We start from the raw sequence: 110,000 nt of genomic DNA on the forward strand, positions 1-110,000 counted from the left end.
TGAAAAGGGTGCCATTTTCTTCTTACGCCTTGGATGGCAATTGGATGATTTGAGGCATTTTGAGGCATTTTGTTGTGTTTTGCAAAGATCCACCCGTTGGTGGCGCTATAACAGGCCAATGTGAAAGATGTCACGTAAATTGCACGCTGCGTTCGTGATTTGAGGCTTTTTGTTCAAAACGGGTCAATCCTGCCAACTTTGAAAGCCAATGTTAGCCAATTAGGATGGACAGATCCGTCTTGAACACATGACTATAGAGATAGTGTTTACACACTATCTCTATAGTCATGTGTTCAAGACTTGCGGTTCAAGATTTGCGGGATTTTTGTTCAGAATATGGAGGAGTAATATCAAAAAATGTTTTTTTCAAAAGTCGGCCTCCTGGTGGCGCTATAACAGGCAGAGGTTTTCATCGTTGGCATCCAGGGAGTGTATGTGTGCAAAAATTTGCATCGACCGGGTTAACGGTGCCGGAGATTAGCTGGTAACAGACGGACGGACACACACACACACACACACACACACACACACACACACACACACACACAAGGACATGCAAAACATACTCTCTCCCCATGCCTTCAGCCTGGTGGAGACAAAAATGAACACTGGTACAAATTCACAGTTTGGGTGTTCTTGACATGACAATGTTTGAGAACCACTAGTAGATATTATATCATATCACATAACACATATCATATCATATCATATCATATGTATCAACATAACACATTGCATAACTGTTATGTGGTGAACAGTGGTGGAAAAAGTACTCAAAAGTTTTACTTAAATAAAAGTATCAATTGATACTGTAATTTAAAAATAATGCTTGAGTAAAGGTACAAAAGTATTGGCTTCAAAATGTACTTAAAGTACCAAAAGTAAAAGTACTCATTGTGCAGAATGTCCCATTTCAAATCTTTGAAAATAACAGATCTAGAAGCTCACAATGCATCGCAAGTCGCGAGTCGCGACACATTTGTGATTGGTTATTTTCAAATGGCCGTAATGTATAGAGGAATGAAGTGGTTAATGTATGTTTTGTAATAATAATCAAAATCTACTAAGTAACTAGTAGTAACTAAAGTTTTCAAATAAATATATAGTGGAGTAAAAGAACAATATTTGCATCCGAGTTCCGAGATGTAGTGGATTAGAAGTTAAAGTATTGGAAGTTCGAAATACTCCAGTAAAGTATAGGTACCTCAAAATGTTACTTAAGTACAGTACTTGCGTACAGTATATGTACTTAGCTACTTTACAACACTGCATAACATTAACACAACATAATGTATTTGGTTGTAATCTAGGCTGGTCCAGGCCAGTCATCTCCCCCAGCGGGCCCCACACAGTAGTTCCTAAGGACGGGAGGCTGGAGCTGAGCTGCCAGGAGGAGGATGCTGGGGTGGCTGCAGGTCCCCCGTCGGCTTTGAGGTGGCAGAGGGAGAGGCCTCGCAGGCTGGAGGGAGAGACGGAGGAGGCTGGCAGCATATACATCAGGGTGTCAGCGGCACAGGCCACCCACATGGGCCGATATGTGTGCGTCAACAACAGCACCCTCGAACACAGCTCCATCTATGTCTATGTGAAAGGTGAGCTCTTTGTGTGTGTGTGTGTGTGTGTGTGTGTGTGTGTGTGTGTGTGTTTTACCATTTCTTAGGGACAATAGGTTAACCCATCCTAACTATTAGGAATAGCACCATTGAGCAGCACTATTGAGCAGCATTCAGGGACCAGCTCAAGCTGTCAGACCAGTGGATTCCCTAAGGTCCATTTAATTCTCTCTCTCTCTCTCTCTCCCTCCAATCCTTCACTATCCCTCCATCCGTCGGTCTTTCGTTCTGTCTCCCCCTCCTCCTCTCCTCTTCCCAGACCCTGAGAATCCATTCCAACGGACCATGGTGGATAACATACTAGTGCGTGCGGGCGAGAACTGCACCATTCCCTGTCTGGTTACGGACCCTAAGATCGCCCACCTGACATTGGAGACATGTGACGGACAGTCTTTGCCCTCCAGTCTTCATTATCGTAGCAACCATCAGCGAGGCATCACCATCAGCAACGCCAGGAAGGAGTATGAGGGCTGTTACGTATGCGTTGGACACCTGGATGGTGTCAAAGTGAAGTCTAACCAGTATACAGTGGATGTGCTACAAAGTAAGTGTGTGATCGATTTGAACCACTTAAGCCCTACATACTGTATCGTACGACGAATAGCGAAAATAGCCATTCTACGAGTGTGCAGATTGCAGACACCTTGGGTTGAAAGTGGTTAAATATTGTTCAATATGTTAGACGAGTGGTGACCCTCACCTGGTGAAGTCTTACTGCAGTGTTGTTGAGTACATCACTGCTGCATTCAGCTTGAGGTACTGTATAGTGCAGGGTTTCCCATGGCTGTGCATCTCCGTTGAATTACTGAGTGCTTCAGCTTAATGTCATAAATATGAATACATTATTACTGAGTAAAATGCCTCTAGACTGCCTCTAAAAACAGACACTCCGCTGTTTTTAAAGTACCAAAATGTGTTCTTATAAAGTCTGTGCCAGGACCTGTCACTGTTCATGATAATTAGACATATTTCATCCCACAGCTGAAGGGGGATACATCTCATATACTTGTCGGAGGACAAGTATATTAGGCCTCTGCACATGCCACATATTCTGCATTCCTATAGCGCATCTTCTATCAGAAATTCAGGGGGAAATACTTAATTGTTTATATTTGAAGTTGAATGTACAAACAATATCGTAACTCTTCTATTAGATGGCTCTGGCAAAATGGGCCCCTCCAGCAAACTATGAAAGCCAATCCGAAAATTGAATCTGAAAAATCACACCCGTGTGAAGTGAGGGGCGCTCTTATCATCGTACAGATTCATCATACATCATCTCATTCCGGCCAATCACAATTTGTGTCCTCACCTTCGTCATCAATGTTTGTGTTACGCAATGTTTGACGTAATTTGACTATGACGTAAAGTTTACACTATGACGTCAAATTCTCCATTCATTGTCAATGGGAATTTAATGTTTGTGTAGGACAAAGTTTGTGGACACTCAAAAATAGGACAGATACATCTTGATCATATGACTACACAGATAATGTGTACCAATTTGGGTGAGGTTTGGACAAACTCTGTTGGAGTAGTATCAAAAACTGTGTTTTGCAAAGAAAACGCAACATGAAACATGCAGTAATCCTGGTCTCTATACTGCCTCCCCCTGGTCAGCGGGGGTGCCTGATGGAGGCTAAAGGAACTGGTTGGAATATTGTGTTCCTTCCACCTGCTACGTCCTACCAGGGAAACTCCCCCTGTCAGGTGATAAGAAGCGACCCGCTCACTCCTCATGCATTGAAGGAAGCATGAGCTCAGTTCAGGGCTCTCCTCAGGTTGGTAGAGGGAGAGTAGCGCCCAGTATTTCAGCTTAGGTAATTGGCACCGGGTGAAAAAAATTGGTTACAAAATCATGGGATAAAAAAAACAAAAAACCAACTTCTCCGTTTCACATCATGTTAACGCAAATATCCAGAACTACTGCTTTTTGTATACGATGATGTTCAGAAATGTCTTGCAGAAATGTTGCAAAAGGCGGGTGAGTTGTGCACAGAATGCCAGATGAGAGGCGAAGAAAGAGCATTAGGGCTCATGCTATTTTCCTCCGCTGTGTTATGGCCGTTTTAGCTCGGTGAGCTGTGGTACGCCTGAGGTTTTAAGAGGGATGAATCTTGAACTGCTGGGGTCAGTTCTGGGCTAGTATCCTTTTTATTGAGAGCTACAGACTACAGTACATAAAGAGGGATTAAGAAAGAGGATGTTAAATCAGGGAGTGCAATAAGAGAACAGGGACAAATCTATAAAAGAACAAAGACCTGAAACAAGCATGAAGGCAGTACTCTAGGTATAATTAAGTACATGATGAACCTAACGAACCCTTTTCAAACACACACCTACCCGGCTACAAGGCTACCACTGGAATTTTGCATATGTGCATTACATAAATTCATACAGTACGTGCAAACACCGTTATTGTTTATTCAATAGTGATAATAAAGTTCCAGGCCCACAGGAACACACCCAGGGGGCCGGGGCGGTTCCGGCATGCTGCCCCGTGTTCCGAAACTGTACCCTGTACTGTACTGTACTGTACTGTACTGTACTGTACTGTACTGTACTGTACTGTACTGGCACACCCGATATCATCATGTGTGTGTGTGTTAGGTTGCGCACAGGTGGTGGAAAACAACCATGCTGTTTTCGTCCTCAGACCCACCCAGCCACCCCCCACCCACACAGCCACCCAGCCACCACTCAAAAATTACGACACATTGTGAGCTTGTAGATCTGCTATTTTCGCCATTCCTGAAAATCATTGAAAATGTTTGCCTATAATGACATGCCCAATATAGGAATGCCTGCTTCAGAGTGGTTAACCTTGCCTTTACCAATTTATTTTGGTTTTTACTGTGTCTTGAATTGATCTCTCACCTCTCGCTCCAGTGCCGGAGGCCCCTCCGGTGGTCATGCTGTCCCAGAGAGAGAACGTCATCCTGAGGAAGGGGGAGCAGTTTAAACTCACTTGCAGCTCATCCAACGTCAACTCCGAGTTCAGTCTCACGTGGGACGTCCCCCCAACAGCGGTGAGATATGTGGGAATAGACGATAGCATCACACAATGCTTCTTCTGTCCTCTGTTTGTCCTTCTGTCTGTCTGGCTCTCTCTGTCTGTCTACGCAGTAAAATCCAATATCCAGTGTCAACTTAACAGAGAGTGTAATAAATGGATAGGTAAAAAACAAACACACCTACCCAAGCTTTTGCTCTGTATCTCAGTACTTACTATGTTAATAACGGTAAATAATGGTCATCTTTATAAGTTACTTTGGATAAGAGCATCTGTTAAATGCTTAATTAGTAAACATGGTATACCAAACTAGAAAGGGTCACTATATGCAGAGTGAATATAGTATCTCCGCCAGGCTGGGTGGCCTAACCACGGCTGTGGAAGTCATGGGTTGCAGCCGTCAGGACCCGCCAAAAAGCTGCAGTTTGAAATAATGTCTCACACTTGTAGGCAGACGTTATGTCTCTTTTGGTGGTGCACTCTATAGTGGCCACCTTAACATGCTATGCAGAACATAAAGCTGTCTGCTATTAGCTCCACCACCGGGGCGACTGTGGCTCAGGAGGTAGAGCAGGTCGTCCAATGATCCATGGGTCGGCGGTTCGAATCCCGACTCCTCCTGTCTACATGTCGAAGTGTCCTTGGGCTAGACACTGAACCCCAATTGCTCCCGATGTGCTGGTTGGTACCTTGCATGGCTTCCGTCGCAATGGGTGAATGTAATGCACAATCTATGTAAAGCACCTTGGATAAAGGTGCTATATAAAATGCACCATTTTAAAATGCACCACGTGCCTTTCAAGTATCTCCCTTGGCTTATTCACAGCGTGCTCAAAAAGGATGGCACCGATGACTCCAGTGGTTTGTAGGGATCCGGTTTTGAGTCATTTGATTTTGGGTCGAGAGAGACCTGATCCGATATTCTGGTAATGGCAATGCATTAAAAAACAAACATTAAAGTCCATAGACTTGGCTGGCTCTAAAGTGCTCTAAGCAAACATTGTAATATGCTCCAAGTCCGTAGACTTGGCTGGCAAACGATATACGTCATAACTTAAGTGCTATTTAAGTGCATATCTTCAAAAGCCATGCATTGGAGAGGCTAGCGCCCCTCATAAACAATGCAAGTTGTCTGTTTGTTTTGTTTTTGTTTATTTAAACGACAGTATCAAGCTGGTGCAGCGTTGCACCAACTAAATGGGGACCCGAGTCAGACCCAACACTGTTGTTGATAGTGTTGATGATCTTGTTGACCTCTTGCAGAATCCTCTGGAAGCCAACACCTCCTACTTCCTGTCTGGTTCCCGTGGATACGAGCGTTCTTCCTCACTGCTGATCACTGCTGTCAACCAATCAGACTCTGGCATTTACAGATGCCACGGTCAAAACGAGAGAGGCACCACCACGACAGCGCTGCAACTGGACGTCCGTGGTGAGTGAGTGGTAAAGTTGATAATAGGTGTGTGTGTGTGTGTGCGCCCCACTTCTGTGATGTTATGTTATGGTGTGTCACCGTGTGTGTATACAGTTCACCCAAATTCCTTAAATATAAATGACCCCTCTTTCTTTGTTGCATACGATATGATACAGTTTTTTGAGTGAACTTAATGGACCACTTCACCACCATTCAACCTGTCCTCATTCATTTTCATGATAAAATATCACAATTGTTTTCTACTGAGTCTGCGTCTCATAGGAGGGCTGTGGGCAGTTCACAAACCCGTCCACCAGTGACATCATCGTTAGGCATATTTCGATTTTTATTTTCGTGAGAACGATGGCTTCCATTATCGCATTGCAACTTTTCAGGAATAGAAAGCCTGCAGTTTGTTTGTTTTTAGTTTTTTTGCTTGGATTCCCCATCGATGATGTCACTGGAAGACGGGTTTCTGAACTGCCCACAGCCACAGACTGAGTAGATTTTGAACCAGTTATATGAAGATAGGTTGAAAGGTGGTGAAGTCGTTCTTTAATATTGGTATCTTTTGTGATCCAGATCGAGGTTTCATCAGCATGCTGGGAAGCCGTGGTTCCAGCCAGGCTGACGTTAGAGAAGGGGAGAGCCTGAGACTCAAAGTAGAGTTTGATGCCTATCCCGCACCCACAACTCTGAGCTGGGCTTACAACGACAAGCAGCTCCGCAATACCACCGAGCACGTGATCATAGTCCATCGCCATAGATACAGGTACAGTGGACTGAGCTATTGCATGCACTAGGGCTGAAACGTTACCAGTTCAGCACCTACCTCACATTTTAATTGTTTTCCGGTACGGCAATACAAAACATCAAATGTTTGGTCCCAGTCCAGCTTCACTGACTTAATTCACAGTATTCATAGCATTGTCTGTTGTAACAAGACAGGGATTTTTAGTTCCCATGGCCTCTCCATGCACTTCCACTCCAACATTGCCTCTGTACCTCTGCCAGATTTATACCAGAATGTTGTTCATAATGACTGTAATGTAACTCTCCGTATCTCTGGATGTCCATCCGTCAGTGTTGATGGCTACTGTAGAAGCCCTGGACAAGACATCAGAACAGGCCCAGGCGGTGGCGTAACCGTCTGGGCACCCGACTGATGATCCAGTCGCAGTGTGCTGCGGGTTCGACTCCCGAGCCCGACACAGCCTTTAATGCATGTCATCCCCCCATCTCTCTCCCGTTTCCTGTGAGCCTACTGTCTGTCCCTTCAAATACCAATAAAAGGCGTAAGCTGCAAAAGAATATCTTAAAAAAGAAACAACAGAAAGGGGTGGTTTAACTTTCTGTCTGAAATGTGGACGTGAAGAGGAATCTTAGAACGCTGCTCAATCTCCTTCGACACCGTTGAATCCACTGTTCTCAACGAGTATGGTCGTAGGTCCGTTGCTACAGTATGTCATTGCTTTGGCCCTATCTGAACTATTACAGGCAGAAGGCTGTTAAAACGCCAAAGGGAGCTTCGTCCTCCTGTGTGTACAACACGCTGTAATGGTACACACTTATTATGCATTTATTGCGCTCACATGACTTTTATGGTCAAGTTATTTAAGGACACTAGAAAAGGCGGCAATCTGAGCACTCAGAAGGTTAAAAATGAGGAGAGGGTGGATAAAAATAAATGTACTTTATTTAGAAAAGTTAAAATAAGTTTCGACTCAAAGGGCAAGTATGTTTCTTTATGTCGCTAAGTTATTTAAGGACTTTGAAGTAAAAAGCAAGCATACCTCGTCCTCCCCTCCATGTGAGCACTCAGAATTGACACACGTGTGTGTGTGTGTGTGTGTGTGGTCTTATACTAACTAACTCAGATACATCAGTGAGCTGAAACTAGTGCGAGTCCACGCAACAGAGGGCGGGATCTACACCTTCTCAGCCAGCCACCACGATGCGTCTGTCAGTCACTCATTCCCTGTCTATGTCAACAGTGAGTATACTGTTTCTCCTGACGGTATCTCGCTCACCGCTCAACTACTTTTCAGAAAGTGTACATTTCTGTTCATTATTGTTGTAATTCAACACATAATGCTGACTGCTACTTGCACTACTATGTTGCTAACTTGTAGGTATCTTTCGTGTGTATTTGTCCGTTATTTTACTTTTATAAGTTTCTCTTGGCTGCAACATATATCTGTAGACATAATAATATCCCAAATCTTTAACCACCCTAGTCCAGAGGTTGGCAACCTTTATTTTGATTGATTTGATTGATATGATTGTCAGAGTGCCATATCAACATTACGTTAAATTATGACACCAACTCAGAATTGAATATTTCCAACAGATTTTGATTGTCCATAAATATAACAACCTTTTTTCTTCTTATTCTGAACTATTATCTTCCTCATCAGGAACCCTCCTAATTTCCAATGTATTACTTACAACTGCAGTGGTTCTCAAACTTTGGGTTGTGGGGTCACAGGAAGTTGCTGTTGGGGCCCATTTTGGTTCCTGTGAAGTTGCCCGAGGGCCAACGCTCCAAAAACAGTCAGCGATGCTTTTTGGTGGTTTTTATTGCTCAAAACCTCCAGCTCCAGTGTAGATATTCACAAAAGAAAAATCAAACAGCAAAAATAATACTGCCCAAAATACAAAACAAAGAACTCAAAAATACTTAATGTACAACGTAGGAAAAAGGAAAAATAACAAACTACACTAGGCTATGCCCATGACATGGGCCCCAGCAGCTCTCTCACAGGGCTGTCAGCATGATGCCTGCCCCAGCATAACTGACTAGCTCTGCCTGCAGTCTCCTCTTTATAGGAGAGGATCCTACCACCCACAGCGAAGCAATTAAATATAAACAGTAGATCTACAAGCTCACAGCTATCAGCTGAACCTGAATAGGTAACCCCACACCTAGATGTTCTATTTTAGATTATACATCATATGGGGTTACATTAATTTCCCCCGATAATAGACATACTTTACACTTGACATTGTGGAACACCCCTACTCCTCAACAGTACTTGACACCTTCCCCCCTTCTTAAAGTGCCAGCACTGGAAAGGCCATACAAACACTGAGGTTGCAATAAACACAGGTTAATAAACTGAATGTTTTCCCTTTGTGTATCATTTCATTTGTACATCCTGTAAATGCATACATCAACAGTATTGACATTATATGATATGATTATATGGACCTGTCTGCCCCACTACCCACAGTCTGTGTGGTGTGTGCGTGCGTGCAATGTCCTTAATCAGTGTGTGTGTGTGTATAGGGCACAGGCTGCCCCGTGACAGTTCCATTTGTAATTGTACCCTAGTAAAATGTTACCTGTTGTATGTGCCAGCTAAGATAACTCCCCATATTGGCATTTTTGTCAAACTGCGTTCAATACGGATCGCATCTTCTCAATGCGATAGCCGGATTAAGAAACTCTGATGGTTTACAAATCAGTTTACGGTGTGTACAGAAACGCTTTTATTGATATTGTAGCGTTTTACTGCTCCAAGCTGCAATCAAACCCCGGTCTCCAGCTCAGCAGACCAGACCAGACCTGTGCCAAGAAAACTAGCTCGCATGAGATGGGCCTACAAATCAGCAGGAATCACTGCTTTAACTTCATTTTCTAATACATATACAGGTTTTAAAAATGATATGAACCCATTGCCAGCCCCTTTCTCTGTGCATTTCTTTCCAAGGTAAGCCGGTCATTATCTCTCAAGAAGGGCCTGTCGACGGACAGGTGCGGTGCGTCGCTGCCGGCTACCCGGCCCCGAAAATTAGCTGGTACTTCTGTGAGCCACCCCACACACGGTATGTACAACATGATATTCTATATGCTTGTCCTTTTCCAGAGATACGTACTGTATGCCATTGTTGAATTGTTTACAATGGTGGGTGACCATTGAAAATGAGAGTGAGAGAGAGAGACAGACAGACAGACAGACAGACAGACAGACAGACAGACAGACAGACGGACGGACGGACGGAAGGACGGTGACACAGGAAAGATCATGAGATAGATTAATATCTGTCACATCCGAGGAAGCAGCAAAGGCTTTCCTACCAAACAGTCTGTACACTGGAAGTGTTGTAAGTAAAGCCTTGCCCACTTCCGTATCGCCTTTGGAGTCGTGTAATCGAGCTTGCTGTCGTGTAATCTAGCTTACTGCTCAACAGAAATTGACTTTTCTTTAAAAGATATTTTAAAAATAGATTTTTCTTCCTTCCTGCTTGCTGTTGCAACTTTTGCGCTACAGAAAATTATGGGTTGTCTCACTTGTCTGGCTTTAGACACTAGTCACACGTCAACCCCCATCTTTCACCATTCGGTCCAACGGTGGAAAAATGGCAAATAAATAATAGTCTTCCAAATAAGTAAATCCGGAGTGCAGTGACTATGGGAAGAAAAATTGTCCAATAATGGGTTTAAAAGTGTTTCAACTGCATGGTCAACCAAATATCCAAATATAAGTGATATTACACTAATTGTAAATATGTTCTCGAAGTAATTGTTCATGCTCCAAAATCACAAAGGCTAATTTGACCTTTGGGATACACAAATAAGTTGCTGTGTTGCTGTGTCCAAAAAAAATGTAGGTACTCCACTTTGGGCTTTGTAGGACAGAATGTGCCTGCTTTTTTAGTGTTCCCCTAAACCAGACACCATGCGACTCTCTCCATCAGGTGTTCTCACCTGCCCAACGCCACCCGATGGGAGACGCAGGAGAGCGCCACGGTGACGATGGCGTCGGGCTCTGCGTTCGGGAGGAGCGAGGTGGAAGGCCGTCTGAACGTCAGCAAGGAGCACACAGCACACTTCCACACGCTGGAGTGTGTGGCGGCGTCCATGGAGGGAGACAAGGTCTACACACTGTTCTCTATAAGTGGTAAGGCAAAAAGAGTCCAAGCATGTCCGCCTGAGGCACGACCCATGCAAACACGAGTAGGCATAGACGCAGTGACATCATTATTCACATGAAAGCAAGATGCACATGCGTCTGGGACATGTTTAGCTGAAACACATGCTTCATGTGTGGAGCGTGCACACACACACCCGCACGCACGCACGCACGCACACACGCACGCACACACACACACACACACACACACACACACACACACACACACACACACACACACACACACACACACACACACACACACAGACACTATACACAAACAGCAGGCCGTTATGTGCTGTATGCGGGCCAGGTGTGTGTGGTGACTGGGTGCAGCTTGGATGAGATTATTGGCCTGTGCTGACTGTGCAGGCCGGGATTACTAATGGACTCTAATCCCAGTCTCACACAAACAACAACTGCTGCAGCTGCCACTGGAGGTGGCGGAGGAAGTGGTGGAAAAAGTACTAAATGCTTTACTTAAGTAAAAGTACTAAAAAAGTACTAATACTGCAATGTAGATACTCTGTTACAAGTAATTCAACATGTACTTGAGTAAAAGTACAAAAGTATTGCCATGAAAATGTGCAGAAAAAGTAGAAAGTGCTCGTTATGCAGAATGTCTCATTTCATGTTTTCAAATGTATACAAATATTTTGAAAATAGCTGATCTACAAGTTCACAATGTGACACAAGTAACTACTAACTAAAGTTGTCAAATAATTGTAGTGGAGTACAAGTACAATATTTGCCTCTGAAAAGTAGTGGAGTAGAAGTAAAAGTACTGAAGATTTCACATATTCAAGTAAAGTAGCCTACCTCAAAATTGTACTTAAGTGAATGTACTTTTTAGTGAATGTTACTTTCCACCACTGTGTACGTGTGCCTGTGAATGCATGTATGACAGAGAGAGAGAGAGATAGGATCCATGGATGTGTATGCCTGATTTATACAGGACGTTTTGCATGCTTATGGTGTCACGCACACTGATCTACAAACTCACAACGTGTCCCAGCATTGTGAGTTTGTATAGCAGGCTCCAGTTCTTTCAGGTTTGTCTTTGTTTCCTCCAAACAGAGCGCACTGTCCCCCATGAGCTGTTCACCCCCTTGCTGACGGCTGTGGTGGCCACCGCCGGGCTCCTTAGTGTCATCCTGGTGGTGCTGCTGTATAAATATCTGCAGGTAGGTTTTTTACAACCTTTTTCATATCAATCACACGTTTTCTTTTGTCTGCATTTGAGCCACGGACTACCATTTGATGAGATTTCTTTAGCCTCTCAGACCCAAAACATCTTGTAAATGAATTAAGTAATGCAGATGTTTAACAATAATGTAACTTTTGAGAGTGTAAAATGAAACCAAATGGACCCATAAGGGCCTTTTAAAAATCTTTTAATTTGGCTTCATTTTAGACTCTCAAGAGTTCAAGATCTATAAGGGTCAATTTGGTTACCAACCACCTGGAACTCCCTCAAGGACCACTGGTGGTCCCCAGACCACTGGTTGAAAACCACTGCCTGGAATAGACAAATAAAGTGGTGGTTGCATATTATTGTTTTGCGCTGCAGGCTTATCTTTTACCTCAATTGTCAGCGATTCATTTTTGTTTTGCCATAGAAAGAAGGGATATTCTTCTCCCCATCAGAGTCCACACAGTCCCCAAACTCATTTGCAATGAAAATAATGACCCCCCCCCCCCCCATTTATGAAAATGCTGACTAAACAAATATATGTTTTTTCATCTGACATCAGCAATTTACAGAAACCATATATTATGTATCCTGCAGCTAGAATAACTGACTTTAAAAAGTGCTGTATGGCCTGATTTTTGGCTTGGAGCCCAGAACTCGGTTTTTACTAATGGCGTTATGACATTTCAGTGTGATTTATCATTTATGACCCTCAGTGCTGGTACGCTACTGTTGGAAAGTAGACCAGGTGTGGTGAGTGGTGATGTCACGTTATGGTGTGCTGTGTTTGGGTCATCCGATTTCTTTCTGTCTATGCGGTAACGATTTTTCTGCTGACGTGAGAGCAGCGCTTATCCAGTCGATCGATCCCATCCCCACTGCTAGAATGCAACCCTAATGAAACTGAGATGAATCACTCTGCCATTTAGACTGCAGACATGCTGAAAATCGTGATGCATAGTCGTACTCGATGGGGATTTCGACATTCTCTGAGCACCCGAACTATCGACAGTCTGGGATAGAAACATGTTATTGACGTCGGATGAGTCAGACCCTCTGAATAAGCATTGGGATCATGCTAATTCAATAAGACTAGTAACAAGACAGCGTCTAATACCGGTGTGTCTACTATATACAGATCTCGATCTTCAAGTCGCCAGCCTATGACATCAGTCATCTTCATATTGGGCAATGATTCAGCCCACTTAACCTCCATTGACTTCCAGTGGGGCCTTTTGCCTTTATTGATAGATTTTACAGTAGTTAGACAGAAAATGGGGAGAGGGATGGGTGGGGAAGACACGCAGCAAAGGTCGTCGGGATCAGGACTTGAACCCGCGACACGCTGTCAGGCTGGCCTAGGTTCCTGGACCGCTCAGCCGGCCCAGTCCGGGAAAATGTTTTTTGATTCTAATCGGTTCAACATGGCTGTAATTGTAAAGCTCTAATCGTTGTTACTTGAATCAACTACGGCACACGCCCCGGTGTCATCTCCTCATCTGGCTTTCATATTATCAAACAATACGTTTGCCAGTGAAAAAAAAGTGTGTTTATAATTTTGACTTACTGTATCTCACTCTCTCTCGCTCTCCCCATGTCTTCCATACTGTTCCAACCCGATGACAATATTGTCTTGGCATTGCTTGTGATTATGAGAAGACATGGCGCTATGGAGTGTTGATTTAGGTTTGATTTACTTCAAACTAATTCTGACTTTAACTTTAGATTTTATGAATTCAGATTTGATTGTGGTAAAACGTGACAGCCGACATTGCAGTATGCAGCCGCCCTACAACATTCTCAAGTCCTGCAACATTAACTTGTGTGCACAGTTGTCGTTCATGGTGTAGCTGTAGCAGATAGAATTTATGCACTGTAATATTTTGGGGACTACGGATGGAAAGTAGGCTAGCTTTCGCTAAAACCCAACGAAAGAAAGAAAGATTTCCATGGGTTACACACACCAAACCTAGCCCACACACTTTTCTGTCATTGGGGATGGTGTTTGGTCGTAAAAGGGTATATTGATGATACCTCAGTTCCGTAGTGCTGGCGCCACCACTACACACACAAAGACGCGTGGCTAGATGGCTCGCCTCCGAGGAACCATGCAATAAAAATATCATAAAACGTGTTGTAGATTTCAGTTAAACAGTCAATTGGTGATACGTAATGTTTCCATAAAGGGATATTAATACACAGGGGTTATTAATATATCAGCGGATGTGCCATTCATAGGCTGTTTCATGATCACATTTCTCTCTGTAAACGGACCTGTCCTATATCTGCAGACTGCATCATTTCAGACCACACACCCTCTTCTCTCCTGTTTCAAACACAGAAACCCAAGTTCCAAATCCAGTGGAAGGTGATAGATAGTATTCATGGAAACAACTACATCTACATTGACCCTACGCAGCTACCCTATGATTCAAAGTGGGAATTCCCACGACAGAAGCTTCGCTTGGGTATGGCTGTATATCGTTTGTGTAGTGTGTGTACGCGTCCGTGCGTGCACACGTTTTGATATGATCTGAATTCTGAAAGTGTTTTGTCTTTGCTTTATGTATTGACTTGATTTGATGTCTCTGTGCGTGAAACCGTAGGTAAAACCTTGGGTTCTGGGGCATTTGGAAAAGTTGTGAGGGCCACTGCCTACGGACTGTGCTCTGCAGACTCTGTCACCACCGTTGCGGTTAAAATGCTGAAACGTAAGTGTCTGTCCATTTGTCCTAATTTCTTTTTCTGTAACTCTCTATCAGTCAGTCTGTGGCTCTCTTTATATGCGCCCGTGTGTCGTAAATTAATGCAGTGGTTGTCATACCTTTTAATTTAAAGGACCCGCAGGTTGGTATGCAATATGCATATTAGGCCATGGACTGTAACGGTCCATTTAGTTTCTATAGCTATCAATCATTTAGGTGGGGTGACCCCCTGGAACCCCCTCACGGACCGGGGGGGGGGGGGTCCCCGGACCGCACTTTAAAACATTCCATCCGTAGGCGTAGGTCACGACATAGGGAATCCAATCGAGGGATGCATTGGACGACGTGTGTAGTGTACACGTCCTAGCGCATCCTCAATGATAAACTAGAAAAACATTTCTAGAGTAAAAGCGGCTATGTCTTTCCGGCACCCCAGAGCTCCTATTTTGAAGGAATCCCGGGAATGATTGTGTTATGATGATGATGCTGATGATGTCATCGCAGCCAGTGCCCATGCCACCGAGAAGGAGGCGCTGATGTCAGAGCTGAAGGTTCTCAGTTACCTTGGAAACCACATCAACATCGTTAACCTGCTCGGAGCCTGCACTGTCGGAGGTGAGAGTAGCACCGTGATTCCCTCACTCTTGCCCGGGACCCAAACCAGTGAAAATAGCCGATCTACAAGATCACAATCACAATCACGTTAGATCAAGTTATGAGCTCGTACATCGGCTATTTTCACTACTTCTTAAAAGATTTTGTTTTCTATTTATGGAATTTCTTAGATTTTTATTTTATTTCTTCCTGAAATGACTGAAAAAAACTAATCTTTTCAATTTTGTTTTCAATTCATGAAAAAATATGCTTTTTAGATTTTTGTAAATGTTTTGAAATACTAAAGGGACCCATAAAAATTTGTCCGCGTCTCACAAACGAGTCCCGACCCATTGTTTGTGAACCAGTGCTCTAGTTAGTGGCAGCCCTGCCACAGAACAGCAGTGCACAGAAAAATAGAGGTCTTGACTTTGTTACACCCGATAACCACATTTTTTAAACCAATTCTGTGTAACCTTTATCAATTACACAAATGCAAATCTATACTCATTTCTTTCCATGTGCTTTTGTTTCTTATCCTCCTTCTCCCAGGCCCACTGTTGGTGATCACAGAATACTGCTGCTATGGTGACCTCCTCAACTTCTTGCATAGAAAGAGGGAGTCCTATTTCAGCTCCCAGATCAGCGATGGCTACTACCGAAATGTCAATCAGAGGGAGCCTGCAAGGTGCGTGCGTGCAGTTTGAATATGTACCACTGCATGCCAAATGTAATTATGGGAGGGCCATGCTAGTGGATCAAGCGGTTTGTTTGTACCTAGTAAAATCCTGAAAGTTAAGGGTCAATATTTACGCTATAGGCTCAGAGTAAATTAACTCTGTTGGGTATGTGGCACAGGGACCTTTCAATGTGTTACTCATCCTCTCCCTACCTTGTCTTTGCTGTTTCTCTCTAATCTGGAGAATGCCAAGAAATTAGTCTTTGAACTTTTTTGTTCAGAATGCCAGGTTTAAAGTGGTTAACCACTTAAACCATCTAGTCTTAGTAAAACGGACTTGAGTTACAACTGAGCTTGGACCACTTTCTTTCCGCCTACAGAAAATCTCTTTGACAAAAATAGATAGTATTCCTGGCGAACGTTCCCCAGGATAGCATTGCTGGGACTGGGGTTCAAAGTGGTTAAACAGAGATGCCTTAAGTTAGACATAAGCTTTACAACTGAGTGAATGTGTGTTGCTATGTCCTTGCAGCAGAGAAGCAAATCAGAATGGTACAGGCTATATGTCCATGCATGCCTCGGAGAAGGACCGATCATCCCAGTCAGGTACACATCAATCTCACTACTCTTACAACCAATACACGGCAACATATATGACAATATAGACCAGATGATTACCTCCCAAAGTTGTTGAAAGTTTCATGTTTCTCTAAATCAGTGGTTCTCAGATTGTCTAATTTCACAGTCCCCAAATAACTCTGATTGTGTACAGATGGAACCATAACTGGAACCTTTCCTGGTCCATTTAGTACCATCTGTAGTTACAGGCTTGGAAGGGTCCATTTGGAACCCCCTCAAGGAACCCTGAGGGTCCCTGGACGTCACTGACGACCACTGCTCTGAATAAATCAAAACTACTCAGAGTCGTGTATGACTTCAGTCATCTCTATCTGTCTGACTGCCTCTCTGTCACCCGGTCCCTCCCTGTAGATGATATCGATGAGCTGTCCTTGGACACAGAAGACCTCCTCAGCTTCTCGTACCAGGTGGCCAAAGGCATGGAGTACATCACCACCAAGAATGTAAGTTTAACCAGTTTGATTGTGTACAGTACTATGCGGGTGCTATTTGTCATCCTTTAGAGAAACTGGTTATAATGTCAACGTGTGTGTGTGTGTGTGTGTGTGTGTGTACGTGTGCGTTTGTGCGTGTGCATGTGTGCGTGCTGTCTTTAGTGTATCCACAGAGATTTGGCAGCCCGAAACGTTCTGCTAACTCAAGGCAGGGTGGCTAAGATCTGTGACTTCGGTCTGGCACGAGACATCACCACTGACGCCAGTTATGTACTCAGGGGCAACGTGAGTGTCTTCTCTGCTACGACTCTTACTGTAAATCAACGAGGAGGGGAGGGGTTACGCGATGTGTAATTGACGTTAAAGCTCAAGCAACTTGCACTCGACCACGTTTTCGGCAGTATTTCCATTGGGACCCAAATACATTATAAACAGAAGTGATACCAGTATGCAGATTTGTAATACAGTATAGCCTACTCACATTTTCTTAAACACAGGAGTAGCACAGATAAGAGTAAAAGTGCAATATACTTTATGGTACAATATGTATTACAGCAATACACTGTACAATGGAATCAATGACGGAGGAACACGCAGTAAAGCAGTAAAGACCTTTAGTTAGGGCAGTCCTTCATATTTGGGACAATGAAAGGATTTGTTTTCAAAGGAGTAGATGTAGTAGTTCTGTCAGCATTAAAACATACAAAATGCATTGTGTTTTATACTATTATAGTATAAATATAGGCAGGCATTAATACACAGTTACTGTAAGTCCTTAGTGTTAATGTTTGCATTTGTAACTCTGAGAATGTAAACATTTGTACAGTAGTTGTACTTTTTACTGTAAGTGTTGTCTGTCAGCACTGGCTGAAAGGAGAGCGATGAGAAAACCATTGTGGAAAGTAACTATAAAGTACAACTTTGAGATGTTTTGACTCCACCACATTTCACTTTTACTCACATTTATTTGAAAACATTTTATTATTATTATTATTATTATTATAAAACACATTAAACACTTCAGCCCTATACCCTATACTTTCGGCCATTTGAAAATAACTGATCTACAACTTTTTCCACCTCTGGAGAAAACACTGTACTTACTGCTGGTGTAATGATGTCTGTTTATCACCTCCCTGCAGGCTCGATTGCCAGTCAAATGGATGTCCCCAGAGAGTATTTTTGACTGCGTTTACACATTTGAGAGTGACGTCTGGTCCTACGGTATACTGTTGTGGGAGATCTTCTCGCTTGGTGAGCATCCTGCTAATACTATGGTGTCTAATAGGGACAGAGCACATCAATTTGAACGTTAATAAAAGAAGCACCATTCTAAGAATGTGTTCACTAATCAGCAATGGCGGGATTATATGTGCAATGTTTGTATAGAAGGAACAGCTGGTCTAAGTTGTGTTTTCCCCCATGCAGGTAACAGCCCCTATCCAGGGACGCAGGTGGGCTCAGTGTTCTACAGAATGATCCAGGAGGGCCACAGGATGAGCAGACCGGAGTTTGCTCCCGCAGAGATGTAAGTTTGTGTGCGTGTGCGTGCGTGCATGCTAGGGCATTCACTTCTAGTCATTTTTACTAGTTGACTAGTCGACTAGTTGTTTAACTACCTATTATGTAAAAAAAAAAAAGATATATATATATATATATATATATATATATATATATATATATATATATATATATATTGTGGCAACCCAGGGGAGAATAGGCACAGATTCACAATAAAACAAGAGGCTCAGAGTCAGATTCAACATAAACTTAAATTGTCTTTTATTAAAGTGTTAGGGAAAGGGGAAAACGTCAACATAGGTCTCTTGTCAGGGGCTTGGGCTTCTATTCACATGCAGTCCTGTGGGTAGAGCAGAGAGAGAGCTAGTGACTACTTTAGTTGGGGGAGAGTGCTGTAGGCTCTCCCTTGTGGAGTTCAGTCGGCCTAGGAGGGAGGGAGAGAGAACGAGACCAGGTGAGCCACAATACACGCACAGCACATCCAAGTGGGTCCAAAGGTTTGAGTTAAGTCTTGTACTCACTTGTGAGATCTCCCTCATAACAGCCTCCTCATGAACAGAGTGATTCCTCCTTCCTCACCCCTCCATTAGTTCAAACTGACTCACCAGACAGCTTGGGCGTCTGCTCTTTAAAAGCTTCTGGTGATTGCCTTACCGGCTGCAGGTGCGTCCATGTCCAGGCTCCCATTGGCTGCAATACCTGTACAGGGTGATATACTCCCTCTATCACCTATTCTGTGGGGAATAGGCCTGGTTTGCCACAATATATATATATATATATATATATATTTTTTAACTGTGTACATTGGTGTGTGTGTGTGGGGGGGGGGGATAAATAAATATTTTTCTCTTCTTTTTTTTTTATCAACTAGTACCAACAAGGTCGACTAGTGGATTTACTAATGCCCTAGTGCATGCGAGCGAGCGTGCGTGCATGCGTGTCAAAGCCCCACTTTCGTGATGTTTTGCTATGGTCTTGTGACAAGTCTCACAGTCCCCGAAGGACACACAGGGGAACAAACACTCTTTCATTGCTCACTGAACACAACAGCTACACTGAGAAATACCTCAGTGACCTGAAAGTGACCTGAAACCAAAGCAGTTAACCAGTTCAGCCACAGTCAGTGAGTGGATAAAATGCCTGTGGCGGTCAGTAGTTAAAAACATCAAAGTCAAAGTCGTACACGTTACCGCAGTGAAATTTGTTCTCCACATTTCACCCATCTCTTGGAGCGGTGAGCCGCAGCGTGAGCCACGCTTGGGAATCATTAGTTGATTTGACCCACAATCCAACCCATTGATGCTGAGTGCCAAGCGGGGAGGCATTGGGTCCCATTTTTACAGTCTTTGGTAAGACCCGGCCGGGGATCGAACCCTGACCTCCCAGTTTCAGGGTGGACACTCCAACCACAAGGCCACTGATCAAAACACACAGGACTTTCCTGACCTGATTGAAAACCAACAATTACCTTCATGCGGATTTTTAATGACTGTCACAAATCGTTGCCGTCTGATGGAAACCTTCCTAAACAGCTCCTTTTATTATTATAAAAAAGAGAGGTTTTAAAGTAGTGAAAATAGCAGATCTACAAAAGCTCACAATGCCTCGCATCATGGCACTCTTGTATGATGAAGTAAGATTTACGAAAAAAACATAACGTTTAAATATGGAGAAGATACAAGCTTTCTTTCTACCCAACAGCAACGACATGTAACATCCAGATTTGAATGGTCAAGAAAGGTCACAAACAGGAAGTGAAAACCCGCAATTGTCATTTAATTCACGCAAAACATTACTTTTTGTAACCGAGGATCATTAAGAGAAATGAGCCGCAAATCAAGCTTGTTTTTGGTTCAAAAAGAAGAATCCGAGATATTACGATTCTAAAAACTGGTCCCCATAGACAGGATAAGCCAGCAGAAATGTACAGGCGTACAGGACACAGTTGTGAACCAATCAATTGTTATTAAAAAAAAGACGTGAAAAGGCGACATTGGCGCTGAGACTTCGGATCAGAAGGCGTCAAAAGACATAATTGGCGCCGAATCAGTGTTAACATCCAGGTTTGATGGGCCAACAAATGTCACAAATTAATGTATCATCCAGATTTGATTGGCCAACTTTGTCTGACATAGTGATCTGAATGTCCGACCTCTAAAACAAAAATAAAACCATGTGTATTGTTTTGTTGTAGGTACGATATGATGCTGTCGTGTTGGAATGAGGACCCACTGAAGAGACCGTCCTTTAGGAAGCTGGTGGAAAGGACTGAACTCCTGTTGTCAGAAAATACCAAGAACGTAAGTACAGTATATGGAAACATGTTCATACATTCTATTGTAAGCCTTACTTGACTATAAATGCACATTATTCTTATGGCAAAATGGGGGGGGGGGGGGGGGGGGGGGGTAGGGTTTTATGGTGTACTTTTATTATAGTAATATAAATTCATAAAATATGAATTTAATAATAATAATAATTATTATTATTATGAATGAATATAGGCAAAGGAAAACAAATGCGAGCAAGTTCACAGATGCAATAGCAGCTCGAGGGAGCAAGGTAGATACCTATGCTTCTGAATCAACTCTGGCCCTCGAATTGGTCGATTTTCATTGTGCACTATTTCAAGTAAAATTTTAACAATTTCCTCAAGGAAACTAATTGTAAATACAAAAACCACGTCAATGAAATTCAAATGTGTGTGTGTCGTCACTCAGGTGTACCTGAACTTGAGCAGTGCGCCACCCCCTCCAGAGCAGAAGAGGGCGCCGTCCCGGCGGCTGAGTTCAGTCTGCAGCACTACTGCGCCCACACAGCCTCTACTGCTCAGCTCTGCTGACGTCTTTGTGGATTACGAAGCTGTCTGACCAGCACACACACACACACACACACACACACACACACACACACACACACACACACACACACACACGATGAATAGAAACACGATCACGGCGCTTATACTCATATCATACATTCAGTGCTATTAAAACACACAAGCCCTACCTCCCTATTCACTTTCTACCTTTATTTCACAAACCAAACAAAAGCCAACTATACACACAGTGCTACAAAAAACACGTCATTCTTCGTCTGCCTTCTGTCGCGCACACACACACACACACACACACACACACACACACACACACCCTCTCTCTCAGTCATGTGCACACACAACACTCACAAACTGCAAGGTTGCCCGGCTCCAGCTCATCTCCTCATCAGTGCATTGATCGGTGTGTGTGTGTGCCTGGTAGGTATTTCAGGTGCATGTCTATATATATAAAGCTGACTCATGCACTAACCGTCCATCAGTATGTCCGCCATCAGATCTAACTTTAACATCAGATCCAGGGGTGGAGATGGGTTTTGGCTTGCACTGTGGGACCCAAGATTGTATCTTAAGCTGCTATGGGCGAAACAAAGAGCCTAAGATAGACAGAAACGAATCCCTGACCTTGAGAGACGATATTGGACCGGGGGAGGTGGGGATGGATAGGCAGAGAGCAGCTCGCTGCAAACCGCGAACAAGAACAAGATGGCGAGTTATTTTTGGATTTGTTTTGTATTCAGTGAAAGTAACCGTTGTGGCGTGATGTCATAATTTACTGCAGCAATCACTAAAGTTGCACGAAATCCTCTGACGAGAGATTGCCGTTGAGTCTGTCCGAGCGTGGTTAAACACTTGAACCCTAGCGTGACGTCCCTATTCTGGGGGTCGAACAATCAGCGGAAATGGCAGATCTTTCAGCTTGTAGATCGGCTATTTTTGGCGAGATTTTGGTACAGAGGGATACATACTTGGATTTGTGAACCAAGACATTTAAGTGGTTCATTGGCCTTGAAACACAAGATAGGCCTCTCATCTGCTTGTAGGACCTATATCCAGATGTGTACTGTATATGAGCCATAGCAACGTTGAGATGTACACAGTTGATATATGCACAAGTGAAGCCATAAGAAAGACGAACACAAATCCTCATGTTGTGTGTGTTTTGGATACTGTGTGTGTTGTACATTTGTGAGGGTATAGCTTTGGAGCAGCGAACTCCCAATCTATGGGCCAGGGCCTACTAGTGGACCACGAGGGTATTGCGAGTGGGCTCCAAAAGCATTGGCAAAACACTATCTTATCTAAATGTGCCATGTTGTCTCTGTATGTCTCTGTCTGCCATCCACATAACTCGAGAACCGTTCGTCCCACCTTCAAATCCACCACACGTGTTCCACACCACCACAGGGGGTGCAGTGCCCGGCCTTGAGACGATCGGACCCACGGTTGTCCAGAACCGCCACAAAAGGCCTCTGCCCAGGCTCTGGACAGAGGCCCTAGATATCTATATATGGAGCTGGCCTGTTCTGACATCACAATATGCATAGACTCCATATTTGGGCTGCTTGGGCATGATACGAGAATGATGTTCTGACATCTGCATAGACTCCATATTTGAGCATGCCTGACAAAGAACTCCATATATGGGCATAAAATGGACACAGACATAATAACTGGGTGGGGCATGCAATTCCAACTTGCATCGTTCCAAGTAGGCCAGTGCCCAACTTGCACTGCTCTAGTGATTTTAATGATAATATAGCATTAATATTAAAAAGTAATGTAAAAAAGAAAAATCATGGGATTGGGAACATATTTTTTCAAAGTATCATCACAGATTAATAGGAACTTAAAAACATACCAGGTTGGTTCCATTGATCCAATCCATCAAGGAAATTACATTGATAGTTAAAAGAAAACATGCTCTGAGAATGCACACGTCCAAGACTGCAGGCTGGCGGAGAGAACAATGGATGGACTATATGGGAAAAAAAATCTAAGTGGGCCCTGATCCAGAAAATGTTGGGAAGCGCTGCTTTGGACTGTTGTTTGTGTAGTAAAAAACACATCGGCTGACTGGGCTTCATGACATGCCTGTTCTCTTTGTCCTAGTTTTAATGTAAAGGGTGTATGCAATGTAAATATGACTATAGATGTGCCTTTAGGGGTTGTTTGAGAACACATAACGTTTGGTTGTCAAACACTACCTGGTGGGAGTTATGGAGCTTCTGCGACACACTCTGTTAATGGTGGAGGGTTTATGCCGTTTTGATACAGTTGGTTGACTTGTAATAAAGAATGTTCCTGTAGTGGTGACACTGTACGTGTGTTGTGTGTTCCCTGTACTAGTAGGCCAGCGGTGGAAAGAGTACTCAAATGTTTTACTTAGGCTATAAGTAAAAGACAAGTATGAATACTGCTATGCAGAAATACTTAAGTCCGGAAATTCTAAATTCATTTGAGAAAAAGTACAAAAGTATTGGCATCAAAATGTACTTATTTCAAGTACATATGTATTAACTTTAAAGTTTAAAGTACCAAAGGTAAAAGTACTCATTATGCAGAATATGTCCCATTTCAAGTTTACAAATGTACGGTATATAAATCTTTTGAAAATAGCAGATCTACAAGCTCACAATGAGTTGCGATACGACACATTGTGAGCTTGCAGATCGGCTAATAATTAACTAAGAGGTTAGTGTGTGTTGTGTAGTAACTAAGTTTTCAAATAATTGCAGTGGAGTAAAAGTAGAATATTTGCCTCTGAGATGTAGTGGAGTAGAAGTATTGAAAATTGGAAGTACTCAAGTAAATTACAAATACCTCAAAATTGTACTTGTAAAAAATTGCACCTGTTGTGCATGGAGTTAATTGAGGCACAACAGTATAAACTAGAAAAAGTGGTCCTCGGTGCACAGGTCTCCCACCAGGATAGGAGCGTTTTTGGCAAAATGTCAAGTGGCATTTCTTTCTCGGCCTAGTGGGAATATGCTTGCACAGTTTCACCGCAATTTGACACTGTGTTCATGATTTGTGAACATGATAGTCATGTCACATGACTATAGAGATCATGTGTACGAATTTGCTGATTTTTGGATAAAATCTGAAGGAGTAATATAAAAAAATGTGTTTTACATAAGTCAGCCTCCTCGTGGGCGTGGTGGCGCTATAAAGAGCATATGTGAACAATGCAGGTGAAAGGTTTTTCACTTGCCTAGGCTCTAGGGAGTGTGCCTACAAAGTTTCTCGAGATCAAGATCAAGATCGTTGCAGAAATTGAAGCGTTACAACAGCATAAATAAAACAAACTACTGGACAGACAGAAAAACAACAGACATAAACACACAGACCAGAGCCAACACCAACCAAATAATCTGATCACAAATCACATAATGTTGAAAGAGTTTTAGAAGCCCACACACCAACACACACACACACACACACACACACACACACACACACACACACACACACACACACACACACGTGTTCTCATCATGTGATGAACAGAACTAGAACACCAATACCATTAGGAGAGATAACAGACTTCTTGTAAAGTATTGCAGATGTTAGTTTAACAATAATTTAACTACTGAGAGTGTGATATGAAACCAAATGGACCTGTGAGGATCCATTTGGTTTCATTTTAGACCCAACTCAAGAGTTAAAGATCTGTCCATTTGGTTACCAACTCTCCATCATTTAGCTGGGGACCACCTGGAAGGACCACTGGTTGAAAACCACATATGGGCACCTTTGGCACGTGCCCAGAGACCCTTGGGCACCAGGGGGGCCTTACAACCCCCCCCCCCCCCCCCCGCCAAAAAAAAAACAGGTTTGCACGAGCTTCAGTGCCTAGGGGCCCTCTGTGGTGCTAATCCAGCCCTGCCACTGAGCTATACAAATAAAGTTTGATTTGATTTTAACTCTACCACACCCGATCAAGTAAAATATCCCCAAATTCAAGGTGTCAAAGGTGAAAGGTCAATTCTGAACTTGGCCCTAATGAACCACTTTGGTCCCCTTTGATTGATTGAATAGTTTATTAGACAGAATGTAAAAATCACACCCGTGTGAAGTGAGGATCACTCTTATCATACATCATCATACATCACATCCCGTGTTCAGCCAATCAAATCATCACAAATGTCATTCCTGCCAATCACTTTTGGCGTCTTCACGTGTCTGTCCTCGTTATCTTCAATATGTATTTTGCTCAGCCAATCAAATCATCCCTATGGGGTGATCAGCCAATCACAAGCCAATGTTTGTGTTCACAGAAACGGGAAAGATGGACATAGCGCCCCCGCCCCTCACAAACAGCAACAGAGTACAGTCAAACACTCAGTCCAAAAAGGATAACGGTCCTTGCGGTTTCCAATTAGGCCCTTAAGTCAGCTGATTGGCTGAGCACGGAATGTGGTGTATGATCACTATGATGATGTATAATTATAAGAGCACCCCTCAACTCACACAAGTGTGATTTTTGAGAGGTGTTACGCTGGCGCCCGGTTGCACATTAACTTAACACTGGGTGCGACCACCACACGTCCAACGCTGCATGGTTCATCGGGTACATTTTTTAAAAAGTGGTGGAAAAAGTATTTTTTACCCATTTAGGACTGAGGTCATGATCACATGACTCGGGTATGGCAGAATGTCCCATTTCAAGTTTTCAAATGTATGAACATCTTTTGAAATTAGCATTGTGAGCTTGTACCTAACCCACAGCTGTTGTTGTATCATGAAGGGTTCACTTCCTTCCTGGACTACATGTTGTCTCAGGCCCAATCCCAATTGCCTCCCTCAAGCCCTGAGCCCTGGACCCTCATTGACTTTAATGACGTCAGCTGTAAGTGCTTGAGGGTGAGAGGCTGCAAGAAATGGGACCGCACTTTGAAGATGAGTCCGCCATTCATGACACTTTGCATCACTTTATAAAAACTGTCCTTATTCACAGGCTTCACAGCCAGTGCCGACCTACATGCTTGGCCTATTTATACATGTCTATCACATCTATTTTAGTATTTAAGCTGATCGTTTTATTATTAGTTTCATAGTTTTCATTCACACATAAACATGTTCTGTGCTCTGCCTGTGTTTGATGGCCGCCTCAATGCCTTTCCAATGGAAGTCATATGGTTTGACTAAACATTTGTGTTTGATGGAGGGGGGCAATCAAACACAAGTGTTTGGTCAAACCATGTGCCTCCTATTGGAAAAGCATTGAGGCAGCCATCAAACACAGGCAGGGCAACAGAACATGTTCTTTATGTGTGAATGAGGTCTAAAAGGACAAACATTCCTGACATTGTTGTCCATTTAGTGTCACAATAAATCCTCTAATGTTTAAACAATAAACAGTCCTATAAATCCTCTAATGTCTAAACAACAGTGTTCAAGGATAAAACCGTGTTTCTCAAACAAACGCTCTTACCTTGGAACAAACAGCATGCAGTGAAACAGCCTGAATCCCAAACCAAACAGCATGCTGGGAAACAACATGGCCGCTCCTATTTAAATCCAAAGCCCCGCCCACTGGATCCGGTCACCTGTTCAACTAGTCCGTCCGTCATTGGTCCGTTGGTCAGAGTGATAAGTGATTGGATGATCACTTATCAGCTGTGTGTTGATCATCACAGCTGTGTGCACCACACACACACACACACCACTGCCTGAAAAGGTTGAGAACCACTGGTCTAACTGACTGATTTAAGATAATTAAAGGTTTAAGATAATTAAAAGGTTGAGAACCACTGGTCTAACTGACTGATTTAAGATAATTAATGAAAGAGTGAAAGAAGCAGTGAATCGTTCTGCTTTGGTTTCTAAATCATCATCTGTGTGCACCTGGATCCTATCCTGCACACGGAGCACTAGAATCCTAGTCCTAGAACGGCTCAGTGTATGCAATATGACAGCATTCTAGGGCTACAATGGTCCTATACTTTAACTAAATGTCCATGTCATTACATTACACTTGTACATCACCAAGAAACTTGTTAAAATGTATCTCACACTCTCTTCTTCTCCAGGCTAGTGTGTTAGTTGACCAGCCACAGTCCATCTTGTTGTTATTCATGTCAGCTGGTTTTGGTAGAAATACCGAACCCAGCTTCAAACACACAAACATCACACGTACGCTGATATGAATCCCTGGCTCTTCATTTGGTGACATTTACCAGATTATTACTTGCGCAAGCAGAGCGCGCAAGTAATAGTTTCGCCCGGCTCGTATATGCACCGTCCCAGCCAACCCGCCACTTTTGATTTGCTGGGACCTGATTACATGGTGTGTATATGTATAACTAGCTCTCAATGATGACGTAAGAAATATGTGGATTAAAGGACCCAATGCCAGAGTGTAATTGGTTTTCGATGGTGACGTAATGACGATATGTTTTAGTGGGAGGATTAAAGGTAATGCTCCTGTGTATACATGTATGTAATCTGGCACCACTGCCGTATCAGGCACAGTTTGCTGGGACGGTGCATACGCATCAAAAGTGGCGGGTTGGCTGGGACTGCGTACGGCGCAAAGTAACCACAGTATACCGCTAATCAATTTACAAATTACACATAGTATATATGTATAGCTCTCAATGATGACGTAAGAAATATGTGGATTAAAGGACCCAATGCCAGAGTGTAATTGGTTTTCGATGGTGACGTAATGACGATATGTTTTAGTGTTGGGAGGATTAAAGGTAATGCTCCTGTGTATACATGTATGTAATCTGGCACCACTGCCGTATCAGGCACAATTTGCTGGGACGGTGCATACGCATCAAAAGTGGTGGGTTGGCTGGGACGTGCGTACGGCGCAAAGTAACCACAGTATACCGCTAATCAACTTACAAATTACATATACATATATACATAGTATATATGTATAGCTCTCAATGATGACGTAACAAATATGTGGATTAAAGGACCCAATGCCAGAGTGTAATTGGTTTTCGATGGTGACGTAATGACGATATGTATTAGTCTTGGGTGGCACTGATTGACATATTTACTTCACCATCCAAAGTCGTGACTTACGTATTCATTACAACATTATGTTTCTGAAGTGTATAAAAACAATTACCATTGTTTCATTCAAGTAGTCATTACTGAGATTTGACAGTTTGTAGCGGTCCAAAGTACTTGCTCGCTCTGCTTGCGCACTAAATGGCCTACTAGTGTGCAACAAGCAAGTATGCACTCGACAGAGTGCAGTACTAGTTATTATTAGTGTTATTAAATATATAGCCTATATCCTTCCATTCCGTCTCCTTTTGAGAACAGTGAGAAAGCACTATTGTGTTTGTTGACATTCTAACCGCGATACATAACTAATTTGCATACTTAAATGATTGACGTTCGGAGGATCCCCCTCATTCCCCTGGTAACGCTATGAACTGTGGGTAATTTCTTTGCTAAAGTCAGCCAAAGTCAGCATCGACGCTGACTTTGGCAAAGGGCACATAAAGGGCCGGGGCTGAGCCCTCACTGATTTACCGATTTCAAATGGGACATCCCTCAAGCCCTGGCAGACTTCACATGAACGCGCAGCTAAATCAGTGAGGGCTCATTGAGTCAGCAAGGGAGTGGATTGGGATTGGGCCTCAGTAGACCCTTTCTGAAACCAGTCCCTTGACTTGAAGTGCTCTCGGGAGGTTCCCTCGTCAGGAAGTGCCCCTCCAGCTGAATCAAGTTCCCTTGATTAGGGTGCTGGGTATAAAAAACTGTTTGGAAATACACTCGCCCTCCTTGTGCAGAAACAAGAAACAGACACCATTCGTTGCCATGGTTACCATCACGCAATTGTGTTACCTGTTATTTTGTTTGTACAGTTATATTGCATTGCATCATGTATTGTGTGACATGTACGTGGATTTCATTAATATGGAAAATGGAAATACAGCGTGACTGTCAAAAATGACATGTCATAGGCCTATACATCCATGGTGTTTATAAATCATTGTTAAAAGTTGTTTTGTTTGTGTGGTTTCATTTATAGTTTTTCACGGTGGGGTAAATAAAGAGCCCCTGTGAACATCAGTTGGAGCGTTGCCTATTCTGCATCAGATGAAGATTGTTTAGGAGGAGTTTATTTCTCAATTATTTGTGGTGGTTACATTTGTAGGTTTCCATGCGGACAGAGAGCAGGGCTGCACAAGGCAATCGAGTCTAGATCGGCACAGACTCGCTCTTGAGGGCTTCATAAGCCACTTCCACTCAAGGCTGCTTGGTATCGGACGACACTTAATATGGCGCATATCGAGGGCAAGTGTGTAGGGCGAGTGGCGAGGAGCTGGTTTCAGAAAGGGGGTGAGACAGCCCTCCCTCTCTCCACAACGTGGGGTGAGTGCACCAAAGCATTATGGTCATTGTAGTAATCCAACAATCCAGTCAAATCCTGGTCAAACACATAGACTACATTATTTTTCCTGCAATAGAGTGCAAATAAAAAATTGTGCTACTGTTACCTACTACAAATAATATTAACATTGAGTGACTGGAGCATCTTCCAGTCACTCAATCAGTCACTTTCTTTAAGAAAAGCTGCCCTGTGTCGTGTTCTTCCTTGCCCTGGGTGGTGACTAGTAGTAGTAGGTCACATTTGGCACCTGAACAGGGACATGGAGGGACAGCAGCGAACTCAGCTACTTAATTTACACCACTCTCTGTACGCTATATTTTCTTCCTGTGTAACAGAGGGGCCAAAAACAAAATAACACACAAATACAGAAAATGTGCATCGTGAATAATATTTGCAATTTGTTTTATTTTCAAATTGTCCAAGAAGGGAGAGGGGGGGGGGAGGGGGGTTATATAATAATAGCAAACATTTGCTTCAAAATATTCATCATTACATTTGACTTTTGGGTAAATAGAGGAGCACAGTTCATGAGCAGAAGGGATATACAGACAGACATACGGGTAAGCATAGCACCATGTCACACTGGATATTGGTGTTTCTTAGCCCTGTGTGTACAGTATTATATATGAGAGCTATGTTGCTAAGAGTCTAGATGTGTAGTAGAAACTGTAGGTGTATGTGAGTGTGTGTGTATGGGGGGGGAGCATTACACCTAATTTACACTGTGTTGAACGACGGTGATGCTCGCCGGACGAAAAAAAACAAAACACTTTAAAATCAATTAGGCCTGTGGTTCTCAAAGTTTTTTTTATTTCAAAGACCCCCATAACTCTCAGCGTTACGTAAGGGACCATTCACACATTCAAGGAAACCCGACCCAGTCCACCACATGGGGGACTGCCCTTAAGTCAGACCTCCCCTTAGTCCGACGTGTGCGGGTTACAAATCACCCGTGCTGCGGGGTACAACTCACTCGTGTCTTCCTGTGAGGTCAGGGTTTGGGATAGTTAGTTAGTAATGGTCAGACTAACGGGAGGTCGGACCAACGCCACGCTACCGGTCCCTGAACCTCACTTTGAGAACCACTGAATTAGGCCATGTCCGGTGAGCAACAACTGCATTGTACAACGGAAAAATTAATTGGGCCTCAACACATCAATGGCATTCCTTTCCAAATACCCTATACCAACCATTTTCACCTGAACATTTACCCCCTTTAAAACTGCTTCTCCAACCAGATATAGGCTATATCTTTCCAACACACTCCACAAAACGAAAAACATTATAGCAGGGTTTGTAATATTGATAACACATTCAGAGGTTTGTCAGAGGTGTTTGTTTATGAAAGAAAAAGGTGAAGTCATAAAATCAGATTGATTTCTGTATAGAGAGTATGCACATGCATCACTTTCCCACCGGGACACGCCCCCCCACATCTAGACTGAGTGGCAAAACATTGAGCAGCATGGAGCGTTGGAAGCGCTCGTTCGGAATCACTCAATGGTCCTGCGTGCGTAGCACCTGTTTCTAAATTGCACATGATGCAGGAGGCATTATTGAAAGCAAGCGCTTCCAAACTCTTAACAATCACCTGCACGGAAGTTCTTGACAGGAAGTAGATCATAACATGTCTATGGTGGATTTTTGAGTGGTGCAACCTAACACACACACACACACACACACACACACACGCACATATTAACTGTATATATGGTGATTTCGGGTGTGCCAGTACAGTACAGTGACAGTACAGTAGAGGGACCCCCACACGGTAACTCTGTCATTTCTCAACCGTTTCAGACGCGTTGCGTCTGAAACGGGAATCGAGCCGGCACCCTGGGTGCCCCCCCCCCCCGGGGACCCCCACATGGAGTTGCACCACTCACTTCACACGGGTGTGATTTTATGAAACAAACACTTTGCAGACAGAAAGAGGATAATTCAAGCTTCACGTACAGCTGCAATGTTGGTGAGTTTAACGTTGTTTAATACAGTCAGATTTTCGGTTTGGATGAATGGGCTGTCAAGGCCAGAAAGTTGTTTATTGCCACTCAGTAGGCATTCCCGCATAATTTCCGGATATGATGATGTCATGCGCATAGCCCCATCTATAGTCTCTATAACATGGATCATTGTAAAGAAAACAAATGGAAAAAAAGTCCTTTCCTTCAACACAAAAGCTGTTCTTTGTACTCTTATTGGTTCACGACATCCATTAGTCTCTTTAAAACACCTTTACATTCTTTGGGCTGGGTATCATTAGTAACACTCAAACTATTCACATCATAAGCATTGTCCTTTAATAAGGCAATGCCTTAAAGCTGCAATCCGTAAATTGACTTTTAAAGCACTGGTTGCCAAACACTGGGTCCCATTTGTGGGTCGTATTTTATTTTCGTTTCCTACATTTTGTTTTTTATTATTATTATTATTTCAAAAACATAAAAAATAATTTCATGGAGATAATGAGATAATAATAATAAATTACATAAATTTGAAAACCAATGTTTAAGAAGTAGTAAAAAATAGGCGATCTACAAGGTCACAATGTGGCGCGTGGGAACCACTGCTCTAGCATACAGACTGGTCAAAATAATGTTTCATTCACCAAGACAATGTCATGGATTGCAGCTTTAAGCCCTCGTCGTGACTCGCGTGCATGCCGAAAACAGCCTTGTAGAGCGGCTATTTTCGGCACAAGACACCGTCGTACGACAGACTCTAAATAAAGCATTAGACACAAACTATAGGAAAGGGTCTGAATTTTCTCAAAATGACAGTTTGGAAGACCTGGATCAAATAGTAGTTTCCCGCAACTGGACCATATTTTCTCTCTGCTATCCCCTTTTCTTTTAAAACTTGAAAGTGAATTCATAAGAAACTCTGTAGGAATATAGTTCATTAACTTGTTTTTCATCCTGCATGGTGTCATTCTACATAATCTAATATAATCTAAATGTACCACTATTGCTGAGGACTATACCAGTAGCTACTATTTGCGCCTGGTCTCATGAGTAGTAGATGTTTTTATATTCCTTTTATCAGAATAACAATTCTGTCACATAATGTTCTTGTAAACAACACAGTGTCCATTTGTCTTTTTCCATCCATCCTTTCTTTCTTTCTTTAGCTTGATGGGTGACCAGTGCTCATCAGCAGCACTACGAATCCATTCATCTTCAGTCGCACTGCACATCCTCACACATGTATGAAAATAAAAATGGGTTTATATCGATTATTTTTTTGTAACACACACATTCTCAAGCACACAAAACTTTGTATTCCAGTTGAGCTGTCCCACACCTTGGGCAGAATTCACAACCAGAGAGAGGAAGTTTCTGGAATATCACAAACAGTTATATATATATATCTATATTTTACTACTGCAACGCAAGAACTGATTGGCCATCGCCAGGGGAGACCAATACTGAACCCCCCGAGTGATATACGAGAAGTGAAACTGAGAAAGATATACTCAAGTTGCACCTATAGAAACAAGCATGCACACACACGCACACACACGCAGACGTGCACGCACACACGTGTGCAAACACACACACACACACACACACACACACACACACACACACACACAGAGACAGTACAACACATTCTACAAACTCCTTTTTTCTAACCATAACCACTCCCATTCAAAGGCTTTTCTGTTTGATATGGCTTACGACTGTGGTGCATGAGTTGGGCTTCGGGTCCATTATCTAACCCACAGAAAGGCTGAAGTGAGAATGGACCGCGGCCCGGTTGGTTCCTGGTTCAAATGTTTATTTTACTGCTGACTGAGAACTGAGTGAGAGCTGAGCATGAGGGCTATTGAGAGGCCTGGAAGAACACAGGGCAGGGTGAGACACTGGTGGTGGCAAAATGGAGGCTTAGTGTTCCAATAAACGAACAGTGGTGTTAAGTAACTAAGTGCATTTACGTAAATAATGTACTTTTAAGTACAATTTTGAGGTATTATTATTCCTTTTTTTTTTTACTTTACTGGGCTATTTCCAATTTTCAGTATTTTTACTTCTACTCTACTACTGTACATCTCAAAGATAAATATTGTACTTTTACTTTAATTACTAGTTACTTTGTAGATTTGGATTATTATTACAAAACATACATACATTAACCATTTTGTCCATTTGAAAATAGCCAATCAGAGCTTGTAGATCTGCTATTTTCAAAATATTTGTATACATTTGAATCTTGTGAAATGAGACATTGTGCATAATGAGAACTTTTACTTTTCGTACTTTAAGTACATTTTTGATACTTTTGTACTATTGTAAAATTGTAATTCCGGACTTCTGGAATCTTCATTTCAAGGGCCCACTTGCAAGCTGGTGTTCCATTTTGGGCATGTCATTACCCACAAAAATAAAGAAATAACTAAATTAAAAAATTATTTGCAGAGCAAAAAAGGTTTGTAGATTGTTGCGCATCATACAACTGTGTATAAAAGTGGCTTAAGGGATAAAATAAACGTTGATATAAAACGACTGATGTAAAAAAAAGGCTAGAACATCGAATTGGATTTTTGTTATTCAGATTTCAGACCCCATGCATATTATGCAGTGGTGTAAAGTAACTAAGTACATTTACTTAAGTACAATTCTGAGGTATTTGTACGTTACTTGAGTATTTCTGATTCCCAGTATTTCTACTCCACTATATATATCAGAGGCAAATATTGTATACTTTTACTGGACTACATTTATTTGACAACTTTAGTTACTAGTTTTTGATTATTATTACAAAACATACATTAATCACCCTATATACATTTCGTCCATTTGCAAATAGCTGATCTACAAGCTCACAATGCATCACGATGCGACGCATTGTGAGCTTGTAGATCGGCTATTTGCAAAAGCTTTTTATACATTTTAAAACTTGAAATGGGACATTCTGCACAATGAGACCTATTACTTTTGGTACTTAAGGTACATTTTAATACGAACACTTTGGTACTTATACTCAAGTACATTTTAAATTCCAAACTTTTACTTCTATTTTCTACATTGCAGTATTTTATACTTTCACTTAAGTTAAAAAAAAATGCTTGTACTTTTTCCACCACTGATATTATGACTATTACAGTAGTTCTTTCCAGCATCATTGTCTGACCCTTCCCTGTCTGCTTACAGACTGAGGCAGAAGCAAGTCTATCGTTCCACATTCCTGAGAATACAAGTACCATCCAGCAAACTCCAAATCCTTACTAAGTCAATTACTGTAAGACACAAGGGGCAACAACACACACACACACACACACACACACACACCCCCACACCCACACACACACGCGCCCACACAAAGATTGCATTCTCAAATGCACACCCCTATCGCGCCGAACCACACAAAGAGATTACAAATAACTAGGTCTGAATAGTGATTTACTGTACACAACCACATTAAGTGCTAAAATATCATGGGGGGGGGGGGTTAAAGATATACTGTTTGTTACGTATAGGGCTCTCTCACTTTAAAAAATAATCCCTACTACTGTATATACACACACATGTATTTCTGTTAGGGGTAATATCTTGTTGGAAAATATATACGCCTTTCAATAGTCAGTTCATAACAAAAACAAAACGAACACGAAAAAGAGACTATAATGTAATTATTGGCACTTGGAATCACCAAACCCGTTATAATACGAACAGTGACCATATCCTATGAAGCATTACTTTAAAGGTCCTCGATTCCTTTCAAACATCATTTGGGACTTATCATGGAGTTACAAAGATAAAGAGACAGTTTTGTAGGCTATGTGCGACACAGTGTTTAAAACACAACTTCCACAACGCCCCGCCGCCCCATCCACCCCCCCTCCCCCTCCCCCGAGCATTTTTCAAAACAAACGGACATAATGCTAATGATTGATTTACACTCGCTTGTGCATCGCATCGTCGCGCACCGAAAATCGTCTATTTTTGGTTTGCGACACTGGCGCACGACACAAAGTATAAATCGGCCATGAAGTCTTCCAGACTTTTAGAGAAAAGGGGATGTACGAGGTATTGGAACATGGCGCTATGCATTAGCACGGAGCTGCGCGAGTCTTTGACCAAGAAGAACGAGTAAAAAGTATTTTTTCTTTTCTCAAAAGCGACTAACAAAAATCCTTACAGTTATTAATTCCATGCAGTCATATAAAATACTACATTTGTGTTTCCCCCGTTAAGCTATATTGTATATTTACATGTTCTTATAATACAGTTGATCTGTACACAACCAAGTCCACTCTGAGACGCCTTCAAAATAGTCTCTCGTTACCATGGTAATGGGGGGGCGTCCACTGGGAGTTCTGTGTGGATTCCACAGAGAGCGATCCAGAGCACCTGTACTCTTCCGCCGTCCCTAAGGGAACCATCCATCCTGTCGCCATGGTGACAGGAGATCCCACCAAGGTTTAAAGCCTTTCCTTTTCTTTTGTCACGTGTCGGTACGTTAAAAGTTCAAACGGAAGAAAGGAAGGACCACCATTTCAGGATGAAGGAAGCTTTCGTCGGCCAGCAAACAAAACAAATCCATTAAAAACAATAAGTGCTTTTTTGGGGCAGGGTCTTCAAAATATGTAGTTGTCAAGCCTGATACATCCTTAGGTCGCATGGCGGTGTCACGCGGCATCGCCGCGCTGTGGTCTGGTAGGCCTGCTATTTTTGCCACGCGACACAGTCGTGCGAGAGCGTATAAATTAAGCTCTTACGTGACACTTCTTTCCCCCACCCCCCGAAGTGGAAGCCCTTACTGTGGCTGGCTGCTGACACTGTCAGTCCTGTGTGAGGAGGAGGAGGGGGCTTTCTGGGCTTTCTGGGGCTGGGGTTTGAGCTGCTGCTGGTGCCGCGGATGGTGTGACGCTTGTTGCTGCTGCTGTTGCCGCTGCACTTGCTGCTGCGGCGGCGGCTGTTGGTGAGCGGCCGCAGTGAACGTGCCCTGCTGCTGGAGTGGAAATGCTGCCTGCAAGATCAGCTGTGTGGACTGGTTACCGTGGAGGAGACGGGTACCCTGACGAATAGAATTAGCATGATAGCCAAGTTAAAGGGATAGTTCAGATTTTTTTAACTTAAGCTGTATGAAATACTTTCCATTAATATAGTCGTTGCAACTGTATTAATTGATTGCCCGAGTCCCGTGGTGGGAGTTTTGCTCTGGTTTTGGTCAATATTAAGTATTTCCGGTCATTATGTGGGGGGCACAGGGGCCACGCAGTAAAAGTAAATTAATTCACAAAACTTTCGTTCAACTTTGACCCCTCTATCACATGGAACAATTTTTTGGGGCGTAGTGATATGGACACAAAAAACAACCCATTTAAGACTGAGGCCGATTCTAAGAAATCTCTTCTGAATCCTAAAAGTTTTCTGAAAAACCTATGTTTCTATGTCAGTGGTGCTCAACCATGTCAAGGACCCCCGGAATTATCTGTATTTCGGACCCCCATCTGAAAATATCAGGGACCTCCCAGATGCAAAGATTTGAGTTAAAAATGTTCGCTCTGAAAGAATATATAATCAAAAGTATAACATAATCCTTAAAATACCAAAAGGGGTTCCTGTCCTGAAAGTACTGTATCCAGATCAAAAATGTTCTTCCACATCTATCTTATTGTTTTATGTTAAGTCCATGAGACATACTGCCCTCTAGTGTTCATGGGATTCAAGCAAAAAACTAGACTGAAACGTTTTGTTAGGCCTTCTGTCCCACTCCCAATCTTGTGAAACAAGCATGAAAGGAGTCCCCCACACTAGCGCTCTATTATTTCCTAGGTGAATTCAAATTCAAATTTCAAATGGGTCAGGACACATTTGTAGGTCACAGACCAGTTTTTGGGGATCACGACTCCTAAAAATTCAATTTTCTTACCTACATTTTCTTTTTTTTTATACATTTTAATGTAAACAAACAAACAAATAATAAATTCTATAAATATAATTGAGAAGTAACAAGGTCGCGGAGCGAAGCGACGTGCTGTGCACTTGTATCTGCTATTTTCACTAGTTTGGGTCCCGGGCAAATGTTTAATCTCTCTTTTGGGTCTCGACCTGAAAGGTTTGGGAACCACTGTCCTTATTATCAAAATGATGTAGAATCATTCTAAACCTATGTATTTGTTCTACATAGAGACAAACAGTTGAAGAAATTGCATATTGAGGCTTAACCTTTGCTTTGATGAAATACCCGAGACCATTAGGGTGTCATAGAAAAGGCTTCTGAACATTCTGTAGCTAGTCCCAGCTAAGTCCTGCCCTATGCGGGAGTTAACTATTTCCGTAGACAACGCCCTGGTAACGTCTGTCCCAACAGCCAGGAATCTTGGTGTTGTCCTGGACAGTCAGCTCTCGTTCAAAGCTCACATCACAGCTGTCACTCGATCCTGTAGGTTCTGGTTCACACTCTATAACATACGACGAATTAGACCGTTCCTCACCCAGGAATCAGCCCAGCTCCTAATCCAGACAACAGTCTTGTCAAAACTCGACTATTGTAACTCCCTCCTTACTGGCCTACCAGCATGTGCACTTAAGCCTCTCCAGCTGATCCAAAATGCCGCAGCTCGCTTGGTCTTCAACCAGCCAAAAGTCTCCCCCCTGCTCCACTCCCTCCACTGGCTCCCGGTCGCTGCCCGCACAGAATACAAAACTCTGATGCTGGCATTCAAAGCAACCAAAGGTATGGCTCCCCCATATCTTGCAAGTATGATTGAACCCTACAAACCCTCCCGCGCACTCAGATCAGCCAACGCAGGGAAGCTGGAAGTACCCTCACTAAAAACGCCGGGACAACGCTCCACACATCCCAAACTCTTCTCCCTTCTGGCTCCAAAACTGTGGAATGCACTTCCCATTGCAGTCAGAACTGCAGCATCACTCCCAATCTTCCGCCGTAGTCTGAAAACCCACCTTTTCAGACTCCATCATGGCCCATAGCACTTACCCTACCCCCTTAGATAGCATTTCTGTAGAATTAGATAGCATTTGAAACAGACTTATAGCATGTTACAGTATGTAGACAGCACTAGAATTGCATTGTATATAGTCATAGCACGCCATAGTACATATGTATCGCATAGTAGTATATATGTATAGTTTATATGTATAGTTTCATTATATAGATATTCCACTGTTACTTTCTTAGCTTACGCATGTTTCATGATAAATGCTTTTATGTGATGTATTCCCATGCTTTTGTTCTTGCTTAATGTAAGTCGCTCTGGATTAAGAGCGTCTGCTAAATGCCTAAATTGTAAATTGTAGTGTGACCCAATATTGGACCCATTCTTAGCCACACATCTCTTGAACAGTCTGACACTAAAATGATCTTCTATAAATCTTCCTAAATTAAGCATGTTTGATTTAATCATGTGGTTTTCAAGTGGTCCTTGAGGGTGTTCCAGGTGGTTCCCAGCTAAATGATGAGTTGGTAACCAAATGGACTCTTATTAGAACTTTAACTGAAACCAAATGGGTCCATTTTGATTTCATTTTAGAGTTAAATTACTGTTAAACATCTGCATTACTTAATTTACAAGAACTCTACACAATTGTAGAAGAATTGTTATTTTTATCAACGTTTGCCTGTTATCTCTCCTATGGTAACAACATCAATACAATACGGCATGGATGGAAATGTGGACTAAAGTCTTGGGTCTGAGAGGCTAAATCTCATCAAATGATGGTCCGTGGCTCAAATGGTGAATACATAATGTGCAGTGGTGGAAAGTAACTAAGTACATTTACTTAAGTACTGTACTTAAGTACAATTTTAAGGTATTTGTACTTTACTTGAGTATTTCCAATTTCCAATACTTTAACTTCAAGACATTAGTTACTAGTCACTTTGTAGGCAATTTGAAAATAGCTGATCTACAAGCTCAATGCATCGTGATGGGACACATTGTGATCTTGTAAATCTGCTATTATCAAAAGATTTGTGTACATTTGAAAATTTGAAATGGGACATTCTGTACTTTTGGTACTTTTAGTACATTTAGATTCCAATGCTTTTATACTTTTACGTAGTAGTTTTATATTGCAGTATTTATACTTTTTCTTAAGTAAAACATTGGAGTACTTTTTCCGCCACCGATAATGGGCCTTGACATTAAAAAGGGTTGAAAACCACTGATGTAATGATCCATGGTTACCTGTAGGAACTGCTGCTGTTGCCCCTGCTGGCAACCCTGTGTCACTACAGTCGTCTGGCCCTGCACGTCCCCCTGGCCTTGGGGAGCCTGCGTGGGCTGCAGGGTCAGCGTCTGCGTCTGCCCCGCCTGCACAAGGAACAGACAGAAAGACACTCAAAACAATTCGACTCAACACAGCAGCCACTGCGCAGAGCGGTGTGCGTGCATGCATCATCATCCGCCACAACTGATTCCTTTTGATTTTGTATTGTTTTTCTTTGTTTTATAATTGACTAAATAAATTTTACAATACTGCCAAGGTAGGTGAACTCGTCAACCTCCTCCAGTGCTTCGCCTTCCAGCATGAGGAACAGGGAGGGAGGAACAGATGCCGATGTGAAAGGCAGGATTGGCAAGGCCAGGGTAGCTTACCTCCCTTTAAAAAACATCTGGAGTGCAAAATACCTGGCCATCACAACAAAAATCAGGATCTTTAACAGCAACGTAAAATCAGTCCTACTCTACGGTGCAGAGACATGGAGGACAACAGTGAACACCACAAACAAAATCCAAACATTCATCAACACCTGTCTGCGACGAATCCTCCAGATCCGCTGGCCAAACACCATCAGCAACAAAGAGCTGTGGCAACGCACCAACCAAATGCCTGCAGAGGAAGAGATCCTCAAAACTAAGGCGTTGGAGATGGATAGGCCATACTCTCCGAAAACCAGCCTCAAACACCTCAAGGCAGTCCCTCAAGTGGAACCCCCAAGGGAAAAGAAAGAGAGGTCGGCCACGGAACACCTGGCGCAGAGATTGGAGGCAGATGCAAAAACTACGGGCCACACTTGGGGACAGCTGGAAGTGTTGGCTGAGGATCGAGATGCTTGGAGAACTCTTGTCGACGGCCTAAACCCCAGAAGGGGTAATAGGCGTAAGTAAGTAAGTAAATCAATTTAGTCTGATTAACCTATTAAAGGAGTAGTTCACCCAAAAAATTACTTATTTTCTATCAATTACACACCCAATGAAGTCACATTTGACAAAGCCTTTTTGGGGCGGTTCTGAACAACCGTGGGTCTGAGGGGTCCGTGGGGTGGAACACGTGTGTCGAATTTGAAGTTGGTGGGGCGAACGGTTCTCGAGACGTACAGATGCACACACACACACACACACACACACACACACACACACACACACACACACACACACACACACACACACACACACACACACACACACACACACACACACACACACACACACACACACACACACACACACACACACACACACACACACACACACACACACACACACACACACACACACACACACACACACACACACACACGGTGCATTTATAGTTAGATTGCACCCCTAGCCCAATGCAGCTTCCTAAGCACCCTTTGTGAGTCAGGTGTGTCTTCTTACCTGCTGGCTTCCAAACGGGTTGTATGCAGTGACCACCTGTCCCATGAACATGGACGTGGGCACCATGACTGTACCACAGGCCATTGGAGTGGTTACCAGCTTGGTCACCAGCTGCTGTCCTGCTGGGAACCTAGCAGAACGCACAGAGAATGGAGAGGGTAACACAACAAAAGAACAAAAGAAAAAAGGAAGAACAAAAGAACAGTACTTGAGCACTAGGCGCGATGAGAACAACATTTTGTTCTCTTTTCAATAAGGACGTGAAGAAAGCCTACAACTCGGGGAGAAATGTTTAAAGGTCTGGGAAAGTGGATTCAAATAGATCATAATTATGTGACAAAAGAGTGCCTTGTTCGAATTTCCATTTTACCATTTACAAACACTATAGATGTCCATGACCTGTTCAGCAGATGGCAAGGTTCATATCTGTGATGTCATAATGGCCAACAGCAATACACACAGCATTTGTCAAAACAGCTGTGTTCCTCATTGGGCTGCTAAGATTTTTTTTTTAAAAGAGGAAAAAATGTACTGTATAAAGAAAATAAGAAATGCTTCTCACATGTAGATGTTTGAAATCTACATTTCCCCATAGGGTCACCATGGGTTGGAAGTACACATCGCTCAAAGATGCAATTTTACAGCTTGGGTATAACTGTAAACTGATAGTGTTTATATTTGGAGACCTAATGCACTGTATTCTTACTGGATACAATGCTCCCACCATTTACAAATCTCTTATCCATGTTCAAGTCAAGTATGAAGCACTTTTAAACAGCATACAATATAATGCATAGAGCCCTTGACTGCCATTGCGAAGGAGTTAGAAGGCCTGTATAATGTGTATACTGTGACCGCGCCTTGTTTAATATATTGTCGCTGTTGGATGGAAAATTGTGACTTTTCAGGAAATAGCAAGAATTCTCTAGTTATTACTTAGACCCACAGACAGGCTTAACAATTTCACTTAATTTAATTTAATGTTGTCCTCTGTATCATGATCTGAGAGTAGTATTGTTTGAAAAAGTCCACACCCCTGATCTGAACCTGGTGTAGTGTGAGAGTGGTGTGAGTTTATTTTACACCATGTTTTCGCCTTTTCAGAGTATCTTCATAGGGCATGTGAGAGCAGGTGAAGGGTGACGTTTAACTAAATTGTATTATAGATGAACCTTATGAACTCTATTATAGATTGGTTATATACTTCTACTGTACTGTTTGAAATCTGGTTGAGTTGCTGGCTGGCTGGCTACACACCTGAATGTTTATGTTCTGTGTTTGTGTTAACTGATAATCCCTTGTGGGATGGGGTCAAGAAATTGTCCGGACACGGAAATAAAACATTCACATTAACTAGCTTCCACCGCTGCAAATGAAAACATTGGAATGTCTGTCTGTACCGTATCTGTCGGTCCTGTGTGAAGGTAGCCACGGCGGTGCCTTGCTGCGTCTGTGGGAGGCTGCTGCTGATCTGGAGCAGGTTGGGCTGTCCAGGCTGGGAGATCATCATGGTGTTGTAGAGGGGTGCAGGAACCGTGTTCTGAGCCTGGGGCTGCTGCTGCTGCCGCTGAGCCTGCAGTGGTCAGATGGTATGGTAGGAGGCAGAAACACACACACACACAGTATAGGATGAACTATACTTCAACTCAACTCATAGGGGATGCCGTTGCGTGAGGGAGCCGTATTTTTCTTTTTCCATTTCATTTCATTTTCCATTTTATATTATTTGTTTTCATTTTCCAAATAAATTCTAAGGAATTGTATGGAAAAACGAATTGAAATTCTGCTGATTGAATGAGACCCACCTGTGCTAGGGTGGTGTTCTGTTGTTGTAGGCTCTGCTGAGGAGCAGCTTGCTGCTGGATGGTCAGCTGCTGGGTTCCAGTATGGGTGGGGTTTAGAGTCGTCTGCTGAACCTGATTGGTCAGTGTAGCCGTCTGCTGAACCGAGCCCACCTGTGGTAGCTGGACATTCATTGTGCCGCCCGGCTGCAGGAACATCTGTCACCGCGGAAACAACATCACGTTAAAGTCTGATCTGATCAGTCTGATCATGAATTTGTGTGGACTTTACAACAGTGCGACAATAACGTACTTTCTACAGTTTTTATTAAAGAATTTGCAAAATATGTAAGAATAGAATGTAGAATGTAAAATAGAAGAAAAGTATTTATTTAAACAAAGACAAACAATAGTCCCCCCACCCCTAAAGGCATACAACAAAACATTTAAAATACAAAGAACATACAGGAAACATTATGCTCTCATATACATCGGGAGCCACCCTGAGTGCAAGCCTTATCACACACACACACACACACACACACACACACACACACACACACACAGTACATTTTTCTTTAGTTAAGAGCTTCTGTGCAATAGATGAAAAGGAACTCTGCAAAACCATATCGATGACCTCATCCTCATCCCCAAACCGCCCCCTTAGGTCGTCAACTGCTGGCCTGCTCGATGTGCCTAAAAAAATGGCAACTAAAAAAACACGTTGAAGCAGCTTTCTGGATGCCTTGTCCCTCATGGTTCCCCCTACCTGGATGCCTTGTCCCTCATGGTTCCTCCTACCTGGACTCCTTGTCCCTCATGGTTCCTCCTACCTGGACTCCTTGTCCCTCATGGTTCCTCCTACCTGGATGCCTTGTCCCTCATGGTTCCTCCTACCTGGACTCCTTGTCCCTCATGGTTCCTCCTACCTGGACTCCTTGTCCCTCATGGTTCCTCCTACCTGGATGCCTTGTCCCTCATGGTTCCTCCTACCTGGATGCCTTGTCCCTCATGGTTCCTCCTACCTGGATGCCTTGTCCCTCATGGTTCCTCCTACCTGGATGCCTTGTCCCTCATGGTTCCCCCTACCTGGATGCCTTGTCCCTCATGGTTCCTCCTACCTGGATGCCTTGTCCCTCATGGTTCCTCCTACCTGGATGCCTTGTCCCTCATGGTTCCTCCTACCTGGACTCCTTGTCCCTCATGGTTCCTCCGACCTGGATGCCTTGTCCCTCATGGTTCCTCCTACCTGGATGCCTTGTCCCTCATGGTTCCCCCTACCTGGGCTCCTTGTCCCTCATGGTTCCTCCTACCTGGACTCCTTGTCCCTCATGGTTCCCCCTACCTGGATGCCTTGTCCCTCATGGTTCCCCCTACCTGGATGCCTTGTCCCTGGACTCTCTGCAGCTGCTCCTGGATGTTGCGTAGTTCGTCCTGCTGCCGCTGGATGTTGGCCTGGATCAGCCTGGTCCTCTGCTCCAGTTGGTCCCTTAAGTGCTGCATGGCGTTCACCTGGGCTGAGAACTCCATCACCGGCTGGAGGCAAGCACACACACACACACACACACACACACACGCATGCACGCACGCACGCACGCACGCACGGGTCGCAAGCACAGGCACACACCATTTGGCAACGGGCTAAAACACTTGTATGGAAACTACAACATATTCCTGCTATGATCACATTTTGATAACAGAATTTGCAATGGTAGAAAAACATATAGGTCTAACTAACAGAGGTGAAAAATATTCCAGGGGGTATGACAAAAACGTCATACCAGATAAGCAAGCTTGATGAATGAAAATATAAAGTCTAAGGGCTACCTCTAGTGGTGGACAATACAAGAAAAACAATTGTAAACATCATAAAGTTACTTTTAGACGGGCATTGATTAACGCTGACGTTGTTGCCTGGATCAACAGGTCTGCTCATGAGGGGTGCGACAACGCAAGTGTAAAATAAAAAGCTCAACACAATCTAGGTCTAGTCAGTCCTGGATGTTTTGTGCGTGTGCACGAAACACGACAATTTCACCGGACTGCGTTCATGTACAGTAAATACACTTGCTTGTTGTCATCCCTCAATTTCTCCGGGCTACAAAAAAATTGTAAACGCAGGGGTTATAGAGAATGAATTACTAGGCACATTAATAGCTCCTCATCTGAAAGGACCTTAAGACTGTGCAATAAGAATCTAAATGTCAAATGCCACATTTCTTAGAACTGACTAAAGGTTGTACAATCACACTCCACTTATAAGAGGCTTTTAAAGTTCCCTTTGGAAAACATATAAACTAACTTTGAATGCTACGTAGAGTCTGTACAGTTGCGCCCCCTGAATGCGGTTCAAAGGAAGTTGTCATGATATAAAATATATTTAAAAATATCTTTCAAATATATTTTTGAATTTCCATTTCTGCTAGCTAAAGCAGTTCGCTAGATATGCTTAGACTAATTTCCTTTAAAGGTAGGAATTATTTACGTGACTGCAAAGATGAAACAGAAGTGGAGTTACTTCTTTGATGGAAGCGTTTGACAACGGTGTGGTCTCGAGAGTCGAGACACTAGGTGGTGTCTAATCCTCACCTGTACATTTGTTTGTAACTGCGGCTGCTGTTGTTGTTGTGGTTGTTGTTGTTGTTGTTGCGGTTGTTGTTGCGGTTGCTGTTGTTGTTGCGGTTGCTGTTGTTGTTGCGGTTGCTGTTGTTGTGGTTGCTGTTGTGTTTGCTGTTGCTGTTGTTGTTGCTGTTGTTGTTGTTGTTGCTGTTTTTGCTGTTGTTGCTGCTGTTGCTGTTGTTTTTGTTGTTGTTGTTGTTGATGATTGATCATGCTTGGAGTTACACTCTGGCCAGTGGTCTGAGAGCTCATAGACTACAAATATGGGGAGGATACAAAATAATGAATGATGGAGAATGATGTGTACTAGAAGAGAATTTCCCATAAATGTTTCCATAAACCCACATATATTGGCATTTCTATCTCTGGGACCCCCAATTTACAATATAAATAAATATATTTAACTCTGAGAGTGTACAAATGGAACCAAATGAACCCGGTCCATTTGGTTCCATTTGTACACTCTCAAGAGTTACAGACCCATAAGGGTCCATTTGGTTCCAAACTATCATTTAGCTGGGGACCCCCTGGAACTCCATCAAGGACCCCTTGGGAGCCACTGCTCTATTGTACTTTTCCATGTTTTCTGCCGTCTCACCTGCTGACTGCTGACGGAGGAGCGGCGCTGTGACGTCATCTCCACCGTAGAGGCCAGTGACTGCCTGGGGGGTGTGGCCGCTACCGTGTCCATGTGGAGCTTGGAAGCTGTCGCTGTGGAAATAGAACAGTGGGTTGTTGTTTTTTTGTTGTTTTTTCAACCACTGGTATGCTTCAGGGGGTTCCAGCTAAGTGACGGAGAGTTGATAACCAAATGGATCCTTATTAGATCTTTAACTCTAGAGAGCGTGCGCCTACTGTCCTAGTGGTCCAGGCGCATGCCACATATAGGCTCTTGCCTGACAGTGTGTCGCGTGTTCGAGTCCCGTTTATGACGACCTTTGCTGCTTGCCCCCCCCCATTCTCTCTCCTTCTTTCCCATCTGTCTTCACTGGTTTCAATTTACGCTCTCGAGACTTAAATTATAGTTAAACATCGACATTACTTAATTTACAAGACGTCTACATTTAGATTAGAGAATGTAGAAGAATCGTTATTGAGTGGTGCAACCACTCCTACAAGCAGCAATGTCCGTGTACCTGTGTACCTGTGTACCTGTGTGTGCACGTGAGCACGAGTATGTTACTTATTTATACCAGTAGGGGGCACCAGAAACAGAGAGAGGGGTATTGCTGTGCCTGCTAATGAGAGAGAGAGAGAGAGAGAGAGAGAGAGAGAGAGAGAGAGAGAGAGAGAGAGAGAGACAGACAGAGAGAGAGGGGGGTGTGGGGGGGGGGGGGAATTGCACCACTCAGTTCACACGGTGTGATTTTTTTAATCAACATTTGCCTGGTATCTCTCCTGTGGTACCAAGTTACCAACATCAATACAGCATGGAATTGTTGACATAAATCTTAAGTTTTGGGCGAAATCTCATCAAAATGGTGGTCTGTGGCTCAAATGCCGAATAAATAATGGACAACCTTGATATGAAAAGGGTTGAAAACCACTGAAATAGAAGCATCAGTGAGTCAGAGAGTTGTGCTTGTCAGCTTCCCCCGTGACCATAACATATCAGCTTACAACAGAGCTTAGTCACACCACTCTGCGTGACCACAACATATCATTGCTGGCGGGTGAAAACCTTGTATGTCCAAAGCCATTACTTTTTCCAGAGCCTGCGTGTTCCAATATTTAGTTAAATATTAAGACTACAAGCTCACAACGCGTCACATTGCGACCTGTTGTGAATTTGTACCGTAGAACGCTATTATTGCTACATTTGCGTGACACTGTTATACAACAAAGTATGGCATTAAAATATTACAAAATAATATAAACGTTGAAATATGGATACCGGTTTACAAGGTTTCTGCCCGACATAAACGATATCAGCTTGTAACTGTGCTTAATCATCCCCCTCACTGTGTCACTGTTGATGTCTCAGTGATCCACTGCCAGCCTGTGTGAGGCTACATCTGTATATCGGGAGTGTGTGTGTGTGTGTGTGTGTGTGTGTGTGTGTGTGTGTGTGTGTGTGTGTGTGTGTGTGTGTGTGTGTTCATGCATATGTGTAGTGATCCATCCATCTGTCTTCTACCGCTTATTTGGAGCTGCTGGGTCATGGGGGCAAACAGTTCTGGCGGAGAGATTCAGACTTCCCTTTCCCCTTGGCAACATTAGCCGCTTCATGCTGAGGGAACCCTGGGCCGTTCCAAAGCCAGCATGGAGATAGAATCCCCCTATGATCTGGTCCTTGGTCTTCCCGTGGTCTCTTCTTCCTCTGGGACACACCCAGAGGACCTCCCTAGGGAGACGCTCAGGAAGCATCCGTGCGAGATGCCGTCGCAACCTTCCATGTGAAAGAGCAACGGTTCTACCTCGAGTGACTGAACTTCTCACCCTATCCCTAAGGGACACGACAGCCATCCATCTGAGAAAACTCATTTCGGCCACTTGAATCTGCAATCTTATGTTTGTTTGTGTGTGTCACAGTGTGTGTGTGTGTGTGTGTGTGTGTGTGTGTGTGTGTGTGTGTGTGTGTGTGCACTTACACGTGCTGTGACATGTGTTGTCAGACACATGTGAGGAGGACTTGTGAGAGCTGTGTGAGGAGGTTGAGGGGGTGCGGCTACGGTCGAAGCGCTCCAGCGCCTCCTTCAGGCTGGATGTATTGAGCTGGGATTCTGAACCAGAGTCCTGGCTCTAATAGAAACAAAACCAAAGGAGTGAGAAAAAAACTGATATTCTTAAAACTATAAATAAAAATGGTAGAGACTGACAGGAAAGACAAAAGAGATAATAACAGTTGCTTATATGGCACATACTTTCTTTACCGTTCATTGAAAAAGCTTTCCAACCACCAGCTGTAAACTTCCAAGTACAGTTTGAATTCTGATAACAAACTATATTATTCTCCCGTTAATATAATCACTGACCAATAATTGAACTCCATTAGGTCAGAGAATGAGGAGTTCCAGGCAGTGAGCCCAATAATTGTGAAGTCAATGGATAATGGATGAAATGAGCAGGGCACGTCTAGACTCTCCACTCTCTTAGAGTCACAAACTTAAAAAGCAGGTAAAGTAGCTCATTTTGGTCTTCTTTTACTCAGTTCATGAAAGTTCGATGAAGTGTCCTACACTCAGTATATTTATATAATATAATTTGTTTCTTTGCTACAATGGGCTATATGCACACAGAATAATTATTCCTACTTCCGGGCCACTTCCCTACTTCCTTCGTTACAGATGATACTAATTAAGGCTCTGTTCCATTTAGTGTGCAGTGGTTCTCAAACTATTTTATTTCAAGGACCCCCATAACTCTGAGTGTGCAATTCCATTTGCACACTCTCAGAGTTACACACCCGTACAGGGCCATGGAACCCACTCAAGTCAAGGACACTTTGAGACCCACTGGTGTATAGCAGAGTGTTTCCAGTGAGCCAACATGGCACACTAGCAGCACCCTGACTCTAGCTGTTGCCAGACCTAGGAAGACAGGCCGTTTTCCGCTGTCTGCCGGCGTCTTTTCCGGGTTTTTAGACAGCTGGTGGATGGAAAAGAAGCTCCACCCACGCGGCACAGGGGTTTCCGGGAATCTGGCCGTTGCGGCATTCAGCCACGTGGGTTGAGCTTCTTTTCCATCCACCAGCTGTCTAAAAACCCGGAACCCCTGGAAACACTGTCTGTTTGAGCAGAATGGAACAGAGACTTCATTAGTATCAGCGGTAACACCTGTGAAGGAAGTAGAGAAGGGGCCCAAGTTCTTTCCAAAATGGCGTGTGTGCATAGAGCCCATTGTACATTTATTGTTCAGGCAAATGTTTGTCCATTGCACGATCATTGTTCTTAGTGACTAGTCACTTCTCACCTTGTCCACGTTGATCTCTGGGGGAGATTCCTCAATTCCCATCTCCCTGCGCTGTTCTGCCCTCACCTCCGCATAGCTACAGACAGAAGTGGTGATGATGAGAAGGGGGAGACAATATATAGATAAGGTGTGTGAGTGTGCACACATTTATTTATACACATGTGGGTTTGAGTCAAATGAGTCAGGCAGAGACCAGAGAATATTTTGTATATATCAGTGGGTGGTTCTCAAACGTTTTAATTTCAAGGACCCCCATAACTCTGAGAATGTACAAATGGACGGGTCCATTTGGTTCTATTTGTACAGACCTTGAGACCTCTAAGAGTCCATTTGGAAACCCCCCAAGGAACCCTACGGGTCCCTGGACCCCACTTTGAGAACCACTATACAGTCAAATCAATCTATCCCACCACTGGCCAAAAAAGCATATACCTAGCTCAATAGAAGTGAGTGAGGATGTCTTCTTTATCACGTAAGAGTTTTTTGGCAATGTGTTCGAAAAAGTCTAAACAAGAGTGCAGGGTCACCTGACAACGGTGTGTGTGCAGACAATAAACTCAGGTCTGGAGTTCCACTGGTGATAAGTGATGTAGTAGTGGGTCTGGAGCCAGATCCACTGTTGACCTTTAGTTAGGAAACGGTAGTAGCACGACTTCCCTTTACCATACTGCATCACTGAGCAGAACAAAAACAAAAACAAGCCGCACACATGGAGAACGGAGTGGTTACGACCAAAACAAGCTGAGAATGTATGTCATACAGAAATATATAGGACAATATACTGCTTTTGCTATATAGATATTATAGGGAAGCATAATTGGTATAATCTATTCTATTAAATCACTACTAAAATAATTGTGTTGCTTTATATGTGACATTGTTTCCATAGCTTGATTACGGTTCATTGTGATTACTCACAGTGCTCATGACACTTGGCCAGGGACTCCAGGTCGTCCACGTGATAATAGTCATACCCCGACGTTCCCAGAACCTCGAAAGGAAGGTAACCTATGATAGGTGGAGCCCTGGAAACAAGAACATGATGAAGATGTCACCAATGATCAGAAACACACTAGTAGGTCAGCCTTTTCATTTATTTAAATCAATCAATAATGTCAACAGTGGTCAAGTTTGTGTTTCTTCTTTAAAGAATAGTGCCATGATTTTTATACTTTTCCTGTTTTTAATTTGTCTTGGCTTTAGGACTTGACATTATCTGTCTAGAGCACTCAATGTGGTTATAAACGTGCAAGGATGTCTTCGATGTCTATTTTTCGATTTCCATAGCAAGCAGGCGAATAGGAACAGACTTGACACCTGATGTTCAGTATCTGTACTCTCAAACTGAAACCTGTGCAATCAAACTGCTTCATATTTGATTGTCTATAAAAATTAAAACCGCTTCTCAGTGAAAAAAGTCTGAATAAAACAGGCAACTACAGATCCTGTCTGTGTTGAAAGAATGGGTTGAGGGTTCACTCAATTCGTCTCTTCCTCCCTGATTTTGCCATCCGGTGGTCGGCTGAGTAACAACCAGTATGGACAGTGAAAATAATTTTCCCAGTTAATTTCTTAGTAATTACACCAGCCTTGTTGTTATAAAGAATAAGTGAAGTGTTGAAAATGTTATTTACATTTGGGTGAGAAGTGCTTTTGGTGTGTGTGTGTGTGTGTGTGTGTGTGTGTGTGTGTGTGTGTGTGTGTGTGTGTGTGTTAGATATGTCCCGATACCTTCTTTTTCCATTCCCGATCTGATTCCCGATCCTGCAACTTGCATATAGGCCGATACCGATATCAATCCGATAGTCCAATGACCAGGAAAAAACACTCTTATTTTGAGTGTGTGTGTGTATGTGTGTGTGTGTGTGTGTTTGTGCGTGCGTGCGTGCGTGCATGTGTGGGAGAGAGGGAGAGATAGAAGGGGATACGGAGCACACTGGTGTTTGTTTAGACAGATATCTTGTGTTGTGTTTATAGCAAACTAAAGACGGTTGCATCCTCAGACTCCTCAATCAAATGGGCACTTGCACGTTTGGGCAACTCGAAAGCAAACTCCACATGCCCAAAGGTTTTATTTACCTGCCATAGTGTCAAGTCAACCCCTTACCCAATGGGATCGGTGGTTAGACTAGAGTGGCTCGGACAACACTAAAATCGTTTTGTATTTCAATCTGTGGAGTAAAACTATGGAACAGTGTGCATGTGGAACATGTGGAAGTGTGAACCAGTTCAAAAAAAGATATAAAGAATGCATTATTATGAGGTACAGTATAGGGAGGAAGATTTACAATAGCATATCATCTTAGATAATTGTACTTGTATGTATTATATGAAATATATAAAGTAGTATTTTTATTGATAATATGATATATAGAATAGAATACATTATAGAGCATACACATATTTATAAATACATATGACTTACATTATTACATTTAAGTAAATGTACTTCTTAAATTCTCTGTTGTGAATTATTTTATTTAAGTTTATACCATGTTGGTATGTACTGATGTCAAGCAATGACGCTGAAATTACAGTAATAAAGGGATAGGGTTATATACGTTTTTTACTTCTCCCTACTTCTTTCCGAACATAAAGGGGAAAAAAGGAAATAATTACAATACTTGCGTCAGTGAGGCTTGTTTTTTGTTTTGTTTTTGTTTTGGGAATATTATTTTATTTGTGCTATATTGCACTTATTTTAATTCTTTTACTTTTTTGTATAATTTTATCCTAAAGTTTTTCATTCATTCATTCATTCAGATTGGCATATTCGCCGATTCCGATATGACCAAATAAGGGCATATTGGGCAGTGTTCCGATACTGGTATTGGTTTCTTCTTATCGTGTCCACAATACAGTTAGTTACAATACACGCTAGACTGGTATTGGTATCGTGACATCTCTATCGTGTGTGTGTGTGTGTGCGCGTGTGCGTGTGTGCGCGTGTGCGTGTGTGTGTGTGTGTGTGTGTGTGTGTGTGTGTGTGTGTGTGTGTGTGAGAGCGTGCACATGTTTGTTTACCTGTGGTCTAGGAAGAGGAACTTCCACTCTAAACTATGTCTAGAAGTGAACTCCTCATTGGGCTCCTCCACGGTACACATCTCCTAAGACACAGGAGGAAAGAAAACATACAATATTCAGTCAGGGTTATTATGTGAATTGCTCAATCAAAATCACTCACATATTTCTGAAAATATTTTGAACTATGTCCACTGAGGAATATAATTGATTCTTAACAACTTAAAGCACATTTTTGAAAGTTATTGAAAATGTGCTCAAAATAGGGTTTGAGTGGTTAACCATAACAACAACATAGAACATGGATGTCAAACTCAAATAAAAAATATGCACTAGAAGCAAGGTCATGTGGTCACTCAAATGGGAGCATGGGTGTATACAATACATTAGCTTTTGATAGATATTGATTATATATCTTCTTACATTAGATATCCAAATGGACATTTTGGCCTACGGGTGGCGCTAGAGGAAAGGCCACCAAAATCAGTAATAGCCATAGGCTGTGGAGCATGGGGTGGCACATGGAGGGATTCCATGGTGAATCCATCCGCCCAGTGGTTTTTGAGAGATCTTGTTGGACGGACGGACTAACAAATTATAAATTCAAAGACTTTGTTTTATTCTAATATGAGTGCTGCATAAATAAAAACACTAAAACATTTCCCCCTAGAAATAAGTAAGCAACATCTGGCATTAATAATAATACATTTTATTCATATTGCACTTTACAAAACTCAAAGTGCTACAGTACAGAATAAAAAAAAGTAAGGGTGGCAATGAAAAGGCGTGAAGCTAACAAAATGCTTTGTTAAAAAGTAAAGTCTTTAGTCTGTAGTAGGTCACAAATGTACACTACAGTAAATAAAGTCTAACAAGGTGTGGCCCACATGACCCTACAGAACAAATGACTTACTTCACTTCATGTCTTACCTTGATAAACTGAGGCTTGGCGAGGCGGACCGTGGCTACGAAACAGACCTGGTCATCAAAAGCAGGCTGTAGTGAGCGCTGTAAGACCCCTGCTAGACCATTCCTTGTCACATTGGGAACTAAAAACAGAGACCAGATGTTTAGCGCTCACGGTGCTGCTCTCCATTTGTGTCAAGGGAAGACACACAATACTTTGAACCAAAGTGAAATTAGCCAATCTACAAGCTCACAACACGTCACAATGCAACGCAATATGAGCATGTAGATCTGCTATTTCACCTTTCTTTTTTATGGTAATGCACAAACATCATGTGTGTCATAGTTCAGCATATAATCTACTATGACTTTCTACTGAAGAGCCCATTGCGCCACAGAAGTTCAGTTACATACCATTGGTGAGAGACTTGAAGTTGCCTATGAATTTCACATATTCATAGACAGGGGACTCCTTGGGATCGATGGCCCCTCGGAGCATGTGACAGCAGAACTCCAGCTGGTTTTTAGCTGGAGAGTAAATACATGTCAAGTACTGACCGCTACGAACAAAATTGTGACATTTTATGCTTTGGCACGCAGGAGAGAAAGTAGAAAGGGTTTGATTGTGTAACCTGGGATGGAACGTCGCAAACAGTGCATTGTAATGTGTCAAAAATGAAAGATAGACTATCGGAAGAAATAAACCAGTCTTTCAAGATTCCCGGAATCTTGTCTTATGGCAAATACAAGGTTTCTGTACAACACTGGCCAAAGCCATTTGCACATCAGGGTTTAAAGATGATGAACAACAACAAGGTTATTAGATTCTGAGTGAATGGCCACTATAATTGTGTGAAGTGATGATCTATTGTGACTGGACATCTTGGACCCCCAAGTAAATTATGGCTATATACTTAGGTCCTGGCTAAGATTTGTGAGTAATGCGTAATAAATGATATTAAGGTCACATTCATACCAGAGAGCTTTGCTGCGATTAAAACAAATTCTGCTGCGCATTTTCAGAAAGTGCACTTCGTTTGGCAGGTGTGGAGGCTCATTCGAATCGTAATGCGTATCAAAGAACCGCATTATATTCCGAGCAAAAACGGGGGTTTCGCTTCCAATCACACTTGATTACGATTCGGTGCAGGTGTGAATGCAATCCGCAGTAAATAAAGGAAATTAAGCAAACAATGTGGCGGTTGAGGAGCTGAACACATGCAGTTGGAGACGGAGAAAGCATATTTTACGCAGCGCAAAGATGTCCCGTTACCGTGGATAGACGTGGTCGAATGAGGAGACTGAAGCCCTGATCGAAATGAGGACGAGTATATTAATCAATTGCTTAAGAAAACACATAAACACTGCAGTGCAGTGTAATAGTATTATAGCCTACAGAATGTTCTGTCTGTGCGTGCCGTAAACATGGAGTGCTGTCACTGTGTGGGGACTAGTGGGGACTGGAACTTTCATCTCAATAAACATGTAAACATTTTGCGCTGCTGTCTGTTATATCAGTGCGCTCAGTGCTGTACCTGCATGCCCAAAAGAACAGTGTGTGGCTGCGTGCGTATAGTGAGAGAGCGAGAGAGAGGGGGGGTCCAGTCCCAGACGGCACGACACATGCACGTTATGAGTATAATTTTATCACCATAGATTTCACTGTGTTGTAGGCTGTGTTGTAGGCTAGGTTTATGAATGGAACACATTGATAAAGGTCCCCCCTGCTGCGTTTCCAATTGCTACGGATGACAGTGTGAAGGCAAACTGCAGCAAATTAAATATGCAAGAATCCCAAAATCTCCGCCCATACGCATGAGTCTACCGAAGTATTAGGTGAGAATGTGACCTAAGTCTTAAGGGCCAGACAAGTTTCTGGCTAAGATTTGTGTATAATACATCATAAATGTTATTTACGTTTTAAGGGCCAGACAAAGGCTTTGGTCCACAAAACCACAGAGGTTTTGTGGGACTTGATATCACCACAGATTACAGTGTTTTGATTTGGGCAATTGGCTTGGGCAATTAACCGAAAATAAATGTAGAACCTCTAACCGACTTAATCTTGCCCATGAAGGTTAATTGAATAATCGAGAAACACTTTTTTTTTAATCATTTGTTTTCAATTGCTATTATATCAACGAATCAACACAAAAGGATTGTAATAGATTTTTTATAATCAATTACTCTAATTAACCACTTAAGACCTCTATAATACTTCATTGTACAATGGTGGTTTGGTATCGATTTGATATAGATTCTTATAACACATTAAAAAAAAGACGATCTACAAGCTCACAGATCTACTATTTTCGCCTAATGTTTGCCCCCCAGAATAGGGACGGTAGGTTACAAAAAAAAGGTGGGTACTAACTTTTGAGGTAATCTGACCCAAGCTCGGAGTCAGTCGGGTGTGTGGATAGAGACTTGTACACATCAGAGTGTTCGCTCTGTGGCAGGAAGTTCAACATGTTCTGATCAACCAGATCCGCCTGATGGACACGCACGCACGCACACATGCACGCGCGCACACATGCATGCACGCACACACACAACATATAGATTATAAAGTCTGTCATTGCACAAAAAACATATTGAAATGTTTGACCTAATGGCACACAATAGATCCCGTCTAGACCTGTTCTACTAACACAACACATGACTAATGCATGCCGTGCCAGCACAAGGCCCATCACTCATCGGTAGTCATGGACAAAGTACTAAATAAACCCAGTATACATACTCCTCCTGGTCAAATATTACTCAACAACAACGTGAACGTTTCATTTTTTTATTTCTCTTCCTAGAAATGTAGCGGAGTCAAAAGTATATTATTTGTCTTTGAAATGTAGGTATAAGTCATACGTACGTAGCCAAAATAAAATACAAATAATCAAGTAAAGTTATTAAAATGATTGAAGTGCATTACTCACCGGGAGGTGCTCCAGCAGAGAGGTGACACTCTCTGAGACGTAGAGGATGTTGCCATCAGTCATTATGGCTATAAAGAAGCCATCCAGAGCCTGACAACAACACCACGACAACTACATGTCAGCCCTGCTCTGAGCCGGAGATGTGATCCTGCACTTTTATGATCAAAGCATCAACTTCACTCACAAGCCAAGACATACAGTAGCTGCCAAAACCTACCAAATACACTAAGTGTAATGTCTGCAACTATGGATTATTTTATTTTAATTATAAATTAATTCATCGAATAATGGAGAAGGGTGTAATAACTGTAATAACTCAGTGGGTAAAGGCAATTCATAGAACGGGTGTGAAAAAAGGATTACACCGCTTCACTGTAGCAGCATTTTAACCCATTTTGACCTGAGATCAGATTCTAAAAATGTTTTCTACATCCTGACAGTTTTCTGAATTAGCTATGTTTCTATGTCAGTCGTTCTTCGATTTTTCAAAAATGGCTATGAGCTTGTAGATCTGCTATTTTGCAATAGCTAAAGTATAACATAGTTAAAACACCAAAAGGGGTTCCCGCTCATAATGGGTTAAACCAGGAAAAGACAACAATTATGCCATATCACAATATTACGATATTCCCACAATATCTAGTACGTTTTACTCATATCACAATATGAATATAATTATAGATATATTGCCCAGCCCTATAGGTGCAGGTGAATTCATGAAGAATAGAACTGTAGCCTCTGGAAGGGTGTTTTTAATAAGAACGAAGAAGAAGGAAAAAAAGCATCAGTAAAAAATATATATGAATGAATTGACGATGAAATCAATTAGTTTGATTAACTGCTATGCTGCTCCCCTAATTAAGTGTAAGTGCTTTTCCCCTATACGTTAGACATTAGAGAAGACACTGATGTCATGGGACATCCAGTTACAGTCTAATGCTGCATTGAACTCATTGCTCTAGCTAGCTTGCTGTCCTGACTATAGGTCAGTGTCAGGTCGTCATGGAGCCAAACTATTTTCATCATTGTGTGTCATTCTTCACAACAGGCTGGTAGTTTTGCGTAGCCAGACAACTATTCCACAATCTCGCCAATGCTATATAGTCTGGAACTACACCTCCTGAAATCTGAGTAAGGAAGCTGCCGTTTCCTTACTCGTGCTTTCCGTTCACGAAAATATTTTATATATTTTAATTATGTCTTTACATTGTATTCTTTAATTTCCATTTTCTGCATTTCAAGCTATATATGCTTAGATGATTTCTATTTATATCAGGATAAATTTGCACGACTGTAAAGACGAAACGGAAGTGGGGAGGAGGCTCCACTTCCGCTTTATATGTACGCATTGTACGGTAGTAAGTAAGTAGCCTTGCCGAGCCATGAGGCCCATAGGGCAGGAGCCTATCTCCTGTTTCTGTAGCGTGAGGCAGCTTGATGTACAAGTACACCCCCTGGACATGACGCTAGTATGTCGCAGGGACTTACCCCCAATCCAACCCTTGATATGTGTACGGTAGTTACCGTATATAGGCCTATTTAGTCATAACCTCTTGGCAATACGTTTCAATGGTTCAATATTCATGAAAACCCACGGACAGACTTAACCGCGTTCAAGATGACATCCCTGTTTTGGGCGTGTCATTATAGGCAAATAATATACATATTTCAAAAGTAGGGAAAGTCATGGCCAACCTACAAGCTCACGGTGCATTGCGATGGCAAGCTTGTAGATCTGTGATTTCCGCTACTTTTTCACGTCATACAATGCAGTATAGGGCAGGGGTGGGCAACTTTGATGATGGCGAGGGCCACTATATTTCCACACTCACTCCAGAGGGCCACATTGCATATTACTGTCGTAGCAAAAATAGCCGATCTTTGAGCTTGTAGATCAGCTATTTGTGTTATTTGAATTGAAATCCTGAATATTGTTTTTGCTATTTTTCATTGGAATCCATTTCAAATGCCTTTAATAATACATTGGATAACATTTTAATCCTACTCAATAAGCTACTAATTAGAAGTTATTAAAGCGGGTCATGTTTGCAAAACAAGCATCATTAACAACCCATTCTGGACGGGAACCCCTGTTGGTGTTTTAAGCATTATGTTGTACTTTTATCTATTGAAAAGCTAAAAAAAAAGAAGAGCTTGTAGGTCTGCTATTTATTTTTATTGTGAAAATGTGGCGCAAATCTTTGAATATATATTCTGTCAGAGCGAAAGTTTTTAACTCAAATCTTTGCTTCTGGGGGGGTCTCTGGAACAACATATTTTCAGATGGGGGTTGGCGGCCATAACATTTTTGGGGCCCTTGACAAGAAAATGTTTAAGAACGACTGACATAGAAACATAGGGTTTTCTGAAAACTGTCAGGATTTAGAAGACATTTGTAGAATCATCCTCAGGTCTAAATGGGTTAAAAGTTGAAATATGGAGAATGATACAAGGCTTCTACCCGACAGTGACGATATATAGGACCAGGAAAGAAGATAAGAAATAAAACGTGAGATTTCTGACCTCCAGCATGAGCTGGGTGAACTCTTCGTTGCTAAGAAACGGGGGCTTCCAGTCCTGCCTGATCTCGCTGGACTCTGACTGGGCAGCAATCTCTGTGGGACGACAGGGAAGACAGTGTTATAAATGATATAAGGAAATCCCTCATCCAAAACAGTTAGCCTCATCATAAAAAAAAGTCATAAACACATTAAGTGCCACTTCCCTTTTACAAGGTCTCATAACAAGAGAAAACACTCTCACATGGAGGTGTCACAGTGGGGCTGGGCTATATGGAAAAAAGTATATATCAAAAAAGCTTTGACCATTAACTCAATATTGATATTGTGATATAGGGGTGGCTATTGGTGTTTTCACAAAATATTTACACAATGATTTGACTATTTGTTTAATTAACAATCATTAGTAATGCCTATGTAATAACTCAGTGGGTAATGGCAATTCATATGGTGTAAAAAGAAAGATTACACCACTTCACTGTAGCAGCATTTTAAACCAGGAAAAGACAACATTTATGCCATATCACAATATTACGATATTCTCACAATATCTAGTACATCACAATCTATCTATAAGTGCACCAAGTCTCTGTGTACACGTGTGTGTGTGTGTGTGTGTGTGTGTGTGTGTGTGTGTGTCTGTAATCCATGTAACTTGTGAACCGTTTGTCCCACCGACTTCAGATTCGCCACACGTGTTCCACACCACCACAGGGAGTGCAGTGCCCGGCCTTGAGTCGGTCGGACCCATGGTTGTCCAGAACCGTCACAAAAGGTCCTAGATCTCCATAATGGAGCTGGCCTGTTCTGACATCACAATATGTTCTGACATCTGCATAGACTCGATATTTGGGCATGCCCGACAATTAACTCCGTATGGGCATAAAAGGGACACAAACATAATAACTGGGTGGGGCATGCAATTCCAACTTGCATCGTTCCAAGCAGGGATTTAGGATATCTGCCCCCCCCCCTCCCGACGGGAGCGCTGAATTTCCTCATCCAGATCGGCTATTTCCGCACACACGGCCGCTTGTTATTACGCGGCGGAGCCACAGAGAAATTTGTTATTATGAGGGTCGGCTTGGCACATTCTGTTGCCCCTCTCGGCGTGTTGCCCGAGTCGCAGTGCGTATTGCGCGTATACGTATTGCGTATTGCACGTATAAGAAACTGGTTCCAAGTAGGCCAGTTGGAAACTTGGAACCAGTGTCACTCGACTCTAGTATTAATATAATTATAGATATATTGCCCAGCCCTATCTCATGACGAATAGAATTGTAGCCTCTGGAAACAACTTGCTCTTCAGTCTGTGCAGTAGAACCTAAACACAGGAAGTTAGGTAAGAAAGTGGGTTGTGGTGTCCTCACCTTTATGTTTACACAGGAAGTCGATGCTTTTTTGCAGGATGGTAGACTTGTCCATCTTCCTGGTGTTGCCTGGCAACATAGTGCCAAGTTCCTTGATGAGGACATTGAACTGGTCTCTCCGTTTCTTTTCGGACTTGTTACGGGACACACTGCGATCAAAATTGCTGTTATTTCATGTTGCATGTCAGACTCTTGGTTCTTTATCACTTGCTTTAGTCATTAAAATCCATGAATGAAATGTTATATTATTGTATGTGCACGCTGATATAACTAACTCTCTCATACAACACGAGTGCATGAATCGGCCCGTCTATCTCACCGTTTTGCTTTGTCCTTTTCATCTTCTTCCATCAAGCCATCAAATATGCTACAAGAATCATCCCTGTGAAAGACACACAAACATTTTACAGCGACCTGCGTCTGTGCGTGCCAGCTCGGAAGCAAGGTATGCATTGTTACTATAGCTAACGATGGACGTTTCCTAACGAGAGGATTCCTACATGCCTGTGGCGGGTTTATTTTTAGGTCACACAAAAAAACGAGAGAGAGAGAGAGAGAGACTGGCAAAGAGGGGAAAAGGAATGCATTGTTTGTGCCTGGAAGGTTACGAGGACATCAGTGAGAGTCCAATTGTGTTCTTGGGGTGTGTGTGTGTGTGTGTGTGTATGTGGATGCACGTGTTGAAGCATATATATATACCCTATGCTAGATGTCATGGTGGCTGTTGATCAGGGCTGTAGTGATTGGCTTTTTAGGCGTGAGGTCGGCATTTGGATGAGCACCTGCAGGGGAAGCAATATGAACATAGCGTGAAACGGGATCATTCCTAGTGGAAACAAAGGAACAAATGCATGAATGCACACCTATATACTGTACATATATACTGTTTTGACTACTGTAATCTGAAAAGAATATGGACACATTTATTTTCTGTCTTATTTGTTCTGTCCTTTTCTTTCTCCTTTTTTCTGTTTTTCATGAAAAAGAATATATGCTGTAGAAATTGCATAACATTATATAACCTAAAAATGTATTTGACCAAATAAATAAATAAATAAAACACATAGGCTAATTAATACGCCATTCTCTAATAGCAAACAAGAAATGTGTGCACACATTTTTAAACGGGACAACATTTTGTACTATAGAAAATATGTCGCAGGGGATTTGAGGAAAAGCACCACACTATATGTCAATTCCATGTATCAAATTTACCTAAATAGCGCATATAGATCACATTGTAGATCACACAGTAAAACATCTAACCATGGGACATTTCATGAGCTAATTCGAGGCAGGACAGCTGTGTACATGTGTGAGTGAAATAGGCCCTCACCAAATAAATAAATAAATAAAACACATAGGCTAATTAATATGACATTCTCTAATAGCAAAATAAGCACAGAACAAGAAATGTGTGCACACATTTTTAAACAGGACAACATTTTGTACTATAGAAAATATGTCGCAGGGGATTTGGGTAAAAGCACCACACTATCAATTCCATATAGATCACATTGTAGATCATGTACAGTACACACAGTCAGTAAAACATCTAACCATGGGACATTTCATGAGCTAATTCGAGGCAGGACAGCTGTGTGCATGTGTGTGAAATATAGGCTCTCACCCCGCTGCAACTCGTGCACTGTCAGTTAACTGGTGTTGTCTCGGGGCTCGTGAGTGAGGGGTTTGGGTGTCAGTGCAGATTCGAAGGTCAAAGCTAACATCGTGGTCATCGGGGTCGTGAAAGGCCACTGCACCACCGTGGGAGGAACATGGTTGTCGAGCCAACCTATACACAGGAGGAACCATAGCAGACAAATGGGTCCCGATAGGTCACTAGAGAGGGCAGTTTTTGGGGGGTGATTTTCCACTCATGTTCAGCTATAATAGGTCAATTACATAATGTGTCCAATATAAACGGAAACTAGCCTATACATTATTTAAAAACAGGAAAATACCTGACCCCAACCTCCCCTCCTTAAAAGTCTTACGCTCTCAGTTACTCAAACAAAACAAAAAGTTTAGGTCATCAAGGCCTCGGAAAGGAATGAAGAAAGTGCAGTAAAGTTATTCTGAAACTAATAAAAAAAGAAATGTCAGGCATGCATTCAACACTCCGGCATTTACGTCATCAGGATAACCACAACATTGGTCAAATGCAGGACGGGAACCCCTTTTGGTGTTTAAAGCATTATGTTATACTTTAGCTATTGAAAAATAGCAGATATACAAGCTCATAGCACGGCACGCTACGAGCTTGTAGATCTGCTATATTTTTTGAAAAATCGTGAATCATGTGAAGCAAGTCTTTGAATATATATTCTTTCAGAGAGAAAGTTTTTAACTCAAATCTTTGCTTCTGGGGGGGGGGGGGGGTCCCTGGAACAACATATTTTCAGATGGGGTCGTGTCCATCTACAGATAATTGTTGGGATCCTTGACATTAAATAGTTTGAGTAGGCTACCACTGATATATAGAAACATAGGTTTTTCAGAAAACTGTCTGATTTAGAAGCTTTTTCTTTAGAATCGTCCTGTGTAAATGGGTTAAACTTACTTGTGTTGTCTAGAAGAAACAGTCTTTAGTCTATAGTGCGTGTGAGCCTTGGTCTTGTGACGTTCTATCCGTACACTGAACTGACCACCTTCACGGATGCTTTCACTTCACCTGATCGCCACGACACCTGCAACAATACGTAGGCCTACAGAACACACAAGAAGATGCACTCGGCATTCTGATTCTGATATGTCTCAGTGCAAAGTACCAATAAAACATAGCCAGCGATGTATATAGGAATTAAAATGCAAATACGTTCGTTAAGTGGGTTGCCAGGGCAGTTCCACATATGACATGACATGAGACGCTAATACAGTGAGTCTACACAGCAGGCTCTGTACATTACTGAGGAATACCATCATTTCACATTTCATTAAGCCTTTGTCAACTTTGATCCACACATGGAAATGCAGAGCTGCCAAAAAACAACAACATCAGATTTGTATACAGACAGTAAACCAGATCAGTCAAAGCCACAGGTGTTCATCATTATACAACCATAAGAAAAGCAAACCATATAGCAGCCTATGGAGCTAGCTACTGTAGCTAAGCTTTATGCTACCGAACAACACTGTCCAGGTACATATATAGACGTATACAGAGAGAGAACACCACTGTACTGTCCCCGTCCCCCCTCCCTTTGTTCCGGAATCCTCCCCCGTTAATGAATGAAAAGTGTTCCGATCCACGGCGCACATATAACACATTTACTGACAACCCTTTAATAAAAGGTACATACATCATTCACCATTTGTTTTGCATGCTGGCGCGGAGAGCCCTGCTCGCTCAAGCTAGCTGTCACGCAAGAAGCCACTGACATTGTGCACGAATAATATAATCTCCAAAATGTAGCCACCGACCAGGAATCTGTTACAAAACATCCGCGGCCGGAGAAGACGGCGCGTCCCCTTCTTCTTTTACATAAGAACGAATAATCAAAACGATACAATGTGTCATCTCGGAGCGGCGATCATCGACACATTTTCGCGGCAGATCATGATGTATAAACACACACACTAGGGAGAGAGAGAGACTCCCCGCACACACATACACTGCACTGGCACATATTCACACGCTCGCTCGCCCACTCATCCGTCCGCGCACACACACATACACACTCGCGCACAAAGTACACACATACACACACCGCTCCGAATGTGGGTCACTGGGCCTTGCTCTCCCTCAAGCGTGCGGAAACAGTTCCAAAGCCTGAGCCTCCCTCCCTCTCTCCCTCTCTCTCTCTCTCTCTCTCTCTCTCTCTCTCTCTCTCTCTCTCTCTCTCTCTCTCCCTCCCTCCCTCTCTCTCTCTCTCTCTCTCTCTGCAGTCCGATCGCTTCCGCACACTAAAAAAAAACACTGTACTTTATAACGCTCCCGGTCCGTGTATGTGGCTTATTAACGTCGTATTATGAATCAAAAAGCCTTTACCTCCCCGATTTCCCGTCCATTTGGCTCCGTGTTTTGCTTTTTTAAAGGTTGCATGGAGCGGGCGGTGGGGGGGGGGGGGGGCGAGGAGGGGGGGGGGGGGGGGGGGTGGGCTGGACCCTGAGTTGGGTAGAAAAACAGGAGGCCTACTTCATATTACGACGTACAGGCATGCGCAGTGTACACAGCAGAGCTGCAAGTACAGTATGATGATGAGTGATCTGACGAAAGAGAGAGAGAGAGAGAGAGAGAGAGAGCAAACAGCAAGCAAAAGGCAACATGTTTGTAGGCTAGTATTTTAATTAGGCCTATATTCAAGAAGCGACTCGTATGGAATGCCAGACAGATTTGTGTTATATAGATATCTGTTAAATATTATGGGATTCTGCATGTTTTATGACCTATTTGACGGTTGTGATAAATTATTGATATCTGTCCATGCAGTCTGTCTAAACCCTTTATGATATGCACATCGAAATGAATGTTTTACCTTTATTTGTGCAATGCTGTTCATTTATAACATCTTAAAATACAGCACCCGTCTCTATAGTTGTAGGCTACAATGTAGTTGTATGTTGTATATAATTGTTGTTGTCGTTATAATATTTAGTATTATTATTTTCCTTTTTTCTTTGTCAATGGTGGTGCTGGTGCTGCAGGGGTGCGAGGATATAGGATTTGGCAACCTAGTTGGCAAATAATTTGAATTACGTTTTACTTGAATTTTCTGTATGCCTGTATATACCTGTCATTTTTCCTCTCTAAAAATGAAATAAAAATGTATTTAAAAAAAGCACACGTCCCCATATCATACACAAAGGCAATGTGATTTTGCAGGGCACGTGATGTCTGGACTGGACCGCTGGACCTGGACATATGTTTTAGTGAATGGGTGGTGATCATCATCATCATCACTCACACAGAGGCTGCGGTACAATCAGAGGTAAACTAAACGTAACGTTACACAACCACCACCAGGGTGGCCCGCGAGGCGAGGTCGTCGAGGAGGAAGGGGGTTTCCCTCGACAGCCAATCAGACGCGCTGCTGCAGTCCATGACGTGGAGGCTCAACTGTGGATTCCCTTTAGTGAAGTTCAAAATGTTTAAGGAAGGAAGCTAGGGCCTAGGGAGGACTTGCTACACACTTAATTAGGCTATAGACTCATTTCAGAAACACAATTTGTGGCATGTGGAAATAAAATAACAAAAATAAGTATGAGCACATAGCCCTTTCAAATGTTTTTTATGCCATTATAGCTAATTCCAGGTAAAGGTATAAGCCATATTTCATATAGTGAAAATAGCAACTTATAGCAACAATTAAGCTCACAACACATTTTGCATTGTGAGCTTGTAGATTTTCAATTTTCACTAGGCCTATTGATATTTTCTGCAATGTACTGAATTTATTTTTGCCCATTGTTACGTCGGTACAATAGGCCATTGGTCATCACTCATCAGCACGCTCGATAAAACGTTGACGTCATATACGGTCATCACCATCATGGCATGGTGGGTGGTGGGTTGTCACAGTAAACCTCCTTAAACCTGTAGTGGGAGAGTGCTCATGATCAGTAGGGCTATAGCTCTCTGGTCCATAATGCATTGCAATTAGTTCTGGCATTAGAGCTATGGACCAGAACTATAGCTCCAACAGTTATAGTTTCCCAAACGTGAAGTGGTCGGTCCTTAAAATCAGTGGTTTTGTTAAAAATAGTAGTGAAAATAGCCGATCTACAATACATATTTAACGCTTTGATTATAATAACATGCTCAAATAGGGATAGGTTATTAATTGATTATTATATAAATGATGACTGATTATTAAATGATAAATCATTGATTATATTATATCAATTATATTGTTTTAGGGATGCTAGCCCCTCCAACGTCTGGCTTTCAGAAATTATGTCATGTGGCAGCCAAGTCTATGGACTTTTAATATTTGGGGGGGAAAACAGGATCCTACTCGTGATGTCATGTGGCACAGTAGCATCCAAGTCTATGGACTTTTAATATTTGGGGGGGGGGAAACAGGATCCTACTCGTGATGTCATGTGGCACAGTAGCATCCAAGTCTATGGACTTTTAATATTCGTCTTTACAGAGGACCCCACTTGTGACATCATGTGGCAGATCCACAGTCATGGGCACGGGGACCACCAGTGGTCCTTGAGGAGGTTCCAGGTGGTCCCCAGCTAAATGATGGAGAGTTGCATAACCAAATGAATCCTATGTGTTATTCATGAGATTCAACAGTTTTATGAACCCCGTGTCCGTCCATCCGTCCTTCCTCCTTCCTCCCCATCCTCTCATCTTTCCATCTCAGAGGTAAAAAGCCTTTCCTGAAAACACCCACGAAAACCATCAACAACATAAGAGTATAGAGCACTTAGCTTTGGAACAGCCTGTCTTTGTTTACACAATTGTGACAAATCTAATGGACCCACACTATTTCCCACAAACAAATCCAATTAGCCCCTTGGCCCCATTCTGTCCAAGGGAGTTTGCCCATGGAAAAGTTATATCCAGTGCATTCTGATCAACACATCTTAGACTGGAACCAGAAGACATTGGGCATTTGGGACCATGTTAGAAATAGTTTTGATTACTTTAACATGTCATCCCTTAGAACGAATGCTTGTTGTTAATCGATAAACTAAAACAATCAATCAATGAGTCAACCGTCAGTCAGTCAATTCATTGATTGAATCAATCGGTCAACAAAAGGGTGGTTTAATTAGGTAGTCTCACTGCTCATCATAAAGTATCATTATTTGTGCACTCGTAAACTGAACTCGTAAACTCATACCTGTACTCAAAGCTTGAATTGCAGTGGGATAATGGAAAGTGGGAGAGTGCTGTGGGACATCCTCTCCCCAGTCCCCACACAACAAACATTTCATCACTGACTTGGCACCTTGCCATGAATGGTAAATGTGCACATGAGGGTGTGTGTAATATATATCAAAGGCAAAGTGTGTGTGTGTGTGTGTGTGTGTGTGTGTGTGTGTGTGTGTGTGTGTGTGTGTGTGTGTGTGTGTGTGTGTGTGTGTGTGTGTGTGTGTGTGTGTGTGTGTGTGCGTGCGCGCGCGTACGTGCGTGCGTGTGTGTGTGTGTGTGCGTGCGTGCGTGCGTGCGTGCAGCAAATAATCACATATAGCCATACTGTATGTTTAAAGCCACCAGATGCCTTTCAGTGTGAGATGCAATTCTAATGGAATGTACATTTTGCAACAGACCTTATAGTAATCAATATTGAAATCCCAAACCAACAGGCAGCTTCAGACTTTCACAGTGGGGTTTAATTGAGGCTTAAATACTGACGGGCAGTGACGGTTGATGACATCAGGCCTTAATTGCTATTACAGTATATGCCTCTGGGGCTTGTTGTAGTGAAGACAATGTTATACGAAGAGATAGGAACAGGAATTATGTAAACTGATCACTGCTATACTGTAGCATGCATGTGTGTGTGTGTGTGTGTGTGTGTGTGTGTGTGTGTGTGTGTGTGTGTGTGTGTGTGTGTGTGCGTGTGTGTGCGCGCGTGCGTGCGTGTGTGTGTGTGTGTGTGTGTGTGTGTGTGTGTGTTACTTAGACAGAGCAAAGAGCTCGTGCTACAGTCGTTCCAAGCTTTCTGGACAGAGGAAACCTCACCAGCACCAACTATCACATCAGGTTGTAATAGCTTTCCCTAATTTAAAATTGTATGTTTGTTCATCTCAATTGTGTGTATGTCTCTGTCCCTTTGTTACCGTTTGTGTATTTCATGTTTCTCACTTTCTGAATGTGTCTGGAAGCCGTCATCCTCAGTCACTCATATTGCTTTGTCTATCCTTTATCGGTGTCTTTCCCCCTCACATATCCTCATCGTTCGTCACACATCTTCAGAGATGTCGTCCCTTCGGGAAAAGGAGATGCAAAACGTCTTATTCCGACCTGATGGACAGAGGTTGGTGGAGTTTATAGAGATTGTGGAGCTGGAGCAGGGAAGGCATTTTCTGTGTGTTTCAGGTATGTTATTTCCTACTGCTCATCTTACATAGTGTAGTGTTTATATATTTTTTTTTAAAACACTCTATCTGTTTTGATACGACCTTTCTTTCAAATATTATTTCATTTTCATAATAATAAATTAAAATGCAATCCTTGCATGATTGTACAGATATTTCTACAGTAAATGGTCAGGGTTGTTTTCATATTTATTAGAAATCCAGTTACAGCTATTAGGATGCTTTTTGACAGACAATAAGATAATAATATAATACAGATGATTTTACTTAATAATTATGACAGTTTGCTGCATAATCATTGATCCGATCACTCCTTGTGAGATTTTGTGCCGCCCCACAAAACACACAATCTACTTAGGCTTAAAATGTTATGGTCCATTACTTTTATTTCTGATTATTTGTTGTGCTGCAATGCATATATTTCAGTGGTTCTCAAACAGTGGTCCAGGGACCACGTGACTACACTAGTGGGTCTTGAAAGGATTCCAAGTGGTCCCCAGCTAAATGATGGAGAGAGTTGGTAACCAAATGGTCCCTGAAAGATTTTTAACTCTTGAGAGTGTAAAATGAAACCAAATGGACCCTTCACTTAATTCTACACGAGAATGTAAAATAATTGTTATTTTGATCAAAGTTTGCCTGTTATCTCTCCTATACCAACATCAATAAAGCATGGAATTGTGGACAAAACCTTATCCAGCGACAACAAAATATTCAAAGTTTTGGGTCTTAGAGGCTAAATCTCGTCAGACGGTGGTCCGTGCTGAATATATGGACCTTGATATGAACAGATATATTTGCCTGAGGAAAAGCAATGTTGTATCCCTACTATATCTGTAGTTCCACAGAGCAAGGAGGTACAGATATGCATCGTCAGATGTCAGACTAAGAAATCCCAAAAGTCTGGATCCAAGGGTTGCCATACCAAACGCTCTCGACTTGAAGATTCCTACAAGAGGACGGAGGTCTGGTCCCTTCAGGACCTGACTCAGATTGATGGACGAGACCCTGATATAGTGAGTTCCTTTATCCACATTTGCTTGGTTTCAGCTTGCTGTTTTCTGATTAATATTGGGTACAAGATGTCTGTCCTGGATGGAATGGAATACATACCACAAAGTGTATTACAAAGCTTTGCTGTTAATCACTAATTTGACATTCTTCGGTTCTGTGATCAGACAATTTATTTTATCTTATGTATAAAAGTTTGTTAAATTAAAGAATGTCTGAATAGTTATTGAAATTACACTTACTTCAAATTCTGTCATCTTTTGGTCCTTTGTCAGGCCTGTTTCTATAAATAAAACCTTTATGTCTTGTTTGATACTAGCCTGAATTTTGATGTTGTTTCTAAATAAAGTGTATTACTTACAAAATGTATTACAAAATTGAAATATCCCTTTAAGTTACTTTGTGACTACAAATATAACTTTACTACTAGTACTGGTTATTTGATTGTGGTTTAATCATAAATAATAAGTTGATTTCTTTGCTTAAACATAACAGCCAGCCAGCCAGCCAGCCAGCCAGCCAGACAGACAGACAGATAAACACCTCTTTAGTTAATAACACTTTTTTTCCTCTCTTTCTTCTTTTCTACACGCTCCAAGGATGACCCTATTTTTCTGATGCACTTTGACAAGGCGCGTGTAGTGACTGCCATTACCTGCTCGGCCAAATACGCCCTGGTGCGTACCCTGGTCGTCCTCAGCGACCGGTACTGTCAGAGTAAAGTCAAGTTGACGAACTTTGACTTGGCTTACATCAAACCTACATGCAACTACACCAACAGAGGGGACTGTGTTGTCCTCATGCAGTTCTGCTTCTATGCATGCAACCTAGTTTGCCTGTCCATGTGCCCTGTCCCTATGGACTAAATATTGTATTCTCCCTCTCTCTGTGTGTGTGTGTGTGTGTGTGTGTGTGTGTGTGTGTGTGTGTGTGTGTGTGTGTGTGTGTGTGTGTGTGTGTGTGTGTGTGTGTGTGTGTGTGTGTGTGTGTGTGTGTGTGTGTGTGTGTGTGTGTGTGTGTGTGTCTTAAGGATGCTACCGCTTGGCTACAAATGTAAACTATACTTGTGTTCAAATTTGGAAGCCTCTGTAATGTCCATAAATCAGTTGTGAGGGGCCTGCAGATTGCAGGAATACCCAAGCCGAGTATCAGTGTCTGTGATAATTGGCAGTCGCCATATATGGAGAAGGCGGTGCTTCCTGTACCCTTGATCTGGATCCTGAAGTACTTTCAAGTTTGCACATCCACTATTGTTTGTGTTCAAGAATTTCTTGTTAAATGTGAATGCAAATAAAGATGTTAAATGTGTGTGTGTGTGTGTGTGTGTGTGTGTGTGTGTGTGTGTGTGTGTGTGTGTGTGTGTGTGTGTGTGTGTGTGTGTGTGTGTGCGTGCGTGCATGCGTGTGTGTGTGTGTGTGTGTGTGTGTGTGTATGAGAGAGAGAGAGAGAGAGAGAGAGAGAGAGAGAGAGAGCGAGAGAGAGAGAGAGAGAGAGAGAGAGAGAGAGAGAGAGAGAGAGAGAGAAGGTACTTATTTTTTGTCTTTGTTGATCAATGTACATATAGGTTTTGTGTGTGTCTAGGCCAGTGAATTAATGGAATGGCATTTTATGGGAAATGTTTCTGAAACATATCAGTCAATAGTAGGCTATCACTAATTGTGTGGAGCACAACTGAGGGACATACATTAATTCTCCAAGACAGTATAATCTGCTTTGTGTCTTCATTGCTAATAAAGTGAAGAGAGGAGAGTCCGCACACAGGTTTGCTCCAAGGTGTTTGCTTTTTATTCAATACACCATAAATAAGACACAACGTTTTAAACGTTGTGTCTTATTGTGTACTTACCTTAGTCCAGCACCAGACAGGAACTGGATGTGCGCTAGCCACCTACCTTTTATACTTCATTGCTAATAAAGGCTTCATACAACTTGATCAAAGCCAACTTTGTAACACTTTTGTGTTTAGCTAAATAAACAACTTTATTACGATATGATTATGGGTATGATGATCATGATGATAATCACGATTGTTACACTCAGGCTAGGGGTCTCTAGGTGTAACATGAAAATGGACTTCCTCCTACCCAGTTAGTTCCCATTCAGACAGGCCACACATGGTTCAAATCCTATTTATTTATAAAACACTAGAATTACAATACCTCAGGGTGGGGACGATAACTTCCAGATCACAAAACATAAACTCTTAACAAAGGAAATACAAAATACAAATATCTCACCTAACAAAACAAACAAAACCAAGGACAAAGCAAATGACAAAAAGAAAGGTCACCCACGCCCCATACCCAATACATTACATTTATCAAAAGGCTATAAAGTATAAACTGAAAAAATTAAGTGCTGGTGCTGGAAGGAAATTTGTGAGAAGGAAGAGATAATTATGACTGAGCCAGGCAGTGAGCCTGGTCACACACGCACGCACGCACACACGCACACACACACACACACACACACACACACACACACACACACACACACACACACACACACACACACACACACACACACACACACACACACACACACACACACACACACACACACACACACACACACACACACACACACACACACACACACACACACACACACACACACACACACACACACAGGCTGCTTTACTCGGGTTCGTCTACAGGGGGCAACAAAACACAAGAAACAACAGCGACATGCTATTTTAGTATTTAGTTGTCTAGAGCACCGCCTGACGGAAAACAAAACAATATGTTTTAAAGTGCACGTTCATTATATACAAATATCAACTAAATCACGGTAATATAGCTAATAGCTATAATCATATCAATTCCTTCTTAAATACATTTTAAAACAACAATGATGGATTTTGTTCGGTTGCGCGCCAGCGTAAACAAACATTGCGGAAGTCACCGGCAGTGTGCCTGGCGCCAAAATTCAATTCGAAAGGAGAGAGAAGAGAGAAACACCACTTATGCTGTTGTTGTCTGTGAACAAACACCACACCGGCGCGTCACTTAGTGTGTTTTACTTTGTTTATATAGTTTTAATAATACTTTAAAACCCAGTAATTACGCATTTGACACCGACTGCTGCAGAAGGAAGCGGGGAAGATGCACATCAAGTCCATTGTTATCGAAGGATTCAAGTCCTACGCGCAGAGGACGGAGATCAACGGATTCGACCCGTTGTTCAATGCCATCACGGGACTGAACGGCAGCGGAAAGTCCAACATTCTGGACTCTATCTGCTTCCTTTTGGGCATCTCCAATCTCACGCATGTAAGTGGATCATGAAAACCTGGCTTTATTTCGCCTCCGATCCGGAACCTCTCCCTCTATTTATTAGCACTGGTCCATAGCGTTAGAAGGAAGAATAAGTCCTTCTAACGCTATGGACCAGAGCTATCTGTGAATCTGTCTATCTAGAACTGTGACCTATGTACCGAAAGTAACCCCTTTACACATGGGGTTTTGACATGGGGTTTTGACCATTGCGATGCTGGCTTATGGTGGACGTTATTGTCAAAATTCTATTTTTCCCATCCCCTAATTAAATGTACATACACATGTATCAAATGCATGTTCTGTATTCTCTCTGTGTGAAGAAAGAAAGAAAACCCAGGCACTTGACATTCATTGATTGGGTCTTATGATCAATATAAGGACATTATAACGGTGGGGTAAAAATCAAATGTGCCGTGTCTCACTTCAGACACATTTGGCCATATTGATGACCCTAGTTTGGTTTTTACGTTATCTATCAAAGTGTAATTTAAATGTTCCTTTGTGTCTTGTAATAAGTAATAATTGTAAAAGAATGTAATTGTCAATGTAACATATTATGCTAGTGCCGGTGTTCTCTTAAACTTCGTCTTGATGATCTAAGTTAGGATCACGCTGTCATTGATGTGTTTCATTTGACAGGTCCGAGCATCAAACCTCCAGGACTTGGTCTACAAGAATGGACAGGCTGGAATCACCAAGGCCACGGTGTCCATCACGTTTGACAATTCTAACAAAAGCCAAAGCCCCCTGGGGTTCGAGACTCACGATGAAATCACTGTTACCAGACAGGTTAGTAAAGCGTGTGTGTGTCTGTGTGTCAGTGTTAATCTTTTCACAATATTTTGATTGTCTTGGTCTTAGTCGTTTAACAATAACAAACCATTTAGTCTTAGTCCTATTTAGTCTTCTGAAACAAAATGAACACTGGTGTGTGTGGGGTACTAAGCCCCTGTGTGTCATACATTTGAGAAATGACCAAATGTTCTTTCCTATTTCCTAAGGTGGTAATTGCTGGCAGGAACAAGTATCTCATCAATGGAGTCAATGCCAATAACACCAGGGTGCAGGACCTGTTCTGCTCTATTGGCCTCAATGTCAACAACCCACACTTCCTCATTATGCAGGTCAGAATGTTTTTATAGTTTAATTCATGTAGGTTAAAGTCATGTTTTTACATTTGTGTTGAGTTCATGCTTTTTTGGGGGGTATTTTGGATTCCAGTTGCCTGATTCATTGCATGTGTCAATCATTGATGCAGCACTGTGTGTAGATTGTCATGCGTTTCTTTGGTTCTTTCAGGGGAGGATCACCAAAGTCCTCAATATGAAGCCACCAGAGGTAACCTTTTTTTCTTTCTTTAAAAAAAAAGGAATACTTTTAACAGTTTGCAAATAGTACAGTGGTACAATTTTACAATAATACTAAAAATACAAAAAGCCCTATAGTTGTTTCCATGCCATGGTGGTCCTGTGTGTATTCAATTCATAACATGAATTAACCACTAGCATTCCTATTCTGAAGGGAACGTTTGCTGAAAATGTGACCGATGTACAATTAGCTCACAAAGCAGTCAGCAAAGCAAAAGCAAAGTTATTTGTTTACCCAGGGAAGTGGACTAAGCCAAGGACTTGTTTACAGCCACACCCTGCTCATAGAACATTTCATGGTAGGGGTTCAATGCTTTGCTCAAGGGCACTTCAGCGGTGGTAATTTTAACGTGCCGGTCCGGGGATGCAAACTGGCTACCTTCCGATATCAAGACCGCTCCGCAAAACGGTTCGGCCACCGCTGCCGCATGATGAATCGGCTATTTTTGGCTGAATTATTTGACTATAGTAGTCCCATAACAATACCGTCAACTAAGTATATAGGGTGGTTCAAAAACATTCACCCACAACCCAGTTCACAGACTTGGTTCATGCATGTTGTCCCTCAGCTCACATGTATTGGTCTGTGTTTACAACCATTCTTTTCCCAGATCCTTGCTATGATTGAAGAGGCAGCTGGCACCAGGATGTACGAGTGTAAGAAGATCAGCGCTCAGAAGACCATACAGAAGAAAGAAGCAAAACTGAAGGAGATTCAGACCGTATGTTGCATATCCTATTCTACCTGTAGTTACAAGTTGCACCGCCATCCCCAGTTCCTGCTTACTGGTGTCCCTAGCGATGACATCAGGGAACAACAGTTTTCTACCTCTGGTCTGCTTTGAGGCAGGACTCCAGAGAAGAAGGGAAGATACCTGTATAACCTCATTGTCAGCTCTGTAGCAGTGGCCGACAAACTGTGTTCTTCTGGATCGGACTAGTGAAGAAACACGGGGATGATTGCCGTATATTAGATTAGTCGATGGGTGGCTCTTCCAAGACAGATTTTGCGCTCTCCTTAGAAGGCGCGTGTAAGTGCCATCTAACCGTTTCTCTAGTTTCTTTGAAAGTGTCCATGTCTCGGAGCCATAGAGTAGAATCGGCTCAACGGTCGTCCTAAATATTTTTATAATAATACTAGGATTATTTAGTACTCAAATACTAAATATCAATCACAAATGTGTGTAAAACATTTTATTGACTTATTGATTTATCGCCCCATTTCCTTTAGATCTTGGATGAGGAAATTACTCCAACCATGCAGAAGCTGAAAGAGGTAAAATAAGATTTTAAGCATTGTTGTTGTTTCAGGCATTTCATGTGTAGATTTACAGTATGTGCAGATTGTTATACCCTTTCATTTGACTCATGGGACACTTTAAATATTCACATTTCAGTTTTGTAAACTTGCCATGTCGGTATGAATAAACAAACCATAACCTTAATTTAACCACTAACACAGTGAATGAATAAGTACTTTTCATAGAATCCTGTTTTCCAACATTATTATCACTCATTACGCTAATCACAGCAACAACAAAACAAAACATTTTGAACTCCACTTTGCTCTTAATCTCCCCGCCTGCAGGAGCGCTCATCATACCTGGAGTACCAAAAGCTGATCCGAGAGATCGAGCACCTGTCACGGCTCTACGTGGCCTGGCTGTTTGTCTGTGCAGAGGAGACCAAGCTGAAGTCGGCCGAGGACCTGAAAGTCTTCCAGGACAAAATTTCTCAGATGCAGGCCAGGATGACTGAGAACGAGCAGAAGGTCCAGGAGCTCTCGGACCAGATCCAGGAGCTGCAGAAGAAAAGGGACCAGGTCTGCATTAGAAAATGTGGCATTTTGTACAGTGTTTTTTGTTGTTGTCCTCAGTGGGGCATGTTTTGGGTGTTATGTTCTAAATATTGGTTTTGATATTTTTTGGGATACTTGCCCAGCAATGTGCTGTGAAAAAGCCAGTCCTGGAAAACTCTTGACATGTTTTTGTGTCTGTAGGAGGTGCGTGGATCCTTGAAGGCCCTGGAGGACAAGCTGGCTGAAGTACAGCGGCAGGATGCCAAGGCTCAGAGCAACCTGGACCTGAAGAAGAAGTCCCTCAACGATGAGACCAAGAAGAAGGGAGAGCTTGTCAAGAGTATGGAGGAGGTGTGGGAACAAAACAGATTTTCTATCGGTCTTAAAATATATATTTGGTTTGCGTTTGTGCTGACAAAAGTGATGGTGAACTAAATTAAGTGGAAAATCGCTTTGTAAATGAAACTTTAAATAAAAATACCACCAGGGCAGTATTTACACATGGTTATTTTCGTCCATTTTCAGGACAAGAAGATGCTAGTGGTAAAGGATAATGAGGTCTCTAAGCACACGGCGGAGGTTCAGACTCTGGCGGAGGAGGGCCGTCAGAATGGTGCAGACTTGGAAGCAGCGGAGAAGCATTTCAGGGCCGTCTCAGCAGGTCTCTCCACCAATGAGGATGGAGAAGAGGCCACGCTGGCGGGACAAATGTTGGCCTGCAAGAACGACATGAGCAAGGCCGATACTGAGGCCAAGCAGGTGAGGAATGGGCTACATGTCATCCCCCACACACACACACACACACACCCTCCAGTGTCTGTGTTCTAGGCTGAACTCAAGATTAGGCACTGCTCCATATTTGGAAAGAATTTATCAGTGACTCGTACAATGATGATTTTTGGAAGGTGAATGTGCAGTTCAGCATGACGCAGATTGTGCTTGCAAGAACAGTTGCCAAGAAGTAATTAAATCACTGTTGTTGAACTGACTGTTTTCTTCTTTCTTACTTCTCTGTGCAGGCCCAGATGACACTGCAGCACGCCCAGGCTGAACTCAAGACCAAACAGGCAGAGGTGAAGAAGATGGACAGTGGCTATAAGAAGGACCAGGACAACTTTGAGGCTGTGAAGAGCAGCAGAGAGAAACTACAGGCTGAGCTAGCTAAACTCAACTACGAAGGTGTGTGTCTGTCTGTATACAGTGCAATCAAGGTTATACTCCTAAAACAGTTTAGTTGCTCAATTGTAATTCCTGTAAATATCATGTGTGTCTGTCTATGTACACAGATGGCAAGGAAGAGAGTTTGCATGAGACGAGGAGACAGCTATCCAGAGAGGCGTCTAAACTTAGAGAGAACTATGAGAACCTCATTGCTCGCTTCCCCAACCTGCGCTTTGACTACAAGTAAGGACTATGTTTAATGCGAAGGATTTTATTTTACAGCTTTCTTCAGATTGAATAATATGATCAATTGACCATTTGAAAAGTTAAATGAACTTCAATACCAGTAAAATAACCTTGTATCTCTGTCCATAACATACCATTTCAATGCTCTCTTTTAGCCCCACTTGTGGCAGAGGATTATGGATGGCAAAATTAGACACTTTGGTACGAAACAACATAAGTTGAAAACTAGCCTCTTTTTCTAACTGCTTGTCAGGTCGTGGTGGGTCCCCAGTTCAAATGTGAAAAGTTAACCCTTCATCTTATGATAGCATATGAAGAAGTTATCCAGTGTAACATTTATGCCTATAATGACATGAATAGGAACACCAGAGGTGCTTAACCAAGTGTCACTGCTCTCCTCTAGGGACCCGGAGCGTGGCTGGGAACGCAGCAAAGTGAGGGGCCTTTTGGCTAACCTGATAATGGTAAAGGACGTCTCCTATGCTACTGGACTGGAGGTGGTGGCTGGAGGGAGACTTTATAACATAGTCGTCGACACGGAGGTATGGGGGTGCATTCCTTTGATTTGATATATTCACAATACAATTCACCAAAGTGCATAGTACAGAATTATCAGGATTGCACAAAAAGTCAGAACTTTATGCCGTTTGTGATCCAAATAAATACTTACAGCATATGGTATCTCACTCATAAAACTTTGACTAAAATCACAGTAATAACAACATTCACAACAAAGACCGTCAGTAAATCAGTATACAATATACTATAAATAGATAAATGGAACACTATTCTAACTTGCCCATCAGCCAATTCTTCATCAGATTTTTAAAAATCTTCATATTTAAAAAAATGTTCAAAGACTGGGACATTTTAATTTCCCTTGGGATTTTGTTCCAATCCTCCACTCCTTTTATATTTGAATGAGCTTTATGTAAGTAGGTAAGTTGGAGAGGCTTATTGTCAGTATAAGCCGGTGCGTTGGCTATAGTGGCCACTAGACTCCTGGGAGATGGATTGCTGAACACTCACCAATACCAGCAGCTCCCAATACTTAACGAACGGCTTTGCCACACCCAAGCCGCGCTACGCATGTAGCATGTGGATTATGTTTTCAGATTTAAATGGCACACCAATGGTGACGATGTGTCTTGAAGAAAAAGGCTGTTTGTGTTTGTTCACCAGGTGACAGGAAAGAAGCTTTTGGAGAGGGGCGAGCTGAAGCGGAGGTACACCATCATACCTCTCAACAAGATATCTGGCAGGACTCTCAATGCCAACGTGGTCAACGCTGCCAAGGGTCTGGTGAGAGACTGTAGTTTAATATTTGAGCCCATCTAATCCTAATAAATGGACACAGCGCTTCAGAAACGGGTTTGCCAGTGGGCTCTATGCACACACGCCATTTTGGGAAGAACTTGGGCCTCTTCTCTCCTTCCTTCACAGGTGATGCCGCTAATACTAATGAAGGCTCTGTTCAAACAGAGTCAGAGTGCTGCTATTGTGCATGTTGGCTCACTGGAAACACTGCTACACCAGTGGGTCTCAAAGTGTCCTTGAGTGGGTTCCAAATGGCCCTGTACGGGTGTGTAACTCTTGAGAGTGTACAAATGGACCCCTAAAGGTCAATTTGGTTCCATTTGTACACTCCCAGAGTTATGGGGGTCCTTGAAACTAAAAAGTTGAGAACCACTGTACACTAAATGGAACAGAGCCTTAATTAGTATCATCGGCAACACCTGTGAAGGAAGTGGCCCGGAGGTAGGAAAATTGTAACATTTTTGTATTCTGCGTGCATAATATGCATATAGCCCATTCCATTATTGCAAAGTAGTCATTGATGACGGCAGTATTTTCATTATGCCATCTTCTTCGCCTCTTTTCTTGCCTCTTTTCTTTCTTCCATTTTCTCTCCCTCCTCGTCACCTAGGTTGGAGACCAAAATGTCCACACGGCTCTGTCCCTGGTGGGCTACGAGGAAGACCTTCGCAAGGCCATGGAATACGTGTTTGGCTCCGCGCTGGTGTGTGACACACTGGACAATGCCAAGAAAGTGGCTTTTGACAAGAGGGTCATGACCAAGACCGTGACCTTGGGAGGGGACAGCTTTGACCCCTCGGGAACTCTCACTGGAGGTGAACAGACTTTCCTAGGGACTATTTAAAAAATAATTTATTGTATTGATTGAATATAACAAAATTAGAGTTAAAAAAAGAATGGGGGAGTAATTAAATCAAAAAGTAAAGTAATGATTCATTCCGGCAATAGATTGTATATTATGGATTAATATTACAAAACTCCTATATACATTTCGGCCATTTGAAAATAGCCGATCTACAAGCTATTTTAAAAATATTTTTATACATTTGAAAACTTGAAATGGGACATTCTGCATAGTGAGTACTTTCTACTTTTAGTACTTAAAGTACATTTTGAATGAATGAATGAATTTGTACTTTTGTCTATTACATTTTGAAGCTACTGTAAGTACCGTAAGTACTTGTATCGCTGTCTTACACACTTTGCGCTTCCCTGCTGCCTCCTGCCCGGTAGGATCCCGCTCCCAGTCAGCCTCAGTGTTGGCCAGCCTGCAGGAGCTGAAGGAGGTTCACCAACGCCTGAACGAGAAGGAAACCGAGCTAAAGGACATCGACCGACAACTGGCAGCCCTAAAGGGAACCGCTGAGAAGTACGGACACACACACACACGCACGCTAAAGGCTCACAGAATGTACCTCATGTTAGTCAAATTGTCCAGGCTTCACTGATGTTACAAGTTACAACAAGGTTGTACTGTATCACTTGGACAGTGCTGCTCCAAACTGTTGGATTCCCACTGTTTGACAGAGAACTAAAACCCTTTTCTTCTTCTTAAAGTAATTTTTTGTCATACAGTTACAGTCGCTGTGGTAAGGGGTTCATTCATAATAACATTATCAAGCATCATATTCCATTCCATCCATTCATGAATGTCCATCCTTGTTAGTGGTGTTGTCTTGTTGGGTTCTATATTCAGTCCATTTCTCCCACGGAAAAGGAAAGTTATGAGTTGGTTTCTCCATTACAAATATCTTCTCCACAATGCTACTGCTCACAAATTGGAGGTTCAGCTTTGTACCATAGCCTTGTAATTGCTTTTGTTTTACTAGCTGCCATTTATACTTTGACTTGTTTCTTGCTTCTCTTTGTGTATTATCCTGGGTCAAGTTGTATTATCCTGGGTCAAGTTTCCCAAGTACAGTACAACACTTATGGTATCTCATAGTTTAGTATCTTTCTCACCTTCCTTTCAACCCTTTTGTCCATTCTACCATCTTCAATCTCCTCCTCTGCCCCCCCCCCCCCCACCCCTCTCTGTCCCGCTACTGTGGCCTGCTTCTTCTTTCCTGCAGGTACCGTCAGCTCAAGCAGCAGTATGAGATGAAGGTGGAGGAGGAACAGATCCTGCAGGCCAAGCTGCAGCAGAGCTCCTTCCACCACCAGCAGGAGGAGCTGGAGAGACTGCGCAAGGCCATTGGTGAGGAGGAGGAAGGCGAGCTCAGGAGGACATCGTGGAATAAAGTTCTCAGACGCCACGACTGATTTCAGTCATTTGGATTCCACAGAAGCCAGCATGTCTTCCATCTATGGAAGCATGTTGCGCACCGAAAATGGCCGATCTACAAGTGACGTGTTGTGAGACGCTCTAAAGTAGCCGATCTTGTAGATCAGCTGTCATTAGTTTTAATATTAAATGGTATTTGAATTAGCAATATAATTCATGTTCAAATGGTGTCAGAAATATAAAAGCAAAGATTAAAGCCTCCAAACTGTGATTTCTTCAACCGGTTGGCTCTATGTATAACAGCAGGAACATATAATAGGTTTAGAATGATAATACCTAAACATCATTAAACTCTCAGTCATGAGATTTATTTAGCTTTATTCCAGGGGACATGCACTCATTACAGTGGTGGTTCTCAAACCTCTTCATGTCATGATGCCTGCGGACAATGCATTTGAAAGGTTTTCAGAGGACCCCCATGAGATAATATTTATGGCTCTAGCAGTGATTTTCAACCACTTTAATTTCAAGGACCCCCAGTTTGACATGTATTAGGGCCTAATGCATTAAGTGGGGGTCTCTAGCATAATGATTAGGCCAACGTTGCATTAAAAAAGAAAATACTCATGTACCGAGCAAATACAGTTGTACAGTGTTTTCCATTCCTTTCATTGATGTCCACTGGCCTACGGACGCCTGATTTCTAGGTGTGCAAAAGTGTTTTTCTTCAGCACTGAACTGAGATGATAAACGTGCATGCAAATAATTTGATAATTTGAATGTAAACAGTGTGTTTCTTTTGTATGCGCGCGCACGTTGGTCCAGAGGGGAGCGAGGAGACCATGCGCAGCACCAAGGACGTGCAGAAGCGAGCGGAGGAGAAGTATAAGGTTCTGGAGAACAAGTTGAAGAACGCGGATGCAGAGCGAGATAAAGAGCTCAAAGCTGCTCAGCAGAAACTCAGTGCAGCCAAGGCCAAATCTGACGCCTTCAACAAGAAGCTCAAGAAGAAACAACAGGTACGCAGATTTCTGGTGTCTCCATATCGTTAAGGTTTTATAGGACAAAACAATAAACGCTTCCATGTGGTTCCCAAACGGTGTGCCACAGCGGGACTCCCTTTTTTGCGGAGCCTGGGAGTCGATGGGTGCTGATGGGACGCTTGTTTTATAGCGCTGGCTAAGTACTACTAGTAGGGGGGGGTTATGGGGAAATCCTCTCGCCAGAACATTATTTACTATTTATCGGGTCACAACTCGAACGGCCCTAAGTCAGCTAAGTGAACTTCGCAATGTTTGACACGGCAGCACGCTTTTGCTCGCTCTCGGTGTCTCACGTGACTCAAGTTCACTTGAGACGGCGGGCCTCCGTCGCGGTCTAGTCTATTTTCCAACTCTTAAGAATCTATTATGCGACGTAATCCTAATTTCTCTTTTTGGGGCAAAACACCTGGATTGGTTTGGATTATTTTTAAAGAGGGACAGGCCACAGTGCCGTGCCTTGTTACCCGTCTTCTATCATTCTCATCCTGTCTTCTGTGTGGGCACGTCCATGCATGTAGGAGTCTGAGGGGGTGGCTCTGGAGTTGGAGGCACTGCGACGAGAGCAGGCTGGCTATGAGCAACAGATCCAGGCAGTGGATGACGCCATGAGAGCCATCCAGGAACACATCGACAATGGGTCTGCCACAGTGGGCCAGAACAAGGCAAGTCATGTACTACATTGGTTCTCAAAGGGGCACCCCTAGGGGTCCTCGAGGGAGGTCCATTTGGTTCCATTTGTACAACCTCAGAGTTAAATTAAGATAGATTTTTATGGTATAAATTGGGGTCTCCGAGATAGAAATGTTATTAAATGGGGGTCTGTAGACTAATGAATGTCAAAATGGGTCCTTGAAAAGAAACTGGTTGAGAATCACTGCTAGAGCCGTAAAACTCTTCTCTTGTGGGGGTCCCTGGCATAGTGGCATATCTTTTCTAATGGGGGTCCGTGAATTAGTGTCAATTTGGGGGTCCTTCTTGACATGAAAAGGCTTGGGAACCCCTGATCTACTAGTTTTAGTTGGGTGAGGGGTTAGGCAATGAAGACGGAATGGTGTTTCTGTATCATGTTATTGTGTGTTTATGTGTTCAGTTAAATAAGGCAAACCTTTCAGTAAATATGGATTATTATAATATTAACGACTAGTAAAAATCTCCTGTATGTTAAGTTTTCCACAAATTGCATTTCACTGTTCACACCTTTGCTCCATAGGAGGCAGTGCGTAATGCTCAGGAGAACCTAGACCAGCAGAAGGAAGTGATCAAGTCAAAGGAAGAGGAAATCAAGGTAAGAACATTCTTTTCATTCATTTTTACAGTCATCAAAATAATTGTATTCTTTTCCTTCGATTTCCCTAAAGTTGATGATGCTGTCTTGTTCTTCACATGTTAATTGTACATTTGTATTGAATGTTCCAGGTGAAGAGCACCGAAGCCAACAACATCAGGGAGCAGACCAACGATGCTCAGCTGAAGATCAAAGAGCTGGAGCACAACATCAACAAGCACCGCAAGGACAGCCAGGATGCTGCTGACAAGGTACACATATAATAACAAAAAACATCGCATGGATGCACCTGGGACGTATCCTCAGTGATGTATCCCAAGGTCATCTGGGTTTCGGGTCTCTCGAACATCATACCCCTCACTCAGGCGACCCACCCGGGGTGATCAAGTCCCGACTTACGTCCCAGTAGCTACCCTCAATCAGTCCCACTAGAGCAAAACCAGGGCCACAACCAATTGGTTCTCACTAATGTTCATGATAAAAAATATATATATACTCTGTCTGTATGCCATAGCAGGGCTGGTTGTTCAGAAACCCGTCCACCAGTGACATCATCGTTAGGCAGATTTTTACAAAGATATTTCGATTTGTATTATCGTGAGAATGATTGCTTTCTATAGGTTTCTGAACTGCCCACAGCCCTCCTATGAGACAGTGTAGAAATAAATGGTGGCATTTTGTGGTCCTTTAACAGAAAATATATAAAAACAGCATGGATTAAAAAGTACAAAATACAATACAAGAAATCAATAAGTCAATAAAACACAACATATAACAAAATACATACATAAATGGATGCACCTGGGACGTATCCTCAGTGATGTATCCCAAGGTCATCAGGGTTTCGGGTCTCGCAACATCATACCCCTCACTCAGGTGACCCAGCCGGGGTGATCAAGTCCCGACTTACGTCCCAGTAGCTACCCTCGATAAGTCCCATTAGGGAAAAACCAGGGCCACACAATCCGTTCCTCCTGAACTACTCTGCCGGGACTGGGAGGTACCATTCTGGCACATGGAAGGACTAGGCTCTGTGGGTTGACACCTGTCCGGGCCCCTCCTACGTCTCACCAGGTCCACTCCTGCTCTCACCAGGTCAGGCCCGGTGCGTTGCACCAGACTCCCAGCACCAGGCACTTTATTCAGGAGTGGTGGATTCTCGAGCCGCAACGGTTCCGCAGGCTCCACCTTGCCCTTGGTGGTGCCGCAGGCTCCGCTTGTAGCTTGAATGGCCCTCCTAAAGGCCTCACCGTGGGTTTGTTGGGCTTCTTCCTCACGGAAGACACAGTCTGGGGCGCCAACCCATACTGCTCCCGGGTGCCGTCTAATTTCCGTCTGCCACCCATCTCTCCGGTGGTCACCAGACTATTCCTGGTTGTCACGTAGTCTATTCCTATGAGTCACTATAAATAGAATAACTATAACAAAATACATACATAAATGGATGCACCTGGGACGTATCCTCAGTGATGTATCCCAAGGTCATCAGGGTTTTGGGTCTCGCAACATCATACCCCTCACTCAGGTGACCCAGCCGGGGTGATCAAGTCCCGACTTACGTCCCAGTAGCTACCCTCGATAAGTCCCATTAGGGAAAAACCAGGGCCACACAATCTGTTCCTCCTGAACTACTCTGCCGGGACTGGGAAGTACCATTCTGGCACATGGAAGGACTAGGCTCTGTGGGTTGACACAACAGAAGATACTGTAACAATAAAAAAAAGGCACAAATCACATGGGTAAGGGGTTAAACGCAGCTTTGTAAAAATGAGTCTTTAGGAGCGATTTGAAACGAGACACAGACTCAGCAAGCCTGATCTCCAGGGGCAGGGCGTTCCAGAGTGATGGTGCCCTGATTGCCTATAGTTAATTTTTTTTTGCAGCCTGATTTTATGGTAAGAAGGGCCTTGCCGGATGATCTAAGCTCGTGAGCTGGCTCGTAAGGGTCAAGTACACACACACACTCACAGCCAGGATGCTGCTGACTGGTACACACACTATACTTCGTATATTGTCTTTTAGCTCTACTGGATCTCTTCTCCACTAGTCCCTGCATAACATTTCGTCATTTCTTTTTTTATTTGTTGACAAAAGGTAGTCGACAAAATCAATGTTTTTCATCATTTTAATTTCCTCCGTCTGTCTCTCTCTGTTTCTGTCTTCCCGCCGGCCTGTGTTTATTTCAGGTGACTCGTATGCTCAGAGAACATGACTGGATCCAGCTGGAGCGCCAGTACTTTGGCATGCCTAACACGGCCTACGACTTCAAGGCCAACAGCCCCCGAGAGGCCGGCCAGCGGCTGAAGAAACTGGAGGAGACTTCCGCCAAGCTGGAGAGGAACGTCAACAAGAGGGCTATGAACATGCTGAGCGAGACAGAGGAGAGGGTGGGTCTGTGTGTGTGTGTGTGTGTGTGTGTGTGTGTGTGTGTGTGTGTGTGTGTGTGTGTGTGTACTTAAAATGTCCCCACAAGTATAGTGGAATTTGAGAAAAACATTTTCTTCAAGAGAAATGTTTTCTCGACATTTTAAAAGTCTGGTTTCAGGGTTGGGGTTGAAGTACAGCATCTGATTTATACATGGGTTTCTAAAAATGGCAGATCCACAAGCTCACAACACATTGTAACTCGTGAGCTTGTATCTTTTTTTGGCTTTAATGTTTTTTAATGGCATTGATTCATAAAATCACCATCCTAAAAATGTAGATTCCTCGTATAGTAATGCAATCATGTGTGTGTGTGTTTGTGTCTCTGTCTGCACTGTAAAATCAAATGACAATGACATGTGACACTTTCCTCCTCCAGTACAATGACCTGATGAAGAAGAAGAGGATAGTGGAGAATGACAAGTCAAAGATCCTCCAGACCATTGTAGAGCTGGATCAGAAGAAGAATGTGGCTCTCAATGTGGCCTGGCAGAAGGTGTGTCCTCTTATTTCTCAATTATTTGATTAATGTAATAAATGAAAACTGTTACTTTTCAGGAAATGTAAAAGAAAAGTATATATCTATCATTTAAAAATACATAAATTCCACTGGTCGCTCCTTGCAAGACGTAAAAGATAGAAGGTATCTGCCCAACAGTGACAATATTTCTTTTTCATTATCTCGCTTTTTTGATAAGATAAAGAGTATGTTTTGCTTATTTTACTACACAAAATATTGAGGTCCTGGGTCACAGGTTGATCACAACATGAACATGTGTAGGAATCCTTGGTGTAAAAAGACAAATAATACCGGCCTGACAGTTGGTAATGATGCCGTGTACAGTTAGGACTTCATCTAATTGTCATATTTCCCTTGTCAGGTGAACAAGGACTTTGGCTCTATCTTCTCCACTCTGCTGCCAGGGGCCAACGCCCAGCTGGCTCCTCCCCAGGGTGGTGGTGTCTTGGACGGTCTTACGTTCAAGGTGGCCCTGGGTGACACCTGGAAGGAGAACCTCTCTGAGCTCAGTGGTGGACAGAGGTCAGTGAACACAAACTAACTTATGTTCATTGATTAGTAATATTTAGACAAAGTGTTTCTGGTGAGGACTCCTCACTGGTAGTTGAGCCAGTAGGGTAGTGACAAGCAGCGGCAGAAATACACTTTCATAATGATTATATTGGGAGAAGAAAAGGAGTAAAAATAATTAGGCTGAGAAAGAATGGTGTAATTTACAGCTTGTGTTTGTGTTTCAGGTCCTTGGTGGCCCTGTCTCTGATCCTGGCCATGCTGCTGTTTAAGCCGGCTCCCATCTACATCCTAGATGAGGTGGACGCAGCCCTGGATCTCTCCCACACACAGAACATCGGACAGATGCTGCGCACTCATTTCAGGCACTCCCAGGTCTGTAAATGCACAGTAGCACATGCACACAGACAAACATTACTGTGCTAAAATGTTCTGAAGATGCAGTACTTTATGAATAAAGCATAAATATTAGGACCACACTTGAATTGGTCTTTTTGATGAGAATTTGGTGGAGCTTACTGAATTCAGAGTCAATACTGTAAAATATAAAATTTGGGAGTTTACAGATTAAGCAGGGTTAATAATCAAATAAAATTATTAACCATGTATAATTGGTTAGTGTTGCAGAATAATAGTGGAAATAATAAGTCAATCTAAAAGCTTGTAGATGGTTATTTTTGCTATTTAAAAAAATTGGGGGGAAAAAGCTTGTATGACAACTGATTTTAATTAGAATATGAATGTGTTTCTGTCTGTCTCCAGTTTGTGGTGGTGTCTCTGAAGGATGGCATGTTCACCAATGCCAACGTGCTGTTCAAGACAAAGTTTGTTGACGGCATGTCAACGGTGACAAGAACAGCCCTCAGCCAGAGCGACCATGCCCAGAAAGGCCAGGACAAGGCTCGTTCTAAAGACAAGAGGAACAAGCAGCTCATCTAGAGAAATATTTAAGGAATATCCATTTGTTGTCACTGTCACTATTATAAATGTTTCTTCCCTCCATTTGTTTCACTGTCACTATTTTATCTTTCACTCTTTCAACTAAATAAAGAACCTACGTTTATACTCACTGTGGTGTCCCATAGTTTCTATTTTAAACCACCAAACTGGATTGGACTACTGTCGGTGTCAGGGGTCACCAACATGTCTGGCAAGTTTTTGATTTTTAATCAATTATGATGTTCTTATTTTGATCATAACACCCACTTACTGAATGTCAATCTCCAGGTTTTCTTCAGAATATGTATGGCAATTATGTATTATGACCCTATGGCACATTAGGAGTCCAACTAGTACTTACTTACTCCTACTGCCCTTTCTGGGGCATAGGCCGTCAACAAGCGATCTCCACGCATCTCTGTCTTGAGCTGTTCTCTCCAGCTGGTTCCAGGTCGTCTTCATGGTCTTGATGTCTGCCTACAGGTCTCTGCGCCAGGTGTTTCTAGGGCGACCCCTTCACAGGGCAAGCGGAACTAGTACTAGTGGTTCTCAAATGTGCAAGGACCCCTTTAACTCTGAGAGTGTTCAAATGGACCCGTAAGGGTCCGTTTGCTTTCATGAACAGAGTTGCAGACCTGTTTTTCAGGGCTATCTATGTGTTTCTGGTAATATTCACTCATTTTGTATGTGTGGCAAAATTATGTTGACAAATGTCCACCACAAGCCAACATGGCGATGATCCCTGACTACTGTTCATTGAGGAATGTGAATTATAATGTAATTGAGTGGGCTCTACACGCCCTCCACTAACCTGGGAGAGAAACTGACTGACATCATTCTTCCTTCCATTGAAGGAAGAATGATGTCAGTCAGTTTCTCTCTGGGAGCCGTGGGGGTGAACGTGGTTTTGTCAGTAAATGTTTTTTTCTCAACTGATTCTTGTAGCTTGGGGTCACCTAGAAGCATCTAGGGAATTCCATAAATGAGGGCCTATAAATTGTATTGATGTTTGGAAGTGCGACAATAGGGTAATTCCAAATCATCTCTTTGCCTTGTGGGGTAGGAGTGAATGTCAGAAGTAATGTAACGAATATCGAATACTGTCTACTTTCATGCACATTGCTGTGAAATAATTAGGCGAGGTGCCATATGGAACTATGCAATAACAAAATTAATTCCCGCGTCCATTGGAACTTAAGGCCGGTTAGCTCAGTTGGTTAGAGCGTGGTGCTAATAACGCCAAGGTCGTGGGTTTGATCCCCGTACTGGCCACCCCCCCCCCCCCCCCCCTACTACTGATAAAATATAATTGCAATGATCATTTTATATACTATATATACTACTGTTCTCTCGTTCGAGTTTGAATATGCGGCTGCAGTATTCCATACCAGGTTATTTTTCGTCCAATATTTCTAATACTGGCGACACAATATGAATTGACTGCAAATTGCAGCTGCTGAATATGATTTAGGTTCAACTTTATTGGAAGTTTATAGTTAGGACTGTGTGAATGTGTAGCCAGCTATTACAGGGGTTTTCAACTGATTGTGAACCCTAGGGACCACCACCCTAAATAATAATCAACCTGGAGACCACTGTTGTGTTGGGATGGGAATAGGATATGGGCTAAGATTAGTGCTTTTGTAACACTTGCTATGCAATGAATGCTCTCAACCGATGGTCCATGGGTGGACTACTAAGTGGACCATGGCATACCAGGCCTGCAGGTGGTCCATGGGAAAATGTTTTAAAATAGTTAAATTAAAATGTTAAAATAATACAGTAGCCCATCCATCCAAGTCCATCAAATGTAATAAAATATTTTAATAGCTAATAAAAAGATTGAAATTAAATCATGACTGTTAAGGGCTTGCCACTTGATTTCATTCATTGCACGATACTACGTGCAACAAATTATATCAAGTCCACAGGAATTATTTAACTGAAATATTCGAGTGGTCCAGAGCAAAAGTGTGTTTTTATTTATTTTTTAAAACCACTGATCTATTTCTATCCCACGGTTACCCTTATTTCATTCTCTTACTTTATCCAACCTAGCATTAAACTCAGGTTAACTGATAATACAGTACTGAATTGATAGAGCAGACAATGATGAAATGATTATATAGGCAGTGGGCACATTTCCTAATAATGACTCAATCAAGCTAGCTGCTTGACACTCACCCTTCTTGAGATTCTAACTCTCTTTTCTGTGGAATTTCTTTAGTTTAGTACACTGTTCCGTGGAAGACAATACAAAATCTTCACTTTGCTACATTACTAAATGCATGGTCAGGGACCACATGTTGAAAACCCCTGGCCTATTACATGCTGGGAATCACAGAATCTTGCATTTTCAACTGATAGTGTACTGTAGTGTAGACTCTACCCATCAAAGTCTACCCAATCATTTGGAAACCCTTGCAAACACTATTAGAATTATGGCCACCACAGACCACAGTGTGTGCTTCCATATGAATTGTGCTGACAGCACTGACTTCCTGAGAATTATGTATCCCAACTTAAGAGGTCTGATTAAAAAGATAAAAAATTAAATAAAAATCCAATTATCAGTGGATCTGGTAACAAGATGGTGGTGCATTAATTTGCAGCAGGTGTCAAATATTCCTTCTCCTTTCATTTACATTTTATTTGGAAATGAATACGTTTGTCTTACAACAAAACAGACTTTTGAGAGAGGTAACTTTGTGTACACTTTTCATTGTTAATTAGTAACATTCACAACTATGTTTATAAATGAAAAGTAAAAAAGGGGAGGGTGTGCCATTGTCAGCCATTAGCATGACATGCATAGTCATACTGTCTAAAATATACAAATGAAAATACTAACAATGGTGAACTGTTTAGACTCGGAACAATACAGCCATTATAGAGAAAATGCTGTAAAAGTACAAAGGGGAGAAAATAAACACCTCTGACTCCAAAGGCAGACTCTTCATAATTAAAGTAGTAGTTCACCTACAAAACAACTGAAAAACGTCTTTAAGGTGTGTGAAAATCTGAGGCAAGGTATTTTCTTGATGTAAACCCGTATTTGTTATACTATACTTTGTTTTGCGTGACACCTGCCCAAAATTAAGTACAACTAAACTCAGGCTTAACATTCTTACATAGGCAAATGAGATTTCAGATGTTCCTTGAGACTAGGCATAGTGGAGAGTTCTTTGTGACACATGTGACAGCGGAGAGGTAGTTTCAGCAGCTCATCCATACTTTCTTTGACGGTGATCCTTCCACTTTTTTCCAGCATCACAATGACGTCTGGGAATGAAACAACCAGTTTGATTTTTATACCGCAAGACAACAACAACAAACAAATATAGACTGAGCAAAGTAATTAAAATAAAAATGCCTCACCTTGAGAATCTATGAAATAGTCTGTTGTGAAGGAATTCCAGTGCTTCTTGTTCTTTAAACAAGGAGAGTCGAAGTCTTGGCTGATTACATGTAGGTGTACATGACTGTAAAGTATCGTAAATAGAACATTATTGAGTATTCGTTTTTGGATAGGATAACATACACTGTGAAGATATTTTGGTGTGGTGTGTCGATTCGAGGTCTATTTGTTTGCACAGTACATTAACAAAAAAAACATGTTCTATTATTTTGTTATTAATATTATATGCATTTGTTGTAGAATTGATGTGGCCTTTTCTGTTTTGGCACAAGTCAACAAAATAAGTCATACAAAATACTTTTCTGATTGTTCTGGTGGGGTATACTGTATTCCTGGATCTGCAGATCAAAATGTAGTACAAGAGGTACTGTACATCTGTACCACTTCAATAACTCAGAACTGATCATTTATTTGTATTCACAATTATAGAATCAAATTAAAGTTGAAATGAACGCAACAAAAACCAAAGAGTTAACTTAACTACACTGTGCCACTCAAACATTGAACCCTTACCTCATACTGGGGATGGCATGGTAGCCTGTGCGGAATCGCAACACGCTGGCATCTGGGCACTGTTGAATCATTCTGTCAGCAATTTTCTGCATGTGCCTAAAAAGATCACAATGCTCGCTTCGCACAGCTTTGAGATTTGGAATGGACTCCCAGGGGAGGACCAGCCAGTGGTAGCGGGCCTTTGGGTATTTATCTTTTATCACCACAACTCTTTCATCTTTAAAAACCTAAAAGGTGGGAATGGAATTAATTTAGGATAAATTTCAAGGTGAAAGTCCAGAAGAGAAAGTCTGTGGTCAAAACAGTTACAGTCTTGTGATAAATTAGGTTTTCACCACGTATGAGAATCACAACAACATACAAGCCTTAAACAGAAAAACTACCTGCATTTCAGGGTCTTGCATTGAGGACTTTAGACCCAGACTCCAATGCGACTGTGCAGATGTTTCCTGCAATTAGATACATTTCATTTCATTTATTTATTCCGAACATGTTAAAATATAAACAAAAAAACTAGTAAATATTAAAAACAAAAAAGAAACGTCCAAAAATAATAATAATCTTTCATAATCCTTAACTTATGTTTATGTTCGAAAAAGGAGTCGATGTTTATTGAAAAACGTATCGAGTCCTACCCCTTTAAGTTTTTCCAATAAACTTCTTCCTACTCCTTTTTCGAACATACAAATCAGGACATTGTGGTTTATTTTAATATTACATACAATACACCATATATTATAGTCCTTGGCTGTACTCACATCACGACAAAAAGCATACATTATTTATGATGCGTTTGGCTTACACTGGCTGCAGATCCTTTATGGCTGGCTGAAGAGACTGTTATTTCTTCTTTTCTGGCCATTTTATGACTTGGTTGTGCCTCTCTATGATGCTCTCCCTTCTCTGAGACAGGCTCGTGTGGTCTTTTGATGTGCTGGCTGCCTCCTCCAGTAGGATCCTCTTTGAATTGCACAGTGTATGGGTACTGCTGATTGACAATGTGGAGCTGCTGGCCAGGTTTCATTTTCAACTCCTTATCTTTACCCACCACCTCGGTGTCTACAGAGGTAGGGTTCGACCCCAGCTTTTGAAACAAGAATGATAAACAAACATGGTAAATAAACTGATGCAGGCCTTTCCATTTGTCAATAAGGTGAACATGTGATTGCATTATGGACATTTACGTGATTACAGAAAACATACATGGTTAAAATGGAGGGGGGGCTAGGGGGAGAGAGACAAAACAGGTTCCACTCAATCTCAGTCAAATGGTGTAACTCTTACCTGTTTAACTCTGACATACCCTTTGTTGCAATCAGCTTTCAACTCAACTAGAGAAGGGATAACATTTGCACATGTTAACTTCATTTTGTTTCAGCCTATTTATATATTTTACAACTAGCTATTACTGTATTTTACGATTAGCGTTTATTTGCAAACTAATTGCAGCTAACTAAGTAACCATTGTTGTCACTAGAAGAGAAGAAGCACAGTACCTTGCTGTCTAGAGCATTTTTTGTCTTTAATAGTAGTCTCTGGACCCCGGCCCAAGACCACTGCTTTAAGATGTAGAAGTTGAATGGGTTTATGATTTCCTTCCTTGCTGACAAGCCAACAAATAGGCATATTTTCATTCTTTACTTGACGACCATATACCACAATCGCAATCTACACTTTGTTGACACGTTTATTTTGCTGGCGCGTAAAAAAAACGTCATTGACTCGCGCGCAGACAGAGTAATATGTTCATAATTAAAGGATTCGACAGTGATGTCACTAATGCGATTAGTGTCAGAGACGACCCCTCACCCTGGCTTTTTGATTGATTGATTGAAATATTTATTAACAGTTTGTAGAATTACAGTACATTTCAAGCACAAACTCAATACAAAGACTGTTAACTGTGAGTGGACGACCCAATTAAGCATTACACTTGTTTACAACAGGGTCCACATTGTTCAATTAACCAAAACAGGGCACAAAGCCATGGGTTATTAAATATTGAAATATATTAAAAATGTTTCACATTCTTCAAGATAATTAGAAAATAGCTGATCTACAAGCTCAACTTTGATTTGAAAGTATGGTGACCAGGTGACGCGAGGTATAAAGGACCACTTTTCAACCTATGCTCAATGCTCATATAATTGTTCCTTGACTCCTTACTAATGATCATGATAAAATAGCACCATTTGTTTTACTCAGTCTGTGTCTCATAGGAGGGCATCAATGGGAAATCCAAGCTAATACAGTAGAAACTGCAGGCTTTCTATTTCTGAAAAGTTGCAATGCGAAAATGGAAGCCATCGTTCTCATGATAATAAAAATCTAAATATGTTTTAAATCTGGTTTAAAATAAATCTTAAAAGAAACAATGATGTCACGGTTTCTGAACGGCCCACAGGTTTTTAAGGCTAATGAGAGTATGAGACACAGACCGAGTAGGAAAAAATGGTGGTATTTTATCATGATTAGTGAGGACCGATTATATGAAGATATTGAAAACTGATATTTTACCAGCGGCCCCCCCTGGAGCTGTTACAATTCAAACATGCAAACATAACCCACTTTAATTACTAATTTGTAGCTTAATGAGTAGTAATTGTCTTTTTGATGTCAAATGTATTACTTATTTCATAAAGTTAACATTAATTAAAGGCATTTGAAAGTTATTTGAAATTAAATAAATTTTTAACTTTTCTGGATTCCAATTCAAAAATAGCAAAAGAATAATTCCGGATTTCAATTTAAATATAGCTGGTTCACTGCATTTGAAGACAATGTTTGTTCCTTTTTCCTGTTGGGCACCGTACCCTCTCCTACGCACCTGTCGCCTGTGTGCAAAAGCCTTTTTTTATTAATTCAAATATAGCAAAAAAAATAGCTGATCTACATCTTGTAGATCGGCTATTTTTGCTACAACAGTAATATGCAATGTGGCCCTTTGGAGTGAGTGTGGAAATAGTGGCCCCCCACAAGGGCCCCTGGGCTATAATCTTTTTTGGGGGCCCCCATAGCACTGGCGTAGGGTCCATTGGGCAACTCGGGCACTGGCCCAGTCAATTGAGATCTTGCCCAATCTAGCTTCTGAAAATCGGGGGAGAAAAAACAAGAAGAATTTTGGGGTTTTCTCGTTTTTCTATCATATTTTTTACCTAAATATAACACAATTGACAGCCAATGAAGGTCCCCAGGAGCCCTTTTCAGGGCCTCAAACCCAGTACCACGCAGTCCAGTTTCCCTGAAGGGCCCCTGAGAGCCAAGGCCCAAAGGCCCCTGGGCGTGGCCCTGGGCCCGGTCCATCCATCATCAAAGTTTCCCATCCCTACCACCAGAGTTACCAAACTGCGTTCACTTCAAAGTTCATGGGGCCAACCAACTGGGACAAGTCCTGGACCGGAAGTAGGCAGAAATGCATTAACAGCACAGCTTTAATGATGTTAAATCCATTTATTTTAGATTGTTTTGTAGTAATCGTACAAGTTAACATAAACATTAAAGAGACTTTAGTTGTTACTGTACAATACTTTAAAACAGTTGTCATGTTGCACGCATGCCTAAAATAGCTCTTATTTGCTCGTTGAAAACAATGTATTTCCAACTCCAGCTTGTCGGTCTCAGTCCAGGCTGCATGCACAGCGCTCGAGCGCTCGGTTTCTGCCTACGACTATGCCTGTTATAATGACGTCATTGTCTTGTCCTTGTATCTGTACTCTAGTTTCTATTCAGGCCGAGGCCGAGTTCGAAGGTTGAGACTCTAGTCTGGAGAGAGACACAGAGGGTGAAGAACATCAACATACATCTGTGATCTGTGAGTGAACTGGTGACCCTTTCTCTCAACTTCTCCAAATTGAAATACTTTATTTCAACAGGTATTAATCCTCCGACACCTATTTGTAGCTATATTATGTACATAGTATGATGTTGGTTTACTTGAGGGTTCAACTTGGTTAGCCCCAAACTAGGCCTGGTGAATGGCGCGCTATAGTTGCCTAGCTTAGCGCCAACAGTACCATTGCAGCATGTTATGCTAACAGTCTTCGGTGATTACTTATTATTTACTGTTTTCCAGCTCTGTTAGAAGTGTCCATAGAACACACATTTGAAGTTTTTTCTGCCGTATTCTAAAAACGGCTATTGCAGCTATAACGTTACCACAATTCTGTTGTGCCAGTTGTGGCATTGACATTATTGTTTTCTTAGCATGACAGACAGTTTCGAACTAATAACGTATGCTAGTCCAGTCTACATCTGCGCAGGGGATTATTATATATACAGACTGGTTTCTTTGCCTTTAGCCTTAGAACTAGCCCTGAAACATGACTGTCAAGATAGTCATGACGCAACTGCAGCCTGTTTTACGCAATCGCTACATTTACAGTCCAAACGTGTATATAAACATTCCGATTTCAAACATTAAGTCCTCGCCACATGTACCACGGGTGTTAGAAATTCGCTGGTACAGCGATTAGCCTTTCTGCATCCCGCGTTGTTTAATAAAAAGCATTTTTATCCGAGCGCCCCGGCTACTTTTCTCAAAAGGGTTTCGTTTGTGAAATACACAGTTGCACACCGGGAGCGCACTCTCCTATTAGTTTGTATTGGCAGGGCGGTCAGCGTGCCTATATCGAACACACCGAGTGCCACACTCCTCCCGACCGATAGGGGCGCGTAGTTTAAAGCCAATGGCAAAAAACAGGTCGGATAAAAATGCTTTTTATTAAACAACGCGGGATACAGCAATGCTAATCACTACCAGCAAATTTCTAATACCCGTGGCACATGTGGCGAGTACTTTATATTTGGAATCTGAATGTTTATGTACACGTTTACAATGTAAATGTAGCGATCGCGTAAAACAAGCCATGACGAGCGTCATGTGAACCATGGCTACCTTAGAACGAAGACAGTCGTATATGTATTTTTATCGAGTCTGAGCTTTTCTTGGTAAAAGTCAGACTATCAAATATGATAGTCTTGAAAGTATTGATAGTCTTGATCCAAGGCTACTTTGCCATAGTAGTTAACTACTATGGCAAAGTATTTATTAACAATTTAGTCGTGTTGTGGGTGTGAACTTCGTTGACATACAGGAAGTATTTAGACAGGTACATATAGGTATCTTGGTGGTGTAGATAATCTTGTGGACCAGACCCATTGCAAGATGCTGTACTGTCGTGTCAACCCATTCCAGCCTGTCAAAATGGGCAGGGGACAGGGTGAGGTGGTAGTAGTTTTGTTTTGGGAAGTCCACCAATTATACCCTCCACTTGTAACTAACTGCTACATGAAATGTGCAAATTGAAGGTCAAAACCGGTCTGTAACCGTATTAGCAGTTTTATTGAAGTGTGACAGAGAGCATTAATAAAATTATGGTTAACTGGAATAAGCACCGTGGTAATGGCACATAAATGATCCTCTAGACAAAACATGAAAGGGTGCACACTAGGGATGCACCGAAAGGGAAATTCTTGGCCGAAACCGAATATAGGAAACGGTTGGCCGAAAACCGTATACCGAATATGATTCATATTATATATATTTTTTCCTACCATTGCTGTCATGGCCGTACCTTAAAGCTACCTGATTTATGGCTAAATAAATGGTTATGGCAAAACTTTACTTGAAAAATATATCACTATTATGGGTCCATAAAACATTTATTCAGCTCTCTTGAATGCATTAATTGCATACACTATTCGGTGAAGGCTGCACACTCGTAGCCACGATGCTGTATATTTATTGACAAGAATCCAACGAATCCGTCTTCTTCAGGGAATGATCCTCACCTGAACTAACACCTGAAACAGACAGGCTATACATATTTGTTACTGGAGGAAGACAGATGTGATTCCAAAACACATACGGTACATATTTCAAAAAGACTAGATGTAGCTGTGGGAGGGAAGGGGTTCGTGATTAAAATAATCCTGTGTTAATTTAACTCTGTAAATGGAACTGAATGGTCCTGTCATCGCTTCTATTTGTCTCCCTCTTCAAGTCTGTCATAACAGTTTTCAGGGAGTTCATTGAATGACTCGATTCACATGGTGAAAATGAAGAAGAGCTCTATGACAAATATTAAGACTTTTACCATTTTAGTATGGTAATTGAGAACAGAAATCACAAAAATGCTGCCGTTAGGGATGTTAATAGTTAATTGCTGTTAAGAAATTATTCAATTAAACTTAACAGTTAACAATCAATCGAAAATGTGTACAAAAATATTTTACATTTGGTTCCATTTAGTTAAATGAACATTGACAATTGTATTGTGTGCTGGAATGTTTTCATTTTATAGCCTAACTTTGTTTCCTGCCATCTTGTCTGTTGAAATGGTTTTTATTTACTTTCTCAGGTTAATCCTCTAAGGACATCATGGTTAAGGAAACAGGATTTTATGATGTGTTGGGTGTGAAGCCCAGTGCCACACCTGATGAGCTGAAAAAGTCCTATCGAAAACTGGCCTTGAAATACCACCCTGACAAGAATCCTACAGAGGGGGAGAGGGTAATTTGTTGTTTATTACCATAAGTTGACATTTGTGCAGTATACGTATGCTCTACTCAAAACTCTGAATACTTTGCTCTGTCTATTTTGAAGAATTCTTGAAAATTCATCTAGACTGGAATATAAATTGTACACCTGCAAGAGTGCAAACTAAGTGTACAGTACTATTCATGAATGTTTTTATTTTTAAAATTTTGTTACACATAAGGTCGTCATGGTATATATTCTTTCTGAGAGACTAGTTGTTGCAATTGCATTTTTTCCATGAGGCATATTTTGTGAACACAAATGTCTTTATTTCTTTCTGTGCAGTTCAAGCAGATATCTCAAGCATATGAGGTATTGTCCGACGCGCAGAAGAGAAAAGTGTATGACAGAGGAGGCGAGAAGGCAATAAAGGAAGGTGGAACTGGTGGAGGTGGAGGTGCTGGTGGTGGTGGTGGGAGTTTTGCATCACCCATGGACATCTTTGACATGTTTTTTGGAGGAGGTGGCCAAAGAGCCAAGCTAAGAGGTATGCTAAAGAGTGTGTGTGTGTGTGTGTGTGTGTGTGTGTGTGTGTGTGTGTGTGTGTGTGTGTGTGTGTGGATTTAATCTAAAAGGTACAAAGCGTTGATGTTTGTGTGTTTGAGATGTAAACCCTATCCTGAGATTGTTTGCATTGTTTTAGCATATTTCCTTGAATTGTCTTCTGTAGAATTGAAATTAAATGTTCTTCTCCAATTCCAGGAAAGAATATTGTTCATCAGCTTACAGTGTCTTTGGAAGATCTTTATAATGGAGCTAAAAGAAAACTTTCTCTTCAGAAGAATGCACTTTGTGAAAAATGTGACGGTAAGTCATATCCTATACCAGTGGTTCTCAAAGTGGGATGCAGGAATCCTTGAGGGGGTTCCACGGGCTGTATACTGCCCAGTAAAATGAGGAACTGTTTGATTTCACAATCATTTCACTGGCTAGAAGTTTGCCCAATGAGAAAATGATTTCCCCCTCATAGGTTTCACACTCCACTGTTGTCTCCTCAACCGACTGTGTAGACAGTTCTAAATTCTAATTCCGTACCTTATGGGTGTTCCTGGCACTAAATACTTTCAAATGGGGGTCGGCGGCCTAATGCATATCAATTTGAGGTCCTTGACATGAAAATGTTTGAGAACCACTCGCTGTCCTATACAATGTTGTTATCATGTGGAAATGTAATGTTCTTTGTAGGGCTGTCTAATAAATAATCAAACCTTGAATAATTGATGCACAATCGATTGTAAAAAAGTTGGCCTGCATGGCCAATGGCCATGGCAGCCTCTTGTCCATCTACACAAGCCAAAGCACACTCCTCATTCATAACATGACTGAAGCAGTGGCATGTTCCATCACATGATTTGTCAGGTGTGAATGCACCTTAAAACTACTGTCAGACTGTGACCCGTTATTTTACTGTGCTAAAGTTCTACTTGAATGTTGGCACACATGAAATATATATTGGTTAATGTTTTCCTTTTGTACGCTTGTTCTTCACAATCAGCTACGATTGCTCTTTTGTGTATACAACTGTTCTAACTTTACTATTTTGTCTGCAAGAGAAAGACCAATATTCTTTAATATATTATGAAGTTCCATTGATCAAAGCAGTAACCACATCATCGGTTGATTCTTGATTATTAAAATTAACATGCTCTGAAAATCCGAATTTCTTTTTGAGTGGTGCAGCCACTCCAATGCCCAGCTTTGTCTGTCCCTGGCTGTGACCCTGTGTCCCTATGTATGGTTTGGGTACCAACAGGGGGCGCTGTTGCTCCACTCACTTCAGACTGGTCTGATTCTTTTTCCTTTGTTAGGACGAGGGAGTCGAAAGGGAGCTGCAGAGATGTGCATGCCCTGCCAAGGTACAGGTGTGCAGGTTCGCTGGCACCAGATTACACCAGGAATGGCTCAGCAGATGAGCACTGTGTGTCATAGCTGCCAGGGCCAAGGACAGCGCATTAGCCACAAGGACCGCTGTAAAGGCTGTGGTGGAGCCAAAATCTTCCGACAGAAAAAAATCTTGGAGGTCACCATTGAACAAGGTGGGAGTGTTGGAATGGATGTTTGCGCATCTTGTGCTGCTTAAACAATTTACAGACCACGTGTTTGCATAGTACTACATCATATTAGAGGTAGTCTCTAAATATGGTAAATGGCAAATATATTTGGCATATTGACTTAATTTGACTTAATTTGCACAGGAATGAGAGATGGCCAGAAAATAGTTTTCCATGGTGAAGGAGACCAAGAACCAGGACTGGACCCTGGTGATATTGTCATTGTCCTGGACCAAAGAGAACATCCATGTTTCACCAGGTAACATGAGTACCAAACATCTTCAAATTCTGGCATAATGTTTTCCGGTAAACTAATGGAAGTATCTTTTAAATAAAAGAAGAATTGATTTCCAATTTACCTGATTAGTCACGTATAGTATGGTTGTAGCACAAATAGCTGTTAACTATATGATATGTGATTCTGTGGTTGCCATGTAACGACGAGGTGAATACGTACCCAGCTGCGTTGAATTGACCTTATGCAGACCGTGGCCATCTTGCCATTATGTTAATTGGAAGGTAGTAACAGTAAGTAATTGATAGTCCATACATCCAAACAGAAAAGTCCTATCTGATTGTATTAACAAACCACATCAAACTTACATTGCAGCTGAATGAATTTAATTCTCCTCTTTCTGCAAAGTGTTTATTTCATGAAAACCCACCGTAGACATGTTATGAGTCCAGTCAAGAAATATGTTGGTGTTTGGAAGCACTCGCTTTCAGTGAAGCAACATCCTGCTGCCTCCTACATTATGTTCAAATTCAAAACGGGTGCTAGTGGTACACACTACGCAGGGCCGTTCAGTGATCCAACAAGCCAACACTTAACACTTAAAAAATATAATATTTTTATAAAATAAAAATCATCACGTGCAATGATTTGCTTTTTATTCACTTAGTTTTATTTCATTTTGACCACCCACATTAGGGAAATGTGAAGTCTTCAACATATGAGATAAACGTAGACCAAGTTCTGTAAAATGTATCCAGTGAACATTATATCTAATTCTCTCCAACTTTAACATAGACTTCCTGAATCCACTGAAGAAGGAGGGTTTTCTGCCTTCCAGTTCTTTAACACTACTTTTGCCATGAGGCAGATTTGACTCTGAAAAGCCATTTCCATTTCCCCCCCAAAACCGAGAGGTGAAATCTTCCATTACTACCTCACGCTAATAAGCTTGATCTCTCTTAATATTCTAAATGACATGCATGATTAAGTCAGAAATTAGGACGGAACATTGGCGTTCTGATCGGGTGCAGGTATTTTTTCCGACAGCATATTGATCCGAAACCTCAATCCTAACCTAACCCTAACCGCAAGCACGGGAGCAGCGCATGTCGGACCATCGCTTTTTCCCATCGCAGCGAATGTCCCCCCGCTGCGGATCGGATCGTTGCCCCGTCGTCTAGAATGCTGTCGGAAAAAAGGCCGCCTCAAACCACAGACGGCACCGTAGATTCAGAGTAAATAAGGAAGATTGTTGGCCAGTAAACCAGGGAGGGAAGGGCTGCGTGCACTGCAAAATGGCTCCGGGACGGATGAGCAAGGCGCTGCCTAGCAACGGCCGCTGTCAAAAGATGGATTTTAGCGATCGCATTTTATATTACAAAGGACCTAAAGACGTGTCCACACATGTCCTGGGCCTCCTATGGCTGTAATTAACACATAGACTGCTACAGGTTCTAGCGGACCCTGGCTTACTGGTGCTGAAGGCTTAACATGGGCTTTTTGAACTTTTTGGGGGGCCCACAGCGAGGGGCCTCTTATAGCGAGAATCACAATCGCATAAATAAAAAGAAAGCCCAACTTGTCCACTTCAATTTAAAAAAAAAATTATGATTCTACCATCTTCCATTCTGGAGATATTGACCTTTTTCTAACACCTGCTTTTGCCTGCACGCTGCTTGTGAAAAAAAACAACAGAGATATGGAGGCCTGAAGTTGACAGACATTTCAGTTCAGTTTTTTTAGTTCAAAAGACCGATATAAAATTGAGCACAAATAATATCCTATACAAACCATATACCGAATGAAAGCCCTGAATGTCTACTTTTAGGAGGAAAACAGTACACATTGTACACATATACAGTTTGTCACTAATTGGCTATTGAATGCAGCTTGCGCCCACCAGAGAACTTTAGAGAAGGCATGGACCCGAAGAACTATTATTCACAAAATAAGGCCTATAGCGACATGTACATACTATATACCGTATGAAACAGTAGACTCTCTGCTTTCATAAGAAAAATACCACCCAGAAAAATCACACCCCTGTGAAGTGAGCAGTGCAATTGCACTGCTCACTTCACAGGGGTGTGATTTTTATTATTATTACAGTATTAGTATTTTTCTTATGAAAGCAGAGAGTCGACTGTTTCATACGGTATATAGTATGTACATGTCGCTATAGGCCTTATTTTGTGAATAATAGTTATTCAGGCCCATGCCATCTCTAAAGTTCTCTGAAAAAGATAATTTTAGAGAGCATGGACCTAACAACTAAATATTCACAAAATAAGGCCTATAGCGACATGTACATACTATATACCGTATGAAACAGAATACTCTGCTTTCATAAGAAAAATACTAATACTGTAATAATAATAGAAATCACACCCCAGTGAAGTGAGCAGTGCAATGTTGCACTGCTCACTTCACAACATTGCACTGCTCACTTCACAGGGGTGTGATTTTTATTATTACGAGTAAGACGCGCGAACGCGGAAGGCGAACGCAGATCGTAAATTGCAATAACAATTAGAATAAATTACAGACATGATCTGCAGGGTGTCATAGTTAGTGCTTGGACCACGCCAGCTCCATATATGGTCACAAAAGACGCCATCACACTCATGTCACCATGACTCAGCCATAACCATATAAGGAGTCCCCAAAGCAGGACCACGCCATCACACTCATGTCACCATGACTCACAAATCACTCAGCTCCATATATGGGCACAAAAGGGCCAGGTCCACATATACAGTAAGCGGGACAGACAGACACACACACACACACACACACACACACACACACAGACAGACAGACAGACAGACAGACGGACGTGATCTGCTAGGTCTCATAGTAAGTGCTCATTGCATTCGCAATTACAGTATTAGTTTTTTTCTTATGAAAGCAGAGAGTCTTGATGCACATTATCTGATCATAAAACGGACTTGGAAACTTTCTTCAATCGTAGCCCCATATGTGCCCTCTCCCTACGCTCATTGAACTCATTCTGTGATTCGAGCTACAAACAATCGCAGTAACGGGGGGGGGGGGGGGGGGGCAACTAGGCTTTGAGGAAATGATCTTGCATAATCAACATTATTGTCGATTGTCGTGTGCCGCTCCAAACATGTCCAGACATACCACTAACCTCATCGATCCAGTCTCGCGTATCTATAAGGTGAGACGCGAGACTGGATCGGATTGTGTCTGGACATGTTTGGGAAAAAAAACAAGAAAAACAACGAGATGGATGCGGCAACAGCAGAAGCAGCACGTCAACGTATTTGGAAGAAAAAAAACGAGAAAGCACCACCTGTCGTTGCAAGACAAACACCCGTATGTTGCTGATAGACAGATAATAATCGATCCGATTTTGTCCTGCCGTTCATTTTATCACATTAGGTGCAGGGCAGGCTGCTCGACGGTGAGTTTATAATAGCCTGTTGTAACGAGAAAGGGGGGTGGATTGGATGGTTGGATGCGAGCAGCGCAGCAGCAGTACGGCTTGCGATCAGCGACCAACGTATCATGGCGGGCCCTCGATAATGATGTGCAATCTGTCCATGACTAACTCCACATGTGTCTGGCAAACGTTACGTTATGAAATCAAATGCCGATCGTTGCAGGTTTATATACGGGCAGAGAGCAAATCGCGTTGTATCTTGTTCCGAGAATGAGAGTGAGTGCAAGCCTTGCAGTTGAAAGCAGTGGGGACTCGGGAGTGGGGGGGGAACTGCCAATGCGATCCAAGAGGAAGAGACCCCCCCCCCCCACCATTCTCCCTCGGGAGAAACCATGTAGAAACAGGAGGGGAGGGGGAATCGAGTGTATTCACACAAACAAGAGCATTGTCCCATCCATTTTAGATCCCCTGACATCTGCGTTGGTCTATGCCGGACGGCCGTCTCCAATACGTCGTACGTCCTCGCATAGACCAACCAATAGGCGGTGCCAGACGCTTCTCAGACCAACACCTCTTTTCAGCAGGGGGGGGTTTTAACTCTTTTTAGAGCCGATCGGTGTTACATTATGAGTTGTCCGGGCGCAAATATAGTTGAACAATAGTAATCAATAAAAAAACGTTTTTTGGACCATAAAACGTATAAAAACGTTATGCGCTTCTTGCGCTTGGCTATAATAAAACGTTTAAAAACGCTTTCAGCATTCTATGAGTTAAGAAGACATGTGGGCACGTCCTGGGGCAAAAGTAATTGCACTCCTCAGCTTGCCCGAAAGGCCCACCTCTCTTCGGACTCTTGGGATTGTACAGTTTTTAAATCGGTCCCTTTATGGAGGGTAAATTTGCATGGGGTATGGGTAGGTGGGAAAGTTCTGTGCAGAAGGATGCTACGTACACCAGTCCTTGTAGTGGTGCTGGTCCACGGCATAATAATCTAAAAGGTATAGTCTAAAAAAAGACAAAAGTTGCTGCACATACTAATAGCCAAAGTTCTTTATTATAGGATGTAGAGAATAAAATAAATTAACGTTTCAGCAGACAACTGCCTTCTTCGGGGCATATAGGAGGGAAAATTCCCCATAATGAAACCAAACCAAAAGTAGTGATTTCTTGGAATGTTATATTCCTGAACCACAGCCCAAAGGATTTGAATGCACCCTCATCAAATAGGTCCGCACAGAATATCACTCTACAGCTGTGCCATGCCTTGAAGGCCAGATCCAAGTGCGAGGGCAGGAAGAGATGGTTAAACTACAACAAATTAGTGGTCTCTTACCTCTTGACTTTTAAAGTGTTAGCTGAATCGAATCCAGATTTTGATTGTCACTGGATTTAGATTAAAGTTTTGCAGTTTTATGGGTACTGGAGCTGCCAATAGCAAGATTGGAGAGACTGGAAACTAGATTGTAGTTCCATGTTTGACCAAAGTGGTCCTCTATTTGTGACAAAGGTCTGTCCATTATACCAATTTTGCAATGTTGGCTAACCAGTAGTAGTGTAGAAAGACCTAACCCGCCCTTTGCCATGGATCTTTCAAGGCTGGCCTTTTTTATCTGAGAAGGAGCTTTGTTCCTGATGAAAGTGATCATATGAATCATACGATCCAGCTGGATAAAGAATGAATTTGGATGATACATGGGGAATCTGGGATCATTTGGAATAGGTATGAGAGTCTAGGTAGTATGTTCATTTGTATCGGTGCGATGAAGTGCTTGGCAGAAAGTAGCTCATAACATGTCTACGATGGATTTTTATGAAATAAACTTTCCAGATCGAAAGAGGATAATTCAAGCTTTTCATACAGCTGCCATGTTGGTGAGTTTGACGTTTAATACATACAGATAGGACTTTTCTGTTTTGATGTATGGGCTGTCGCAAAGTTGCGGCTAGTTACCACCCTGCCATTAACTTAATGGCAAGATGGCCGCAGTCTGCATAATATAAGGTCAATGCTGTACGAAATAGTCACTCGCATTTTGCAGCCTGCATAATGCACCAGGCGTTTTTTGCCCTTGTTTAATCTGGACGTCTTGTTGCCACCAGGCAAGGAGAGAATCTGTTCATGACCATGGAATTGCAGCTGGTTGAGTCTTTGTGTGGTTTCCAGAAGGCTGTTCCCACCCTGGACAATAGAACCCTCCTGATCACATCACATCCAGGTAAACCAGACTGTCGTGTTGCCCTTATACAGTACATTTGATTCTATGTTATTTTCCTTTTGAGATGACAATCTTAAGGCTGACACTCATCATATTTTTACATTTGGAAAATTGGCAGGTGTAGTAGTCTCATTCCTAATCTAATAATTTGAGGAGACTTGTGTCTCCATAGGGATCAAAGGAGGCTCTTTGTGTCTCCAGAGGGGAACACTGCTGGTCATCAAATTATTGGCTTGGGAAAGCGACAAAAACAAAAATATAATCATGAATTGAAGTCTATGGGGGGAGTAATTGCTAGAAAAAAGGTTATTTCATTTTGGGAGAACTATTTGACAAATTTTCATTTGGCAAAGCAGATTTGTATCGAAATTGATTTGGTGAGACTACAGGTGCATGGTGAAGTTCCCTTCACAGGTCATTATTGTGCACGATGCTACATTTTGTGAATTCATAATCTCAGATTCACAATATATAACAATAATACCCAGTTGTCATTATCTAGGTGTAATAGGCCTGTAGCACTGTCTCTTATTTAATAATGAATAAATGTATGTTGAAACTGAAACCATCGTGTTTCCTTAAGGGAAATTAATCAAGCCTGGAGACAAGAAGTGTGTCCCGGATGAAGGGATGCCCATGCTCCGCAGGGCATTTGAGAAGGGACGTCTTATAATTGAATTTAAGGTATGGCTTTTACTCTTGCTTTTCCTTGCACATACTGTACAAAATGTTCTGAAGAAAAGGCAGTGATCCGAGCACTAATTCTTATACCTTTTTGAGTGTGCCTTTTCCTTTTTGCAGTCCCACTGATCTTTGAACACCAGTCTACTTTTAAACTTTTTTGCACCTCCATCGAGCACCTGGTTGATTATCTCTTTGTCGCTAAACAAAATGTTCTGTTGACATAATACTCATAATTTGTGCCATGAATGATCCTATGTAACTTATGTTTGGTTCTAACTCCAGGTGGCGTTTCCACAAGCCAATTTCCTCCCCAAGAACAAGCTGAAAGAGTTGGAGAGGTACCTTCCAGAAAAGATAGAGCCAGATCAGCCAGAGAGCATGGATGATGACCTCTACATCTATTCCGAACTAGAGGACTGTGATTTTGAAAAGAGAAAAAAACACCACCGCAACCACACCACCGCAACCACTATGGAAGAAGATGACTTTGCCACTGCTGGTGGTGTCCAGTGCCAGACGTCTTAAAAGGAACCCGGCCCCCTTTTTTTTCTCCTCCTAACCTTGAGCCCCAATCTTTGTATCAAGAAATGCACCCTTTTGACAGTTTTGTGCACTTTTTTTTCCTTTCTTTTAATTATTTTATTAAATGTTCATTTCTAATATTGTGGTCTTATATGGAGCTGTGATTGAAGCAAGTTCTACCTGGTTGTTTGTGTTGTACAGTTATTGTACCGTTTTTGTGGACTGAAAGGATCCTGTTAATGTACCTGCACAGGGATTTAAATTTACTCATGGGACTCATTGAAATATGTTGTGTTAACCCTTTTTTAGATTTCTTTCTTTCTTTTGTTCTTTCATCAACTAGCTCAAGGACCACTGATTTTTGTGGCTTGTAGAGGGTAAAGCCCAAACCACACCAAAGGGTTGCGTTGGGACGAATGTTTTTTAAGGTAAACCACACCAATGCAACTCATTGAGTTGCATTGATGTGGTTTACCTTTAAAAACACTTTTGTCCGAACGCAACCCTTTGGTGTGGTTTGGGCTTTTGACCTACATTTTTGCCTAATCAAACACTGTTTCAGCCATTTACGTTTTAAAATGATGCCATAATAAGCTGTTTGCCTGAGTGAGCTGGAAAACCTCTCTAGATGAGGACAAATGGCTCTTTTCATTATTCTGTGTTCAGTGCTGGGTGTATTTTATGTGCAGAGTGACTGAACATACAATATACCCTTTTTTAAAGGGCTATATCTAAATAATGGCACATGTGGAAAGATGTGTTGACCGTGGTTAATTCATTCCAAGCTACTTATTTTGTTCAAAGTAATTTACTTTTATTTAACATTTTCACCTTGGAGAAATATTCTGATTTGTGGGAAGATATTCTAAATAAACATGGGTTTGCCACCTGTGAATTGTTGCAGAGCCACAATACAATCATACAATTGAATAATTATGGTAGGCTTATCTATTATTCTTTGCCATAACCTTGCTATTTGTTTCTCATTAAGGCACTATTTTCAAAGTTTTTACAGATTGCTTACTGCCTTGGAAATGTTTCCTTCTCCAGTTTAAAGATGTGCATGATTGCATCATGTGCTGGTATGTTTGCCGTTTGCCATATTTTGCCCCAGTTGACTAGAAATGATTAAATCACAGTATGCTTGTTACAAACAAATGTAAATTATATTACTTTACAGCCAACGTGTTTTTGGGAGCCACATGTTGGATAAAATACCAATATGTAGCTTCTTAACCTTGGTTAATTTGGTTGAAAGGCTAAAACCGTAAGACCGTATCAATATCTTAACGGCATATCCTTCATAACTCAACAGCTGCACGTGGTTCCGTTTAATTTGTTAAATTAAAAGTTTTGGCTAGGATATTTTAAAAGTGAACTACAATGCTCAATGGGAGGACTTTCAGAATTATTATTGCAAACAGTGTTAAAGGATTTCAGGGCAAGTCAGCATCATTCTAATGTAAAGAAGAAAAAAGATTGCAAAGTGTCTTACTAAGTATGTATGTATAAGGACCAATCATTTACTTGTTTATTATATGGTCATAATTTATAATTAAAGCCTGAGTCTGTAGATCAAGATTGCAATGTTTTCCTTTTCCACACACACATTCCCGCAGTCAGTAAAACAGGCTATATCAGGCAAAAGCCACACTAGCAAACAATTGCTACTGTATGCAGTATTTCACTAGATTGGATAACTACAATGTAGCTGAAGAAAGAGAACCAGGGTGGACATTTGAGTGAGACCTTGTTAACCATCTACAGATGGTACATCTGATATTTATTATTTTACATAATATAACAATTGAGTGATTCACATTGATTTATTTTGCTCAATAGGTTTTTTTCATTTTACTTTTGTTTTTGTATGAATCAATGTGGCCTAGCAATAAATAAAGACAATGTTAACTGTTTCAATTGACATGAACTGTAGTGTTATGTACAAGATATACATTATACAAGATACAGTATGAGAGCACAATTTTACAATAGACAAACTAGATTGTAAAAAGAATACATATTGGTAGACAATTCCTTGCAGGCATACTAACCCCACAGATGCACAACTACACCAATTCATAAAAATACATTAGTATCTCAACAAACAAATGTAGTGAGCACGTTAAGTGCATTAATATAAATCTGCTGTTGGATACAGAAAGTAACTGGAGTACCACTTAGATGATTTATTTTACTAGTCAACAATAACATACATAATTATGTATGTATGATATTTAGGTGGGAAATGCAGGAATCATAAACAGCTAGGATTACTGTAGACCAGGGATACTCAAATAGATTTACCTGTGGGCCACATTACAAAAATGGCAAGGGGCCAGGGGCCAGTAGATAAAATTACGACATTAATGATACTTGATAACTTCTCTCTTTCAATTGCTTTATTTTCGCAAAATGTATCAAAGTACAATGTGCATGCACACAATATGTAAATAAATAAATGTGTTACATTTTCTTGCATAAACACAAAGAGCTGTTTCCATAACTGCACAAATTATTGCACATAACATGAGTAGCTGTTATAATAACATAATAACATAACATGAGTAGCTCTTTGCCTGCCTGCCTGCCTGCCTGCCTGCCTGTCTGTCTGTCTGTCTGTCTGTCCATGAGTAGTTATTTGTCTGTCTGTCAATGAGTAGCTGTCTTACTGTCTGCCTGTCTATGAGTAGCTGTCTGCCTTCCTGTCTATGAGTAGCTGTCTGTCTGTCT

The 110,000-nt window shown here is 42.0% G+C and overlaps 6 protein-coding genes across 19 annotated transcripts in view; 4 read left to right on the top strand and 2 right to left on the bottom strand.

The window, feature by feature from the left end:
- kitb (KIT proto-oncogene, receptor tyrosine kinase b) overlaps positions 1-21,605 on the top strand; it is a 23,602-nt gene extending 1,997 nt beyond the window's left edge. The window contains exons 2-22 of one of the 2 annotated variants that reach the window (XM_080760219.1): positions 1,311-1,592; positions 1,873-2,157; positions 4,503-4,642; positions 5,890-6,058; positions 6,623-6,812; positions 7,918-8,033; positions 9,754-9,868; positions 10,742-10,944; positions 12,034-12,140; positions 14,490-14,616; positions 14,755-14,859; positions 15,358-15,468; positions 16,000-16,135; positions 16,659-16,732; positions 17,117-17,208; positions 17,362-17,484; positions 18,342-18,453; positions 18,628-18,727; positions 20,915-21,020; positions 21,225-21,282; positions 21,441-21,605. In XM_080760219.1, coding sequence (XP_080616345.1) covers positions 1,311-1,592; positions 1,873-2,157; positions 4,503-4,642; positions 5,890-6,058; positions 6,623-6,812; positions 7,918-8,033; positions 9,754-9,868; positions 10,742-10,944; positions 12,034-12,140; positions 14,490-14,616; positions 14,755-14,859; positions 15,358-15,468; positions 16,000-16,135; positions 16,659-16,732; positions 17,117-17,208; positions 17,362-17,484; positions 18,342-18,453; positions 18,628-18,727; positions 20,915-21,020; positions 21,225-21,282; positions 21,441-21,562 — 2,873 coding nt within the window. In that variant the 3' untranslated portion in view covers positions 21,563-21,605. The remainder of the gene's footprint in view (positions 1-1,310; positions 1,593-1,872; positions 2,158-4,502; positions 4,643-5,889; positions 6,059-6,622; positions 6,813-7,917; positions 8,034-9,753; positions 9,869-10,741; positions 10,945-12,033; positions 12,141-14,489; positions 14,617-14,754; positions 14,860-15,357; positions 15,469-15,999; positions 16,136-16,658; positions 16,733-17,116; positions 17,209-17,361; positions 17,485-18,341; positions 18,454-18,627; positions 18,728-20,914; positions 21,021-21,224; positions 21,283-21,440) is intronic. The other variant, XM_080760220.1, reaches the window with a different exon arrangement.
- An 8,717-nt stretch (positions 21,606-30,322) lies between these two features.
- Positions 30,323-64,649, bottom strand: LOC308312953 (circadian locomoter output cycles protein kaput-like). 10 transcript variants are annotated; one of them, XM_080759770.1, is made up of 24 exons: positions 64,552-64,649; positions 63,124-63,268; positions 62,191-62,355; positions 61,260-61,386; positions 60,880-60,942; positions 60,561-60,724; positions 59,195-59,286; positions 56,672-56,761; positions 56,113-56,230; positions 54,153-54,266; positions 53,763-53,881; positions 52,836-52,918; positions 50,730-50,836; positions 50,339-50,486; positions 49,812-49,887; positions 48,491-48,641; positions 46,498-46,610; positions 45,870-46,154; positions 44,658-44,816; positions 43,305-43,499; positions 42,900-43,072; positions 41,500-41,629; positions 40,084-40,209; positions 30,323-36,944 (listed from the first exon to the last, which is right to left on the bottom strand). In XM_080759770.1, the coding sequence occupies exons 4-24, from the start codon at positions 61,274-61,276 to the stop codon at positions 36,684-36,686; spliced, it is 2,784 nt and encodes a 927-aa protein (XP_080615896.1). In that variant the 5' UTR covers positions 61,277-61,386; positions 62,191-62,355; positions 63,124-63,268; positions 64,552-64,649; the 3' UTR covers positions 30,323-36,683. The 10 variants fall into 10 exon arrangements, with proteins under 10 accessions (XP_080615896.1, XP_080615898.1, XP_080615897.1 ...); XM_080759772.1 differs by lacking the exon at positions 64,552-64,649 and adding an exon at positions 63,984-64,316 and having other exon boundaries at positions 63,124-63,250; XM_080759771.1 differs by lacking the exon at positions 64,552-64,649 and adding an exon at positions 63,984-64,316.
- A 3,792-nt stretch (positions 64,650-68,441) lies between these two features.
- On the top strand, positions 68,442-70,438 carry exoc1l (exocyst complex component 1 like; the record flags this gene model as incomplete). The annotated part of the gene is made up of 3 exons (XM_080758937.1): positions 68,442-68,562; positions 69,402-69,577; positions 70,172-70,438. 3 exons carry the CDS (start codon positions 68,442-68,444, stop codon positions 70,436-70,438), a joined length of 564 nt encoding a protein of 187 aa, XP_080615063.1.
- A 2,081-nt stretch (positions 70,439-72,519) lies between these two features.
- On the top strand, positions 72,520-87,808 carry smc2 (structural maintenance of chromosomes 2). Its single transcript, XM_080757003.1, has 25 exons — positions 72,520-72,844; positions 73,490-73,639; positions 73,852-73,974; positions 74,150-74,188; positions 74,829-74,939; positions 75,449-75,493; positions 75,806-76,039; positions 76,217-76,366; positions 76,541-76,774; positions 77,035-77,194; positions 77,302-77,419; positions 77,826-77,964; positions 78,605-78,724; positions 79,350-79,554; positions 79,973-80,108; positions 80,812-80,936; positions 81,789-81,982; positions 82,525-82,668; positions 83,217-83,291; positions 83,423-83,542; positions 85,478-85,678; positions 86,095-86,211; positions 86,597-86,757; positions 86,973-87,120; positions 87,508-87,808. The coding sequence occupies exons 1-25, from the start codon at positions 72,677-72,679 to the stop codon at positions 87,682-87,684; spliced, it is 3,594 nt and encodes a 1,197-aa protein (XP_080613129.1). The 5' UTR covers positions 72,520-72,676; the 3' UTR covers positions 87,685-87,808.
- Positions 87,809-90,329: 2,521 nt separating this feature from the next.
- Positions 90,330-93,303, bottom strand: aptx (aprataxin). Its single transcript, XM_080759516.1, has 7 exons — positions 93,112-93,303; positions 92,900-92,946; positions 92,418-92,699; positions 91,999-92,064; positions 91,616-91,842; positions 91,063-91,166; positions 90,330-90,966 (listed from the first exon to the last, which is right to left on the bottom strand). The coding sequence occupies exons 1-7, from the start codon at positions 93,239-93,241 to the stop codon at positions 90,812-90,814; spliced, it is 1,011 nt and encodes a 336-aa protein (XP_080615642.1). The 5' UTR covers positions 93,242-93,303; the 3' UTR covers positions 90,330-90,811.
- A 2,046-nt stretch (positions 93,304-95,349) lies between these two features.
- Positions 95,350-109,183, top strand: dnaja1 (DnaJ heat shock protein family (Hsp40) member A1). 4 transcript variants are annotated; one of them, XM_080759253.1, is made up of 9 exons: positions 95,350-95,426; positions 97,975-98,126; positions 98,439-98,640; positions 98,856-98,960; positions 99,962-100,189; positions 100,349-100,463; positions 105,946-106,061; positions 106,645-106,745; positions 107,028-109,183. In XM_080759253.1, the coding sequence occupies exons 2-9, from the start codon at positions 97,995-97,997 to the stop codon at positions 107,268-107,270; spliced, it is 1,242 nt and encodes a 413-aa protein (XP_080615379.1). In that variant the 5' UTR covers positions 95,350-95,426; positions 97,975-97,994; the 3' UTR covers positions 107,271-109,183. The 4 variants fall into 4 exon arrangements, with proteins under 4 accessions (XP_080615379.1, XP_080615377.1, XP_080615378.1 ...); XM_080759251.1 differs by having other exon boundaries at positions 95,352-95,426; positions 97,989-98,126; XM_080759252.1 differs by having other exon boundaries at positions 95,371-95,487.
- The last annotated feature ends 817 nt before the right edge of the window (positions 109,184-110,000 follow it).

The sequence above is a fragment of the Protomyctophum bolini genome (genome assembly GCF_963924005.1).
Source record: "Protomyctophum bolini genome assembly, chromosome: 3".
In the NCBI taxonomy this organism is placed as follows: domain Eukaryota; kingdom Metazoa; phylum Chordata; class Actinopteri; order Myctophiformes; family Myctophidae; genus Protomyctophum; species Protomyctophum bolini.

What these genes read in the sequence shown, in the direction of transcription:
- dnaja1 (XM_080759253.1), top strand. Translation starts at nt 97,995, where the DNA reads ATGGTTAAGGAAACAGGATTTTATGATGTGTTGGGTGTGAAGCCCAGT. An exon ending in CCAAAGAGCCAAGCTAAGAG is followed by an intron (nt 98,641 to 98,855) that starts GTATGCTAAAGA and finishes CTCCAATTCCAG; the next exon opens with GAAAGAATATTGTTCATCAG. An exon ending in GAACATCCATGTTTCACCAG is followed by an intron (nt 100,464 to 105,945) that starts GTAACATGAGTA and finishes TGTTGCCACCAG; the next exon opens with GCAAGGAGAGAATCTGTTCA.
- smc2 (XM_080757003.1), top strand. Translation starts at nt 72,677, where the DNA reads ATGCACATCAAGTCCATTGTTATCGAAGGATTCAAGTCCTACGCGCAG. An exon ending in GCATCTCCAATCTCACGCAT is followed by an intron (nt 72,845 to 73,489) that starts GTAAGTGGATCA and finishes TTCATTTGACAG; the next exon opens with GTCCGAGCATCAAACCTCCA. An exon ending in AACTGAAGGAGATTCAGACC is followed by an intron (nt 74,940 to 75,448) that starts GTATGTTGCATA and finishes CATTTCCTTTAG; the next exon opens with ATCTTGGATGAGGAAATTAC.
- aptx (XM_080759516.1), bottom strand. Translation starts at nt 93,241, where the DNA reads ATGCCTATTTGTTGGCTTGTCAGCAAGGAAGGAAATCATAAACCCATT. An exon ending in ATAAAGGATCTGCAGCCAGT is followed by an intron (nt 92,065 to 92,417) that starts GTAAGCCAAACG and finishes ATCTAATTGCAG; the next exon opens with GAAACATCTGCACAGTCGCA. An exon ending in CTATTTCATAGATTCTCAAG is followed by an intron (nt 90,967 to 91,062) that starts GTGAGGCATTTT and finishes TTTCATTCCCAG; the next exon opens with ACGTCATTGTGATGCTGGAA.
- LOC308312953 (XM_080759770.1), bottom strand. An exon ending in TCACCCAGCTCATGCTGGAG is followed by an intron (nt 56,762 to 59,194) that starts GTCAGAAATCTC and finishes TGTTGTTGTCAG; the next exon opens with GCTCTGGATGGCTTCTTTAT. An exon ending in TCCAGGGACAAGGCATCCAG is followed by an intron (nt 43,500 to 44,657) that starts GTAGGGGGAACC and finishes CCGCGGTGACAG; the next exon opens with ATGTTCCTGCAGCCGGGCGG.